Source organism: Pelophylax lessonae (genome assembly GCF_965119305.1).
Source record: "Pelophylax lessonae genome assembly, chromosome: 2".
NCBI classification, from domain to species: domain Eukaryota; kingdom Metazoa; phylum Chordata; class Amphibia; order Anura; family Ranidae; genus Pelophylax; species Pelophylax lessonae.
Genome location: NC_138769.1, coordinates 454,243,138 through 454,387,316, shown reverse-complemented (window position 1 = coordinate 454,387,316; position 144,179 = coordinate 454,243,138). Strand labels below are relative to the sequence as shown.

At 44.1% G+C, this 144,179-nt stretch overlaps 2 protein-coding genes across 4 annotated transcripts in view; both read left to right on the top strand.

Moving 5' to 3' along the window:
- CNGA3 (cyclic nucleotide gated channel subunit alpha 3) overlaps positions 1-13,033 on the top strand; it is a 92,017-nt gene extending 78,984 nt beyond the window's left edge. Inside the window, exons 6-10 of one of the 2 annotated variants that reach the window (XM_082244379.1) lie at positions 36-128; positions 6,319-6,411; positions 10,598-10,705; positions 10,790-10,896; positions 11,494-13,033. In XM_082244379.1, coding sequence (XP_082100505.1) covers positions 36-128; positions 6,319-6,411; positions 10,598-10,705; positions 10,790-10,896; positions 11,494-12,911 — 1,819 coding nt within the window. In that variant the 3' untranslated portion in view covers positions 12,912-13,033. The remainder of the gene's footprint in view (positions 1-35; positions 129-6,318; positions 6,412-10,597; positions 10,706-10,789; positions 10,897-11,493) is intronic. The other variant, XM_082244380.1, reaches the window with a different exon arrangement.
- A 37,146-nt stretch (positions 13,034-50,179) lies between these two features.
- On the top strand, positions 50,180-130,807 carry UBE3A (ubiquitin protein ligase E3A). 2 transcript variants are annotated; one of them, XM_082246687.1, is made up of 11 exons: positions 50,180-50,671; positions 65,210-65,254; positions 76,448-76,755; positions 86,964-88,207; positions 94,590-94,734; positions 103,620-103,825; positions 104,162-104,326; positions 108,100-108,255; positions 108,347-108,420; positions 111,624-111,767; positions 129,388-130,807. In XM_082246687.1, the coding sequence occupies exons 1-11, from the start codon at positions 50,562-50,564 to the stop codon at positions 129,506-129,508; spliced, it is 2,718 nt and encodes a 905-aa protein (XP_082102813.1). In that variant the 5' UTR covers positions 50,180-50,561; the 3' UTR covers positions 129,509-130,807. The 2 variants fall into 2 exon arrangements, with proteins under 2 accessions (XP_082102813.1, XP_082102814.1); XM_082246688.1 differs by having other exon boundaries at positions 50,578-50,671; positions 76,644-76,755.
- Positions 130,808-144,179: the final 13,372 nt, after the last annotated feature.

Below are 144,179 nucleotides of genomic sequence, written 5' to 3'. Positions count from 1 at the left end.
TCAATCTGCATGTAAAAATCTAATACATTAAACAGCACAAAGAAAGAACAGAATAATGCCAATGAAAACAAAGAGCAAAAACAAGAGGACAAAAAAGATACAAAAGAGAATGATAAAAAAGAAAATGAGTAAGTATTGCAATCATTCGTAGATTAGAATTTATATAAATATCAATTTCTGTTTTGGAAATTGCATTTACTTTAAAAAGTTTGTCTGACAAAAGGTTGATTTACTAAAGACATTAGGGGCTGTTTACTTAGCAAAGCATATGTTAGTAGATAAGGCTAACCTTATTTGCTTATAGCTGGCCATACATTAGTAAAATTTAGTAAAGAAATTATTGTTTTCAGAATATTCAGTCACTTTTGCAGTTAGGTTTCATGTATAATGCTGCTGATAAACAGACGTTTAGCAGCAGTTGGGTGTTTTTTTCAGCAGCCCCTTAACTCTCCTCTATGTTATCTTATATGTCCATGTACACTGAGATTTTATAGTTGTTTAGAGTCAGTTGAGTTTAGTGGCTCTTTTTTGAAAGCAAAAAAAGGATGGAAGTTTATAGGCATTTGAAAACGCCAAACGCTTGTAACAGCATGCAAAACAGACTTTCTAGGAAGGGGAGAGAGAGAAGGAGATTTTCCTGCATTGTAGGCATCTGGGATCAGTACAATCTGTTATCTTCAAAAATGCTTTGAAACGAAAACACTCATGAATGCTGGTAAATGTGGCATGTACAAGTGGTAAAACAGACATTTTTTAACTTTGTTTACTAGCTGTAAACTTCCAGCATTCAGAAGAGGTTTTCAAAAATCCAGTGTTCATGAGGACTTAGTGGAGTCAAATCAGCAATCGTTTTCGATTGTATTGATGAGAAAACTCAAAGGAGCATGTGGAAGATTTTTCTTGACCAAATGTAATTATACCTGTAAATGGTGGTGGTGGTTTTTGTTTTGGAAAAAATCATACATATTGTAATGAGCATGTTCTAGGCACAAAAGAGTTTACGTCTAGGATTCCATCCAATTTGCAGGTCTGCATGTAACTTTAAGGCTTTTGAAATAAATTAGTTAACTCACTGATGGCAGGAATGCTCTAATAAACATTTCTGCAGAATTTATGTACTAACATTCAAACAAAATTCTACTGGTGTATGGTTGGCCTATCTTCAGTTAGCATTCACTTTGTAAAGTGAAATTTAATTTTGCTAAGTGAACAGCCTCTACTCCCTGAGTACTTAAACCCCATTGTTCCCCCATTGAAGTCATAATTAAGCCTGTATAGGAAAACATATTGGGAGCAGAAAAAGCCCTGTTTAAGGGTCCAGTCATATGAAACTATAAGTACACCGCATGAAAATTGTTGACTTTTTCAACATATTTAGGCAAGCAAAAAGGCATTAAAATGTTATTTAAACCATGCGTACAGATAAAAGAGCAATAACTGAATAAACAAACAAATTATTTTTAATCATTTATTCAACAAAAATATCAATAGATGTAATGGTGCACTGTATAAAAACACAGCCTTGGTATTTAAGCTGGATACACACTATACAACATTTGTTGTTAGATTTCCTTTAGATTTACCTTCAACTATGTAGTGCAAGGGCCGGCCTGATTGCATACAAATTGAAAGTGTCTAGGTCTGACCTCATATTATATGGTTTTGGTAAATCTAAGGAACAAATCTAAAGACAATTGTATAGTGTGTATGGCCCATAAAAGCTGGTAATACCCACTGTAGCAGAAAGGACTTCTTGTAGGCATTTTGTATAACAACCCACTAATCCTTGACATTGACCAGGTGGTGAGCTCCTAAATGGGGTTTGGGTAAGGAAACCCTGCTGGTGATCTCTCTGTACAGTTGTGAAGAGTTGGAACACCTGAATTCCACTTTGTGTGTGCTCTGGCTGTGTAATTTTCATGGAGCGCATGCCCAGTTCCTTGGAACACGCTGGTATTGAACGTGTGCTGTGCTCCAAATGCTTGAACCGGCTAGTGCATGTGCAGTGAGCAGGGGACGGGTGAAGTGGACGGGCACTTCGTTCAATAGCAGAGGTGGTTTTGCTGCATTCTGCCACCAGATTGCCAACTCTTGCTAGACTCCAGTCTGGTGATCCATTGCCCAACTTTCTCTCCCTGGAAGCTTCGGGATCAGTCCATGTTTGGCCTGTCAAGTTTGTGACAGCTGTTTTGTGGAAGAAAAGGAGGAGGATATTCAGCAAGTTGTATTGTTATCAAAGCAAGTGTTTCAAGACATACTAAAGTAATTTACTGCTACAAGCCTAGCAAATAGTCAGCAGCCTACCTATCAGCTATCTATTCATCTGGAGTTTCCTCAGGAGGTCTCTACATCAGAATATTCTAGTAATTCCCTTACTGATGAGGAAGAGACAATAGCTTTTTACTTTTCCTTGGCGCGGCCCTTTATAAAATTAGACAAGCTTTTTATGGGAAGACCCAATTTTTTCCCAGAAGAATGGGGTAAAGTGGATAAAAAAGTCAATAATTTGTGAAGCTTTATTCCTTAAGGGGAGTCGATTTTAAAGCTCTTAGCAACCCTCCTCTTGTGAATGTGGCCCTATTGAGGCTGGCAATGCATGTAGCGTTGCTCTGGAGGATGCAGTATCTTTCAGGGACACCATAAACTTATGAATAGATCTGGATTTTAGGAAGATATATTTTACAGCAGGAGCTGCATGTAAACCAGTTGTGGTCCTGGCTTTTGAAGCTTTTGAAGTCTGGATGGATGATGTAGACTCTAACCAATGATCTTGGTTAATCCAAAATCCTTGTCTTTTTAAGCTTACCTCAGCTTTTATGTTGGAAGCCTGATTCATCTTCAATGAATTCCTAGCAAGGGTGATGCTGTGATCTGTAACAGTGAAGAGAGCCCTCTGATTAAAACTGTGGCTGGGGGACCTGGCTTTTAACCATGACTGGGGGGATCTGGCCTCTAACCCTAGCTGGAGTAAAATTACTTTCAAAGGTCAGTCAATATTTGGCAATAAATTAAAGGTGGCAATTGCCAACACTACATGCAGCAAATTAAGGCAAATACCCAAGGACAGAAACCCCAGTTTAAGTGCCAGGCTCAGGATAATACAACTGAGCATCAGACATCTTCTAGCCTTACCAACCCTTTCAAATCTCCTAAAACAGGGTCCACTCTGTAATCCTTCTCCAAGGAAAATCTGCCTGAAGGTCTTATTGAAAGCCTATACAGTATTTTACAAAAGTGAGTACACCCTCACAATGTTGTAAATATTTTATTATATATTTTCCCTGTGACAACACTGAAGAAATTATACTTTGCTACAATGTAAAGTTGTGAGTGTACAGCTTGTATAACAGTGTAAATTTGCTGTCCCCTCAAAATAACTCAACAAACAGTCATTATTGTCTAAACTGCAGGCAACAAAAGTGAGTATACCTCTAAGTTAAAATGTCCAAATCGGGCCCAAACCGTCAATATTTTCTGCAGCCACCATTATTTTCCAGCACTGCCTTAACCCTTTTGGGCATGGATTCCCCAGAGCTTCACAGGTTGCCAATGGAGTCCTCTTTCACTCCTCCATGACGACATCACAGAGCTGGTGGATGTTAGAGACCTTGGGCTTCTCCACCTTCCCATTGAGGATGCCCCACAGATGCTAAATAGGGTTTAGGTCTGGAGACATGCTTGGCCAGTCCATCATAGGGTTCTGGAGACCTGCTTGGCGGTCCATCACCTTTACCCTCACCTTCTTTAGGAAGGCAGTGGTCATCTTGCAGGTGTGTTTGGGTTCGTTATCATGTTGGAATACTGCACTGCGGCCAAATCTCCGAAGGGAGGGGATCCTGCTTCGCTTCAGTATGTCACAGTACATGTTGGCATTCATGGTTCCCTCAATGAACTGTAGCTCCCCAGTGCCGGCAGCACTCATGCAGGAGAGAAGACTTCATCTTCTCAAAAAGGTTTTTTTCCGAAGGTGGGGTTTTCTTGTAGCATTTTAGTCCGCTTAGTCACAATAATTTCTACACAAAGGGTATGGGAGATAGCTGTGCCAGGGACCAAGGAATCCAGTGCTGCCTTTCTACTGATGGGCTGGTAATAATTTCAATAGTGGGGTGTATACTCAGAATGACTTTTATTTAAAGTATTACTAAACCCAGGACCCTGCATTCACTATATCTGGTCTACCACAGTACACAGAACATGAAAATGCTTTTTCATGAACATGAAAAATTATCTTAGTAAATATAAACCTCTAAATAACTTTTCTCATCAGCAGAATATAGCAGTCTTGTGGCTTCTTTCAGTGTCTGGCCGAATACTGATTAAAGCTTGTAGGAGGAGTTTTCATTCTCCTCTGACACAATACAAAGTGTGTTCCTGCTGAGAACCTCAATGGGTGTGCCACATCCCGATAAATATAGGAGAAGAAAGGGGGTTCCCCTGGGATTGGGACTTTTTAGGCACCAATAGATAAAGTTTGCAACAAGTAAGAATTATTAATAAATGTTTTAATGAAAAAAATAATATATACAAAAAAAGAGAAAACATTGAAACATGCAAATATATACATAAAAACAATTGCAAGCTCAGGTGTATGTGCAATGTAACCAGAGAAACACAACCAAAAGGACCAGAAGATCCGACGCGTTTCGGGGTCCCAATCCCAGGGGAACCCCCTTTCTTCTCATTCTCCTCTGACTGTCCTATGAGGCTTCCTGATCCCTGACCCTCTGTCTGGACAGTGCTGATTGGTCCTGTGCTGGCCACATGCAACCCCCCCCCCCCCTCTGTACTATCAGGATAAGGATTGGGGACAGAAAAAAAAGAGGAGGATCAGAGAGGCCAGGATCAAACAGCCTTTTTACACAATGCAGAGGATTAACCCCTTAGGTTCCACAGTGAATATAACAAGCATGCTTTACTGCATATACAGACTTATTTTGAAGTAGAACATAGTAACACTTTGAAGCAGAACATAGCCCTTCCTACATTTCTCTCTTTGGATTCAGAGCAAGTAAATAGTTCAGATGTTGGCAAATCCCTGCAAACATACATAGAGGCAGCAGATTCCTTCAGATCATCTAAATATCTGTTTGCATTGCCTGCGGGTACAAATAAAAGGGAAAGATCTTCCAGTCAGGTTATTACTTATGGGTTGGTCAAAACTATTTCCATGGCCTAAAGGTTTGGCAGTGCCAGATGGAATTATTTCACATGTGGTATAGCAGTTTCCTGTGTCTCTAGGGATGATTTGTAGGGTGGCTTCTTGGTCCACACTCAACACCTTTATAAACCGTTATTGTGTCAAGTTTGTCTCTCTTATGACTGTTAACTTCAGTCAGAGAATTATTTCTTCTGCTACCTTCATTGATTAAAATCTTCAGCATTTCCTCCCTGCGTGGTCTAGTTTATTCTCATGTGTATGCTGACATGAAGTCATCAGAAAAGCACAAACATTGATTTTATACTTACTGTAATTTTCCTTTCTTGACAAGCTCCAGGGCAGCATAATGTTCCACCCCATCAGAGTAGGCTAGGTATGCTACACCGTGGCTGAAGAGGGGAACAGATTAATAAATAAAAAGGATTATGGGGGTAGAAGGGAAGGTGGCTACCCATGTGATTGCTGCAGGAAAGGAAAATCCAATTTTTTGGTTCTTTGTAGGCAGTATTTGAATCAAGATCTAATTCCTGTTCAAATACAGTGAACAAGTCATCAATTTCCATGGGGTGCACTGACTTTTTCACAATGACCGTGTATGAAGAAATTATTGAACCCTCTTTTGCACTGGTGCTGTTTTAAAACTGGCACAAAATAACTCGGTACTGTTTTATCTGACAGTGGCTTCTAAAGTTCATTTTGGTAAGCTACAAATTATAGCTGAACTCTAGCTAAAAAAACTCAATTAATAGCCCAGCAATAGTAAAAATAAAAAGCAGTAGTTGCTGCAATGATCAACTTTAGTCCACAGATGTCACTCATAGTAATTCCTTCCTGCCATTAGATGTCACCAGTCTTCATGTTGGCTAGTGTCATTCAATCTATTTCCTCTGAGCCAACACTATCAAGGCAGCCTGGGCTCAAAGTATTACTACACTGGATGGCACTCACATATCATTATGCGACTCAAGGAGGGGAAGATTATTTTTATTTAATGGAAAATTAATAAAAAAAATGTTTATGAAATATCATAATGTACAGAAAAGACCTTAAGGAAAATGGTTACAAGACATATGTAGCTAATATGCAGCTAGCTTATGTTCTTCTTTCCTTTTCAAAAACCTCTTTCCATTTTGCATGTAAAAATCTTATGCAATAAACAGCACAAAGAAAGAACAGAATAATGCCAACGAGAAAAAAGATCAAAAACAAGAAGACAAAAAAGATGCAAAAAAAGACGATAAAAAAGAAGAAGAGTAAGTATTTGCAGTCATTCCTAGTTTAGAACTGATGTGAATGACAATTTCTCTTTCAAAATTTGCATATACTTGGAAATGTTTGTTTAACAAATTAGGCTTCATTTGCTAAAGAATGCTACATGGTGATGTGAAGTTCTTGTGATATGCTTATGTATATTGGTACCGGGAAACTGTGCTTAAAGCGGTAGTAAAGTCCGCTTTATGATTCTTACCTACAGGTCAGCCTATAATAAGGCTTACCTGTAGGTAAAATTTATATCTCCGAAATGTGCACCATTTAGGAGATATTCACCCTGGATGCAGCCTGTGACGTCACCGGCGCATGGGCTCTCAAGGTCTGGCCAAGTGACGTCATTGCTGTTACGGCCACTCATACAGAATAAGAAGAAAGACTGGGAGAAGATGGAAGCTCTCTCAGCGGTGACAGAGTGCCGCAGGAGGGCTTTGTTCAAAGATAAGTATTTTATAATGTGTTAGTATGTGATGCATACTAGCATGGTGTGCAATTACCTTACAGGTGTTTTTTCTTTTTTTTTTTTAGACTGCAGCGGTTTACTACCGCTTTAAAGTATATCTTAGGGCTCTTTCACATAGGCGGACAGTTCAGATCCGCCTGCCTGTTTTTTTGGCGGATCTGAGCGGTCCCCCTATGCATCCCTATGGGGCATCGGATGTCAGCGGAGACATGTCCGCTGACATCCGATTCGATCCGTCAAATCTGGATGGATGGAAACCCTACTTTCCATCCGTCCAGTGGATCAGATCGGATGGGATCGGATGAGAACGCCCGAAGGTCCGTTCCCATCCGATTTCCCCCATAGAGATGCATGGGGAACTGACAGCTGTGTCTCCGCACACAGCACGGAGACACAGCTTTCATCCTCCTCCTCAGCGGGGGATCTGCGGGTCGATCCCCCGCTGAGAAAAGCGGACTCCGTCCGATGGACGGAGTGTGTGAAAGGGGCTTAAAGGCCAAACTTTTTTTCTCATTTTAGATTGACTGGGGAAGGGTCTGTTTTTTCACACCTGTATCTCATTAAGGAGCTTACTATCTCTTATTGTCCTTTAGGCCCCTTTCACACATACGGACCATTCGTCCGTTTTTCATCAATCTGCCGACAGATTTAAAACGGACATCAATGCATTCCTGTGGCAAAATGGATGTAAATGGATGATTATTCATTTACATCCGTTTTCATCCGCTTACGTCAACATCAGTTTTTTGGAACGGATGAAAGCCCTATTTTTCATCCGTAAAAAAAACGGATTGGATGAAAAACGGATGACATCGGATGAAAAACCGGTGACAACAGATGAAAAGCGGATGAAAAACGGATGACGAAGGATGAAAAACTGATGTTGCCTGAAAAAAAACTGATGCCAAAAAAAACATGACCAAACTTATTAAATGAACCGTATGTGTGAAAGGGACCTAAGGCTCGGTTCACATTGGTGCGATGCGGGAACACTGCAAATCAACTGCGGGTTTCCCGTATCGCACCTAACTCGCAGGCAGTTCACACTGCCATATGCGAACCACTGTGATTCTCAAAACAAAGTTAATGACACCCTCAGATCACCGATTCTGGTGTGGACCAAAAAAAGGGTCCTGCATGACTTTGGGCCGAATCCGGTGCAAATTTAGCTATACAATGTGTATGGCTGAATTTGCATCGCACAGACATCGCATTTGATTGGCACAGCAGTGCTGTGTGAATCATATGCCATGTCTAATATCGCTACAGTGTGAACCGGCACTTAGAGGGATAGGATATTGTTCCAATGTGGTGGAAATCTAGTGCGCCATTGGAAGATTTCCCCTATATTTCTCTTTGTGGTGTCAACTCAAAATTTTGGATTTATTTTCACTTTCTTTCCCAGCATCATTAGTGTACAAGACTTGAATGAGGTTCCCTCACTGCTTATCCAAATCTAGTTAAAAAAATACCTGAAGTGAAACCTTAAAGAGAACCTGTGCTTTTCCCAGGCAAAACGTACTATTTGTCACTTGCTCCTCCATACCCTGTTGCTAAACAGATTGGCAGAGGAGAGATTATGCTCCTGGGGAGGTGGGGTTTAAAGCAAATCTATTGGGATTTCCCCTAAATGGACAGAGCACATGTTAGCTTTAAAAGGGAACTAAACCCTGCTGACATCTTCTCCCAGGCTCATTCCAGTTTCAGGGTCTTTGGAAAATGGATGACATAACTCCCAAACATGCACACAGGAGTTCATTTATCCTGGCACCAAGGTGTGTGAGAATGTATACTGACATTCTAAAACATTTTGCAGGCAGGAAGCTAAGCTTCTATTGCAGAAGAGACATTATGGGGTTATTTACTAAAACTGGAGAGTGCAAAATCTGGCGCAGCTCTGCATAGAAACCAATCAGCTTCCAAGTTTCATTGTCAAAGCTTAATTGAAAAATCTGAAGTTAGAAGCTGATTGGCTGCCATGCAGAGCTGCCCCAGGTTCTGAGAGCTGTGCAGGGAAGACACGCCTGCACCGGAAGTGACGGCCTGGCCGGTGCAGGGCATTCTGGGACAAAGAGGACACGGAAGAGGACGCAGAAGTGGACGCGCCGGCTTCAGCTGCCCACATCTGAGATGGCAGCGCTGGAGAAGACATTTTCAAGGTAATTATTTCTTCTAAAAGGTAAGTGCGACCTGAGACAGTTCAGAGGCTATCCATTATGGAATGTACTAGCCCTGACTGTCCCGGGGGTATTTTTATCTAAATTTTACCCCAAAGGCCAGAACTCCGCTTTAAGGAAGAGAGATATCATCAACGTGTTGCCCTGTGTTTGCCTTGATGAACATCTGTCATGTGCATGGCCCTAGTTTAAATGTTGTACAATTATTATTATTATTAAAAATAGGAGACAACAAAAGATCTTAAATATCTTCATGTTCTGCCCTGTGTCTTTATAGAAATAAAAAAATAAAAAAAAATCTAATCCTATCTAAAATGAACCAACATTGCTAGTTATAAGCATATTAAAATCGTCTACCTGGATATTCTAGGCTAGACAAGAGGGGGTCAACAGCCACATAACTGTAAATGAGGTGTACTTTGAATCTGGAATGCTGATAGTCCTGCTAGATCACCTCAGGCTTTCCCCTTTTGCAGGTATAGCTATGTAAAACATTAAAAAAAAGTTCCTGTACTGTTTAAAATCCAGTTAACTGACTCACCCGGCTTTGCACATGCTCAGTTGCTCTGCATTTTTGGCGTTGTACTGAAAATCAGAGCCGCCAGAGGCTGATCTGCTGACAGCCTAAATATGTACTGCTGTTCAGGGGCTCTGGGCTTCAGTAAAATGGCAGCCTCCAGCAAGAAGAAATAGGAGCAATGTTACACACTCATTTTGGTAGCATAATTATTAATGTGGAATGTTCGTTTCTTGCTAAAGAACATTATTTTTAGCAACTTGTAATAGTTAAAGTTCCGCTTTAAGTTTTAGGAATGTAATAGATGGTAATTCTATTTTTTTGTTTTATGACTGAATAAATTAAAATTTTTATATATATTTTGTACACTTTATATTTAGTGTTCTGTAATCCATGTTTAGTTTTCTTTTATGCAATTCAGCTGCTCAGAACAAAGCAAAAACAACGTGAATTCACTTGTACACACAGCAATTAGTGATCACAGGATTACGTTCAGGTGTATTTTCACACATCTCCTACTTGTAACATATCCTTAAAAAGGATGAACAGTGTATATAACACAAATGAGTGTTCAGTTGTCCACTAATCTTGTGACTACCTTGGTCTGCACTTTCAGTTACAAAATGTATACAATTTTTATAGTGGGCCACGGCTACTAATGATATCTTTATTGATCTCGCCAGGAGCCACAAAAAGGCCTGCATTTTCCTCTGTAGACGTTACACAATGCTGCATCACTGTTATCTCTAAAATAACAGGAATATAGGTATATTACAGGTGCTTGTGGGTTTGATCCCAACACAGAAAAGCCACTACTTTGAGCTATCGGTAATTGTTTGCTTGTGCTGTATAGAAATGTTTTTGCAAACTTTAGGTTTTGTACGTGTTTTTTTTTTTTTTAACCCTTTGTGTGAACATCTGGATTTACGGTAACTAAGGAAAGATGTCAGCAGAGAAGGATATGAGGAATGTTCATAACGCCATTAAATTCTTTTTTTTTTTTTCATTTATAGGAAAAAGAAGGAAATATTTGTCATTGACCCAGCAAGCAACTTTTATTACCGATGGCTATCCATCATCTCAATACCTGTGCTTTATAACTGGTGCTTTCTAGTGTGCAGGTGAAAATAGTCTTAGTATACGGTATACATTAATATAGAGATCTAAGTTAGCATTGGATTGTAACATCTTTTAATGTCTTGCAGGGCTTGCTTTGATGAGCTGCAGAAAAAGCATGTGATCTTGTGGATGGTTCTGGATTATTTAGCAGATTTAGTGTACCTTACTGACACACTAGTGAGATTCAGAACAGGTGAGTAGTAGTCATGTTTAGAGCTAGCTGACTGGCTAATGGTACAGTACCTTTACATTATACCTCGACATAAAATTTTAAAAATATACCTACATATAAAAAAACAACCTGGCAACAGGAATCTGTGTATTAAAACTGGAGAAAGGTAAGTAAGGAATGGAAAAAAAAAAAAAAACATTTTTTTTTTTTTGCCATTCCAAGCCTTAAATTGATTGTTATAGAAAACAATGTGATCATAAGTGGGCTCCATTGTTTACTGTGATGTATTTTAATTTTGTAGCAACCTGCTGTGCATTAAAGTGTATGTAAACACTAACAATTATTTTTTTTTATTTGCTCCTTTTTGGTTTGTTAAAGTGGTTATAAAGGCAAAACATTTTATTTTAACCTTAATTCATTCTCTCTCGCAGGGGCAGTTGTAGTCTGCTACTGTAATTTTTCTCATTAATGGGTTGCAAAAAAGCATTTTATATTTTTAGTCCCAATTCACAATTGCCAGTTATTCAGAATATAGCTCAAAAGAAGGAAAAATGTTAGTTTGTAATGTGCGGTTTAAGAATTAATGCACTATGTGTACTTTTAATCTCATGTTCTTAGGTTTCCTTGAGCAAGGCTTGCTGGTTAAAGATGCCAAGAAGTTAAGAGAATACTACAAAAAGACCATGCAGTTTAAGCTTGATATGTTGTCTCTGGTGCCAACTGATCTGGCCTACTTCAAGCTGGGGATCAATTTTCCTGAACTACGGTTTAATCGTCTTCTGAGGTTTGCTAGGATGTTTGAGTTTTTTGATCGTACTGAAACCAGGACCAATTATCCAAATATTTTCCGTATAGGGAACCTTGTTCTCTACATTCTTATTATTATACACTGGAATGCCTGTATCTACTTTGCAATATCTAAAGCCATTGGGTTTGGATCAGACACTTGGGTCTATCCCAATATTTCTCACCCAGAATATGGGCGTCTGGCAAGAAAATACATTTATAGTCTTTACTGGTCAACCCTGACTCTTACCACTATTGGAGAGACCCCACCACCAGTTAAGGATATAGAGTTCCTCTTTGTAGTGTTTGATTTTCTTATTGGTGTGCTAATATTTGCAACCATTGTTGGTAATGTAGGTTCCATGATTTCAAACATGAATGCATCCAGGGCAGATTTTCAGTCCAAGATTGACTCTATAAAGCAATATATGCAGTTCCGTAATGTATCTAAAGATCTAGAAGCAAGGGTGATCAAGTGGTTTGATTATCTCTGGACAAACAAGAAAACGATGGATGAGAAAGAGGTCCTAAAAAGTCTTCCTGATAAGCTGAAAGCTGAAATTGCAATCAATGTTCATTTAGACACTTTGAAGAAAGTGAGAATCTTTCAAGACTGTGAAGCAGGACTGCTGGTGGAATTAGTCCTAAAGCTGAGGCCTCAGGTATTTAGTCCTGGAGACTATATTTGTAGAAAAGGGGACATTGGACGTGAAATGTACATCATTAAAGAAGGTAAACTTGCAGTTGTAGCAGATGATGGGATAACTCAATTTGTGGTACTCAGCGATGGCAGTTATTTTGGAGAGATTAGTATCCTCAACATTAAAGGGAGCAAAACAGGGAACAGAAGGACAGCAAACATTCGAAGCATTGGTTATTCTGATTTATTCTGTTTATCTAAGGATGATTTAATGGAGGCCCTCACTGAGTATCCAGATGCTAAAACAGCTCTCGAAGAAAAAGGACGACAAATCCTTTTGAAAGATGGCCTTATAAATGAAGAAGCAGCAAAGGCAGGGGCAGACCCAAAAGACCTAGAAGAAAAGGTTGATAAGATGGAAACAGCATTTGACAGCTTGCAGACTCGATTTGCCAGATTATTAGCTGACTACAACTCCACACAATTAAAACTAAAGCAAAGGATCACTAAAGTTGAGAAACAAATAAAGAACTCCAACAATGACTGCATGTCTGAAGGGCCTGACAGTGCCCCAGAAACAGATAAGGCGGAAGACAACAAAAATAAATAAGCCACTGCCTATTTACATTTTTGTACTTCAAACGTATTACCTGATCATCATGTGTTTTATACATTCTTTCTGAAGGACTTCATAGGATTTATCTTACCGATTTAGTAATGTGGCAGCCTATACAGGGAAAGCTTTTCTTTTTATACATTTTCTTTTTTCTTCAATAATATATTTTTGTACTTTCAAGCTTTTAGAATTCTTTAGACAATAAATGGTTTTCAGGTTTATAAATAATTTTAAATTGTTTATTTAAAGATAGTTTTGTGTTGTAAGAACTCATTTTCTAGATTTATATTATTTTTAAAATACAAAAGATATATGCTTTTGGTACATTCATATTCCAAAAACTCAATGCAACTTATTCTTATCAGTTTTCTGAAAATACAATGTAGCCTATGAACGCTCATAAGGTGTATGTTGTAAAATAAATCTCAAAATCTATTAGTTCTTTGTTATGTTATCTGGTATATTTATGAATTACACCTGTAAGTATAAGTTTGATGCACCTTCAGCCTGGAAATCTGCATTGGAACAAAAACCAGGTAAGGCATTCATGCTTCAGGTTTTGTTTGAAGCCTAAGAGCTGGATTTAGCAACTCTGACAAACCAGAGTTGTATTCAAATCCACCTAGTTTTTGGGCAAAAGCATAACTGCAAAAAGCTTGTCATATGCACTTGTATTTATGAACTGAACTGAAAAGAGCATCCCACAGCAATCAGATGTAGTATGTACCTGCTGGAACCCAGACTTTCAGCAGCCACACCAATGCTCAGTAACAAGTCCAAGAAAGTTTCTAACTTATGGTAGGTTAGCTTTAGCTATTCTATATCGTAATATACTTATCTGTGTTAAATAGTGATGAGCCGAACACCCCCCAGAACACCGCGAACAGAGGAAATGTTTGTTCAAACAAACTAACTCCATTGAAGTCTATGGGACTCGAATGTCAAAAATCAAAAGTCCTCATTTTAAAGGCTTAAATGCAAGTTAATTTTAATGAGGCTTAAAGTGAAACTATAAAAATGAAAAATTATTTTAAATATTGTGCCTGGGGGGTCCCCTTAATGTGCCTGTAAAGTAGAGCATCTGTATGATGTATGTAGCGTGCTACAGCAATACTGACATTTCTAAAAGAAAAAATGTCATATACAAATATACATACAAAATTTCAAATCGCATGTACTTGTCATACAGGTGCAGAAAAATTGGGCCTTTGCTGTTGGTGGTGCTTAAACACCATAACCCCTCTACTCTTGCTTGGCGCAGGAACAGGCCCTGCTGGTAAAAATTCCATACAAATTTGAAAATCGCATGTACTTGTCATACAGGTGCAGAAAAATTGGGCCTTGGTTGTTGGTGGTGCCTGAACACCGTAACCCCTCACAGTTACTCTTGTTGGGTGCAGGAAGGGGCTCTGCTGGTAAAAATTCCCTTCAAATTTGATATCGCATGAACTTGTCATACAGGTGCAGAAAAATTGGGCCTTGGTTGTTGGTGGTGCCTGAACACTGTAACCCCTCACAGTTACTCTTGCTGGGTGCAGGAAAGGGACCTGCTGGTAAGAATTCCATACAGATTTGAAATTGCATGTAATTGTCATACAGGTGCAAAAGATTGGGCCTTTGGTGTTGGTGGTGCCTGAACACCGTAACCCATCGCAGTTACTCTTGCTGGGTGCAGGGCACAGGGACAGGGCCTGCTGTTAGAAATTATGTAAAATTTAAATTGTATGCACCTGTCATAAAAGTGCAGAAAAATTAGGCCTTGGGTGTTGGTGGTGACCTAAACCAAAAACATTGTTGGAAGCTAGCAGAATCAAGGTAGAGGAATAGGATAGGCAGCATATGCAGTCTTCAAGGGATAGCAGACCCCTAGCAAATTCAATCAGTTACATCAGCATCAGGGGCTTGATAGCTGCTGTTGATCCAGGACTGATTCATTTTGATAAAAGCCAGCTGGTCAACAGAGTCTGTGGATAGACGCACTCTTTTGTTTGTCACAAAACCACCATCAGCACTGAATGTCCATTCGGAAAGCACGCTGGAAGCAGGATAGGCCAGTAGCTCCATTGCATATTGAGCAAGCTCTGGCCAGTGGTCCATCCTCAAGACCCAGTAACCCAGTGTATGCTCAGTTCGAATGGTCTCCAAGTCTGCTCTTGCCCCTAGATAATCATGCATCATATGATGGAGACGCTGCCAATGGTTGCTTAAACCTAACAGCCCTGGGTGCTTCTGAGGACTAAAGAACTGTTTAAAGCCATCGGTCAGCCGCCTTCTCCACCGCTCCTCCTTTGGCTGAACGATGCCTCAGAAACACGTCCAGAGAATGTTACTCTCCCAGTGTTTGGAAAGGTGTTACAATAATTTTTTTTCAAGGCCTCCTCAAGATGTTTCATCCTCTGCTCCCTCTGCGAAGGCAGGATGAGCTCTGCAACTTTACCCTTGTAACGTGGATCAAGAAGGGTTGCCAACCAGTAATTATCCCTCTCCTTGATAGCACGAATCCTTGGGTCCGTTCGTAGGCTTTGCAGAATCAGGGAGCCCATCCAACGTAAGTTGGAGGAGGCATGAGCTTCTCAGTCCTCTGGTTCACTAAGGATGGCATTGTCAGGAGCAACCTCAACCCAACCATGTACAACTCCTGGGGTTTCTGGAGAATGAAAACCATCCCTTGAAGACTGCTGTATACTATCCTCTACATCCATGCTGCCACAATCCTCCTCCTCCTCTTCCTACTGTGTGTTTTGTGTCCCTGCAGGCATGATATCTGCATAAAGGGGGCCTTGTGAGGAAAGGAAGTCCTCCTCTTCCTCCCTCTGTTCTGCCTCAAGTGCCCTGTCCGTGATTCCACGAAGCGTGGGCTCCAGCAGGTAGACTAGAGGCATAGTGTCACTGATGCATGAATTGTCCAGGCCCACCATCCTTGTGGCCTCCTCAAATGGTGACAGGACAGTGCATGCATCCTTTATCAAAAGCCACCGGCGTGGCGAAAAAAAGCCAAGCTCCCCTGAGCCTTTCCTTGTGCTATACTCACACAGGTACTCATTGATGGCCCTCTGCTGCATGTGCAGCCGCTGCAGCATTGCCAATGTTGAGTTCCACTTGGTGGGCATGTCACAAATGGGGCCGTTGGTGGGCAGGTTGAATTCCCGTTGAATGTCAGATAGCTGAGCACTGACATTGCATGAACGCCGGAAATGGCCACAGACTTTTCTGGCCTGCCTCAGGAGATCTTGGAAGCCCGGGTACCTAGTCAAGAAACACTGCACCACCAGATTCAGGACATGTGCCAAGCATGGAACATGTGTCAAGTGTCCCTGTCGGAGGGCGGAGAGAAGGTTGGTGCCATTGTCGCATACAACCATTCCTGGCTCAAGCTGTCGTGGCGTCAACCATCTCCGAGCCTGCCCCGGCAGAGCTGACAGAATCTCTGCCCCGGTGTGACTCCTATCCCCTAGACAGACCAACTGAAGCACTGCATGCCATCTTATAGCCTGACTGCTTGCGTAGTCCCTTGAACGCTTAGGGAGCACTGCTGCTTCAGAGGACAATTCAGCAGAAGAGAACATGGAGGAAGAAGAAGAGGAGGAGGTGGTGGAGTAGGCAGATGTGGCAGAACCAGCACCAGCTTTTTGGAGGCATGGTGGCAAAACAAGCTGCAGCACTGAACCCTGTCCTGCATCCCTCCCAGCTGCCACCAGAGTTACCCAGTGTGGCGTGAAGGAAATGTAACCACCCTATCCCTGCCTGCTGGACCAAGAGTCAGCAGTAATGTGAACCTTCCTGCTGATTGCTGTGTCCAACGAGGCCAAAACACTACTCTCCCCATGACGGTATGGCCTAACGCGAAAAGAAATGTATTTTTGGAACCTGCCACTGTGGTACAGCACATTCCACAAATTCACGAAAGGGAGCAGAGTCTACCAGATGAAAAGGCAGCAATTGTAGTACTAGCAATTTGGCCAAGCTAGCATTAAGACGCTGAGCATGTGAATAGCTGGGACAGTATTTCTTTCTGCTCACATGAAGTGGTGGTGTACTGCTAGCAGATTGGGTGCAAGTATCTGTGGCACTCATTGCTATACCATCATTCCTCTCAATGCAGGTTTTTGAGAAGACATGAGGTATAGTAGGGTTAAAGAACCCAGATGAGGAGCAAGGTGAAGTATGCTTGTTTTTATCTTGTGGCTCTTTCAGGTGCTGTTGCCAACGGACTGCATGGCAGTTCGTCAAATGTTTTGTCAAGCATGTGGTGCCCAAGCGGCTGGTGTTCTGGCCACCCTTGATCCACTTCAGACAGATGTTGCAAACAGCAACGCTGCAAGCCACTGCACATGTGTTGAAAAAAGCCCACACTAATGAACTTTTGGAAGTTTGCAGCACCCTGCACCTGTGGAGCTTTGTAGTGTGATGCAATAGGTTGGCTACTCCTATGGCGGCCCCTGGAGCACATCCTGCCTTGTTGGAGTTGCGCCTCCTCCTCCTCCTCCCCCTCACTTTTCTCCTCTATCCTGTCAGACACCCAAGTACAGTCAGTGACCTCATCATCCCCTCCCTCCTCATCACTGGAGCAAACTTGGCAGTATGCTGCAGCTGTGGGAACATGACTGCTAGTTTCTTGTCTGTCATTGTCACCCCCTCTCTCTCTAGGCTCACGTTATTCCCTTCATCATCCTGGGAACCCTCATCACAGCATTCAAATTGCTGTGCATCCTCCAGCAGCATGTTACTGACACTATGATCTAAAAGTTCAGGTGACTCTTCCGTGCATGATGGTGGGTCGACAGAAGGAGTAGCTGTGGAGAAGGAACCTCTGGAACGGGCTGCTTTGGCAGCTGCGGTGGAATGAAAAACTAATATGAGCCTAGGTGACAGAGGATGAGGAGGATGAGGACAGCTTCGTTATCCACTCTACCAACTCTTCTGCATGTTGTGGTCGAATAACTCGGCCAGCCCCTGCCTGCAGAGGATGCACCATGTCTGTGACCACCACTTTTTACTGTGAACACAGAGGCTGCTTGCCCTTTTTTCGTGGCCTGTGAGCGTCTGCCTCTCTTTGTCGGCCTTTGGGACATGATGTGGATTTTGGGGGGGGTTTTATTACTGGTTGATCAATATATAATATATATACAGTGGGTACGGAAAGTATTCAGACTCCCTTAAATTTTTCACTCTTTGTTATATTGCAGCCATTTGCTAAAATCATTTAAGTTCATTCTTCTTCCTCATGAATGTACACATAGCACCACATACTGACAGAAAAACACACAATTGTTGCAGATTTATTAAAAAAGAAAAACTGAAATATCACATGGTCCTAAGTATTCAGACCCTTTGCTCAGTATTTAGTAGAAGCCCCCTTTTGATCTAATACAGCCAGGAGTCTTTTTGGGAAAGATGCAAGAAGTCTTTCACACCTGGATTTGGGGATCCTCTGCCATTCCTCCTTGCAGATCCTCTCCGGTTCTGTCAGGTTGGATGGTAAACGTTGGTGGACAGCCATTTTTAGGTCTCTCCAGAGATGCTCAATTGGGTTTAAGTCAGGGCTCTGGCTGGGCCATTCAAGAACAGTCACGGAGTTATTGTGAAGCCACTCCTTCGTTATTTTAGCTGTGTGCTTAGGGTCATTGTCTTGTTGGAAGGTAAACCTTCGGCCCAGTCTGAGGTCCAGAGCACTCTGGAGAAGGTTTTTGTCCAGGATATCCCTGTACTTGGCCGCATTCATCTTTCCCTCGATTGCAACCAGTCCTCCTGTCCCTGCAGCTGAAAAACACCCCCACAGCATGATGCTGCCACCACCATGCTTCACTGTTGGGACTGTATTGGACAGGTGATGAGCAGTGCCTGGTTTTCTCCACACATACCGCTTAGAATTAAGGCCAAAAAGTTCTATTTTGGTCTCATCAGACCAGAGAATCTTATTTCTCACCATCTTGGAGTCCTTCAGGTGTTTTTTATCAAACTCCATGCGGGCTTTCATGTGTCTTACACTGAGGAGAGGCTTCCGTCGGGCCACTCTGCCATAAAGCCCCGACTGGTGGAGGGCCGCAGTGATGGTTGACTTTCTACAACTTTCTCCCATCTCCTGACTGCATCTCTGGAGCTCAGCCACAGTGATCTTTGGGTTCTTCTTTACCTCTCTCACCAAGGCTCTTCTCCCCCAATAGCTCAATTTGGCCAGACGGCCAGCTCTAGGAAGGGTTCTGGTCGTCCCAAACGTCTTCCATTTGAGGATTATGGAGGCCACTGTGCTCTTAGGAACCTTAAGTGCAGCAGAAATATTTTTGTAACCTTGGCCAGATCTGTGCCTTGCCACAATTCTGTCTCTGCGCTCTTCAGGCAGTTCCTTTGACCTCATGATTCTCATTTGCTCTGACATGCATTGTGATCTGGAAGGTCTTATATAGACAGGTGTGTGGCTTTCCTAATCAAGTCCAATCAGTATAATCAAACACAGCTGGACTCAAATGAAGGTGTAGAACCATCTCAAGGATGATCAGAAGAAATGGAAAGCACCTGAGTTAAATATATGAGTGTCACAGCAAAGGGTCTGAATACTAAGGACCATGTGATATTTCAGTTTTTCTTTTTTAATAAATCTGCAACAATGTCAACAATTCTGTGTTTTTCTGTCAGTATGGGGTGCTATGTGTACATTCATGAGGAAGAAGAACGAGCTTAAATGATTTTAGCAAATGGCTGCAATATAACAAAGAGTGAAAAATTTAAGGGGGTCTGAATACTTTCCGTACCCACTGTATATAATGCACTGCTGATATGTACTGAACTGACAGATAGATACTGAATGGCCTGATATATACTCAAGTGGCCTATATATCTATATAGATATCAATATATGGTCTATACTGAAATGACCAATACATACTGAATGGCCTGATATATACTCAAGTGGCCTATATATCTATAGCGATATAAATGTATGGTCTATACAGAACTGACCGATAGATAGATACTGAATGGCCTGATATATACTCAAGTGGCCTATATATATGTAGATATCAATATATGGTCTATACTGAAACAACCGATAGATATTGAATGGCCTAATATACACTCAAGTGGCCTATATATATTAGATATCAATGTATGGTCTATACTGAACTGACCGATAGATACTCAATTGCCCTATATATGTATAGATATCAATGTATGGTCTATACTGAACTGACCGATAGATATTCAATGGCCTAATATATAATCAATTGTTATATATATATATATATATATATATATATATATATATATATAAAAATAGATAGATAGATATCAATGTATGGTCAATTCTGAACTGACCGATAGATACTCAATGGCCTAATATATACTCAATTGTCCTATATATATATATATATATATATATATATATACAGCCCTCAAATTTTTCCTCTCGCCTGTTTGCATTTTGCGAGTGGAAAATGACTGAAGGCGAGAGAAGAGAGGAAGAGACAGAACACTGTCGGTAAGTGCAGGGGTGGGCAGTGTCCATATATGTGATGAGGGGGGGGGGCGCACTAGGAGCTTCTGCCTTCATCTGCCTGACAGGAGTGAATGTCATTCTCCCTCCTGTTATTGCAGCAGCACAATGCATGATTTCTGGACTCCTCCGTTCCAGCCACTTATCTCTCCTGCAGCCGTTAATCACTTCTCTCCTTCCAAGCTCCTCTCCCCCTGTTGGTTTGTTCTCCTTCCCGGCCAGGCCAGGTCACTTGCACTTTGTCCGTCTCCTCGCACTTGTCTTTATCTTCCCTGCACAATCGTAAGTTAGCAGCGATTCTTGTACTCCTCTCTCCTGTTCACATTAACCCTTCATCTACTTCTATCTTTCAGCTGTCCCCTCCATAAATCTGTACTGTTTGTCCTGCAGCCTCTGGTCCCAGCTCTGAGCACTCCAAGCAGCCATTTAGCTGACCCTGTCCTGTCCCAAAATACAGCCTTAGCACTTTCTCTACAGTCCTTCACTCTGCTCTTCATTAACATATATTATTACAACCCAGACCACCCCCCCCCCCCCCCCCCATTCACTCTCTTATCCCTAATAACTGGTGAACTGTGGTTTGGCCAGTGTGATTGTATGTGCGTTTTACCTGGATTTTATGTGCATTTCTTTCGAATTTCTATTACAAAGTGCGTTTTCATGAAAGCGCTTTAAAGTCCTGCATGCTGCATCTTTGATGCGGCTTCAGAAAATGCACTGTGTAATAGAATTCAATAGAAGTGTACCTAAAATCCAGGTAAAACACACATACAATCACACTGTTGTTATTAATATTTATTTGTGCAACTTCTGCATTCATGCAAAAACATTTAACAGTGTTATTTTATAAAAGAATTTTCTGAGGGCGCATTTAGGGGCAGGGCAGGGTAGGGGTTAGGTGGGGCAACTGGTGGCGAGTAACCCTTAAGGCCTGGCTAGTAGCTCAGGACTTGAAATTTTGAGCCCTGTATATATATATATATATATATATATATATATATACATATATATATATATATATATATATATATATATAGATAGATATCAATGTATGGTCTATACTGAACTGACCGATAGATACTCAATGGCTTAATTAATACTAAATTGTCCTATATATACAGTATCTCACAAAAGTGAGTACACCCCTCACAATTTTTGTAAATATTTTATTTTATCTTTTCATGTGACAACATGAAGAAATTACACTTTTCTACAATGTAAAGTTGTGAGTGTAAAGCTTGTATAACAGTGTATATTTGCTGTCCCTTCAAAATAACTCAACACACAGCCATTAATGTCTAAACCACTGGCAACAAAAGTGAGTACACCCCTAAGTGAAAATGTTCAAATTGGGCCCAATTAGCCATTTTTCCTCCCCGGTGTCATGTGACTCTTTAGTGTTACAAGGCCTCAGGTGTGAATGGGGAGCAGGTGTGTTAAATTTGGTGTTGTAACTCTCTCTCTCATACTGGTCATTGGAAGTTCAACATGGCACCTCATGGCAAAGAACTGTCTGAGTATCTGAAAAAAATAATTGTTGCTCTAAATAACGATGGCCCAGGCTATAAGAAGATTGCCAAGACCCTAAAACTGAGCTGCAGCGGTTTAACAGGACAGGTTCCAATCAGAACAGGCCTTGCCATGGTCGACCAAAAAAGTTGAGTGCACGTGCTCATCGTCAAATCCAGAAGTTGTCTTTGGGAAATAGACGTATGAGTGCTGCCAGCATTGCTGCAGAGATTGAAGGGGTGGGGGGTAAGCCTGTCAGTGCTCAAACCATACGCCGCACACTGCATCAAATTGGTCTGCATGGCTGTCATACTAGAAGGAAGCCTCTTCTAAAGATGATGCACAAGAAAGCCCGCAAACAGTTTGCTGAAGACAAGCAGACTAAGGACATAAATTACTGGAACCATTTCCTATGGTCTGATGAGACCAAGATAAACTTATTTGGTTCAGATGGTGTCAAGCATGTGTGGCGGCAACCAGGTGAGAGTACAAGGACAAGTGCGTCTTGCCTACAGTCAAGCATGGAGGTGGGAGTGTCATGGTCTGGGGCTGCATGAGTGCTGCCTGCATTGGGGAGCTGCAGTTCATTGATGGAACCATGAATGCCAACGCGTACTGTGACATACTAAAGCAGAGAATGATCCCCTCTGGGCCACAGGACAGTATTCCAACATGATAACGACCCCAAATACATCTCCAAGATGACCACTGCCCTGCTAAAGAAGCTGAGGGTAAAGAGGATGGAGTGGCCAAGCATGTCTCCAGACCTAAACCCTATTGAGCATCTGTGGGACATCTTCAAACGGAAGGTGGAGGAGCTCAAGGTCTCTAACATCCACCAGCTACGTGATGTCGTCATGGAGGAGTGGAAGAGGACTCAAGTGGCAACCTGTGAAGCGCCATGCCCAAGAGGGTTAAGGCAGTGCTGGAAAATAATGGTGGCCACACAAAATATTGACACATTGGGCCAAATTTGGACATTTTAACTTAGGGGTGTACTCACTTTTGTTGCCAGCGGTTTAGACATTGATGGTTGTGTGTTGAGTTATTTTGAGGGGACAGCAAATGTACATTGTTATACAAGTTGTACACTCACTACTTAACATTGTAGCAAAGTTATTTCTTCAGTGTTGTCACATGAAAAGATATAATAAAAAATTTACAAAAATATGAGGGGTGTATTCACTTTTGTGAGATACTGTATAGAGATATCAATTTATGGTCTATACTCAATGGCCTAATATATAATCAATTGTCCTGTAGATAGATAGATAGATAGATAGATAGATAGATAGATAGATAGATAGATAGATAGATAGATAGATAGATAGATAGATAGATAGATAGATAGATAGATAGATAGATAGATAGATATCAATGTATGGTCTATACTGAACTGACCGATATATACTCAATGGCCTAATATATACTCAATTGCCCTATATCTATATATATAGATATCAATGTATGGTCTATACCAGGGGTGGGGAACCTACGGTTCGGGGGCCGGATGCGGCCCCCGAAGTCATCTGGTCCGGCCCCCCATGCAGCTGAGTCTGTGTCTCTCAGCTGATCTGTCAGAATGGAGCCGATGCTTCCTGTATAGTTCCGGCTCCGTTATGACAGTCTGAGTGAGTCACAGGCAGAGTGATATCAAATGCACTCCGCCTGTGACCAATACAGGAAACATCACCTCTTCCAGCCAGAGCCAGCAGTACGCACAGCAGTACCAGCCAGAGCCAGCAGTACTCACGGCAGTACCAGCCAGTAGTACCTACAGCACAGTACCAGCCTGAGTCAGCAGTACCCACAGCAGTACTAGCCAGCAGTACCCACAGCAGTATCAGCCTGAGGCAGCAGTACCATCCAGTAGTACTCACAGCACAGTACAAGCCAGCAGTACCAGCCTGAGCCAGCAGTACCCACAGCAGTACCAGCCAGCTTTACCCACCAGCAGTACCAGCCAGCTATACCCACCAGCAGCACCTGCCAGCTGTTCTTTTCAAAAATTACCACCACAAAAAAGTCGACTGCGCTCCAGGCTGACCGATGCAAACCTGGAAAACCTGTTGCGAGTAGCAACATCATCAATACCAGCTAACATCACACACCTCACCAAAGAGAAGCAGTTGCAGCCATCACATTAGGGGTGAGTTAATTAAATGTTTGACCAAATATAACAGGCTAATTTTTAAGGTGATCATTTTGTACGGCCCCCGAATGGTTTTATAAATACCCAAATGGCCCTTGGCAGAAAAAAGGTTCCCCACCCCTGGTCTATACTATGGTATATGGTCTATGGTATATACTGCACTGCTGAATACACTTCACTATCTGATCTCTTAAACACTTTAAGACTGGAAGATTTTGCTGCTTAATGAGCAGGCCCTATTTTGCGATTCGGCACTGCGTTAGTTTAACGGACAATTGCGCAGTCGTGCAACGCTGTACCCAAACGAAATTTACGTCCTTTTTTCCCCGGAAATAGAGCTTTCTTTTGGTGATATTTGATCACCTGTGCAATTTTTTTTTTTGTGCTATAAACAAAAAAAGAGCGACAATTTTGAAAAAAAAAAAAACAGTATTTTTCTCATTCTGCTATATATTCTCAAAAACAAAAATTTAAAAATCCAAATTTTTCAACATTTTAGGCCAATTTGTTTTCTGCTACATATTTTTAGTAAAAAAAAAATTGCAATAAGCGTTTTTTTACATAGTTACATAGTTAGTCAGGTTGAAAAAAGTCCATCTGGTTCAACCAAAAAAAAAACAAAAAAAAAAAAAAAACAGTATTGAAAACCCAACCATACAATCCCATATGCACATTCCTATACCCGCAGTTGATCTAGAGGAAGGCAAAAAAAAAAAAAAAAACCCAGCAAAGCATGATCCAATTTGCTACAGCAGGGGAAAAAATTTCCTTCCTGATCCCCCAAGAGGCAATCGGATATTCCCTGGAAAGAATCCAGGCCTTTTTTAAAGCAATCTAGTGAGCTAGCCAGAACCACCTCTGGAGGGAATCTATTCCACATTTTCACAGCTCTTATGGTGAAGAAACCTTTCAGTATTTGGAGACAAAATCTGTTTTCCTCTAGATGTAAAGAGTGCCCTCTGTGTTGACCTTAAAGTGAACAACTCAACACCAAGTTCACTATATGGACCCCTTATGTATTTATACATGTTGATTTTATCCCCCCTTAATCTCTTCTTCTCAAGAGAGAATAAATTAAGTTCCTCTAACATTTTCTCATAGCTGAGGTCCTCCAAGCTTCCTATCAGTTTGGTTGCCCTTCTCTGCACTTTCTCCAGTTCTCCGATATCCTTTTTAAGAACTGGTGCCCAAAACTGAACTGCATATTCCAGATGAGGTCTTACTAATGATCTGTACAGGGGCAAAATTATATCTCTCTCTCTAGAGTCCATGCCTCTGTCAATACAAGAAAGGACTTTGCTTGCTTTGGAAACAGCAGCTTTGCATTGCATGCTATTATTAAGCTTATGATCTACCAGAACACCCAGATCCTTCTCCGCTATGGATTCCCCCAGTTCTACTCCACCTAGTATGTATGATGCATGCATATTCTTAGCCCCCAAGTGCATAACTTTACATTTATCAACATTAAACCTCATTTGCCACATAGTTGCCCAATGAAACAGTGCATTGAGGTAAGCTTGTAAGTGTGAGACATCCTATAAAGAAGTTATTTCACTGCAAAGCTTGGTGTCATCTGCAAAGACTGAAATGCTACTTTTAATCCCAGACCCTATATCATTTATAAAGATATTAAAAAGTAAGAGTCCCAACACTGATCCTTGGGGTACACCACTCATATCCTTAGACCATTCAGAGTAAGAATCATTAACCACTACTCTCTGAATTCTATCTTTTAGCCAATTTTCTATCCAATTACAAACCAATCTTTCCAAGCCAGTAGAATTTACCTTACACATTAGCCGTGTGTGGGAAACTGTGTCAAACGCTTTTGCAAAATCCAAGTATACTACGGCCACAGCCACCCCTCTGTCCAAGGTTTTACTTACATCCTCATAAAAAGAAATCAGGTTTGTTTGACAACTTCTGTCTTTCATGAATCCATGCTGTCTGTTGATTAAAATATTTTTTTTCCAGCAAGAACTCATCTATGTGGTCTTTTATTAAACTCTCCAATATCTTCCCGATAGTTACTTGGCAAAGACTTTGATCCCTTTTTAAATATAGGCACCACATTGGCCCTACGCCAATCCAGTGGTACTATTCCAGTCCCTAACGAGTCCCTAAAAATTAGAAACAAAGGCCCAGAAATTACAGCGCTCAATTCTTTTAGGTTTCGTGGGTGGATGCCATCTGGTCCAGGTGCTTTAGCCACCCTTATTCTGTCTAAATATTTCTGGACCATATCACTTTTGAGCCATTGTGGATCATTTGGGGCTGTGTCAATACCGTCCTCATTATGGTCATGAGCTTCTCTTTGTCCCCAGTCACCCACTCCTGATTATTTTGTAAAGGACCTACATGCTCAGACCTAACCTTTTTACTGTTAATATATTTGAAGAATTTTTTGGGGTTTGTCCTACTATCTTTTGCAATCTGTCGTTCATTTTAAATTTTTGCGTCCCTAATTTCCTTTTTACATATTCTGTTATATTCTTTCTAACAATTAAACAATGATAGTGTTCCCTCATTTTTATATTTTTTAAAAGCTCTTTTCTTTTTATCTATAGCTTTTTTAACTTTTGCCATGAGCCACATAGGTATTTTGATTGGTTTGCACAAAAGTTATTGCGTTTACTAACTACAGGAAAGATTTATGTCATTTTTATGTTTTTTATTTTTTTACTAGTAATGGTGGCGATCTGTGATTTTTTGCGGGACTGCGACATTTCGGCGGACAGATTGGACCCCTAACTGACATTTTTGAGACTTTTGGGGGTACCAGTGACATTACTACAGTAATCAGTGCTAAAAATATTCATTGTTACTGTAATAATGCCATTGGCAGGGAAGGGATTAATACTATGGGTGATAAAGGGTTAAATGTAAGCCTAGGGGAGTGATTTTAACTGTGGGGGGGGGGGGGGGGTTGGGCTTGTGAGATGACCACAGAGAAATGCGATCCTATATAGCAGGATTGCATGGTCTCTGTGAATATGTCAGGGAGAAGGACGGACGGCTGTGTTTACATCAGCCATCCGTCCTTCTCTGTCAGTGGGGAGAGATCGTCAGCGTCAGGTGGCCATCGGAGCCTAGCTCCTCCCAGGAGCGAGCGCTGTACATGTACGGGACTTTGCATGGGAGAGCCGACCTGCCGCCATACATCTGCGGCGGCTGGTCGGCAAGTGGTTAAATTGTAAAAAGCACAAATCTCTCTCCCTGCCTAACTGACTGCTACTAACAATGTCTTAATTAGACTACACTGCTGACTACACTGCACTGTCTGCAAATCATTTTCCTCTCCCTGCCTCAATCACGTTCCTCTCCCTGCCTAACTGACTTCTACTAGCAATGTTTTAATTAGACTACACTGCACTGTCTGATAAACTGCAAATCACTTTCCTCTCCCTGCCTCAATCATGATCCTCTCCCTGCCTCAACCACTTCCTATCTCTCCCGCAGAGTCACACACTACACGCTGCTGTTGTGTGAGTAGCCTTTATATAGTGTGGGGCATGTACTTAGCCCCTGAGCCATGATTGGCTAAAGGCAGCCTGCCTTTGTCCAATCATGGTAGAGATGATTTGATTGGCCAAAGCATGGAGGTCAGGGTGCAGGCATTGGCCAATCACATAATGCACTGCAAGCGCGCAGTGCATTGTGGATGCGGGCGCTCAAATTTCCCACGAAGAAGCACATTTGTTCGTCATTTGATGAACGAGCGAACAGCCAATGTTCGAGTCAAACTTACGTTTGGCTGGAACTCGAAGCTCATCCCTAGTGTTAAAGTAGAACTAAACCCTCCTATCCTTTACAGCCAAGGAAGCTGCCATTATAGCCTCTGTTCCATCTGCAGTTGCTATGATGCTGAACATGTGATCAGTTACATTATGACACTAGCCATTTGATGGCTTGACAGTTCAGTTGAGGGCACAAGAGACAGTGACAGTTATCATTCACGGCATGCACATTAAATGTAACTGCTTTGGAAGACAGTTAAAGTGGAACTAAAGGCATACATACTGTATTTAATACGGATGGGCTCTGTATTCAAGTCAAACATAAGTTTGACTCGAACATCAGCTGTTTGTGTGTTCGCTGAACACACAAACATATGGAGCGCTCGGCAGGAAGTTCGCCCACCGATGAGCGCCCTATAATGCATTGCGCTGTTGCAGTGCATTGATTGCTGATGATTGGCCAAACCATGCACCTGACCTCTATGCTTTGGCCAACCACATCACAATGTACTGTGAGAGCCATGATTGGCCAAAGGCAAGGGCAATATGCTTAAAGTATAACTAAAGGGAAAACTTTTTTTTAGTTTTGGGTAGGTAGAAGATGGAATAGAACACCTTTTAGGCTTTTATTTAGAGATGGAGAACGGTTCGAGCCGAGCAAGTTTGGCCTGAAAATCGCCTTTTCGGCAAACACCTGAATTTTCAGGGATGTTCGCCCGCCCAGTGACCCACAATGCACTGCATACTGCACTGTGCATTCTAAGCTTTGCCCAATCAGGGCACAGTCGAAAGCTAGTTGTTACGGAGCAGGCCGGGAAGCCAGCCGCGGCGTCCTTGACAACGAATGAGTCATCAGCTGTCAACAGGCTTCCCTGCTGACAGCTGATTGAAAAAAAGGTGAATTATTAAAGGGGGCTTCCAGATTCCGAATCCCCCCCTATCTTAAGGGCATGTGGCCTGGTATGGTTTAGGAGGGGGGCCACTCGCTCGTCCCCCACTTTCCTGACCTGCTGGTCTGCATGTTCAGATAAGAGTCCTGTATGGATTTTTGGGGGGACCTCACGCCATTTTTTTTTGGCGTGTACTGGCAAAAGCAGGCAGCTGATGTGTATACTGGTAAGCAGACAGTGGGTAAGCAGGCACAGCTGGTTGACAGGTAGGTCCTGGTGACAGTAGGAGGAACAGCAGAGTCTGGCAAGCTGGGTCTTACACTGGCAACATAGATCAAGTACAGGGGCACAGGAAAAAGTGTGGACAAGGTACAAGCCAGGTCAGGAGCCGATCAGTGGATCAGTGAATCAGTAGCAAATGGAGCAGACAGAAGGGGTGTTCAGAAGGCAAGCCGAGGTCAATACAGGCAGAAATCAGGGAGTAGCCAGATGAGCCGGGTCAGTAACTGGAGACAGCATACAGGATCATGGGTTCTCAGGACACAGAAGGCTGAAGACAAAGCAGCATTGAACCTGAGCACTGGCTCAGTTTAAATAGCTCAGTTGGTGCCTCTATCTGTCACAGGTACACGTGAGCATGCCGACATACATGTGTATGCGCACAGATGCGCGCATTCATGCATATGCAAACATTCACGTGTGCACATAAGTATTAGCTCATGCCCAATTTCTATGTCCACGAGAAGGAATGTGGATTTGCTTTTGAAGATGCACAGAAGTCCGTCCAGAGGAGCCATCTTGTCTACTGGCATGGCCATCCTGACACTCAGTGACAATCCCAGAAACTAGTACTATAAATGAAGTTTAAAAACCTTAATCAATCACACTCTAAATGTTAAATAACATTAATATAGCAAAGTGCTAACCTACTGGGTAATGATCCCAGATTCAAGTGCTGCAAAAAAAAGTGTTCAAAATTCTGGTCACGTCACTTCCAGGTCCCTGGCTTCCAGTTCTTTAAACTCGGCTCTTAAGCGTGAGCCAGGGTGGCAGCATTTTCCTTCAACTTATACGTGGGTAATCCCCAGTGCTGGGTGGTAGGCACTATACAATGTAAGCAGCCATTTACTGTTTTTAATTAGTCTATTTTAATAAATGTTATCAAGCTATTGGCTCCCCTTTCTCTTGCTTTAATGTGGTGTTATGGTGGAGCTGCGAGATTCTTGACATACCACTGAGAGGTGCCAAACGGGACTCAAGACCCAACCATGCAGGCGTTATTTGATACTTTTTTAGTTAAAGCGGTTATGGCTCTCTGGTGAGTGGACATCCAACTGAGCATATTCCAAGCTGGATATGGTCTCCCACATATTACTGTATTGAAGACTTTTTAACATAGAAGAAATTATGAATTGTTTTAAAAGGACAAGGTTTATGATTTGGCACATGTTATTTTGCACCATAGTGCACTAGCGCCCCCTCACATATATAGTCTTTATTCAAAGAGTCTGAGGAGAGGAGAGCTGATCAGCAGGATCCCCTTGCAGGGGAGACTGTACTGGTAATCAGGGCACTGATCATAAGTGCCCTGATAACAGTGCCCAGCAAATGATGCCAGTCTGTGCTTATCAGTGACACCTATCAGTGCCCATCAGTAACACCTATCAGTGCCGCCTATCAGTGCTCATCAGTGCCGCATATCAGTGCCACCTATTAGTGCCCATCAGTGCGCCATATAGTGCTTCCTCATCAGTGCCACCTAATCAGTGCCCTTCAGTGCCACCTCATTAGTGCCCATCAGTACAGCCTATCAGTGCCGCCTTAGTTTTTTTCAGCAAAAAAAAAAAAACCCCAGCGGTGATTAATTACCACCAAAAGACAGCTCTATTTGCGTGAAAAAAATGCTAAAAATGTAATTTGGGAACAGTGTTGACTGACTGGGCAATTGTCATTCAAAGTGTAACAATGCTGAAAGCTGAAAATTGGCCTGGGCAGGAAAGTGCCCTGTATTAAAGCAGTTAAAAGTTATTTAGGACACTTATATTTTATATAATATAATTTGTGAATTTTATAACTGTCACACAGGTTAAATAATATACACTGATTTGGGTTATTTTCACCAAAGAAATGTAGCAGAATACATTTTGGGCTAAATTTATAAAAAACAATTATTTATTTGCAAAATTTTAAAGCAAAAAATGAAAAACGCTTTTTCCCCCCAAACATTTTCAGTATCTTTTCCTTTATTTAGCAAAAAATAAAAAAAATCCAGTGGTGATTAAATACCACCAAAAAAAAAATCTTTATTTGTGTGAACAAAATGATAAAAAAAATTAGTTTGGGTACAGTGTTGCATGACAGCGCTGAAAGATAAAAATTGGCCTGGGCAGGAAGGGGGTAAAAGTGCCTTGTATTTAAGTGGATAATCGTGCTGATTATGACTATTTCACACTCATGTAACCATGCTGCAACATATCCTCCCAGCCCATTTGGTTGTCCCTCGACCAAAATGTGACAACCCTCTGGCCAGTGTACAGCAGCAATAATTTCTGTACTCTGCACCAGCCTAACCACTGTACAGTGCCTTGCAAAGTATTCGGCCCCCTTGAACTTTGCGAACTTTTGCCACATTTCAGGCTTCAAACATAAAGATATAAAACCTTTTGCTGCGATTACAGCTGTAAGTCGCTTGGGGTATGTCTCTATCAGTTTTGCACATCGAGAGACTGAAATTTTTGCCCATTCCTCCTTGCAAAACAGCTCGAGCTCAGTGAGGTTGGATGGAGAGCGTTTGTGTACAGCAGTTTTCAGTTCTTTCCACAGATTCTCGATTGGATTCAGGTCTGGACTTTGACTTGGCCATTCTAACACCTGGATATGTTTATTTGTGAACCATTCCATTTTAGATTTTGCTTTATGTTTTGGATCATTGTCTTGTTGGAAGACAAATCTCCGTCCCAGTCTCAGGTCTTTTGCAGACTCCATCAGGTTTTCTTCCAGAATGGTCCTGTATTTGGCTCCATCCATCTTCCCATTAATTTTAACCATCTTCCCTGTCCCTGCTGAAGAAAAGCAGGCCCAAACCATGATGCTGCCACCACCATGTTTGACAGTGGGGATGGTGTGTTCAGGGTGATGAGCTGTGTTGCTTTTACGCCAAACCTAACGCTTTGCATTGTTGCCAGAAAGTTAGATTTTGGTTTCATCTGACCAGAGCACCTTCTTCCACATGTTTGGTGTGTCTCCCAGGTGGCTAGTGGCAAACTTTAAACAACACTTTTTATGGATATCTTTAAGAAATGGCTTTCTTCTTGCCACTCTTCCATAAAGGCCAGATTTGTGCAGTATACTACTGATTGTTGTCCTATGGACAGAGTCTCCCACCTCAGCTGTAGATCTCTGCAGTTCATCCAGAGTGATCATGGGCCTCTTGGCTGCATCTCTGATCAGTCTTCTCCTTGTATGAGCTGAAACTTTAGAGGGACGGCCAGGTCTTCGTAGATTTGCAGTGGTCTGATACTCCTTCCATTTCAATATTATCGCTTGCACAGTGCTCCTTGGGATGTTTAAAGCTTGGGAAATCTTTTTGTATCCAAATCCGGCTTTAAACTTCTCCACAACAGTATCTCGGACCTGCCTGGTGTGTTCCTTGTTCTTCATGATGCTCTCTGCGCTTTAAGCGGACTTCTGAGATTATCACAGTGCAGGTGCATTTATACGATAGACTTGATTACACACAGGTGGATTCTATTTATCATCATTAGTCATTTAGGTCAACATTGGATCATTCAGAGATCCTCACTGAACTTCTGGAGAGAGTTTGCTGCACTGAAAGGAAAGGGGCTGAATAATTTTGCACGCCCAATTTTTCATTTTTTTATTTGTTAAAAAAGTTTGAAATATCCAATAAATTTTGTTCCACTTCATGATTGTGTCCCACTTGTTGTTGATTCTTCACAAAAAATTACAGTTGTTTATCTTTATGTTTGAAGCCTGAAATGTGGCAAAAGGTCGCAAAGTTCAAGGGGGCCAAATACTTTCGCAAGGCACTGTACATATGGTTATGCAAGCTCCATCCTTCTCAGTTGGAGAAAAACCTTGCACTTGCAATGTGCACTCGAAATCTTGGTTTATATGCTAATGCATCTAAAGGGAAGTTTCCAGTTAGTGAAGTGCATCCCTGCAATGCCAGTCAGTGAAGTGTGTGGATTTTGTAGTGGTCAGTATAGAAGTGCATGTGTGCTGAGCTTCCAACTTAGCAAAATGTTTTGTTCCTTCACCCTGGCTCTTGACCTGTCTTTCAAATCTTCTGAAGTCTATAAGCAGCACTGGGGACATGAGCAGTGTCTCTCAGTACTTCATACAAAGAAAGAAGGAAGCTCCATCTCTCACCAACAGTGCTGTAAACCTAAGAGGGCAACACCTGAAGGCTCACCGTGTAGTCTCATTGCATGTGATGTGAGAGAGACACTTTGATCCTGGGAGTAGAATGGGTGAAAAGGCCATATATTGCTTAAAATGTACTTTCTGTGCTGTGCATTGATTTTGAGAGGGCACAGGCAGTGCTGGATTAGAAAAAGAGTATTTCAAAGATAATCTCATCAGACTTGCTGCTTAGACACACAGCAATATGGTCTGTCTTCAAAGGCTGCTCTCCTAACACTGATTTGCTCATTTCCCCCTCCTTTACACATTGGTCTAATGTACTAAACTTCTCATTCTCACTGTAGGACAAAAACAACCAGACTTATCTGCTTTATTAATACATTTTTAATATTTTAAACAAGTGTGTATATCTCTTTTGCTCAAAAATGTTGTATTTGGTTCATAAATAAAAAAAAAATATATGTAAGTGCACTTGTAGACCACTTATCTCCCCACTAGCATTTTCGTACACAAATTTAAAAAAAATACTTTCTGGAGATTTTTACTGTGAACGGTTCCTACTGCATGGCCTCTGCATGAAATGTTCCTCCATACTGGCCTTGATATTTCATCTAGAGGTTGTGTAGCACTAGACAGGCTGCACTATGACAATCTCCAGACATCGGTGTTGTAGGTAAGTGTAGCACTGCCCTGTAGGTGTTGCTGAGTATGAAGTTCCCTAGGTCTCCCTCTGATTATCCTGCAGCCAGATGATTGAGTATTTTTACACAGCCAGATACACACTCATCCACTCGTTATCCAATGACCAGTCCAGAGGAATTAGTTTTTTTGTATTTATTGGTAGAACTTGGATAGGAGTAGGGATTAGTGGGATACTCCAACCTGAACTTTGCACAAAAGAGGACAACTCTCACTTGGCCTCACTTTATTGAACTGGATAGCAGACCATCTGCTGAACCATACAGGATTTGTATGGAAGAAAAGTCCTTTGTTCAGTCTTTCAGCAGACTCAATGAACACTGACTCTTCAGGACACTAATCAGTATTCTCTTAAGCTGGCAACCATCCACTGCCTTTCTTAGCATGAAGGGATGGCCCTCACCAAACAGGCCCCTAGATGTAGATCTGTACTCACAGCAACCAGAAACAGATCCTTCCAGGTATATCCACTTCTCAGTCAGTTTTGCTGGACATCGGGGTTGCAGCTTCTGTAACCCTGGCCCTCAGGTCCACCACCTGAGGCCGCGTGGCAGCTTGTACAGAGGAGGGGCAGCAGCCCCCTCCCTGCGGGACCCCGCTGCACACAAGACTCCCTGCACACGTGCTCTCTTGGTAAAAATAAATTCACCCAGCATGCCTTGAGGCACTTTCCTCTGCCAATGGCCAGGGCTGTATCTACACCCATGCTCCCATGTGTCAGGTTTCCTCTCACTATCCAATATGCCCTATCCTATTGGACCAGTGTGAAACAGGCAGACAACATGAGCAGCATCTGATCACACTGAGCAGACCCTATCAATGGATCACTGCTCCCTGTTAGGCAGAGAGTATTTACATTTGCCTGAGAGTTCCCCTGATAGACAGGGAAACCAAAAAACTATGCACTCTCTAGAGCCTACCAAGGTGGGTGATACATCGGTATACTAGATGCTAAAAAAGCTGAAGCAGGGGGTAGAGAATGAATGGATAAATGCACATATCTTTATTAATATATATTTTTTCATTTTAATTCCAGAGCATTGTTAGCTAGTAGGTCATTGTGAGACAGAGGCTTTTAGAGACTTTGTTTTAGGTTCCCATCTCTTGCTTCCCCTCCCATTCTGTGCCATGGAGAGATGCTGACCCTGCAATCTAAACTTGTCAATAGCCAATATAAGGCAAAAACAGCATTTGGAGCACCATCTGGCACCTTTCTCCCGCAACCTTTTTGAGAATCAGAACTGACAGATATACTGTAATACAACTTTGAACTTGCTTTGGGACGTCTGAGTTTATGAGATGTGGTACCAATCCAACATCACCCAACTTTCTGGATTAACTCCCGTGCTGGGTCTAATTGTCAGTATCTGTTTTTATTTTGTATGCATGAACACTGCCCATACCACTTCTCTTGTTCTCATTGCCAGGTGTATTTCTTCCAATAATTTTTGATTGTTTTGAAAGCAAAGGTTTATATAAAAAAAATTTGCGTATATACTTTTACATGTTACATATTATCAGGGCTTTTTTTCTCAGAGAAAAGGTACAGGAACTATCACCTTCTGAGTCACCCTTCGTCTTTGCCCCCTCTGAGCAGGGTCCCTAGGTTTCACCCCCTACCCACCTTCCAGTACCGCCCCTTTTAGAGAATACAGAACCAAGTATCATTTTGTGCTACTAAGTAACTTGTATGGAATTTGATAGACCCCACCCAGCAACACATAGACCCCCTCCAGCAACAATAGACCCTCCTGCAGCAATAGACCCCCTCCCCCAAAACAATAGTCCCCCCCAGCAACAATTGACCCCCCACAACAAAATGCCATGCTAGCAACAATAGACCCCCAGCAGCAACAACAGATCTTCCAGTAGCTAGCATCAATAGACCCTCCAACAGCCAGCAACAATAAACCTCTCCCAGCAACAATTTACCCCCTAGCAACATAAGACCCCCCCACAAGCAACAATAGACATGCCTGGCAACAATAGACACCCACAAAAAATAGATCTCCACCAGCAACAATAGATCCCCCAGCAGCCAGCATCGATAGACCTTCAGGCACACCCCAGCACTCCTTGCCATAAAATACATTCAGTGCTAGAGGTGCCGGAAATGCGTTCCCCCGCGTTCCCGCTGAAAAAAAGCCCTGCATATTATAAACAAATATGTCACAAAGGTTTTCAGAATAAGAGTGTGGGCAGGTGAAGTGTGATGCAGCAGGCAGAAAACACACAGGGTCCAAGTGCAGCAATAAGAATATATTGTAAAAGAAGTTCAGAAATACAAAGCAGACCGGGCGAGAAGGCAACCCGACCGGTAATATTCGCAAGTTGCAACGGCAATGTGACTGGTAATTCAAAGGTGTCAACAGTGTCTGTCTGGAGGAGAGAAATATGGCCTGCCCGGTTTGTACCCAAATGGCGAGGCACTTTCCCTACTCCTCTGAAACCTTTCCCTGCCACTAAGCACTGTTCCTGACAAACGAGTGACCTATTCTCACTCTGAGCACTTGCAAATGCAAGCCAAACCCAAGAGACAGGGTCTAAAATACTGTAGACACTGCCTGATCCAAGATGCTCACCAAAGCCACATGGGGTGCTAGCATCCAATAGGGTAGTTGCCTTCCTGTGACCATGGAAACATAGATGAACCTGGTTCCTCTTGATATCCTCCCCCACGTGTAATGCCGCTGCATACAAGTGCCACCTGCAGTGAAGAAAATAGACTGCACCTGCCTACAATAGCTTATACCCATTGTTGGGTACGTTCCACTGTTGTGGACCCATTCCTTATGTCCATGCAGAAAAAAATCCATCATACAGGGAAACTTGTGTAGATTTTCAGCAACATTTGACAGAACTATAGTGCATACTGTATATGGGTGTAATTCTTAGTAGCTGTGCTTGTTCTGTAAAAAAGGACCCTGCACAATAGCTCTTCTGTTATTATCTATGGTTTACAAAATGCAAAGTGAGCAACCAGAAGAAAAATCTAAATCAAATCAATATTTGATGTGATTACCCTTTGGCTTCAAAAAGGGGACCCTCTTGCCCTGCCTGCCTGCACACCTGAAATGGTGGCAATGCGCTGCATGGAATCAACTACCTGATCTGTCCCTTCTCTTGTGGGACCACCAATATATAAATATAGATAACCCTTTCACATTGGGCCTCTATCGTTTGGGATGCCACCACGGCTATGTGTGAGCTACAGCACTATACTTATTGGGTATGTGATTATACAACACTGAATTACTTTTTACCTGCTATTTCCCTTTGCCCTTGTTCTATCTCTCCTAACCATAGAATATACATATATTCCACATGTATTTAGAGATGTCACCCCTCTTTTTTGGGCGCTCTTTTGACCTTTGGCCTTTTTGTACACTCAACTTAGCTCATCATTTTATTTTACTTCAAACCAGCATCAATTCCTAGGCTTCATGTACACTGCTGCTCCTAAATGTGAGTTTAGGGGCTTTTGGTTTTTTTTTGCCAAAGCCCCTGAACTCAACTCAATAAAAGCATGTGTATCAATGTACACATAAGCTTTTATCAGAGTTTAGGAGTTGCAGAGTTTAGGGGCAGTTAAACATCCCTCTCCTGAACGCAAATTAATTGTGTTTAAGAAAGGAACGTTTTAGCAAAAAAAAACAAATGTGGCAAATGATACTGTTTTTCTGCCGCAAGGAGAGTTACGATTAGGGATGTCCAGTGTACATGTACCCTTACACTATGTACACTTGCACAAAGTCAGGGATTTTGTAGGATTCAAATTTTTTTTTTAAATCAGGAAAAGATTTTATTGTGTCAGATAAATATACATCAAAAATCACAAGGCATTAGCATAAAAGAAGAAAAGATAAGTAAAGATTGTACATTATGAATAAAGGAATACAAGGTATACTATGTAACTATGTATGCAATATACATCCCCATATATAGCCTAAGGTATGGATATTTCCCAATGGTACTACAAGCTAGGATCTCAAAGTGGAACTGAAGTACCCAATGAGATCGTATAACACATAAAAACACAAAAAATAATAGAGGGATATATAACAAAAGAAATAAACAAAAAGAAAAGATAAGAAACTCAGATGGCCAACGGGCCATCAAACAAAGCATGTCTGGTCACTGCCACCGGTTGTGGGCAATATACAAAAGTCTAGTGATTACAATATTGGAGGGGGGAGCGTATGTTTCTTCTTCTATTGCACTTAGGATACAAATTATAGGATTCAATGGAACCCCTACCATATAAAATTTGGATATAGTTTCAGTTATTTCTTCAACAACGATGTAGCTTGGGGCATCGCCAAATGAGATGGATTAATGAGCCCTCATCAATTCAGCATTTGGGGCACAGAGAAGAGTCTCTTCTGCACCAACAGTGCAGTTGAATAGTAGTACGATATGCCCTATGTAGTAAAAACAAATGAGACAACTTGTGTGACTGCGAAACAGAGATAGCGAGAGCAGACTGCAAACACCGTTCCCAAATTTCCTACTCTATGCCCCCTAAGTCCCTTTTCAAACCACGTCTCGAGGATAATGCTGCTGAGTTTTGGATAGTTGTCAACAGGGTAGAGTAGGCAGGGCTGGCCCAACACATTGTGCTTCTCGGGTCCAAGAATAAAATGCTGCCCCCCCCCCAAAAAAAATAAAAAATCACGCCCGCTTTTTTTTATAAATATAAAATTTAGAAAATTTTTATATATACCGTTATCTTCTTCCATAACTCACCACCAGACCGATCCACCAAACACCCAATATCTGTCCTCAAGCCTCCTGTCACTCCTGTGTCTGCCACGCTCACCACCCTAGAAGATCCAGCCTGCCCTGCGTGAGATGGAGTGCACTGATGTTTGACGTCATTGCACACACCACGATCATGCGAGGAATGTTCTCAGGAGGAGACACTCCACCTCCTCATACTTATTAGTTTGCACAACAGGTGGCAGTATGAGATGGGGAAATGCCACTCGTAACGTGCTGCAAACTGATGATACAAAAAACTGCTGAAGAAAAAAAACCTGGGCGTCAATTTGCTGCCCCTCTGAAAGTGCAGCCCAGGTCCAATGGACCCAGTGGGACCCATGGTAGGACTGGCCCTGAGAGTAGATATATGAAATCATACCCTTTCTGGAAGAGCTATATACGATTCCCTTTACCAAGGGCTGGGACGATAAGGCTAAGGTGGTTTTACGCCTCTGGGCTTGTAGGGTGTGACGCAACTGGAGGTACTGATAGAATTGGGATCTGGGTAAGTCAAACTCCCCTTAAAGATTTGAAAAGGATTTCAACACATTTTGGTTATACAATTGTGAGATCAGTTGGATACCTGCCTCCTCCCATGCCCCAAACCCCTCCAGTTTGTACACCTCTTCTAGCATTGGATTGTGCCAAGGCAGTGTTTCCTCCAGAAATCTCTCCATTTTTCGCGCACTGTTGACCGTGACCCAAAGTTTCCTCAAAAGAGCTATTGTTGGAATGAACTTTTGAAAATTGTGAAAACCTGTTTCCAGACCAGGTAAGACAGTGGGGCCTGAGGTACCTGTATATAAGATAATGCTTGTCGGGTCTGTGGCTCCCAGCAGTCCACATCCGCTAAGATGCTGAAGATGGGTACCGCTGCACCAGCCTGGTCCCTGCTATATTGCCGTGTGGATAGACAAATTCTGGCTACTTTTTTTTTCCAAATTAGGGAACTAAACATTGAGTCTACACGGTTAAACCATCTGGGTATCTATTGTGGGGCATTGTGTAGGATATAAAGCAATTGTGGGCACCAGACCATTTTTATGAGATTTGTTCTACCAATTACCGACAGGGGCAACTTGCACCAAGCATTGCATATGAACTGGAGTCTCTTAAACAGCGGGAGCAAGTTTTCCTCTAGGTACATGGATGGGTCAGCGGTGATGTTTACCACCAAATTTTTGAACGATGTGACTAACTTAAGGGACAGTGCACCCTCCGGCAGTGGAGCTACAAGCTTGTCCACCGGAAGAATGACTGATTTACCCCAATTTATGAAAAAGCCAGATAGGGAGTCAAAGTCCCCTATCATCGACATTGTGTCGACATTGTGTAGGCCATTCCACACTGTCAAAGGCTTTAGCTGTGTCTAATGAGAGAATGGCCCTATTTCCAGGATTATTAACAGGTATCTGGAGGCTTAAAATAACCGCCTAATGTTAAGTGCAGTGGATCTGAAGGGAATGAAGCCAGATTGATCTTCATGAATAATTTTATGAATAGCTTTCGCCAAACGTGTAGCCAAGACTCTGGCCAGTAATTTGACATCAGTTGTTAACAAAGAGATAGGCCTATAAGAGTCGGGAGAGAGAGCATCTTTTCCTGGTTTCAATAACAAAATGATTATGGCTTCATTCATTGAAGGGGGGAGAGTTCCCCGCTCGAAAGGATTTAAATATAGTGTATGATTAATAACTATATATAGCAAGTGCTAATATTCATCAATTTCATATGTAAGTTGAAACACAATCATTAATTGTAACAGAAATAGCTGTGTAGGTGTAAGATCCTGGTACCTGCGGTACCCTTCCAGCCTATTATTTGTACATTACGTTCCACCATATAGATAGGTGGAACGCATCTAGTACCTGTCCCTTTAAATTCCATGCCCTCATCAGTGAGTGCCGCTCTGAGCGGCTATTTCAACCGCCGGCATTCACTCACATGTGTTCATGCAAACCGCTTGCTACAGCATTACCTAACGCTGCCGAATCCTCCAGCTATTCCCTAATACCTGGATTGACCGAAGACTTGCTACAACATCTTGTATCTCGCTACAAGATCATTACCTCACCGCCGGAACCCTCTCCTTACAAACCTACCAGTGATAAGTACCCCACAGGGGAATACCTTCCTAATCTACTTTCACTACTACTCTGCTTACTAAAGACTATTGCTACTCTAAGAACTATACTGTTACATCTAACATCTGCACCGCTACTTAGATTGCAAGCTCTTGAGCCTATTACCATCTTGTCACTGCACTAGCCTAGCATCTCCTGTACACTTCATCTGCTCTTCACTACCACCTGTTACCTGTACATGATTGCTATCCTAAGTGCTTACTATCACCATCTGTTACCTCTTACCATTGCTATCACTATCCACGCCTGTCCCCTCAGTATCACCTCTATACTTTCACATATAAACATATCACTCCAGGAACATCTTTAATGAGTGTCTGTGTTTGTGTATGTGCTTGCTGAGACAGGCTGATGCACAATGATGAGTCTTGAGAGTTGGATATGGTAGTTCAACACATCTCTACATGACTACTGAGTGTAACTTCCGCAGCTGCAAATCCACACCACACAAATAAATGCCGGAGCGTTACAGTAGGAGGCTTAAAACTGGGTGAGGGAACAGCCAAACTCTGCTATTAAGGCAAGGCTGTCATACACCATGGCAAGACTAAGCTCAGCAACAAGATGGAAAAGATTTTAAGGAAGATGTGGTGTTCAAGCTCTTTTAAAGAAGCACGAAGAAATGGGCAACGCTGAGAACTGTAGATGCAGTGATCGGCAGAGGAAACTTAATGCAACAGGTAAAAGACACATCATGCTTACTTCCCTGACACATCAGAAGATGTCCAACAGTGCCATCAGCACAGAACTGGCAGAAAACCAGTGGGACCTAGGTATACCCATCTACGCCCAGAGACGTCTGGCAAGAAGTGGAAGAATTTTAGCCAAAAAGCCATACCCCCAACATGGAAACAGGGATAAGTGACCCAACTATGTGCGTACACATAGGAACTGGGTGCAGAAAAATGGGGGCAGATGCTCTGGACTTATGAACTTGAAATGTTTGGCTATAGCAGGAGGCAGTTTGTTTGCTGAAGGGCTGTATAGTGGTACAATAATGAGTGTCTGCAGGCAACAGTGAAGCATGGTAGAAGTTCCTTGCAAGTTTGGGGCTGCATTTTTACTAATGTCCTCTATGCTGAGAAATACAGGAAGATAAAGTAAAAAAAAAAAATCCAATTTAGTGACTTGATTTTCATATAATGTGTCCAATAAAGAACAAAACCAGTGTGTCCGATGATATCTGTTGTGCAAATGTCATCAAATTCCTCAGTGATGTGATCACTCTCCCTTGCACCTCAATCCACACTGCGTGTGCTAGCAGCTCACCTCATTCCCTAGACCAGAAAGTCTAAAAGCATTTAGGGTGTAAGCAATTCTTCTCCATTGGTGGCTATATAAAATCCTTTTTTCCAATCAGCAATGCAATGGTTTATAGGTCTGCCAATACTCTCTCCCACTATCCACTCTCCTCTCCCCCAGTGAATAATATGGTTATACAAGAAAGCAAATCCTCACTGTGTAATATTTAAAATAAAATGTATTATATAAAAATGTAGTAACTCTTTTAAAATTGATTACAACATCAGAAACTATGAACTTCTGGGATCAGCCAAAAACTGGAAGTGACGTATCCAACTCCTTCCCAACTAGTTGTGTCACAGTCAACGTGACTTTATCAGTATTAAATTAGATTGTTTTTTCACTTTATCACTGTATTGATTAATGTTTATTCTATTTTTGCTTATTTGCAAATTTTTGCGATATTTACAGAACTGGTGTTTTTGGCTACAATACCCATTAATATTATTAATATAATATTATTTTATTTGTGTTATTTTGATACCTTGATAAGAAGTTTGTTGCAGCACTGGCACTTTGAGTACAAACTCAGTAGATAATTTATTATTAATATTTACGTTATTCAATATCTACCTTGAGAGATCAGACACATATAATACTGTTTGCAATTCTTTATGTAGTTTTATTATTCTTTACATTTTGAAGCATAGCACCACTTGTAAACAATTTCTCGTAGTTATGGTGCAACAACTGCTCACTGAAATTCAGCTGGTGGGATCTCCTGGGGGAGAGGGATCTCCTACAGACTCAGAAAAATTAAGCATTTTTGCGCCAGAAACCGTTGCGGGATATGATGGTTTTAGGCCCCTACATTCAGGGGGAGCACTAAATGAGTCATAAAACCTTGATCAACAGAAAGAAAATAACTTCACTGTAAGGCAGGAAAATAATGTCTTGAAAAGCGTAGTCACGCCACTTCCATGTCCCCCCCCCCCCCTTTCCTGGCTTCTGATGTCATTGGCAACAATTCCCAAGCTGTCAGACCAGCGTGTGAAGCTTTCTGCTGCTGGCGGTTCTGTTCTTCTCTGCTCACTACAGAGGACATGTGAGGAAATTGACAGCTGAAAGCGTTTGAGAATTGCAGGTACCGAAAATGGTGGGAGGAAGGGACAAAGGTCGAAAGGAGTGATTCACCCCAACCTGCAAAATGCTCTTTTATTTTGTATTTGGCCCAGGCCTCCAGCTCAGGTAATGTGTACAAGTGAGAGAAGGTAGAGTTGAGCCATAATGGGGCATTCAGAGATACCGCCAATGTTTGGATAGCCCTCGCATGCTAGGCCCACCCGCCAGGCCCAAATCATAGTTAGCATTGAAGGGGTTAGGGAGTACGGAGCTTTGGGGCCACTAATTAAAAAACTGGAGGGCTTCTAAGGAGCGCACTACTGCAGCTTCCAGTACGGTGGAGGGGTTGGATGTATATGGATGTAGCAACCAGGCAGCTGTAACTAAATGGGAAACCAAAAAATATTTGTGGCAGTCTGGGAGGGCTATATAATGCATAATACATTATGATAAAAACTTTAAAGGGGAACTTAATCCTCCTAACCTTTTCAGCCAAGGAAGCTGCCATCTTAGCTTCTGTTTGATCTGCAACTGCCATGATGCTGCACATGTGATCATTTCCAACACCGTCCATTTGACAGTTTGGTTGAGGGCACAAGCAAATGTGACAACTTTATGAAACTGTTAAATCAATGGGTTTAGTTCCTGCTTTAGAGCCACTTTAACTGGAGCGCAACTATTCAGCTTTTACATTTCTAAGCTGTGCGGAAAAAAGTAACAGAAGCTTGTAGGACAGGGGTCATGGGCTAATAGTCATGTCCTCCATGCTTCCCTCCTCGTTAGGAGCCAAGCAAGGGTCACATTAGCAGCTTGCCCTGGGGTGAGTTTTTTTGGGCTACTTTTGAAAAGGCTTACTGTCTTCCACAATAGGGTACCTTTGCTTGAACAGATGGCTGAACTCTAATAAACTATCTCGATGTAATATACACCACTACAGTCACTTGTGCATTTAGCCTCGAGGGACCAGCAGAGCCAATGCCCCCTCCACCTGTTCAGCATATCACTGCTACCTCACTCCCAGTGACAGTATGGAGCTCTACCGTGCACCTAGCTGGACTCCATGCGTGCACTTGACCTAACTCTTCCACTTCTGTACCTGTGTACAGGTTGGGGACCTCTGCAGTGCTGATCTGTTCCCGTTGCTATTTGAGATGGACCTGCTCATGGAGAGTGTGCAGACAACTCCCTCGCTGCAAAAGGCCGTCCCATTCAGCACATGTACACACTTAACATGTTGCTAGAGAGACCTTCCTTGCTCTTGGCAACCACTGTATCTTCACACTGTGTTATCTCTTGTAGGATATGTTTGCTGGTTACTTGCATGACACCACTTTAGTAACTTCAGACCAGGCAAAGGCAAAGTTTCAAAAGCTTTACTGAAGAATAAGTTAACATGACAGTACAACATAAAGTCCAGTCTTTTTCTATCATTCCTAGTCCCTAACTCAGGCTTTTGGCTGCCCCAGCATACATGCACAGGTAAGAGTCCATTTCTGGATGAGTCCATGATGGTAGTATCCAGGATTGGCACTTTCAGGGCGGGCTGCAAGTCCCAGCAGCTCCTTCAGGCAGTAGCAGGTTCCTGAGGGCAGATGTGCCTTAGCTGTAATTCCAGACTCGGCATTCAACAGGCCAGCAGGAGGGCGTCTGGCAATGACATCAACAGCTTCTTGTGTGTGCGTGAGCACTCAAGCTCTTGGGTACAGATCACTGTCCCTTTTAATATACACAGAACCAGTGGGTTAGACCCAGCAAAGCCCGCCAAGAAAAGAAACACAATTAACACTAACCTTCCCAGCTCGGGCAGCATTTGTATTTGCAGCAAGTGTTTGTAAAGTTACATTGTGACATCGCGATCAGGGTCTGCCTTTTGGGTGTGCAAGCTGTGCGGCCGCACAGGGTGCCATGGGCAACAGGGGCACCGTGCGGCCATCACATCTCGCAGTCAGTTACTCTGTGGCCGGTTGATAATCAGGCCGCACAGCAGGAGGTAAGCGGCGACCACGGCCTGGACAGCGTTAACACAGGCCGCGCCCGCCACTTACCCCCCCGCTGTGCGGATATGCATTTGTTTCCTCCGGACTGCAGGGCTGAGCTGTGTATCTCTCACACAGCTCATCCTCAGAGCTCCCGCTGACAGATCCCCTGCTCCTCTCTGCAGGGACGCAAGAGGAGAGAGAGAGATCGTCTGCCCCTCCTCCTCCTGCCCCTCTCCTCCTGGGTCTGCCCCGCCCACACTCCCCGGGGATGTGTGGGTGGGAAGTTTAAACACAGAGAAGAAAAGAAGCAGACAGCCTGTGCCTGAGCCTCCATCCTGGGGTGAGTAAGCTCACCCTCTCCTGCCTCAGTATATAAAACAAATGTAATGGGGCTCTGTGTATTTTGGGGGGTCTCTGATGTAAGGGGGCTCTTTGGGGGGTCCCTGATGTAGGGGGGGCTCTGTGGGGGGGCTATGTGGGGGTCTCTGATGTAAGGTGGGGCTCTGTGGGGGTCTCTGATGTAAGGGGGGCTCTGTGGGGGGGGGGCTCTGTGAGGTTCTCTGATGTAAGGGGGGGCTCTATGGGGGTCTCAAATGTAAGGGGGGCTCTGATGTAAGGGGGGGCTCTGTGAGGGTCTCTGATGTAAGGGGGGCTCTGTGGGGGTTCTCTGATGTAAGGGGGTCTCTGATGTAAGGGGGGCTCTGTGAGGGTCTCTGATGTAAGGGGGGCTCTGTGGGGGTTCTCTGATGTAAGGGGGTCTCTGATGTAAGGGGGGGGCTCTGTGGGGGGGGGGGGGGGGTCTGTAATGTACGGGGCCTGCCATAGATTAGCACAGGACCCGTTCTAATAGGAGCGACACAAGTCGCTCTGACTTAGAAAAAGGGTCCTGAGCTTCTTTGGGGCGACCTTGAGCGACCTGCATTGACTTCAATGATATGAAGTCCGTGCCGGCCGCTCCGAGGTCGCGGTGCGAGCTGCGCACCGCGACCTCACAGGTCGCCCCGGCAAGTCGGGTCGCTGCAATGTGAACCGGCTCTTAGGCTCGGTTTCCACTAGTGCGACTTGCAGTGCGACTTGACACATGTCAAGTCGCACAGCAAGTCAAAACCCATTGTTTTCAATGGGGACCGTTTCCACTGCCGCGGCTTCAGTTGCCGCGACCTCAAAAGTCAATCGTGTACTACTTTTGAGCGCGACTTCCCTCTATATATGAGGGACAAGTCTAACTGAAGCCGCGGTTTACTTTTGCTACGAAGTCGTGCTAGAAGTAGCACGACTTCGTAGCCGCACTAGTGGAAACCGAGGCTTACAGAGCTGTTCTCTGCTCACTTCGGCAAATGTTTATCAACATTGTTAAGGCTCCGTTCACATCTAGGCGTTTTGGGGCGTTTTTGGGGCGTTTTTCTGCTCTAGGATCAGCTCTCAAAACGCCCAACAAGACAAATCCTATTCATTTCAATGGCCCCTGTTCACATCTGAGCGTTTTGACGCTGTATACAAAACGCCCAACGCTCAAAAAAGTACATGAGCTTCTTTTTGGGCAGATTACAGGCGTTTTCCATTGATCTCTATTCAATCTAAAAACGCCTGCACAAAAATCGCGGTAAAAATCGCGGTAAAATCGCGGTAAAAAACGCCGCAAAAATCGCGGTAAAATCGCGGTAAAAAACGCGCGAAAAATGCTACGCTCAGGTGTGAATGTAGCCTAAGGCTCCAAGATAATTATAAACACAATGTTTTACAATGTATCCTTTCCTTCTTTTAGGATAGATCAAGGGAATGATTTCCGTCTGTAAGTGAGGGCAGTCACACAGGGTGTCATAAAAAACGAGCTGCAAAGCTATTTTTGACGCCAGGAAAAAGCAGCGTCAAAAATGCGCCTCAAGCAGCGTTTTGCATTGACGTCATAGCGCGTTTAGGCACAGTCAGGCGTGTTGGCGCTAACCAGCGTTTTTAAGCACTTTAGCCCCGGAGGATTTGGCTGCTCAATGACCAGGCCCTATTTTGCGATTTGGCACTGCGTGACTTTAACGGACAATTGCGTGGTCGTTCGACGCTGTACTCAAACTAAATTGACGTCCTTTTTTCACACAAATAGAGCTTTCTTATGGTGGTATTTGATCACCTGTGCGATTTTTATTTTTTGCGTTATAAACAAAAAAAGAGTGACAATTTTGAAAAAATTACAATATTTTTCACATTATATGAAATTCTCAAAAAAAATGTAAAAATCTAAATTTTATAACATTTTAGGCCAATTTATTTTCTGCTACATATTTTTGGTAAAAAAAAAATCGCAATAAGCGTATTTTGGTTGGTTTGCGCAAAAGTTATTGCATTTAATAACTACGGGAAAGATTTATGTCATTCTTATTGTTTTTTTTTTACTAGTACTGGCAGCGATCTGCGATTTTTTTTGCAGGACTGCGACAGATCGGACCCCTAACTGACATTTTTGACACTTTTGGGGGTACCAGTGACATTACTACAGTAATCAGTGCTAAAAATATGCACTGTTACTGTAAAAATGACACTGGTAGGGAAGAAGATAACAGTATGGGTGATCAAGGGGTTAAATGTGTGAAGTCATCAGAGAGACACGCGATTCTATATAGCAAGATCACATAGCCTCTGTAATTACTTCAGGGAGAATGACAGACGGCTGTGTTTACATCAGCCGTCTGTCCTTCTCTGTCAGCGGGGGGAGATCACGAGTGGCTGGGGGCCATAGGAGCCGCCTGTCACATGCACTGGCTCCCCGTCTGACGAGCGGGGGCGGGAGCACGCTGCCGGCGACGCGCGTTTGCCCCCTAGAGTCTCCTGAGCGAGCAACGTAGTACTATGTCGGTTTGCCCAGGAGCGGCTGCCTGCCGCAGTAAATCTGCGGTGGGCGGTCGTCAAGTGGTTAAATAAACACAACCCTCTTTTATTTGTGACCAATCAAGTTTTTCATTTTTCACATTTTAAAAAAACGCCTGACGCTGCTAAAAGCCCGATATACAGCGTTAAGCTGCGTTGGCCGTTTTTACAGCTTGAAGCTGCAGCTCCAGAACGCACTGGTCCTGGGTATTTTTTGCAGCTTAAAAACGCCTATGCCACTTGGAGCTCCTAAAAGCCCTGTGTGTGCATGAGGCCATAGAATAACATGGAGGGTCGTTTTTAAGCTGCAAAAAAAAATGCCTGACGCTCCTAACAGCAGCTGCAAAAACGCCATGTGTGCATGAGGCCTTAAGCTGGATACACACTATCCAACTTTTGTGGTTAGATTTCCTTCAGATTTACCTTTTCTATGTAGTGCAAGGGCCTGCCAGATTGCATACAAATTGAAAGTGTTTAGGTTTGACCTCATATTATATGGTTTTGGTAAATCTAAAGGAAAAAGTCTTCAGAAAATCTTATAGTGTGTATGGCCCATTAACCTCTTAAAGACAGCCTTTTTCTGACACTTGTTGCTTAAGTAAAAATCAGTATTTTTAGCTAGAAAATTACTTAAAACCCCCAAACATTATATACATATATATTTTTTAGCAGATTCTAGAGAATAAAATGGCGATCGTTGCAATCTTTTATGTCACACTGTATTTGCGCAGAAGTCTTTCAAACTCAATTTTTTGGGGAAAAATACACTTTAATGAATTAAAAAAAAAGCTAAACATTAAAGTTAGCCCAATTTTTTTGTATAATGTAAAAGATGTTATGCCGAGAATCGTGATCTTTATTCTAAGCAAATAAATCGTGATTGTGATTTTATCCAGAATCGTGCAGCTCTACAATCAATATACGCTTATTGGGATTTTATTTTTATTTTATTTTTTTTACCAAGAATACATATTGGCCTACATTAATGAAAAAATGTGATTTTTTTTACATTTTTTATTAGGTATGTTTTATAGCAGAAAGTAAAAAACTTTGTTTTTTTTTTTTTAATTGTCGGTTGTTCTTTGTTTATAGCGCAAAAAATAATAAAATTGCAGAGGTGAACAAATACCACTAAAAGAAAGCTCTATTTGTGGGTAAAAAGGACATACTAATTTTATTTGGGTACAGCGTTGCACGGCCATGCAATTGTCAGGTAAAAAAATGCAGTGCCAAAACGCAGAAAATGGCCTGGCCATGAAGGGGGAGTAAATCTTCCAGAGGTCAAGTGGTTAAACGCTACCTGCCTGATTGGTATCTAAGGGAAGGGCTGCTGATAGGGGGGGGGGGGCCACCCGTCCTCTTGTGTGTGGGGGGCCCGGACATACCGTGGGTCCCCAACAGTACACGGAATAGGTGCGGTCAGGCGGAGGGGAAATTACAGAAGGAAGCGCTGTGTGGCTCCCTGCAGCAGCTGAAAGACAGTTCCTCCTCCCTCCGCCAGCTTTCAGCTGCTGCAGAGAGAGACACAGACATAGGGCCTCATTCCTGTAATTGCTTCTCTGACATCGATCTCCCACCCTGTTCTGCCTGTTCCTGATCCCCCCCCCCCCCATGTCCCCCCCCCTGCAGGCTTCCCTGTCATGTAAAAAAAAAAAATACAAATTAAACATTATAATAAAAAAATTGTAAAAAAAAAATTGTAAATATTTTTAACTTTTACACAGGTTCTCTGTTATGTTTGTGTGCACTAATATTAATTTTAGTGTATTTTTAGTGAAAATATTGTCTTGACATATTCAGGGGGCCCTGCCAGGTAGGCTGTAGGGGGCCCCATGATTTCTAACTGCAGCCCTGTCTACGGGCAATGGCTCTAGCTGACATTTTCTCAGACACCTTTTACTAATCGCTACCCCCACCCCCGAAGTGTGTAAATTCCAATGTAGTGTGATATTACAAGCTACATATTTGCAATAAATAACAAGCCCTCTTCCAGCCTGCTATATAAATAGTGGAACAAGACGTGGTGAAGGCTCCGTGTCCCATACAAGTCAATGAAAGGTTGTAGCTAGCCTTATTATCAGGCTTCCTAGCAACCCCAACACCTCGCCAACAGCATTCATGCACAGGGGGCGCGGTTTAGGGCAAGCTGTCAGACCCAGCAGCTCCCATCGCCTCCCAATGTTTCTTCTGCGCATGCTCCGTCTGCACCCAACCCAAACCATAGAGACGCGCCGCTCTGCACTTCCGCCGCCTGTTCTGGTAGGCAGCGGTGGCTGGTGTGGTGTAGCGAGGGAGACGTCTATGGTTGAGTGGCGCATTGCACGCTGGGATACCCCCGCCCTCCCCGTCGGTCCTCCTAGTTTGCGCTGCCCGAGGTCCGAGTCTTGTAGCAAGATGGCGGAGCTGGGCTCGGGGTGACAAGACAAGAACAGAAAGAAGCGGCCAGCTCTCGTTCTCCTGCCGTTTGACACGTCGTGAGGCCCAGCACGGCTGTAGCTGATTGTGACCCCTCTGCACCGAGGCTGCTGTCAGTGTGACACCTTTTCGTAGGAGGGCTGCCCCGTGCCGCACTCATTCATATAGGAGATCGGTGCAGCCTGGATGTGTGTATGGCCCGGGGGCCCGCCTTGCTGGACTAGTTGTGTGCTTGCAGCATTGTGCCGGGTTCTCGCATGAGTTCCCCGGACCAGAGGCGGCGGCAGGAGAGAGAGGGAGTCCCGGAGCCCGAGGACAGGAGACACAGCCCCTGCAACAGTCCGGAAAACAGTCCCGGGGGACACAGGTCAGACAGGGGGGGCGGGGACACCTCCTGGGGGGACTGATCGGGAGCAAGGCCTCATCTGCAGGGACTGGCCCTCACTTAGATCCCAGTCCTCAGTCCCTCATTCCTCCTCTTGTATATCTCTTATAAGAAATGTACAATTAGCACTGCCAAACTCATTTCTATTCCACTAAACTTCTCATCCACCTTACGGATAACGCCATTAAAATGCTAATATAAAGATAATAGTTGTAAAGAATAATCCCCGGTGGGTGTAAGTGAACGGTCATTGTGCCTGATCAGGGAGAATGTGTCCTAAATACATTGAGAATTTACAAAGATATGTGGCAGCCAATCAGCTTCTAGTTTTAGCTTGATCAGTTAGGCTTTAAAAATGAAAGCTGGAAGCTGATTGGTTGCCATGCACAACTACTCCAGTCTTAGTAAATTCCCCTTTCTGTACTTATTATTTATTATTATTATACAGGACTTGTATAGTGCCAACATTTTACGCATCATTTTCGCTTGAGGGTAGACACTCCAAATACAATAAACTTTAAAGTGTGAGTCCACCCTGACACTAAAATCCCCGCATCTACAGACATCTATGATCCAATGCTGGCCATACACTAGCCGAAAAATCATTGGACAATCTGTCATTTGGTCCGTTCGCTTTTCGTCCAGTTAATGGGCACAAATAGAAAATCAGTTTTAACTTTTCAGAGCTGAAATATCAAAGGAACAGTTTGGAAAATTCTTGTGACCGATAAATAGAAAGGTTAATGTGTTTCTCGGCCGACCTGTTTGTACTAGGTATATGTGACATACTGAACACAAAACGGATTCATTTATGTCCATTGAACGATTTATCCATCAAAATTTGGTCATTATATGATGAAAAGATCGTCTGCTGTTACTGCCGTGTGTTCTTGTTCAAGAATTAGTTATAACGATTTTTTGTTTAGTGTATGGGCAGCAGCATAGGACTAACCTATAGTATCCAGCCCTGTATAGAAGAAATCAGTATATATCCGTTTTTTGAAGCCGATCCAATCTGTGTCCAGCGCCGGATGCTCTGCAGAGGACACGGCCGACAACAGCTGTGAAATGAATGGGAAGTGACATCACCCATACACTTACTATGGGGCTTCCATTGTCGGCTGTGTCTTCTGCACCCGTCGCCACAGCTCAGCGTGGGATCGGCTTTAAAAAAAGGTATGTATACTGATTTCTTTACATTGCTAGATATAGCGTTAGGTCGTGGATGTCTGTAGATGCAGGAATTTTAGTATTAAGGTGGTGGACTTCTACTTTAAGCTTTGAAAATGAAAGCTAGAACCTGATTGGTTGACATGCACTACTTCTCCAGTAATAGCAAATTCCTCTTTCTGTACCTATAATTATTATTAATTAGGATTTATATAGCGCCAATAGTTTACACAGCGCTGTACAAATCCAATACACTTTAATAAAGGAGGAACCAGAGGGCCCTGCCCGTTAGAGCTTACAATCTAAGAGGGAGGGTCAAGAGATACCAGAGGTTATTTAGAGCTGTCACTGTTTTCCGTCTCAGAATGATGGAGGAGTATGAATGGCTGTACTATGGAAAGGACCTTAGACTGAAATAGGGATGCACCGATCCGATATTGGGATCGGATATCTTTACCGATACTGCAGAAATAGCTGGATCAGGGGGATCGGTAAAATTAACCGATCCACGGGCCGATCCGGTTTTGCTGAGTCCCGGCTCAGTCATCCCTTACTTGCACGGAGCCGCTACTTCCTGTATAGGTCCGGCTCACAGGCGGAGTGATATCAGATGCACTCTGCCTGTGAATGGAGGAGCCGTACACATGAAGCAGTGGCTTTGCTCTGTACTGCAGCCGCATGCATATTGTGTATGTTTATAGTTCCGGATCGGTATCGGTAGATACACAATGCCATGTATCGGGACTAGAAAAGTCAGATCAGTGCACCCCTAGACTGAAATGAGGGCTCCGCTAACAGTGGAATCATTCTCACTACCAAAGAGATGTGAGATTTTCATAGTTTAGGGAAAACTAAAGCAGATTTCTCATTGTCAGCTTGGAATTTCTGCATGTATTCACTATGCAACCAAGGAGTATATAGGTTAATGCTGAGCTGATCATTTTATTTGTGTTGTAGTGCTTGAAACCTAGAGCAGCATTGATTGATTGTGTTGTATAAAATCTATCTGAGGGACGATTCACACCACAAAAATGCACTCCAGATCCATTCCAGATGTGATTTTGCATGCACATTTCTGAGTCCTTTCCAGATTCTTTTTTCTTGTTTCCTTCACTGTACTAGGGTCTGGTGCGTTTTTGATGCATTCCAGTGCAGGTTTATGCGTTTAACTGCATTCCAGTGCAGAAAAAATGCAGTATGTTCTATCTTTTTTTTTTTTTTTTTCTGGAACTGGGTTGCATTGGAACTACTGCACTGGTGTGAATTATGCCATTGGAAACCACATGACCTAATTTCCATGTGTTTTTGATGCAGAAGAAAACTGGACTTCATGTGGGGTGAAGTGGCCCTGAAAGAGTTTTAAGGTGGGAGTAAATTCCCATGGTTGATATTTACCTATAGGTAAGCCTATAATAATTTACCTATAGGTACAGTAAATATCTCCTAAATGTGTACCATTTAGGAGATATTTACTTGTGAATGGGTGCATGCGTTCCTTCAGAGTCCTGTGCCGTGAAAAGCGACTCCCACTGGGCCAATCAGGCGGCTGTAGGACGCAAACCCGGAAGGAAGATGGTTGAGAATGGAAGCCCTGTAAGCAGTGACAGAGCGTCACTGGAGGGCTTTGTTTTAAGGTAAGTTTCTCCAAATGTGCTAGTATGTGATGCATACTAGCATATTATAACTTTACCTTGTAGGTTTAAAAAAAACATGGCAGTTTACTACTACTTTTAAAGCGACGCTGTCATCTTGCCAATTCAGGTGACAATATTATGAAGGGCCCCCATTCAACATCCAGGTGTGTTTTTAAAGGCCTGGTTCCCATCTGAGTGCTAGTTGGGTATTGAATGTAATAAAGAGTACAAACTTAGGAATTGCCAAGTTATCAGTGATGTTTTTTGACTTGTGTTGATCCCTCAAAGGAATCTATGAATGGACCTTAACCTGCAAAAATAGTTTTTGGCTGGTTGTCCTCTTAAGACCCTTTCACACAGGCTTTCCGATCCGGTCCGCCTGTCAGTTTTTTTCAGGCGGACTAAATCGCATGCTCCATGTACCCCCCTATGCAGCGGTGGATGTCAGTGGTGACATGTCCGCTGACACCTGCTGCTATCCAATCCTGTCTGTGAAATCCAGATGGATGGAAACCCTATTTTCCATCCCTCTGGAGGATCGGATGAGAACGGACAGGCGGTTGTTATCATTGGATCTCCCACTCCCAGGTATTTCTCTGCAAAGTAAGTGGAGACGGAGCGGGGGTCGGCGGATCGATCACGGCTGAGCAATACACAGTCCCCCGGGTGGAAAGCCCCTGTGAAAGGACCCTTACTCATCTCCACCTTAATCATTACGATTCCCTTTCAAAGTTCTCGGTTGTCATGTTAAAGTGTTTTGTAAACAAGCACCCTGTAAGACTCCATTCACACTAGCGCGACTTGTCAGGCGACTCGGTCGCCTGACAAGTCGCGGTGGGTCGCCCGCCATTGAATAGTACAGGACCCGTTCTAATAGGAGCGACACAAGTCGCTCTGACTTAGAAAAAGGGTCCTGTACTGCTTTTGGGCGACCTGGAGGCGACTTACATTGACTTCAATTATATGAAGTCGCGCCGAGGTCGCGGTCGCCCCAGCAAGTCGTGTCGTGTCGCCCCTGTCTGAACGGGGTCTTAAACAGCCCATTCAGTTTAAATTTGAAACAAAATGCAAAACGTGATCACATTCCCTCTGTCGTGTCGGGACAAGTCTGATCATTGGAGGAGAGCAGGCTGAGTTCCCAGCACAACTAGAGAACTGCTCTTAGCGTTTTCTCCTGCTCAGTGTGGTCAGTTTTTAATAGGAAAGCAGAGGGACTGGCAGGATCACCAGGGATCGCACACAAAGCAGTACAAAGAACATAATACTTGTTCATACAAGTACTTGGTGCAACAAGCACATATCAGGAATATGAAATGCTGGGGTAACAAACACTTTAATTTTTACATCTGTTATGGAAGCTAGGTGTTTTTTTTTTTTTTTTTTTGATGGACTCAAAAAGGGATTTTGTTTTTTAGAGGAAATTTGTTAACTGTAGGACTCATTCACACTATACAAGTAGTGGATCTTTACCCCAGAAGTGAATGATCAGTGCTCTTCTGAAGTTGCTGGATATACTAAGTGTCTGACAAACTGATGGGGCAGACTGGACATGTGCTAGCATTGCAATGCATTGGAAAGTTCTCCCAGGATCTCCATAGTTTGGGTTATTCAGTACCACATGGCACATTCAGTAAAGGTTATATCTTGGTGCTTTGTAACCTGCACAGAATTTAACACATGGGCTGCCATTACTATTGTTTTCAGAAGATGCCAGTAACAAGATTGGCTCTTTAGGCCCCTTTTACACATGTGCAACCTAGCCTCCATTTTGACTGGTCTTGAAGCAATGCCTGGGTAATCTTGAGGTCTATGGACCTCAAAACGCATGAAAGTCAGACCAAAGTATATTAATGGTACTCATTGGCAGTCCGAAGTCACAGGACAAGTCGCACAAGTGTGAAAGGGGCCTTACTCAAATAGCTTTATACTTGTTTCAGGTCATGGGCTAGAAGTACTGAAGCTTTAGATGGCCAGGCAATTAACATTTTCAGAAATTGGAAGCTATATATTTTACTCAGTGAAGGTTTAATAGAAAATATATAAATGCAAGCTCTTTTGAATTCTATTTTTTAGCTGTTAGAGCAGTGTGTGACTGACCTTGATGTACAAATTGGTAAGCCTGTTGCCACAGAGTGAGAATCCTTACTTTAGAGCCGGTTCACACTACCGCGACCAGAAAGTAGCCCCAAGAAGCAGCGACTTTTTAGCGTGACTTTGAAGAGACTTACATGATAGGCGACTTTGTCTGTGGGGAATGCCTGGCTAATCTTTCTTCTTCCTGGAAAGTCTGATCACAGTCGCTTGAAATAAGATAAGGATCCGACATTGAGACGACTCCCATTGAAGTCTATGTGCACAAGTCGGATAGAGGTCGGCTTGAAGTAGTACAGGAACCTTTTCTGAAGTCGGAGCGAATTCAGTAGTGCATATTAAGACGACTCTCATTCATTTACATTGAATTTGTGATGACAAGCGACTTGAGGGCACACAAGTCGTGTCCCAAGTCGGAGTGGTGTGAACCGGCACTTAACCTCAGATTTAATGTATGGATCTCTTATATACTGTATTTTAGCCCCCGTTTACATTGACTGTGGCTTTGAAAATGTGCAGCTTCATCTGAAATTGCAAATTTCAAAGCGGCATCTCAGTTTGACTTGAGTTGCGTCGTTGAAGACATCTGTGCGGCTCCATGCACAAATTTCTATTTAGGTCACACCCAAAATTGCCCAAAAAAGGGCATGTACTACTTTTTCAAATCGGTGCGGCATTGAACAGCGCCATTGCCGGCAGTAGGGTGCGACTTGGCATGTGATTTGACCTGTCAAATCACATGACAAGTTGTTCCAGTGTGAACAGGGGCTTAAAGTGGACCTGTTACCAATATTAAAACTAAACCCTATACCAAACACCCTGTGTTCAGCTCTGTGATAGACTGCCATCTAAATGTAAAAATCCGTAAATAGATTTTCCATTTTCTCCTCGCCGCTGGATCCTGATCCTGGATGACAACGCACAATGTATTTGTTAGGAGCAGTGTCAGCCCTGCCCAACTGTATTTTTTTCTCAACTGTGTAAACCCACCACATCCTATTTTCTACAACATAGACAATAAATCTTTTACAGTCCATGATGAGAACTGGGGGTGCTAATTATACTTTTTGCGATGGTTGAAGAAGGGTGCAAAGGACTGCTCTGAATTTGTGACAGGATCAACAGATATTGGAACACATTGCTACGAAATATGTCTAATGTACTCTTACTAGTGTTAGGGAAGTACATTAAGGGTCCCCATAACACTTCTGGGGTGTTCTTGACACTTAGAAATATCCAGTGATATCATTGTCACTTTGAAATGTTTGTCACTAAATTGGGAATCAGATAAATGTAGCATTTAGTGCATGTTTGGTATTAAAAATACTTGAATTAAACTAGCCAAAGATGTTTTTAGGTTCAGTTCCTGCATAGTGATGTGCTGATGACAGTCCATCAGACTCTTGACAGGTGTGTGACATGGTACCCGTCTAGTAGGGCAAACATTTTTCATTTTTTTATTTTTACTAGTAATGGCGCCGATCAGCGGGTTTTTTTTTTTTTTTTTTTGCGGGACTGCGATGTTGCGGCGGACAGATTGGACACCTAACTGACATTTTTGACACTTTTGGGGGGACTAGTGACATTACTACAATAAGTGCTAAAAATATGCACCGAGGACACTAGCAGGGAAGGGGTTAACACCAGGGGTGAGCAAAGGGAGCTTTCTAACTGTGTGGGGGATGGGCTTGCTTGATAAACATAGAGACCTGTGTTCCTAAATTTGAGGAACACAGGATCTCTGTGTTCCTCACTGACAGAACAGCGATCTGCCGTGTTTACATCAGCAGACCACCGTTCTGTCTCCACGGGGAGCGATCGCGGGTGCCTGGTGGACATAGCATCCACCGGACCCACTGATGGGCTCCCCCTGTGGCCAATCGGCACGTGCGCGCACCCCCTCTAGCTGGCTCACAAAGCAACGTACAGGTACGTAGTTTCGCGGGACAGAGCCGACCTGCCGCAGTATAAGTACGGCGGCCGGATGGCAAGTGGTTAAAGTGGACCTTCATCTTAATAATGCACTTTATTCTAGTTGAATCCTCCACCACTTGCCCCCCACCACCGGAATATAGGGAGGTTTTTTTTTTTCTGGCCTCATCCCAGCCACCTTTCTAATCTAGGGAAGAATCCCCTCCAATCCTGAAGCCATCTGAAATACGCATGTCTCATATCTCGGGAGGCATCGGCTTTATAACAGCAGCTGTAGTGGCGTGCCCTCTGGCTTCCTGAATCAACAAGAGACAACCAGCTCCCAGTGACGCCATAGAGGTGCTGTTGTTAGACCTAGATTGCAGCTGCAGATAGGCAAATCACAGCTGCACAAGCCTGAGTCAGTGGGGGGTGAGCGAGTATATTTTTTGAGAATAACCCAGCTTTGAGCCCATTTTCGTGTTGGTCAGTTTTGACGTGCGATTTGACATGTCTGAATCGGAGCGACGCTGACTTTGCAGCGCCGCACAGATTCCCACAAGTAGTTTCTGCATTACCTTTAGCGACTTCGGGGGGCGAATTCAATAGCCGTCTGTGCAGGATCCTGCACAGATGTCTGTGAAATCACCCCCGAAGTCGGACTGAAAATGCCACTTTGAAATCTGGACTCGCACGATTTTAAACCGGGTTTAATGTGAACTTAGACTAAAGGTAAAAGGAGATTTAAAAGAGAAAAAGGGACGTTCTTCTTTGAGGTATTGTTTAGTGGAGTGCATTGAATGTGTTTCTGTAATCCTTAGAATGTATTCTCATCATTGGAAAGCGGTGTACACCGTTTTTAATTAGACATGCTGCACTGCAGCATCATGGTGTGAACTACGTTCATTGATTCCAGTTTAATTTCTCAGTGTCCCATGATTTGTCTGCAGTAGGGGCAAGACGCTGAATGCTTATTATAGTAGACAAACCATAAAATAAACTCAAAATTCATTACTGTCAATCATGTTTGTCAGTAATATGCTTTGACTTTTTTTTCAATGCCTAAAATACACCTGTTTTTGGAAAATGATTTAGAATGTCTATGCTCACCTCCCCTGTTGAGAATGCTAGGTTCCAGGTTTTGGTGCAACAGGTATAGACATAAGGAATCTTGAGACACTTCTGTCACTCATTAACAGGATGCTTGTTCTGAAAGGTATTGCAGCCAGGCCACCAGCATTTTCAGAGAGTGGCCAGCACTGGCAGCCCCTATATTTTGTTCCTCATGAGCAGTGTACTTTTAATTTAGATTGCTTGTGTGTGACAATTGTGATGGAAGTAGACTTTTCCTGACTGCATACTATTTTCAGGGTAATGCTTAGCTCTATTGACATTTTGCAGGGTGCACCCATTTTGCCTTTGTGGAACCCTTCTCCTGTTGTATCATCCTTATTTTGAATGAAATGATTTCCTAGTTTTCTTAAGATAACCAGTTGGATGAAAGTGGCTCTGTATACTCTTATGAACTGTGCTGGTCAGTAGTAAGGCCATTGCAGGTATCAACTGTCACGCCAGGATTGGGAGCAAGCGTGGAGTCATTGCCATGTAACATCTGTATCAGTTTACTTTGGAGGCATGCAAGTGTACAATTTGTCAAAAGCCGAAGGCTCCTGATATAGTACATAATATTTTCACAGACCAAAGGATCAAAAGCACATTTAGACCGTGTTTTACTGTACAGGGCTGTGCCCAATTCAATCAGCTCCTAATTGCAATCTTCAGGGAGCCCCAGGCTCTTTCAGAAAAAATTAAGTCAGCAGCTACAAATACTGTAGCTGCTGACTTTTAATATAAGGACACTTACCTGTCCAGGGATCCTGCGATGTCCGCATCAGGACACCTATCTGTCCAGGGATCCTGTGATGTCCGCATCAGGACACCTATCTGTCCAGGGATCCTGTGATGTCAGCATCAGGACACCTATCTGTCCAGGGATCCTGTGATGTCCGCATCAGGACACCTATCTGTCCAGGGATCCTGTGATGTCCGCATCAGGACACCTATCTGTCCAGGGATCCTGTGATGTCCGCATCAGGACACCTATCTGTCCAGGGATCCTGTGATGTCAGCATCAGGACACCTATCTGTCCAGGGATCCTGTGATGTCAGCATCAGGACACCTATCTGTCCAGGGATCCTGTGATGTCCGCATCAGGACACCTATCTGTCCAGGGATCCTGTGATGTCCGCATCAGGACACCTATCTGTCCAGGGATCCTGTGATGTCCGCATCAGGACACCTATCTGTCCAGGGATCCTGTGATGTCAGCATCAGGACACCTATCTGTCCAGGGATCCTGTGATGTCAGCATCAGGAGGACACCTATCTGTCCAGGGATCCTTTGATGTCCGCATCAGGACACCTATCTGTCCAGGGATCCTGTGTTGTCCGCATCAGCACACCTATCTGTCCAGGGATCCTGTGATGTCCGCATCAGGACACCTATCTGTCCAGGGATCCTGGGATGTCAGCATTAGGACACCTATCTGTCCAGGGATCCTGGGATGTCAGCATCAGGACACCTATCTGTCCAGGGATCCTGTGATGTCCGCATCAGCACACCTATCTGTCCAGGGATCCTGTGATGTCCGCATCAGCACACCTATCTGTCCAGGGATCCTGTGATGTCAGCATCAGGACACCTATCTGTCCAGGGATCCTGTGATGTCAGCATCAGGACACCTATCTGTCCAGGGATCCTGTGATGTCATCATCAGGACACCTATCTGTCCAGGGATCCTGTGATGTCATCATCAGGACACCTATCTGTCCAGGGATCCTGGGATGTCAGCATCAGGACACCTATCTGTCCAGGGATCCTGGGATGTCAGCATCAGGACACCTATCTGTCCAGGGATCCTGTGATGTCAGCATCAGGACACCTATCTGTCCAGGGATCCTGTGATGTCCGCATCAGGACACTTACCTGTCCAGGGATCCTGCGATGCCAGCATCCCAAGCTAATGCTTCGGGGGCAGATGCCAGCACCTGTAGGAAGGGAAATAGGAAGTCAACCCTTGCGGCTTCATAGCCTGTTTTCCACTGCGCATTGGGCGAACTGCGTTGTGCTGTCTGGTCCCGCCGTCTTCTGGGACCGGTGTGGAGGAAGAGGGGCCAAAATTGTTGTAGATCACCAATCCTACCCAAAAGTGGGAGCTGGTACCTGTCAAAACCAGGTACCCGCTCCCTCCCAAAGTGCCAAATGTAGCAGTGGGGGGAAGGGGCAAACAAGCGGTGCTTCCCCTTTTGGGTGGAGCTCCACTTTAAGCTTATTATTAAAGCGAACCTTCATTCACTTCTTACCCATTGCCGAATCCTAACTCTACCCCTCCTTTTTACCTGTTTGGTGGCTTTTTAATTTATATTTTGGGGATAGCAAGTGCCTTTTCCAGGAGGTACTTGCTGCTACTTCTACATTCCTTGCCTAGAGGAGGATGACATCACCTTGATTCTGACAGTGTATCATTAGTAGAAGCCTATACAATATGTCCCCTACATATGAACTTTCAACTTTTAAAAGATTCGAACATGTGTTTGCATGTCCCAATCATGTAAAGCTGAGTACGAACACTGACAGATTGCTGTACCAACACAATGTTGGTGCAGCAATATCTCCTACTGTGTTATTGTGTTCTGACAGGAGGACTAATCAGCGCTCACAGCCAATGTCTGCAAGCGCTGATCTTTGTTGGACTTGCAAAGTTGGAGCTTCCGGAACAGAACTTGTTCGTAAGGACATTACTGTACTTGCAACAGATTCTGATAAGCTTAGTTGGCAGTGTCCGTTTCCTATTTCCTTTAATGCACCTATCCCTGAACATGTATCACTGACCATGTTGGTGTCCATCCATCTGAGCACAGGGTTGTTCAATGCACTTGGTGCTTGTGTGGATTTTCCACCCCATGCTATGGCTTAGCTTTCTTCTTAACACAGGGAATGGAGCTTCAATTCTGATGGGCACTGTACTTTGCATCCATCCTGTGGTTTAGTCACTTTGACTCATTATACTTTTTTTGTCAGTGAAGTTGGAAAAATGCACTTTCTGACCTACCTTCTTGTGTATCTACATTGACCCTAAGCTTGGAATGTCAAACAAGTGGCACTGGCCTTTGTATCATCTCCATAACTGCTGGGGGTTGTGCAGTCTGCATGCTTTTTCAGATTTAAAATTCAGATCCATGAACTTTAAAAAGCACATAGGAGTGAAACTGTTAAATTTGTACATGAATATAATAATGGTTAAAGGGTATAATACTGTTAGAAATTTGGAAGCACTAAAACGGTCCACACTGGCCTCAACTTGTACAACATAAGTATGTACCGCAAATTCCTACCCCCCTCATCTTCCAGCGGCATGGATGGAACTTGGGATATGTGACGTGCGTGTGTATCTAAAAAAGCTTCAGAGTGAAAGAGGCGTCATTCTTGCCTAGGCAGGATAGGGGGTGGGGTGGGCAAAAATGAAAAGAAAATACAATATTGCCATTTTAGATTGCGGAGGGAAGGAGGAGAGTGGTGATGCCTAGGGCAACTAATAGGTAAAAGTCCTCTTCAAAGTACTATTCAGCTCTAGTTTTGGAATGCTACAACACAGATCTTAAAAGGGTGTGAACTGTCACTTTAAACAAGCTGCTAGCAGACTTCAGTAAGCTTCAGCTTAAAAAACAGTTAAGTGACAGTTAACACTTCCATGAAAGGCCATGTTCACTTTTTGTAAAAAATAAAAACCATAAAGGCCCTTTTTTTTTTTTTTGCAGGGAAAAATACATTTTTAGCGGGAGGGAGTTTAAAAAGACTCGCTGCAATTCATTGAAAACTAGAGAAGTGGTTTAACCTTAAGTGGAGTTCCACCCAAAAGTGGAACTTCCGCTTTAGGTAGTTCTAACCCCCTGACATGCCACATTTGGCATGTCATTTTTTTTGGGGGGGGGAGCGGGTACCTAGTTTTGACAGGTACCCGCTCCCACTTCCGCTCGGAGTGCCGCGGCGCCCTGAGCGGGACGTTCTCCTCTCCCCCTCCTTCCCTGCAATCTTCTGGGACATGTCAGAGGCCCCAGAAGATTGCCGGCCAATCAAGACGCTCAGCGCAACTCGCGCATGTGCAGTGCGTACCCTGCTGTGAAGCCGCAAACTGTCACAGCCGGGTGCCCCCACCAGTGGTGTCGCAGAGCAGAGGGGGAGAAGAGCGAGGCTTCGGGCGGCCGCATCGTTGGACAGGTGAGTGTGTGAGGCTGGAACTCCGCTTTAAACTGTATAGAGGGTTCTTTACTGTCAGGATGCGGAACTCTTTTCCACAAACAGTGGTATCATTAGGGAGTGTCGTTAGTTTCAAAACTTTTAAATGGGTATCCTAACGATTGCAACATACAGGGATATGGGATTTATTATTGAAATAAACACACATACCACAGGTTGAACTGGATGGACAGGTGTCTTTATTCAACCTTAACTATGTAACTGCATTTTTTTTTTTTTTTTTACATTGTATCCTGTATAGCATTGCACCCATGATCAGCAGATGGGTGCAATGCTTGGATCCTGCAGATTCTCAGTACACTGTCTGCCCATACCTCCAATATAGGCAGGAAGAATCCATGAACTACAAGAGCCCTCACTAGCGCCGTCGCAATTCATTGAGAACTACATGCCGTCTGTTCATCACAGAAAACTGAATAAACGACATTGCTGTGTGGACGGAGCCCCGCATTTCCTTGCTTTCTCCAAATTGTGACACTGGGTGCAGGGAGAAGATCCACTGTCAGAGCAGGGGGCGCTCATCGGTGGAAAGTGGGGGGGGGGGGGGTCCCATCTGTTAGAATACAAAAGTGCAACAGGTGAGATTCCTGCATCCATATTGCTTGTGTGAATGCAGGAATCTGAGATTTCATTTTTTCGTTCAGCTTCCTGTAAACAAATAACTAGCTTTAGTCTTCAATAGGTGAAATGTACAGCACACTGGTATACAGTGGGGAACCACAACTACAATTCTCACTATAATTCACAATCCTGTGCTACTCGAACACTACAGCGATGCTATGCCTGCCCTGTAATGCTATATAAAACTTGACATCTGTATTTATACTGCTGTGAACTGATTGTTCGTTTTTTTTTTTTTTTTTTCCTGTAAATTGATTAAATGTAATGGTGAATAAACTCAACAGCAGAAAAGACCGTAGGAGCCTCAATCTCATTGATACTTGCTCTGATGTCAGCTAGATAACACTTTATATAAAAGTCCACTCTAGGGTCAGTAGCTGATCCTAGAGTTCTTGTGAACAAGTAAGTGGACTGGGTAAGGGCTCAGCAATTTACTGCATCTCTTACTGTCAGGGAGCTGCATGCAGTAGTTGGAGTATGCTTTAAGGGCAGTGTACTGATAAATGTTCTCTTTAGTTCCACACTTTAAAAACCACATGTCTTTTTCACCTTTGCTCTTTACCATGCAAATGTGAAAGAGCTCCTGATCAGTGCAGCTACTGGTAAATGTGGGACCTTTGATCTCTCTTCTTGGAAGTATAGCTGTATGAAGATTTCTGGAGATCACCGAAAGAGTTTTAAAATAGGGAAGAATGAGTACAATTTTTAACAGCTTACTTCCAACTGATTGTGTAGAATTGTAGCGAACAACTAACAATAGACTGCATTACCAAGATAATACATACAAAAGTCATTGCAGTCTTTTCTCCCAAAAAATGTGTGTGTGTATATAGGTGTATATATGTGTATGTGTGTGTGTGTATGTGTATATATATATATATATATATTTTTATATTTTGTGTGTGTATACATTTATGGTATGTTTGTCTTTTTGGTAAGGTTATCTGTTAGAATGATTTTTACATGTTTTATTTTTTTCTCTGTGTTAAGGTTTCCAGTCATAAAAAATACAATTTTAATGTCTCATGTTAAACTGAAAAACGTATCCTTCCAAATTGATACTCTAAAAAAGATCTCCGCATTTTCAGTTTATACTACACTGTAGTGTGTACCTGTTTTGACAGTCAAGACCATTTTTAAAGTGGTTGAAAACCTCAGACATGTAATATAAACAAAGCATATACTTCTATAGTGTGTGCTTGTCTCAATCCAGATCATTAAGTGTCATCTCTGTCCACTGGCTCATTCCTGTGCTATTAGCGTGATTCACTTCTGATGGGTTTTCCTGACACCAGGAGAAAAATTGTGACGGGGAGGGCGCATTCTATGAGTGACATCCTCAGCTCCATTCCTGTGTGTGTGGTGAAAGGGGGGGGGGTTCCTTTCCTCTAATTAGTTCTCAGAGCTCCCCTCAGTAATGTAACTTCAGCTTCCCACTCCCTGCTTTTCAGAGCTGAGAGATGCTGTGTAAATTCTGCATCTTGTAGGGGTGTATGATACAGGTTGAAGCAGATAAACATGTACACCTTATGTGGTTGGATTTGTTTCACCTCTGTGAATTTCACTGGGTGTATTGAGGGTTTACAACCACTTTTACTTTTTGCTGTTGATTAGGATAAATGTCATAACATCGTTGGTAGTTACAAAGTTGTGACTTTCCCTTGTGTCTGTCAGTGCTGTCCCTCCTTGAAATATATAATGGAATGTTAAAGTTAAAGCTATCATGGTGAGGTATCCAGTCGGCTGCTGAATAAGCATTGATGTTTATTTTACAGATCACCAGGAGATCCTAATTCTGAAAACCTAGAAAATAGCCGAATGTAAGTATCATTACTCGTACTTCTTTACCTATAATGATAATAAACCATTTCAAACATGCATTCATCAAATAGTCCTGATGGTATGATGGAGAAAAACTCCCTCAGAGGACAAAACCTAAATAGCTCACCATTTCCTGATATACATTTTCCAAATCTTTGTACCTCATCCATATACCACAATGAAGGCAGTTTGGATAGTATGGTCTTTGTATAATCGTTGACTGCTAATTTTTATTAGAAAGTAACCCATCCTCCAGGATTTTTTTACGCCCTAGACAGATTCCTACTTTTGTATGTATTTGTAGATGGTGAACTGTAGCACCACACTTGGTCTTTCAATGAACAGAGCAGAAGGGGAAGTTTCCAAAATGTCTTATGTGGTCCGCCATTTATTTATTTTTTGTTAACACTGCAATGTCATGGTTCTCTATTTTAGTCATTCTGACCCAATACAGAGCAAACTATCATATAATTATGTCAACATTCCAGGTGTCTGATGACCTGCAATTGCGAATTGATGCATGTTAGACAATAACCTTCTGGCTATAAGTAAGCTCCATATGGTGGTATCAATACTTGTGCTCCCAATAGCTTCTGTTTCAAGGGAATCCTGGCCAGGGAGAGTATTAGGTTTTTATCAAGGCAGACTTGGGCTTCATGTACACTAGCCTACACTGACAGCTCCTAAACCTGCGTTTAGGAGCTTTTGGCGTTTTTTTTGCCAAAGCTCCTAAACTCAACTCCATAAAAGCCTATGTGTCAATGTACACATTGGCTTTTAGCAAAGTTTAGGAGCTGCTACGTTTAGGTAAGCTTTAACCTCGCTCTCTTAACCACCTCCCACCTGGCCATTGTACATATACGGCCGGGTGGGAGTCTCGTCCTTCTGATCGGACGTTACGGAACATCCTTCAGAAGGAGCGAGATCGCGCCGACGCGGGCACGCGCAGCAGTGCGATCTCAATGTGCCTGTGTCCCTCGGACACAGAGCAACAAGATGCGGCAGGAGGGCCCTGTGATTGGCCCTCCTGATCACATGACGGCTGTGTGCAATCACAGCCGTCATGTAATGTAAACACAGCCGTTGTAACGGCTTCGATCTCTTCTCCTCCTGACAGATCCTGTCAGTGAGGAGAAGAGAGGATCTGTACTGCAGCCGGGGGTATCAGTGAGTATTTCTAATTACTCACTGATCACAGGGGTGGTCTGTGCTGGTAATCAGAACATTGATTACCAGTGCAGCCCTGGGGGGGGTGGGGTGCCACCAGGGATGCCCACCCATGACCACCAGGGATGGCAAACAGGGCTCAGAGAGCCTGCCAGTGGTGCCCTCCCTATCAGTGCTGCCCACCAATGCCATCTATCAGTGCTGCCCACCAGTGCCCGTTATTGCCATCTATCAGTGCCGCCCATTATTGCCCATCAGTGCCGCCTATCAGTGCCCACCAATGCTGCATATCAGTGCTTTCTATCAGTGCCACATATCAGTTCCCATCAGTGTCTCCTCATCAGTGCCTGTCAGTGCGGTGTCATCAGTGCAGGAAAAAACGTATCTACTTAAAAAATTTTATAACCTAAACAAAAAAACTTCTTTTTTTTTTTTTTTTCAAAGTTTTCGGTCTTTTTTTATTTGTGCACCAAAAAAGAAAAAACCTGACGGTGATCAAATACCACCAAAGAAAGCACTATTTGTGGGGGAAAAATGACACAAATTTGGTTTAGGTGCAGTGTTGCATGACCGTGCAATTGTCATTCAAAATGCAACAGCGCTAAAAGCTGAAAATTGGTCTGGGTAGGAAGGGGGTTTAAGCGCCCAGTATTGAGGTAGTTAAAATCAGAAGAATCAAGATCAGGATAGGAATGTTGTGACCACCTGCCGTGGTAAAATGTGTTACATTTGCGGTACGATTTTGCTGCATTTTCCCATGGCTGTGGTAAATGTTGGCTAGTGTACATGAAGTCTTAAGGTGTTACTAAACCCACAACAGTAAAATCAATCTGTATATTCAGTTAAGCATGCTTGTTATACTCACTGTGGAACCTACTCTTCTCTGATCCTCCCCTTTTTAGTGTCCCCAATCCACCTGCTGATTGTACAGAGTCTTGGAGGCACCCCGCACATACCCAGTTTGGTGTTTATTGCTAGAGATTTTTTTTTGTTTGGGGAGGGTGCATGTGATCAGCACTATCCAGACAGTCAGGGGTCATGCAGCCTCATAGGACAGTCAGAAGTGAATGAACATTCCTCCTACAAGCTTTAACCAGTGCTCAGCCAGACACTGATAGAAGTCAACAAGACTTCTATATACTGCTGATGGGAAAAGGTGTTTAGCTGTTTATAATCCATGTTCTGTGGGAGACCAGATAGTGAATGTAGGGTCCTGGGTTTAGTAACACTTTAAAGGAAATTTGTCTTGAGAGACACACACAAATCACTGTTACAGACCTTTCCTTCTGAAAATGCTAGTTGCCTGACAGTAAAGTTAATCCAGTGGCTTTCATACTGTGAATTACTGATCTGGAACAGTTATGTCGGTCATGAATTTGCTGGTTATGGGATTCCAAACATTTGAGGCCAGGCACAGACAACAGATTTTTATATGGTCAGCTGTAGAGGCTTCTTTGTTTTTCTCAGAACAGATTTGTTTTTTTAATTAGCAGTTTGTGAGCTCAGAGATTAGACAAAAATGTATGCTTGCTGTTTTACCTTGATGGTAACTGATGCTCATTGTCTGTGTTACTTTTTTTCTAACTCACTAAAATGACTTTGTATAGTTCTTAAAAGATTACAGTGGCTATACTTGTAGTTCTAATCATCTTGAGCAAAGACTGGTTTCTGTTTGGCTTTATTGGGCTTCAAAATAATACTCTAGCTGTGATAAACTGTTATCCAGCATAATACAGTTGACTCCCCTGCTAGTAGTCAAGCAGGGCAGTCAACCAAAATAGTACCTTTTGGTTCAGGAAATGTAGCTATTAGGCAATGTACTTCTATGGCAGGGATGACTAGGGCTGAGAATTGATAAAATGGCATAGTAGCATTCTAGTTGCATAGCTGGAATTCTATGTTCACCTTTGCTCTTGGAGAACGTGGCAGTTTATAAAAACAACTTTGTCCCAAATGCTGGATGTTCAGACTAGATATAATAAGAATATAAAAATAAGGCAGGTGCATATGTGGGAAAGTGGCATGACTGGTGGGTTTATACACTCCAGTTGTAGGCCATTTTACCCAGCTTTTATTTGTAAAACATAAACTATCCACGGAAACCTTTCACCATCTGTCTCAGTGGTTTCATTGTCGAGATAGAAACGTTTGATCATTGCCTGGACTTTTTAGGGAAAGAAAGCTGGTTGAAAGTGTGTGGTGAGCACCAAAGTGGCCATAGATGGGCACCCCTGTCACAAAGAACAGTGGGTGCTGAAAGATCCATTAATCCATGGATTCAGCAGTAGTGGAATGTTTCTAAACGATAGAAAAGGGGTCTGGTTAGATATTTGTCACAGAATTTTTCTTAGTGGAACTGCATTCAAAATATAGTTCTTATGATCTGCAATAATATGTGCAAAGGTGTTCAAGCATAATCACTTCATTTTTATACGTATTTGCGAGATTTCTATTTCTAAACATTGCTTTATTCTCTATTTGGAGTATTCTAAGCATATCTATACTGTTAATACACTGATCAATCATAAAATAACCCTTGGAGGCACGGTCTCCACTAGACCTCTGAAGGTATGCTGTGGTATCTGGCACTAAGCCGTCAGCAGATCCTGCATGTTGTGAAGTTAGGCCTCCATGGATCGGACTTCTCATATTGCATCCTGGTGCCATGTCTCTACCCCAGTAAGCAACACTCGTGCACCTGGCCATCCACATGATGTAAAAGAAAAAGTGAATCCTCATACGAGTCACTTTCTTCCATTGCTCATTGGTCCAGTTTTGATGCTCGCGTGCCCATTGTATTTCCATTTTTTTCAGCACATGATCGCTTTTGCAGCACATCCCACAGATGTTTGGTTGGATTGGATTGAGATCTGGAGAATTTGTCAACACCTCTTCTGTTCTCAAACCATTCTTGAAGTCATCAGACCGGGCCACCTTCTTCCATTGTTCCTGTGGTTTATTTCTAATGCTCACGTGCCCATCATAGGTGCTTTTGGCTGTGGACATGGGTCCGTATGGGCACCCTGACCGGTCTATGGCTAATTGGCTATACAGCCCCATACCCAACAAACTGAGATTCACTTATTTTTTTCAGCAAATTCATATACAGTAGCTCTCCTATTGGATTGGATTACACGGGCCAGCCTTTGCTCCCCACATGCATCAATAAACTTTAACTGCCCATGACCCCGTCGCCAGTTCACCAGTTTTCCTTCCTTTGAACCTCTTTTGGTAGGTCCTGACCACTGCAAACTGAGAACATCTCACAAGAGCTATAGTTTTGGGGATGCTCTGACTCTGTCATCTAGCTATTAATGTGGCCCTTGTCAAAGTCCTGCAAATACTTGCATTTGCCCATTTTTTTTCTGTTTCAACACAGCACCTTCAGGGACAACATGTCTACTTTCGGATGCCATTGTAATGAGATAATCAGGGTTATTCCCTTTATCTCTGTTAGTGGTCATAAAGTTATGGCTGATTGTGTATATGGCAGCTTTTTTTTTTTTTTTCTTTTAAGGGATAGATTGCATTTTTAAAAAAATATTAGTTAATGGTCACTCTGGTGAAAGGATAGGGCTTATGGTAGAACACTGATGCAAACCGATTCTCTTCAGTAACCCATTAAAATACACTATTCATACAAAGTGAACAAACCATTCATATGACCACTGACAAGCTTTATGTTAAGCAATGAAGAAGAAAATGAAGGCATAGTTATGCTCTCTCTGTCTTTTAATATTTCCACCATTACATCCCGTAGTTTAACAACATTTTTTTTTCTGCTGCAATTTGTTAGGCCTGATGCACATGGACATTAAGCCCCGGTTCACACTAGGGTGACCTGTGAGGCGACCTGGTCGCCTCCCATAGGGAAGCTACGGACCCGTTCTAATAGGAGCGACACAAGTCGCTCCGACTTAGAAAAAGGGTCCGGAGCTTCTTTGGGGCGACCAGGAGGCGACCGCCATAGACTTCAATGTTATGAAGTCTGTGGCGGCCGCTCCGAGGTCGCGGCGCGCTGCTCGCACCGCGATCTCGGAGGTCGCCCCTGAAAGTAGCGTCGCGCCAGTGTGAACCGGCGCATAAACTGGCAGCAAGATCCTGTATAAAAAGTGGTCTGTGGTGCATCTCCACTCCTGTAGAAATACATGCACTTATACGTATGAGTTGAGATGTGCAGTGTGTACAAAGTAATCATTCAGAATGACTGAAGGCCATGGTCATTGTCCACATGTGCCGCTGCCTAAACAATTTTGATGTTTACATCTCCACCTTGGTCCTTATTTAATCATTCACTGGAAGCGGTGACGGCGGCGCAAAATATCCTCATCTAATAATCATGCTGAAGGCCAAGGTTTTTCTGTGCCATGGTTGCTGCTACCTAGTGTGAATGAGTCCATAGCATACAATACTTCTACATTCAGATCAGCTGTTAAAATTTTACTGTGGCAGAGGTGTGTTTTTTTTCTTTTTATGCCCATGTGCATGAGCCCTTACAAACGCAGTTTCTGTTTTGTTGTCATTGTTCTTGGCAGCCTAAATATTCAGAGGCAAAAAGTAACTAAATCTGTAATAAGGTTATTTTTATTCTATTACATTAGCAAGCATGTTCTACTTGTCTGCTCTGTGTAGTGGTTTTGCACAGAGCAGCCCAGATCCTTTTCTTCTTGGGTCCCTGCCTGGAGCTTCTGGCTCCTCCCTCCTGCTGCTTGTCCCCACAGCAAGCAGTTCCTGAGCCGCAGCTCCGTGTATCTTTTCAGAGACGGAGCCATGGTTCCATAGTTCATGGTTCACCCCCCACCCCTCCATTGGCTAACTACTGCCAATGGCGCTGCTGCTGTGTGTCAGCCAATCGGGAGGAAGAGTCCCGGATGGCTGAGGCATGCGTGGACATCACTAGATTCAGAAGGGGCTCAGGTTAGTATTAGGGGGCTGAGGGGGGCTGTCACACACAGAAGGCTTTTCATCTAAATGCAAAGAGTGCATTAAGATAAAAAGCCTTCTGCCTTTACAATCAAAATCCATTTCCTTAACTTTTGTATGTGGTACAGGTTTAATCCCAATCAGGAGTTTGTATGTTAACGTTTCAGAAGATTATTAGAATAGAATATCATTTTAATTAAGTTGGTATCGTGGATGGCGATCTTTTCTGCACACCACTAGCTTCTGTCTTGTAATCCTTTAGAGGAGAGCTGCCAGCTGTCTTTTTATGGCCTTCTTTTCCTTCAGAGGTAGCTCAACGATAGCAATAGGTTACATAAATGTCAAATATCTCAGTTTCTGTACAGCTGTCGGTTATTTAGCATACTTTATTCTGATGGTTATTAGTGGATCTTTCACATAATGTTTATAATTTAGTTTTTGTGGCGAGTATAGTGGTCCTTTTAACGCCTAAATACTTTGATATAGTTTGTATTCCAGTATTTTCTTTTTGCTCTTCTTGCTCTGTAATGTCATTACCATTTTAATGTGTACCATTTTTTCATGTGCACGTTTTTCTCCATCGCATGTTGTGTGCTTCCAGCAAGCATGAATGTCCTACACATTGCAGTGATTGGGATGGGGCATCTTGAAAAGTCAAAAAGTGAAGTGAACAAGCACGTGATCCTTGAGTCTGTGTATTTATAGAAGCAACTGTTGGCTTCAATCCATGCTCTGCATATCTGTGGACGTTGCAAATGTACTCTTTAAAGCCTGCTTAGCAATATGTTCGCTATGTGACTGCCCATGATTGCATTTAAAATCCAATATGTATTCTCAATGTAAAGTTCCTATAGAATGCAAATATTATGCATGTACTACATTTAGAATTGAATTTATATTGTGTTTTTTTTTTTTTTATTCATCACAAAGTGAAGCTAATGTAGTTAAAAAATAATAAAACATTTCTGCTGGCCAAGAAGAACATTCTTTTTGAATTCTCACAGCCAATGCCTGTTATTAGTAACTCAAATGAATTGACAATGTGGTGTTTATTTGCTTATTGAGAAGCTATGGTTTATTTTATAAACTGAAAGCATAGTGTAGTAGCAATCAGCTGTGAAGATTTTTTAATCTTTCTCTCGGGTAGTTTGGGACCATTTATTTAAAGCAGAGTTTGCAGAGTCCACCTTTTACATCAGGCCACCAACCATATTCCATAGCGAAAAGTTATAAAATTGACTTGCCTTACACCTGGCTTCCACAGTGGAGAGGATGAATTCACAATTGTTCCAGTAAAATTCTAGGAGCTCATAGTATCCTTTTTCTAGGCTAGGTTCACACTGGTGTGGGATTGCACCTGTTTTTTGCACCCGCAACCACCCACTGGCAAAAACGCACTGCAGATTAGGTGATGTGTGGGGCTGCCATTAATCCTAATGGCACCCCTACACTTGGGAGACCACAGCATGGTTAAATCCGCATTAGGATTTGCACTGCACTTGTGGTTTCCGTGTGGGCTTCATTTTCAGAAAAGGTGCATGGACCTTACCCTGTGTTTTTAAGAGGCACAACAGTCCATTCAAATGAATGGGCTGCCATGCCTGCGCAAAACGTGGCTCTCAGAGCTGCACAAGTGTGAACCTAGCCTTAAGACACTCGTATATTGTGCAGAAGCATCAATGTTTTATCCCATTTTATTCTGTTTGCTTTCCTGATACAGGTTAGCGCGTTAAATGTTGTCAATTTCAACTGCAACATTCAGATAATGTTATTAATGTGGTCCATTTTATTTTATGTTTAAATGGTACAAAACCAACATGAGCTCGGAAGCAGGCAGGGCCCATTTCTGCTGTGAGCATCTGAAGTCATCTTATCTTTCTTTCCAGGATTCAGTGCAGCTGACTACCCAGCATGCACCTCCTGATCTCACGCCTGTGCAGTAATGCCACTGCACAACACTCTTACTTCCTGACAGGTTGCCATAGCAATGGTGGCTCCAGCGGAAGTTCCTGCCCCGTTATAACAACCTGTCAATCAGGACATCCTGGAAGGTCCTCCCGATCGTGTCATTTCCGATATTGAAAGAACGCGAGATTACGGTATTAGGCGATTAATATGGACTCCTGGGATAAATGATGCTAATATCGCAGGAGTCCATGGAAATCCCCTAGTTACATCATGACCTAGGTGACTAGAGCCAGAAGTGCTTCAGGAAATAAAGAAAAAAATGTATTTAGAAAAAAAAAAATTGCAATTTTAAATAGAAATGCAGATGGGCATGGGATAGATTGCAAGTAAAAAAATAAAAATTGGTGGAACTCCACTTTAAATAAGTTCACCTTTTGAAGAAAAAAATAAAAAATGCATATATTTGTGAAGGAAAAATAATGTGCATTTATTTTTTAGTTTTTCTGCAGAAGCCTGGAAAGCTTTGCACCTGTGATCAGTGGGTCAGTGGTGGAATGTCTGGCTTCTGCAGACAAGCCCTCCGCTTTCTGCATGTACCTTCATACGGGCGATCTGTTGAACCTAAAGAGCTTATGAATGAAGTATGAGTTAGCTCATTAGCGCCCTTGCAGTTCATTCAGAACTGCATGAATCTAAATGAAGTAATGAAAATGTATCAATATGCAATCAAACAGTGAATAAAATAGTCCATAAGGTTAAATATGGAAATAAGTTAATGTGCCAAAAGCAATAAAAGCCTTAAGTGGAATGAAAGTGTATCTAATTCTTCTCCAGATAATGATATATCCCAGAGTGACAAACCATGTGAATTGTTAAGGAATTCCACCATACACATGTGCCCTCCACTGTAATCAAGCCTCTTACCAGATGGTTGTGATCCCCAATTACAGAGATCAAACACGCATAAGAATGGACCCCTCCATTTGGTGTGGATGCGGGAATCCTCCCTGCTGTGTCTTTGTATTCTGACAGTGGGGAGACTCCGCCCCCCCCCCCCCCCCCCCCACCTCCCCACTGTCGGAAAACACACTGATCAGTGGTGCAGTGCTGATTGATCAATAGATTGCATTTTCTTAAACAGGAGCGTCCATACATGGATCCAAATGTGTCTGGTTCCTGCTGAACTGACTAAATTTATATCCATGTATGGCCAGCTTAACTCAACCCAAAACTGAGATGTTTTGTGTAGCATTGCTCTGTAGACTGTACAAGTAACTGTAAGGCCCCTTTCACGTGGGTGGACCGATTGGGTCCACCTGTCAGCTTTTTAGGTAGACACAATTTCCCTCTATGGAGCGGTGGGTGTCAACGGACATGCATCTGACACCCGCCAACATCCAATCCTATCTGTTAAAAACAGACAGGTGGGGGATCTGTTCTCCGTCCGTCTGGCGGATGACAGTCTGATGTAAACGGACAGGCGTTCCGTGTACATCCGACTGCCCATAGAGGAAAGTAGGCTTTGTCTGTGTCTGTATCCTCTCTGCATCAGCAAAGCGGACACACACCTGTGACCCACCTGTTCAGCATGGATCAGCGGAGAGATTCCTTGTTAAGCAGGTGGATCTGGAGGCGAATTCTGCCACTGAAAGGGGCCTAAGAACATTTTCCTCAGACACTTTCCCACTCTCCCAGTAACTTAACTACTTCCATACTGCCGGCCCTCATATGGCGTCATGGGCTTTCTGTGGAGATATCTGAATGATGCCTGCAGCTGCACTCATCATTCAGATATATATATTTTTTCTGCCGGTGACTCCCTGCACAGTAAAAACAATCATAGCTACTTAATTGTTTTTAGAGGCTGTGGGAGGGGACATGTCCAACTCCCTCCTCCCCCCCCCCCCCCCCCCCAAACTATCTGGTGCTTCTACCGGAGAATGAATCCGCAAGCGGCGGTCGTTTACCGTAGAGCCGACCGAGGACCAGATGGTCCCCGGCCATCTCTGACCTTTGGAGGCTGGGCGTGATGATATGACTTTACTTTCGGCCCCAACAAATGTTTTTTTCAGCTGGGAAGCCAAGTTCTTCTTTTTTTTTTTTTTTTTTTTAATGCTGGCTTTCCAGCCTAGAGGTGAGATCTGGGGACTTATAGACCCTAGATCTCGCTGTAAAGATGACCTGCCATGCCCTACTCCTTTTACAAGGGATGTTTACATTCCTTTTAAAAGGAATAAAATTGATCCAAAAATTAAAGGGAAAGTGTAAAAATAAATAAAACAAACAATTAAAAAAAATTAAATAAAGCACTCCCGATCCCTCGTGCTTGCACGCAGAAGCAAACGCATAGGTAGGTCGCGTCTGTATATGTAAACGATGTTCAAACCACATGTGAGGTATCGCCGCGAACGTTCAAGCGAGAGCAATAATTCTAGTGCAAGACCTCCTCTGTAACTCTGGTAACCTGTAGTAAATGTTAGTGTTGCCTATGGAGATTTATAAATACCGAGTTTTGGCGCCATTCCACGAGTGTGCGCAATTTTAAAGCATGACATGTTAGGTATCGTCCCCACAAGGAGAACACAGTGATTATTGCTAGAGGCTATTTTAGTAAATGTCGCATGTAAAATCTAGCAGGCTGGTTGTACCCAAGTTGACCGGTTGATCATCTTGGGTATATTCTGCCTGCCCATATGTGGTCTATGGCCAACCTAAGCAGCAGAAGGACTGTAATTGTGGACTTCCCCATTAGACAATACACAATGTACAATACAATATTACCTGATTGATTTGCCATAGTAAACCTTCCTTCCATAGAACTGTGGTAAGACAATATAAAAGCAGATTCTATGCAAGTAGTGTGTTTGTTTTTTTTTTTTTTTTTTTTTTTTTTTTTTTTACTATATTTGATAACCGATTTGATTACCTTATAAGTTAAAGGGTAATTTTATGCATTTGCCTGGAGGTCTTCTTTATATAAAGCCCACTAAATGTTTACAGTTCATTTGTACAGTTTTGATTTTTTTAACAGCTGATCTAAAAAAACTTCTGTAAAGTCTTGGGTTTAAAACTGTTTAAATTGAAAAGTGTTTATTGTGTACATGCCACACTAACCCTGCTTTACTAATACCATGAATGAGCTTTGTTTATGAAAGCTGTACTAATCCACATGCCTGTTTGAATGTTTGCTACAGGAAGCGAGCAGCTGCAAAGCATCTAATAGAACGCTACTACCACCAGTTAACTGAGGGTTGTGGAAATGATTCCTGCACGAATGAGTTTTGTGCTTCCTGTCCTACTTTTCTCCGTATGGATAACAATGCAGCAGCCATTAAGGCCCTCGACTTGTATAAGGTTAATGCAAAACTCTGTGATCCTCATCCCTCTAAGAAAGGAACCAGCTCGTCTTATCTAGAGAACAACTCCAAAAGTGCCCATAACAACTCGTGCACGGAGAGAAAGATGAACAAGAAGGAAGTACAACCCAGGGATGACTTCAAAGGTGATACCATTATAATCGTTTATCCTAATGCTTGACTTGTATATGCTCATGTATTTATTTCTCCCCTCACTACCACAATTGCCTGCTAAATCTGTAGCACCTGTTTTACAGTGCAGTCATAAAGTATTTAGACCCCCTTCACTTTTTTTTTTTTCCAATTTTGTTGCAGCCTGATACAATTGTTTAAATTTTCCTCAATCTACATTCAGTACCCCATAATGATAAAATGAAAACCGAATTTTAGAAATATGGTTTTCAAATGTATGAAAAAGGAAAAACTGAAATATTACATTGACATAAGTATTCAGACCCTTTGCAACAATGCTTCAGGCGCTTCCCAATTCTCTTGATCATTGCTGAGCTGTTTCTACACCTTGATTGAGTTCATCTGTAATAAAGTGCATAAATTGATTGTACATGATTTTTAAAGGCACACACCTCTGTATTGGAGCCCATTCACATTGAGGCGACACGACTTCGGGGGGCGACCTGTGAAGTCGCGTGTACCGCGACTTTGGCGCGACTTGCAGAGACTTCACATAATGGAAGTCTATGCAAGTCGCCCCAAAGTAGTACAGGGCCCTTTTTCGAAGTCGGAGTGACTTGTGTCGCTCCTATTAGAACGGGTCCTGTACTACTCAATGGACCGTGACATACCGCAACTTGTCAGGCTGACAAGTCGCCTGACAAGTCGCGCTAATGTGAATGAGCTCTTAAAAAGTCATGATGTCAAAGGAACTGGCTGCAGAGCTTAGGGAAAGGTTTATTGCAAGGAGGGAGGCTAGAAAAAAAGTCTGCTGCACTGAAGGGTCCCAAGAGCACAGTGGCCTCCATAATTCTTAAATTGAAGAAATCTAGCACAACCCCGTTGCTTCCAAGATCTGGTCGCCTGCCCAAACTGAGCAATCTGGGTAGAAGGGCCTTAGTAAAAGAGGTGCCAGGGAACCTGATGTTAACTTTGACCTAGCTCCAGAGATCCTACGTGAAGCTGGGACAAAGTCCCAGAAGGACAACCATCACTGCAGCCCTCCACCAATCTGGGCTTTATGACAGAGTGGCTAGACGGAAGCCTCTCCTCAATGCAAAATACATGGAAGACTGCTTGGTGTTTGAAAAAAAGCACCTGAAGGACTCTGACTGTGAAGAACAAGATTCTCTGGTCTGGTGAAACCAAGACTGAACTGGTTGACCTCAATTCTAACCAGGAATCAGGCACCGCTCTTCACCTGCTCATTACCATCCCAACAGTAAAGCATGGTGGTGGCAGCATCATGCTGTGGGGGTGTTTTTCAGCATCATGGACTGAGAAGACTGGTCAGGGTTGAGAGAAAGCTGAATGGAGCAAAGTACAGTGATAACCTCAATGAAAACCTGTTCTACAGTGCTCTGGACCTCAGACTGGGCCAAGGTTCACCTTCCAACATGACAACCATCCTAAGCACACAGTCAAGACATCACAGAAGTGGCTTCGGGACAACTCTGTAAATGTCTTATAGTGACCCAGCCAGAGCCCTGAATTGAGCTCTATTGAACATCTCTGGAAAGACCTGAAAATGGCTGTCCACCACCGATCCCCATCCAACCTTACTGAGCTTGAGAAGCTTTGCAAAGAAGAAATAGCAGAAAATCCCCCAGTCCAGGTGTGCAAAGCTTGTTGGGTCATACCCAAAAAGACTCGAGGCTGTAATTGCTGTTAAAGGTGCTTCAAAAAAGTACTGAGCAAAGGTTCTGAATACATTGATATATGTAACATTTCCGTTTTTTTTTTTTTTTTTTTTTTCCTTCATTACTAGATTTCTTTCTTTAAAGTTCACCTTTTGACAAAAAATATATGCACATTTTTTGCAGGTAAATGTGCATTTATTATTTCTCCTTTCGTTCATTGACGGGCACGGACTCCCTACAGAGTAGGACACTAGGCAGGAAAAGGCTTGACTATGCCTATGGGGCAGCCCCAGGGGGTATACTCCCACTCTCGCCTACAGGCACTGTTTTTTTTTTCTGCCTAGTCAGGAGTAAGGACCTCTGGTCCTGGAATTTTTTGTTTTTTCCTTTTAAATTGAACTTTTTCGTTTTAAATTGAACTTTTTCCTATCTTTATTTTGTTCCTGTGAGAATCTACATTCAGCTGCTGGACTGGGTGCTGGACTGGATAATCCTAGATCCAAAGGGTCCCCCAAGTCTGGCCAACACGTGCATGCCTCAGCTCCGCGCTAGGTTGGCAGCGACATAGCCCCACTAGACGGAGGCTGACCTGCAAGTTAAACGCACACGATCTGGCTGCGGCCTAAGTCACAGCGTTCCTCCTGGACCATTCTGATGGAGAGGTGATCTGTCCCAAGCGGTGCCCACCCTGTTTCCTGTTATGGTAAGTAGCTGCCCCCCTCTTCCCCTAGAGGGTTTTGGGTTGGACGTGGGCCCCTCCCTAGGATAGTTGGACTCCCCTTCCCCTGATTGTTTTCCGGGTGAGCTTAGTATTTAATGCCTCCCCACCCTTCCCTGCCTCCTCTGATCCTAAATCTGATTCTGTGGACGCGAGTAACCCCACTGGGTCGGCATCCACGCACCCTAGTCACCCTACTGGGTCTAGGTCTGTGTCCATGCACCCGAAGTGCTCATATAGTGAGGGTGATTCCTCTGCTCCTCTAGCCGCGCATAATGATGCACTGATTGTGTCAGCGCGTGAAACTTTAAAACTGGAGGATGCAGCTGATGCTGCGTCGGAGGCGCAGGTCCCTTTTCAGCACCCGCAGGCCCTCCAAAGCGGCGAGGGTGTTCCCCTTTCCCGCTTACTTTGACAACATTGTCACAAAACAGTGGGGTTGTCCAAAACGCACTCTTGTGGTCCCTAAGCATTTTGCTATGCGGTATGCTTATGAAGATTCCCTGTTTAATTCCCTGTAATGGACTTGCCGGTTTCCAGATTAAATAAAGCTACTTTAATTCTTGTTGAGCAGTCCCTGGCCTTTAAAGATCTGGCTGATAGGGAAGGCACAGGCTCTGGCCTGCCATATGTTCACTGTGGCTGGTTCGGCACTTAGGCCGGTATTTACTATTGCCCTGGTGTTGCAAACTCTGACTGAGTGGGCTAAACTTTTACGCCGGAACCTGGAGGGTAAACAGCTTCCCCTTGCCTTTGGGGAGCTGGTGGATCAGTTGGTCCAGGGGCTACAGTTTATCTGTAATGCCTCTTTAGATGTGGCTCCTTTTGATTTCTAATCTGTCTTTATCAGCAGTGGTCCTTTGGCGTATTATCTGGCTGAAATGCTCGTCTGCGTACCAGACTTCTAGGAAAGCCTTATCTGATTTTGTACGGGATCGCCTGTTAGGAGCTTCCTTGGATGACATCATTGAGGGTCTCTCAGGGGGGAAGAGTACTCTTCTTCCGCAGGCTACCAAGGGCAAAGAGCCTCGTCGTAGACATGGGCTATTCTTCCCAGCTCATAAGAGGCCTTTTTGTTCCTCAGGGCCTCAGTCAGTCATCCGGTCTGGCAACAAGATTGATTTTCAGTCTTATCCTTCGGAAAGGTTCTTCCCTTCCAACCTTCACTTGTCCGCAGATCGCTTAAGGGGTCTCTTTTAGGGTAGTACAAGACTTGTTACCTCAAGGGGTGATTGTCCCGGTACCGACTTCAGAACGTTTCCAGGGATTTTACTCAACCCTCTTTCCCAGGAAGGAATGCAAGTTACATCCGATTTTTGGACCTCAAGGCGCTAGACTGCTTTGTGCGGGTACAGAATTTCCGAATGGAGTCCATTTGCACGGTAGTGGTGTCGCTTCTGTCTACATCAAGGACGCCTACCTTCACATTCCAAAAGGGGGCCAGCCACCAGCGCTTCCTCCGCTTTGCCCTGGGTGAGGAGCATTATCAGTTTGTGGCGTTGCTCTCTGGTCCCCCCCCCCTCCGCTCCTCGGGTCTTCACAAAAGTGTTGGCCCTGGTGCTAGCATTGTCGCGTCAGTGGGGGATCGCAGTACTGGGGTACCTGGACGATCATCTTCTGCAAGCGGAGTCTCCGACTGCTCTGATGGACAACTTGGAGAGTACTCTGCGAACTCTGAGGGAGTTCGGTTGGATTTTGAACCTTCAGAAGTCTGCTCTGGTTCCGTCCACAAAACTGGACTATCTGAGTCGGACTCTGGACTTGGCCTCAGCCAGAGTATTTCTTCCTTCTGGAAAAACTCCAGAAATTGCAGGAGGCAATTCAGCTTCTGTTGTCCGGCAGACGGTCATCCCTCCGGGCTTGCTTGCGGGTGCTGGGCCTGATGGTGTCTATCTTCAAGGCGGTTCCGTTTGCACAGTTCCACACGGGGGATTCTGGTGAAATGGGACAAGAATCCAGTCTCTAGACAGTCTGATCCTGTTGAGCCGAGGTACGTGAGGGTCCCTGATCCGGTGGCTTCATTCTCCGGCACTTCAACAGGGAAAATCCTTCTCCCCTTGTACTGGACGGTTGTCCCAATGGATGCCAGCCTGTCCAGGTGGGGAGGTGTCCTCGGCACAGATTTTGCTCAGGGGGTCTGGACTCGGGTAGAGTCGAGACTGCTGATCAATGTATTGGAACTCCAAGCAATCAGACTTTTCTGGATCATTGGACAATTTTGTCTTCAGGGGTGTCTGGTACGAATTCAATCGGATAGTGCCACGGCCATGGCCTATGTCAGTCACCAAGGGTTGGGAAGTAGCTGGCGTTCTAAGGTGGGCAGAATGATTCGTTCCAGCCCTCTCCTGCTGTACACATTCCAGGGGTGGAAAATTGACAAGTGGATTACCTCAGTTGACAAGCCTTGGACCAGGGGGAAAGGTCACTTCATCCGGAGGGGTTTCTCCAGTGGGGTACTCCCGAAATGGACCCTGTTTGCCTTTCGTCTCAACAGGAAGGTACAGAGATTTGTGGCACTGTCTCGGGATCCCCTGGCCGACGCCACAGACGCATTAGTGGCTTCTTGGAGTCAGTATCGTCTTGATTTACGCTCTTCCCTCTCTCTCTCCCCCCCCCCCCCCCAAACTTCTGCCAAGACTCCTGTGCAGGGTAAAGGCAGAAGGGATTCCGGTTATTCGAATGGCTCCTGTCTGCCCTCGCAGGTCTTAGTACGCTGATCTGGTATGGATGGTCGCCGATGCTCCTTGGGGACTTCCTCTCAGGGAAGATCTGCTGTCCCAAGGGCCAATCTTCCATATTGCTTTAGTCGCTGGCTTTAACAGTTTGGCTGTTGAAAGCCAGGTGCTCAAGGATAGAGGTTTGTCTGAATCTGTGATTCCTACGCTGTGAGGCTAGAAAATCTACCTCTAGGAAGATCTACCATCGTACTTGGAAGACGTACATTGCGTGGTGAGTCTCTTGGGGTTCTCCCTTGCTCCCTTTCGGTGGCTCGGATCCTGGCTTTCCTCCAATGGGGGGGTTGAGCAGCGCCTGGCCTTAACTACCAGTAATGGCCAGCTTTCGGCCCTTAGTTTTCTTTCAACGTCCATTGGCCACACATTCCTTGGTGCGTACCTTTATACAGGGAGTTTAACACTTGGCTCCTCCCGGGTTGTCAGTTCTCCAGAAACCTCCCTTCAAAAATATTCTGAATGTTCCCCCGCTTTTGTTGTCCCAGAAAGTGGCTTACTTCTGCGCCAAGAGTGTTGGAGCTGGCGGTGTTATCTTGTCGTTCACCTTACCTGGTGGTTCACAGAGATAAGGTGGCTCTTCGTCCCTGCCTGTCATTCCTTCCAAATGTTGTCCCTGGTTTCCATTTGAATAACGACATTGTGTTACCTTCCCTATGTCCCATGCCTACACATCCTTAGGAAATTGCCTTGCATTCCCTGGATGTGGTTCGGGCAATTAGGGTGTATCTGGCAGCTACGGAGTCTTTTAGGAAGTCAGGCTCACTATTTGTGCTCACAGATGGAACTCAGAAAGGATTGGCCCCTTCTGCTGCTACCATTTCCAGATGGCTCAGACAGACGGTGATTCAGGCTTATCCAATTAGGGGTCAGGTTCCTCCTTTCACTGTTAGGGGGCACTCTACTTGGGCGCTTAGTGCCTCCTGGGCCTTCCATCATCAGGCGTCAGTGATGCAGGTTTTCAAGGCGGCCACCCTGTCATCTATGCACACTTTCGCAAAGTTTTATAAATTGGATGTGTTGCATCAACGGATGCTTATTTTGGCCACAAGGTTTTGCTGGCTGCTGTTTAGAGGACCTGATCCTCTTTGAGGTTGTATTGTATTTTTTCAGGTGAGCTCCAGTTGTTTATGGTTGAGCTCCATGTTACCTGGTTGGCTACGGTTTAGCCTGGGGAATTTTTTCTTGCTGTCCCAATGGTCAAGAAGATGGAGAGCTGTGACTTCCATTTCTCTGTTGGTTATTGATGGACACAGCACCCACCCCTCTGTGGAGTTGGCTTTCTTCTGACACTGCTTGTAACAAAATCGAGTGCCTATAGCTGAGAGTGGGAGTAAACCTCCTGGGACAGCCCCAGAGGCGTACTCAAGCTTTTTCCTGCCTAGTGTTCCTTCTCAAGGGGGCAGTATAACCCAATGGTCAAGAAGATAAGGAGCAGTGTCCGTCAATGAACATCAGATAAAGGAATTTTACGGTAAGTCAAAAATCCAATTTTTTTCATCGCAGAAGCCTGTAAAGCATTGCACCAGCGATCAGCAGATCGCTAGTTCCATGCAGGAAGCCGATACATTCTGACAGGAAGAATCAGTGAACTAACATGGCACTCGCAGCTCCATGGTAGTTCGTTGAGAACTACAAGCTGTCTTGACTTGTAGTTTTCTATTCACAGAACATTGTAAATGAGTCCCGCATGGCCACGTTTTTTTTTTTAAATTGTGACAGCTAGCAGGGCGAGAAGATTCATTCATTTTCATGTTACACCCTGAATATGAGTAACATGTTATGAAAGGTGAATTTATGCTTTAGTCCCGGTTCACACTTTGCTATGCGGGAATGCTGCGAATATGCAGCGTGTTCCCGCATCGCATCCGCACACCTGGCAGTTCACACTGCCATATGCGATACGCAGGGGGTGTCAATTAAAAGTTAACGACACCCCCAGTTGAGATCGCATATCGCAGTGTGATCTGCAAGTTTGCACAGAATCGGATCGCACTAGTTTGAACCACCATGCGATCTGATTCTGATGCAGATATAAAAAAAGGGTCATGTGCATGTTTAGTGCGATTGCGGTGCTAATTCAGCCATACAAACTGTATGGCTGAAATTTGCACCGCACAGAGATCGCATGTAATTTACGAGCAGTGCGCTCCGAATTACATGCGATCTCTGTGATCGCACTAATGTGAACCAGCACTTAATCTCCTGACCTGCCAGACAGTGCTGTGCTGTGTAAATCTCAGGACTGAAAGAACAGAAATACAAATCCTTTGGCAGGTAAAACGGATCCCTTATGTGCATTTAATATGTGTATTTAGTGGTTTGCCTAGAATTCCGCTTTAAGAACACCTTGATATGGGAAGTCCAATATTTTACAAAGTACAATCAGCGCAAACAAATACCTAAAATGAACATTGAGGAAAACTATTGCAAGCTGAAAACTATAGGGTCATTTCACATAGCTCCAAATGCAAATTGTAAACAGACAGTGCAGCACAATCACAATCAATATGAACTAGTTAAAGTCAAATATGGCACTAATCATTAAGAGCAGTCTGGAACCCAATAAAAAAAAAACATCCATAAAAGACAGAAGTGTTCTCAGATCCACTTGCACCCGGGGTGACTGATCCCAGCACCAACTGGCAAAATGCTCTTTCATCTCAAAGGAACGAACCCTAGAGCCAACAGGAGGGTCAGAAAACACCTTTTCCCACTTCAGGGGGGTTAACCCTTAGGAATCCTGATGCTCACATGAATCCCGGTCATGGATAAATAAAATGAAAAAATATAAGTTATCTCCGTTATTATAAAAGGACAGACTTGAATGTAGAAAACTTAGACGATATTCTTGGTAGCAGGCATACAAAGCATACATAATGCTGATACCGTATTGGCTTGTCAGGATAGCAGCGAGTGACGCCACAAGCCGTGGCTGCTCCTCCCGTATGCAATAGGTCCTTTGGGGCTTCGTCAGTGGGGATATCCAATATTGCCACAAACAAAACAAAAAAAAGAAAAGGCCGAAAAAAAAAAAGGGCCCCTTTTTTGTGTATAGAGTACTTCAGAATTCCAAATTTAACCAATGAGACAAGAGTTGTTTATTTGATTGGTAGATGCATTATATACAGGGAAAAGGCAGAATTATGTGTCCAACGGTATTATAGGCTCGATTTTGTGTAAACTACACTTAAAAAAAACAGAAGTGGTGTTTTTGTTTCTTTTCTTTGTCTATGCTCACTGGTTGAAGGCCAGTGTATTACACTTTGTGTTCATTAGCAGTTTATGCAAGCTTTCCTTAAAGTGGATGACCTGTCAGACATCCAAAGAGCACGGATCATTGGTGCCTGTTTAGCTGGAGCATCTATGACCATAAGAGCCAAATTGGGGTTTTAAGGGCAACAGTTTCCACAGGTAGGATTGCTTAACCACATCATGCCCATAGGGAAGTGACGCGTATGTCCTTCAGGTTGTAGTGGTTATTACCTGGATTTTTAGACAGCAGTGGGCTTTCCTGTAGAAGTGATCCGAGCGGTTGTACAGCTGCCCAGTCACTTTTTTTTTTTTTTAAGTTTATGGCCATTCCATGTGCATGGCATGCGCAAATTTTAAAGCGTGACACGTTCGGTATCTAGTTACTTGGCATAACATCTTTTATATTTTACAAAAAAAAAAATTGGGTAAGAGTGATGGATGGATGGATGGATGAAAATTAGCATTTTAAAAATGGTTGCGCAGATATTGTGTCACATGAAAATTTGCAACAACCACCATTTTGTTCTCCAGAGTCTCTGGTTTCAAAAATTATATAATGTTTGGGGGTTCGAAGTAATTTTTTTTAGCACAAACAGATTTTAACATGCATATTAGAAATGTCAGAATTGGACCAGTTTTTGAAGTGGTTAACTAAGCATGGTAAGAATTCATCAGAAAACACGACTAATAGTGAAAAAATACAAACTTGAATTTTTGCATTTACTAGACCTCCTCCGTGGATGTTTACTCTTTGAAGTTCTTTGTGAACCCTTTCTAAGAAAATAGGGTCCTCAAGGTAAATGTTGTTCTGCTGCCACTTTTGCTTTATTAGTTCTGTGTTGTTGGGCCACAATTCTTAATGGAGTTTGATGGTACCTGTCATTCAGGTTAGTCTTTAGGCTTTTATCCTTTATAGATTAAATATTTACATGATTTGTATATTCAAATATAACTCTTGAGGCTGTTGCTCTTGAAACCACAAATGATTTGGCTGTTACGGTTACAGGCACTCCAACTGGGCGCCCAATGTTTTGGAAATCTAGCAGCTTATTTTAACAGCCACTTGTAGTAACCATTGCTAAAAGATGAACTAAACCAAGCAGTAGTTACATCTGTTCCATTGATTCAGTGTCTGTGCGCTCCCTCACCGGTGCCAGCATCTTTACCTTGCCTTTTTTCTGGGTTCCGGTGTCTTCAGCCATCAGGAAGGCACAGCTCTGAACAATGGAACTCCTGCGCATGAGAGGCAATTCATCTTTGCTCCAAGGCAAGCTGAGATTCTCCACTGAGCTGTATATTAACAGTTCTAATCAAATGTGCCAGCAAGCAGGAAGCATTTATTGCTGAATAGGCATAGTTTTACTCGTTGGCATTAGGAAGCCTCACTGCTACCAAGGCAAAGTGTAATACAACAAAGGGAGCATAGATTTAAAAAAAAAAAAAGCACTAATTACTCTTTTAAATGTAGCCAATGAAAATGAACCCTTCTGATGCCAGTGGTCATGTTTGGGGGAGATTTACTAAAACTGAAGCACTAAGAATCTGGTGCAGCTGTGCACTGTGGCCAATCAGCTTCTAACTTCAGCTTGTTCATTTAAGCTTTGACAATTAAAGCCTAGAAGATGATTGGTTTCTATGCAGAGCTGCACCAAATATTGCACTCTTCAGTTTCAGTAAATCTCCCCCACTGTATCCTACCCCTGTAGACCTGTTGTGCATGAACTGAAAGCTCCAACCTGTATTTTCAAATATAATTGTAAATGCCATTTTCAGCTGTCTGGTATGGAATGACAATGTTGGGGGTGTTGATAAAAGACTTATTTCTTTGTTCTCCTTTTTAGATGTGAGTTTCTTGTCTGAAGAGAAGGTATATGAAATTCTTGAGCTATGTCGAGAAAGAGAAGATTACTCGCCTCTGATCCGAGTGATTGGCAGAGTGTTTTCCAGTGCTGAAGCCTTGGTTCAAAGTTTCCGAAAAGCAAAACAACATACTAAGGAGGAGCTTAAATCCTTGCAGGAAAAGGATGAAGACAAAGATGAGGATGAAAAGGAGAAAGCTGCTTCATCTGCTGCTATGGAAGATGACTCTGCAGCTTCTTCCTCCAGGTTAAGCGACAGTACCCAGGGAGATAACAACATACCGAAATTAGGTCCAGAAGAAGTGTCTTTAGACATCGAAGCAGTAAGACGGGTCTATCACAGGCTACTTTCTAATGAGAAAATAGAATCTGCCTTTCTTAATGCACTTGTCTACTTATCTCCCAATGTGGAATGTGACTTAACTTATCATAATGTATATTCTCGGGACCCAAATTATCTCAACTTGTTCATTATAGTAATGGAGAATTGTAATCTCCACAGCCCGGAATACCTGGAAATGGCTCTACCATTGTTCTGCAAAGCAATGAGCAAATTGCCTTTGGCAGCACAAGCAAAACTTATCCGACTTTGGTCAAAATACAGTGCTGAACAGATTCGCCGAATGATGGAAACGTTTCAGCAGCTCATAACATACAAAGTTATAAGTAATGAGTTCAACAGCCGAAATTTAGTGAATGATGACGATGCCATTGTGGCTGCCACAAAATGCCTGAAAATGGTTTACTATGCAAATGTAGTAGGGGGTGAGATTGAGACAGATCACAATGAAGACGAAGATGAAGAGCCCATCCCAGAATCCAGTGAGTTGACCCTCCAAGAGCTACTGGGTGAGGAGCGAAGAAATAAGAAAGGGCCCCGAGTAGACCCCCTTGAAACAGAACTTGGTGTAAAAACAATTGATTGCAGAAAACCGCTCATCCCTTTTGAAGAATTTGTTAATGAACCACTAAATGATGTTCTTGAAATGGACAAAGACTATACTTTCTTTAAAGTAGAAACTGAAAATAAATTCTCATTTATGACATGTCCTTTTATCCTGAATGCTGTAACAAAGAATCTGGGCCTCTATTATGACAACAGAATCCGCATGTATAGTGAGCGACGAATCACAGTGCTTTACAGTCTAGTACAAGGACAACAGCTCAATCCATACTTGAGACTCAAAGTCAGACGAGATCACATCATTGATGATGCTCTAGTTAGGGTATGTATGGCAAACTCTTTTGCACTTCTAACAATTCTCTTTGCTTTTAATTTGTTTGCACATATTAAACATTTTGGTACTGAAAGGGAGTGGGTTAAAGTGGTTGTAAACCTCTGTCTTTAAATATGAACAAAGCATATCCTTCTATAGTGTACTTGTCTCAATCCAAAGCACGAAGTGTGATTTCTCTCTGCTGCCTTGATCCTCTATCAGCATAAGTCACTTCTGACAAGTTTTCCTAATCCCAAGAGACGAAATGTGATGGGGGAAGGAGCTCCAGCCCACAGCCTTTGCCAGACAGCCACCGCTCTGTTCCTGTGTGAAGGGGGAGGGGTTTTCGCTTTCCTCCAATCCGCTCTCATTGTTCTTCTCACTGAGATCTGGAGTGTGTCATTTCAGCTTCCTGTCCTCTGCTTTCTGAAAGCTCAGGCGGGCTGTATAAGTTCTGCACTTTGAACCGCTATATAGAAGCGAGGGCTACAGTTACAGGTAAAATTACTTAGTAGGATTGGTTTCTTCTCACTTCACTGGGAACAAGAAAGGGTTTACAACCACTATAGGACACACTGGCTTCCTATATCTCTCAAACTCTAATTTGATGTGTTTTTCACCCTGGGAGATTAACCGTCTAGCTATAAAAAAAGCCATGTGAGGAATTCTTTCTCCTGCTGTGATTTCTGTACTGTCCGTCTAGCTGGACAAATCCCATCATATAGTCCTATAAGCAGAACACCCCAAAAATACCATTGGTATGTTATGTTTGTTAGCCTTTTTTGTGTTTGGGAATACTGAATTTTGCCTTCATTTGTCCACCTCTCAGTTGAAGGCTTTAGTCTAGTCATGGTATAAAGGAATGATGACTGTAACCCCATACATCCACATGAAAATCCCCGAACACTTCTTACTTTGGCTTAAAATGTCCTATACCACAATAGACTTTGGGCTCCACTGACATCCTAAGGGTTTTTAAGACCACATTTATAGGATGAAAGACCTCAGTGCTTCTGTGCCCTCCCTTCTGCCAAGTGTCCCCACAGCAAGCAGCTTGCTATGGGGGCACCCGAGCCACTGCTCTGTGTCCATTCAGACATGGAGCCATGGCTCGGTCCTGCCCCCTTTCTCTTCTCATTGGCTCACTGGTAGTGAGCCCCAGGTGTATCTGTTTACAGGGATGAGATAAATCATTTGCCACTGACAGGTGCTTACAATGATCAGCTTTTATTTAAAACCTTTATCCTATAAAGAAGAAAAAACAGTTTGCTGTAACTGATTATAAAGTGTGAGCTGCAGTTTGGATTCAATTTGATAGTGTATCTACATCTGCTAGTACATTTAACACTCCCCTAACCCCTAAACTGGCAATACCGCTGTCTACTGTGTCTCTTGTGCTCATTTATCTAGAGAGGGTGTGTGTTACTGGCCAGATAACTACTCGAAAACAAAGGGGAAAAAGCATTAAAAAAAGGAAAGTTAATGCAGCCGACACATTTTAATGATGAGTAAGCTGCAATATTTTACATTGTTGGCTTTGGGTTTAATACCAGCTTAATTCAATAAAGCTGTCCAAAGAGCCACACCTTTGACATCCAATCAGAATCCTCTTGTACTGATCTAGTTTTTATATTTATGCTATATTGTCAAAAGTATTGGGGCACGCACATGAACATTAATGGCATCCAAGTCTTAGTCCGTAGGGTTCAATATTAAGTTGGCCCACCCTTTGCAGCTATAGCAGCTTTAACTCTTCTGGGAAGGCTGTCCACAAGATTTAGGAGTGTCTATGGGAATGTTTGACCATTCTTCCAGAAACAAGTTTCTGAGGTCAGGCACTGATGTTGGACAAGAAGGCCTGGCTCACAGTCTCCGCTCGATTTCACCCTAAGTGCCGGTTCACACTAGGTCGCTCCGACTTCGGGGGCAACCTGTGAAGTCGCGTGCAGCGCGACTTGCATGGACTTCATAAAATGAATGTCTATGCAAGTCGCTTCCAGGTCGCCCCGAAGTAGTACAGGTCCCTTTTTCTAAGTCTGAGCGACTTGTGTCGCTCCTATTAGAACGGCTCCTGTACCGCACAATGAGAGCGTGACGGACCGCGACTTGTCAGGCTGACAAGTCGCGGTCCAAGTCGTAGCAGTGTGAATGGGCTCTAAAGGTGTTCTATTGGGTTTGAGGTCAGGACTCTATGCAGACCAGTCAAATTCCTCCACCCCAAACTTGCTCATCCATGTTTTTATAGACCTTGCTTGCACTGGTGCTCAGTCATGTTGGAACAGGAAGGGGCCATCCCCAAACTGTTCCCACAAAGTTGGGAGCATGAAATTGTCCGAAATATCTTGGTATGCTGATGCCTTAAGAGTTCCCTTCACTGGAACTAAGGGGCCAAGCCCAACCCCTGAAAAACAACCCCACACCATAATCCCCCCTCCACCAAATGATTTGGACCAGTGCACAAAGCAAGGTCCATAAAGACATGGATGAGCGAGTTTTGGGTGGAGAAACTTGAATGGCCTGACCTTTTGGGATGAATTAGAATGGAGAATGCGAGCCAGACCTTCTCGTCCAACAACAGTGCCTGACCTCACAAATGCGTTTCTGGAAGAGTGGTCAAACATTCCCATAGACGCAATCCTAAACCTTTTGGATTGCCTTCCCAGAAGATTTTAAACTGCAAAAGGTGTGTGTGTGTGTGTATATAATATAAATATAATTTTTGCATTTTTTTTTTTTTTTCAAGGAAAGATGTGTTTGGTAATTGTCACTGTGCTGATGCCATATTTTGCTGAACTTTTAGAGAGTAAAGAAGTGCATATACTCTGTTTAAAGTGTAACTATAGGCAAAACCTTTTTGTTTTAGTTTTGTGTGGAGTGGAGAGGGATTAGAACACATGTCAGTTTTTAAAACGGTCTGTGCCCCCATTAGGGAAATACCCCCTCTCCATTTGTCCTGTTTATTGTTCTCAAAAGAATAGGTAAAATAGCATCCCAAATTTTGGGATGACATCAGAACACTAATAGTGGGGAAATCTTCCAACAGGGACAGTAGTTCTGGTGACACACTGGGATTCCCTTAAGGCCCGTACACACGTGCAGATTGTCGGCCGAAAAGATTCGGCCGACGACCGATCGGCCGATTTTCGGGTTGTTAGTATGATGCTTCCGACAGCCGACAGCACACTTGCGGCCGAAAAGAATCTGTCGTGCAAGCATTTAAATTTTTGTATGCCGACACCAGAGCGGCCGATTGTTCGCCAGTCAGTACAGAATTCGGCCGACAGACAGCAGATTTGCAAGACTGGGCATGCTCAGAAAAGAAAAAACACAGGGAAAGTTAACCATCACTTCTGTAGTCGGCGGACAAAATTCTTGTGCAGTCTTTTGCACTTTTCAACAGACACGACAGCCTGGGGACAAAAGACGCCGATCGTTCGGCCGACGATCTGCACGTGTGTACGGGGCATTACTTTGGAGGGATTTCTTCCCACTTCCTGTTTTGACTATGGGACAGGAAGTCCATCTCCCCAGTGAGACACATGGCAGAAAAAAATGACTATGGTTCTAACCCTCCTTTTTTCTATTCCAAATGGAAAAAAGTGTTGCCTTTAGTTACACCTTAAAGAGAATGAAGGCGTGTTTTAAGTTTTGCTGGGTATTTTCTAGTGAACATTTTAGTGTGGCACTCATTTTCAATGGCCCCTTAAAATACCAACCCAGTGCACATGCGGTGAATTTTTTAAAAAAAAAGTGCAGTGCATTTTTTTTCAATCCAATCTTATGCAGTGTGAGCCTATTTAGCCCTCAGTCATGCATGTTATCTACCAGGTCAATAAACATGAACAGTCTGTATTAGCAATCTTTTCATGTTTTTCCCAGTAAGTCTCTCAGATGTCTGCAGGTGCCTCTAAGACCTTAGATTGTTGCCCAATTCAAATTAAAAAGTGCCAAAATAGCAATGTTTTTTAGCACTTTTTTATAAAAAAATAAATAAAATTTGGTCTCCAAATATCTATTTTTTTTGTCCTAGACATTTCTGTGACTAATTTACAAAATGTGGAGAAATACTGTTTGCTAGGAGTCTAAACTGTTAGAAAATATAACTTTCCATCTGCTATTCCACAATGCTCTTGACAGCAAGTGATGTTCGTAACAGTAAAAAGGGGATGTGAAATAGCTGAGTAACCAATTAGATGCTTTCTTTCAGTTGCTAACTAGCACACTGTAGGATTACCGACTTGGGTCTCCTTTCCGCCTCCTTTCATAGAAGGGTTAATTTGGGCTAGCAGCCAAGAGGACAAAAAAATTTGGCTTCAGAAAATTTAAAGTGAGAAAAGTAAAACTTGCAGATATAACATGACCTAAAATAAACTGGAATCTTTCTCCTTTAAAAACTATTACATCCTTAAAAAAAATTAGTCACGTGTGTTATAGTCTTAAGGCCCGTACACACGTACCGATCGTCGGCATACAAACGTCGGTGGACGAAGGATCTGCCGATTGTACGCGTGTTAGTATGGTGCCTCCGACAGATGTCTGCGCACAATCCGCGGACAAAAGTCTTTCTTGCAAACATGAAAATATTTGTATGCCGACACCAGAACGGACGATTGTTCGCCTGTCAGTACACAATTCGGCCGACAGACCGCAGATTTGCAAGACTGGGCATGCTCAGAAAATAGAAAACACAGGGAAAGTTAACCATTACATGACATCACTTCTGCAGTCGGCGGACAAAATTCTTGTGCTGTCCTTGTGCTGTCTTTGCACTTTTCAGCAGACACCGACATCCCGGGGAGAAAAGAGGAACATTTGTATGCGACCATCGGTACGTGTGTACGGGGCTTTAGTCTGTAAAGTTGGTTAAGTATTGATATTTTTGGAACTCCCCAAGAGACGGACGCTTAGGGTACTTTCACGCCATATGCTGTTGGTGGCTATTCCAGCGTAGTCTTAGCGCATGACAAGGCAAAATGTCTGTCTCCCTATGTTCCCGGTTCACACCACTGTGTTGCAGTAGTGTGCAGGCACAGTGCGCTGAAAAAAAAACCTGCATGCAGTCCACTCCCTTACACTGCTCAACCGGAAATTTACCTTTTGAGATATCTGTTACACATCCGAATTAAGTCTTAAAAAAAAAAAAAATGGTGCAATGTTCAGCGTGGCAGAACCGAACACTAGCCATTATGTGGGAATGCAGTGACCGCTGTGAACGAGACTCCAATGTCTTTTTATGTTTATTGTAGATCCCTTGACCCTAAATCCAAAATAGCTGCCACAGTTTTGTAAAACTGAAAAGTATAAACAGTTCTTGCTTTTAAAGGCTCCTCAACACTACTAGTACAGCTCAGGTCAGAGCCGCAGTACTAACAATCCAGTGTTAGTACTGCGATCTCCCCTGCTGTGCTATTGTGTTCTGATGGGAGTGCCGCCTCCACCCCCCCGGCAGAACATTCTGGTTAGCGCTCTCAGCCATTGGCTGTGAGCACTGATCGGGAGCAGGTCAGCAGACCTTTTTTCAATCATGACCCTTCAACAGAAGCTGACCGAACAGCTGGCTTCTGTCAGACTCGCTGTCTTACACACTGCTCTACATTCGGCCCGTGTGTACTAGGTTTTAGGCCGCTGCGACACTTGCGATCTTGTTGCTTGTAACCGCTCCCCAGGAACAGGATCGTGATGTGGGATGTGGCAGGACAGAGGAATAATCAAGTGTTTGCACAGGTCTCTCCCTTGCTACCTGGATGAACAAGACTACTGCTCTCTTGTTGGCAAATCCTATTCAGCAGCATTTCCGTCATGGAGAATTTAATGCGTTGCTGTCCAGCCAGTGACTTGTATGGGTCATACACACTACAATTGTCTTTTAGATTTTTTTTCCTTTAGATATACCAAAACCATTTAATATGAGGTCAAACCTAAACACTTTTTAATTTTGTATGGTTTCAGGCAGGCCCTTCCACTACATAGATGACGGTAAATCTAAAGGAAATCTAACAACAAAAGTTGTATAGTGTGTGTGTTGTATAGCTTAAGCAACCTGTGGAAGCAGGTAAAATGTAGCAGCAACATTTTTAGCAATCTTGTAACTCTAAATTTGTTGACTGCAAATGTGACATCTGCCTTCGAAAGTCACAGCATTTGCATTCAGGAAGAAAGTTTTAAGGGCAGGGTATCATAATAAAACTTTGTACTTCACTGTTCACACAAAGAATGCTAGGATTTCAACCTGAAATAGCATCAGAGGGTAGAGATAAGGTAAATATATTTTGCTAACAATATAGGCCATTCAGCTGTAAAGAAAGTGAGCTAGAAATGCATGGAGACACAATGGTTGATAATTTAAAAGAAGCTGCTGCATTGACTTTTCAAATTCTTATTTCTTCTTTAGCTAGAAATGATTGCCATGGAAAACCCAGCAGACCTGAAAAAGCAGCTTTATGTGGAGTTTGAAGGGGAGCAGGGGGTAGATGAAGGCGGAGTTTCCAAAGAGTTTTTCCAGCTAGTTGTGGAAGAAATTTTTAATCCTGATATAGGTAAGTGATTTCTTAAGGTTTTTTTTTTTTTAACGGGATTTGGATACACAGAATACCTATTGAATAATTCACCTTAAAAGCAATTGATTGTGCATTTAATACTATATATTTAAAAACACACGAAGACCAAAGAACAAATACCTGAAATGTATAGCACAATCTGTCAAAATGGTAATACATTTCACCAAGCTCTTTTTAATGCCGGATCACACTATAGCGATGTCAGACATCGCATGTGTTTCACACCACACTGCTATTCAAATCACATGCGATGTCTGTGCGATGCAAATTCAGCCATACAGATTGTATAGTATGTGTGTGCTAGTGTGCTCTAGTGCTAGAGGATTCTTCCACTTTTGCAACTGCGCACGAAAAGGCACTGGTGGACGCACTGATTGCATCTGTGCATGAGATCTTAAAGATGGAGAACACAGCTGCAATGGAGGCTCCCTTTGGCGCTCACAAGCCATCCAGAGCGGCACAGGTGTTCCCTTTCCCCTCCTATTTTGATAGAATTGTCACTAAAGAGTGGGGACGACTAAAGCATCCTCTTGGGGTCCCGAAGCGATTTGCTATGCGATACCCCTATGAGGATTCCCTTGTTTAGAAGTGGACTGTTCCACCGGTTTCCAGATTAAATAAGGCAACCATGATTCCAGTTGAAGAGTCCTCGGCCTTTAAGGACCAGGCTGACAGGAAGGTGGAGGCTATTGCCTGCAATATGTATACCCTGGCTGGTTCGGCACTGAGGCCGATCTTCACTGTTGCCCTGGTTTCACAGACTTACTGAATGGGCTAAGCTTTTGGCTCCCCCCTGCCTTTTGTTAAGCTGGCAGACCAGCTGGTCCAGGGGCTGCAGTTTATCTGTGATGCCTCTTTGGATGTGGCTCGGCTCTTTCGGCCGAGCCACTTCATCTTGGTGGCCCCAGACTGGCCTCGGTGGGCCGGGTATGCTGATCTGGTGCAGCTGGTTGCTGACGCTTCTTGGAGGCTTCCTCTCAGGGAGGATCTGCTGTCCCAAGGGCCATTCTTCCATCCTGCATTACAGTCGCTGGCTTTGACGGCTTGTCTGTTGAAAGCCAGGTATTGAAAGATAGAGGTTTGTCTGAATCAGTGATTCCAATGCTGTTAAAAGCTAAGAAATTTACTTCTGGGAAGATCTACCATCGTACATGGAAGACGTACATTGCATAGTGAGAGTCTCTTGGGGTTCATCCTTGCTCCTTCTTGGTTGCTCGGATCTTGACCTTCCTTTAACGGGGTGTTGAACAGAAATTGGCCTGGAGTACCATCATAAGCCAGATGGTGGCTTTGGCATCCTCCATCCAACAATCCTTGGCCACACACACTCCCTGGTGCGTACCTTTCCTCAGGATGTTTGACATTTTGGTTCCTCCAGTGCGGTCTCCATTTCTGCCTTGGGAACATCATTTTGGTGCTTTTGGTCTTCCAGAAGCCTCCCTTTGAGAATCTCCAGGAAATTCCCTTGCTTACGCTGTCTCAGAAGGTGGCTTTTTTGATGGCTCTCACCTCTGCGCGCAGGGTGTCGGAACTGGTGGCATTATCATGTCGTTCACCTTACTTGGTGATTCACAGAGATAAGGTGGTTTTTCGGCCCTGTCTGTCATTCCTTTCAAAGGTTGTCTCCTATTTCCTTTTGAAGACGTGTTGCTTTCCGTGTGTCCCAGGCCAAAACATCCCAAGGAAATAGCCTTGCATGCCTTGGATGTGGTTCGTCAATTAGGGTGCACCTGGCAGCTATGGAGTCTTTTAGGAAGACTCACTATTTGTGCTTGCGGATGGGCCTCAGAAAGGGTTGTCTGCTTCCTGTGCAACCATTTCCAGATGGATCAGACGAAGATGATTCAGGCTTATTCTATCAGGGGTCAGGTTCCTCCTTTCCCTATCAAGGCGCACTCTACTCGGGGAAGTCAGTGCCTCCTTGGCCTTCTGGCATCGGTGACACAGGTTTGTAAGGCGGCTATCTGGTCGTCGGTGCACACTTTTACAAAGTTCTTTAAAGTGGATGTGTTTGCATCTGTGGATGATTGTTTTGGCCGCAAGGGTTTGCAGGCTACTGTTTAGAGAACCTGGTCCTCTGAGGGTGTATTGTTTTTTTTTTTTTTTTTTTTTTTTTTTAGGCAGGCTCCAGTTGTTTTGCTCCTGTTGCCTGGTTGGCTACGGTTTAGCCTTAGGAATTTTATTGCTGTTCCCACCCCTCATGTTTAACACCGCTTTGGGACATCCCAATGGGTATGGAGTTCAAAAGCTGTGTCTGTCAATGAACGAAAGAGAAAATGGGATTTTTGACTTTCCGTAAAACTAATTTCTCTGACAGACACAGCTCCCACCCCTCTGTGGAGCTTGTAACAAAACTGAGTACCTGTAGCAGAGAGAGGGAGTATACCCCCTGGGACTGCCCATAGATGTAGCCAGACTTCTTTTCTGCCTAGTGTCCTACTCCTGTAGGGGGCAGTATAACTCAATGGTTAAGAAGATCAGGATCTGTGTCCGTCAATAAACATCAGAGAAATGGATTTTATGGTAAGTTAAAAATCCCATTTTCTTAATGCGCTATGCCCACTTACCATTACGTCCCCTTTGCTTATCATTAGTTGATGCCAAAAAGGCTTTCAACAGGGTAAGCTGGAGATTCCTACACTCTTCCTTACTGCTCTCTGTAATCCCCTCTGACTTTGTTGATAAGACAGTGACCTTTTTGCACATTCCAATCTGTGCCTGTCACAAGCACTTCCTCCTCTTTGCTATAGGAGAGGAGCATTATCAGTTACCCTTTGGTCTCTCCTCCGCCCCTCGGGTCTTCACAAAAGTGTTGGCTCCGATTCTAGCATTGCTACGTCAGTGGGGAATTGCAATACTGGGTTACCTGGGCGACCTCCTCTTGCGAGCAGGGTCTTCTGCAGTTCTGATGGACGTCGTTGAGATCACTACAGACCCTGAGGGAGTTCGGTTGGCTTTTGGATTTCCAGAAGTCTACTCTGATGCTATCCAGAAAATTGGATAATCTGGGTCTGACTCTGTTCAGAGTGTTCCTTCCTCTGGACAAACTCCAGAAGTTGAATGCTGCAATTCATCTCCTGCTGTCAGGTGCTGGGCCTGATGGTATCTATCTTCAAGGTGGTTCCGTTTGCACAGTCCTATACGAGGTCCCTGCAAAGGGAAATCTTGGTCAAATGGGTCAAGTGTCCGAAGTTTCTGGACAATCAGACCTGGCTTGAGCCGGGAAACCAAAGGGTCTCTGGTCTGGTGGCTTCGCTCTACAGCTCTTCAACAGGGAAAATCCTTTCTCTCCTCGTATTGGACAGTGCTCACCACGGATGCCAGCCTGTCCAGGTGGGGGGGGGGGGGTGTCATGGTTCAGAGCTCCGCTCAGGGTGTTTGGACACCAGAAGAGTCCAGAGGACCGATAAATGTCCTGGAACTCCGGGCGATCAGGCTGTGCCTGAATCACAGGATGGATAGTCTTCAGGGGTTTCCAGTGTGGATTCAGTCAACGCCAGGGCATGTCGATCAGCAGGGTGTAACAAGAAGTGTGTTGGCAGCTCTGGCGGTAGCAGCCATTCGACGGCGGTCAGAATGTTTTGTTCCTGCCTTCTTGCCATACACATTCCAGGAGTGGAAAACTGGATTAGGCGGATTATCTGTTGTCAGGCATTGAACCAAGGGGAGTGGTCCCTTCACCCAGACGTGTTTCATCAGATATTTCTCTGGTGGGTCACCCCCAAGGGGGATCTGTTGGCATGCGGGCTCAACAAAAAAGTTCAGAGGTTTGTGGCACAGTCACGACATCCTCTGGCGGATGCCACAGATGCTCTGGTGGCCCCCCCGTGGGGCCAGTTTCATCTGATTCCCTCCTCTCAAGCACCTGCTGAGGCTCTTGCGCAGGATCCAGGCAGAAGGGATTCAGGTCATTCTAGTGGCCCCGAACTGGCCTCCCCGGTCTTGGTATGCCGACCTGGTGCGGCTGGTCGCCGACGTTCCTTGGAGCCTGCCTGTAAGGGAGGAACTGATGTCTCAAGGGCCAATCTTCCATCCTTCTTTTACAGTCGCTGGCTTTGACGACTTGGCTGTTGAAAGCCAGGTGCTGAAGGATAGAGGTTTGTCTGGGTCAGTGAGTCTGACACTGCTATAAAAGCTAGGAAGTCTACCTCTAGGAAGATCTACTATTGTATGTGGAAAGCGTACCTTTCGTGGTGTAAGTTGATTGGTGTTCACCCTTGCTCTTTTTGGTAGCTCGGGTCTTGACCTTCCTCCTACGGAAGGTTGAGCAGAAATTGCCCTGGAGTACCATTAAGGGCCAGGTGTCGGCCTTGGCGGTCTTCTTTCAACCACCCCTGGCTACACACTCCCTGGTGCGTACCAAGGGGTTTGACATTTAATTTCATCGGTGAGGTCTCCTCTACCACCCTGGAATTTGAACTCGGTGCTTTCAGTTCTCCAGAAGCCTCCTTTTGAAAATATTTAGGAGATTCCCCTGCTTGCGCTGTCCCAGAAGGTGGCTTTTTTGGTGGCAATCACCTCTGTTCTCAGGGTGTCGGAACTGGTGGCGTTATCTTGTCGCACTCCTTACTTGGTGGTCCACAAAGATAAGGTTGTTCTTCGCCCCTGTCTGTCATTCCTTCCTAAGGTAGTCTCTGATTTCCATTTGAATGAAGACGTTGTGTTGCCTTCTCTGTGTTCCAGGCCTAAACATCCTAAGGAAGTTACATTGGATGCCCTGGTTGTGGTTCGGGCAATTCAGGTGTACCTGACAGCTACGGAGTCTTTTCAGAAGTCAAACTCACTATTTGTGCTCACGAATGGGCCAAGAAAAGGACTGTCCACTTCTTCTGCGACTGTTTCAAGATGGATCAGACAGACGGGGACTCAGTCCTATTTGATCAAGAGTCAGGTTCCTCCTTTCCCTGTCAAGGCGATCTTTACTCGATCGCTTACAGCAGTGGTTCTCAACTCCAGTCCTCGGGACCAACTAACAGGCCAGATTTTAAGTATTACCTTGGGAAGATTCAGACTAGAATACTGCAATCACTGAGCAGCAATCAATATCACCTGTGATGTAAGTCAGTTATCTTGCAAACCTGGCCTGTTAGCGGGTCCTGAGGACAGGAGTTGAGAACCACTGGCTTGGAGCTTCTTGGGCCTTCCGTCTTTAGGCGTCAGTGTCGCAGGTTTGCAAGGGGGCCATATGGTTGTCGGTGCACACTTTCACTGAATTCTGTAAAGTGGATGTGTTGGCGTCTGCGGATGCTTCCTTTGGCTGCAAGGTTTTGCAGGCTGCTGTTTGGAGGGTCGGTTTCCTCATTGGGGGTGTATTGTTCAGGTGGGCTCCAGTTTTTTGTTGAGCTCCTGTTACCTGGTTGGCTACTATTTAGCCTTGGTAATTTTTTGCTATTCCCATCCCTCATGTTTTGACACTGCTTTGGGATGTCCCAATGGTTAAGAATCCTAAGGAGCTGTATCCGTCAAACGAAAGAGAAAATGGGATTAATTAATACTTCTGACACTGCTTGTAACAAAACTGAGTACCTATTGCAGAGATGCCCGGTCCTGTGCGACCTCGCGTGACGTTTAACACTCAGGCCAGCCCCCGTCCAGTGGGGCTATGTCGTGGCCAACCTAGCGCGGAGAAAAAGCCATTTTAAAAAGAAAAAAAATTGCTCGGACCAGAGATCCTAGCATGGAACTAGGTCCTTACTCCTGAGGACCTATAGCAGAGAGGTGGAGTATACCACCAGGGACTGCCTTTAGGCATAGTCAAGTTTTTTTTTTACTGCCTAGTGTCCTACTCATGTAGGGGATAGTAGAACCCAACGTTTCTCAACTCCGGTCCTCAGGGCACACCAACAGGCCAGGTTTGCAAGAAAACTGAAATGCATCACAGGTGATATAATTTGCTGCTCAGTGATTGCAGTATTCTAGTCTGCATCTCCCCAAGGTAATACTTAAAATCTGGCCTGTTAGTGGGCCCTGAGGACCGGAGTTGAGAAACACTGGTATAACCCAATGAACGCAGAGTGTTTTTTTTTTCGGTAAATCAAAAATCACATTTATTATGGATTTTAATGGTTACCTTGCCTCAAGTAGGAAGCCTTTATATTCTCCTTGTCCTGTTTACTCTTCCAGTCCATCTTTCTTCCCCCCTTTTTTTTTTTTTTTCCCCTCACTTCCTGAACTGCCAGAATGGCACTCTGGAACCATTCAGGGGCTTTCACGAAGAATCTGACTCCCGCTGCCCTATACAACACAATTTTCCACCCCTAACCTCTCATGATTTTATTGGCATTCTTTAGCATTGCATAGATAACCTGTACATGATGGTGGTGATCTAGGATACAGGGTGTTTTTGTGATCAGTCCTTAACACATACCAGCATTTTTAAGCAGAGCTTATTTATTTCCAATGATCATATAGACTTATAAAGATGTCCAACCCCCCCTCCCCATTCTTTTTTTTTTTTTTTTTTTTTTTTTTTTTTTTCTGTGCCCTATACTCTACTAAAGAATCTTAAAACAAAATAAAAAAAAAATGGGCTAGTCAAAAAAGAAAATGGAAGGTACAGTGGATGTAAAAAGTCTACACGCCCCTTTTTAAAATGTCATGTTTCTGTGATGTAAAAAATGAGACAAAGATAAACAGGGTTTCAAACAAGTGCACTGCCACTCTGGACTTGTAAAGCACTCTGCGGCTAACTCACATGTTACACTAAAGGTGTCTAGGAGAGCACCTCAGCAGAGCCCAGTGCTTTCAGTACACATTTCAGGCCTGCTGTTTCCTCATACTGAGGTCTGGGCACAGCCTCCAAGGCTATGCAGAGGATTTAACTGATTTAACCGCTTGCCGACCGCCGCACGACTATTAACTGCAGCGGTCGGCCCCTCACAGGCAAAGCAACGTAGGCGCGCTCCCACGTGGTCACAGACCCCCCCCCCCCCCCCCCGCGTGTGCCCGGTGGACCTGATGTCCGCCGGGCACTCGCGATCTTCCGTTACACCGAAAGAAAGGCAGGCGGCTAATGTAAACAAAGCCGCCTGTCATTCTTCCCTGTGTAAGAATGGAGATCACACGGTTCTACTATGTAGGACCGTTGATCTCTGTTCTTACACAAGTAGCCACAGCCAATCACAGTTAGAAACACGCCCCTAGGGACACACTTAACCCCTCCCTCTCCAATAAAGTTAACTCCTTCACTGCCAGTGTCATTTTTACAGTAACAGTGCATATGTATAGCACTGATTACTGCAGTAATGTCACTGGTAACCCCAAAATTGTCAAAAATGTCAGTCAAGGGTCCGATCTGTCCGCCGCAATGTCGCAGTCCCGCAAAAAAAATCGCAGATCGCCGCCATTACTCGTTAAAAAAAAAACACAACAAAAATCTTTCCCTTAGTAAACGCAATAACTTTTGCGCAAACCAATCAAAATACGCTTTTTGCGTTTTTTTTTTTTTTTTTTACCAAACATAGGTAGCATAAAACAAATTGGCCTAAAATGTTAAATTTTGATTTTTACATTTTTTGGGGGAATTTCATATAAAAAAATGTGAGAAATATTATTTTTGCAAAATTGACGCTCTTCTTTTTTTTTTTTTTTTTTTTTTTTGTTTAAAGCGCATGATCAAAAAATCGCACAGGTGATCAAATACCACCAAAAGAAAGCTCTGTTTGTGGGAAAAAAAAGGACGTCAAATTAGTTTAGGTACAGCGTCGCACGACAGCGCAATTGTCCGTTAAAGTCACGCAGTGCCGAATCGCAAAATAGGCCCTGGTCAGGAAGGGGGTGAAATCTTCCGGGGCTTAAGTGGTTAAAGAACTTCAAAATGAGCCCCAATGGCTCTGCAGAAACTGAAAAAGCTTGCTAGAAGAAAAAAACAATGCTAATTAAAAATCAGAAAGATTACGATGGTTTGCTTCCCTCTGCAGGAAAAAAAGATGTCCCTCCTTTTAGGACAATATCAAAAAATTGGGGCATGGGATGGTTAATACTAGGCTTTATAGCTTTAATTGCCAGTGTCCAATCTTTCAGATGCATAGGATTACTTATCCTGTATCTTTTAATGAACGATTAAGACATTTTTTTATTTTTATTTTGTCTTGACATACACTTTAAGGGAAACCTGTAGAGAGGCTCTTATTGCTGACCTTTTGAAAATGCTACTTGCCTGGCTATTGCAGGAATTCTATGGCTTCAATAGTTTAGGACGCTGACTAGAAAAAAGCATACATCAAAATCAGTACTCCTAATCTACTTGTTATTGAAACCATTGATTCAACATGCCAGCCAGCTATCGTCAATAGTGGCCATCCTAATGCTTTCATGGTACAGATTAAAGAAAGGGTTTGTTAGGTGTCTGACAGTATTGATATTCCAGCTATTGACCTTTTATAGAACAGTTCATTTTTCTGCACCGTTTTTATTTTGTGGCGACTTCACAAAGTGTGATACAGCGGAGGACATGATGGACCTATCCTTTCTTTACAGTTGGGTTATGGTAAAAGAATATATTTTAGAGCAGTTTACCTACTCTGGCCATGTATTTGTTTTTATGAATCAAAGGATTAGTCTTTCTTTTTTCAGATACCTGTCCACTGGTATGCAACCCAGATTGATAAGCATGTTCAGTTAAAGTAATATTGTCATGGGACAACTTTAGGGGTTGCTGTTGTATTGACCTGCTAGCTTTGGTGCTTTAAAAATTTTATAAGCTAAAAAAACTATGCAGATCAGTGGGTTGGGAGGGGTTCGATGACCACCTCTGCATATTTGTTCTGGGTTTGTGACTCGTGATTTTAAAAGCTTTAACTATGTATACGTATTGTTAATTCAAATAGTAAATTCCCTGTATTCTATGGTATTCCTTCATGCAGGCATGTTTACGTATGATGAGTCCACAAAATTCTTTTGGTTCAACCCATCTTCGTTTGAGACTGAAGGACAGTTCACCCTCATTGGAATTGTTCTGGGCTTGGCAATTTACAACAATTGCATTCTAGATGTGCATTTTCCAATGGTTGTTTATCGAAAATTGATGGGGAAAAAAGGAACATTTCGTGATCTGGCAGACTCTCACCCTGTAAGTTTAATGTAAAAGCATTTTTATAACACTCCAATGAATAACAATCCTAAAACAAAATGAATAACCATTATGTAACAGTTCATGTTTCTATTTCTTTAAACCACACTTTCCTTTGAGACCTTACCTATGGAAATATAACACTCAGAATTTTACTATAACAAACTAGACAACATCTACTTGTCTCCAGGGTTAGTTTCCAGCACATTTATACACTATATCAAAGTTACTTGAAAGCCATATAAGACTCCTTTTTCCAGTTTTGAGAACCTTTCTCACCAATTGTACATGTTCTCATTTGATAAACCTTACTAAATGAAGTAACTCTTCTTACAGGTCCTGTACCAAAGTTTAAAAGAGCTGTTGGAGTATGAGGGCAGTGTTGAGGACGACATGATGATAACTTTTCAGATATCACACAATGATCTTTTTGGAAATCCTTTAATGCATGACTTAAAAGAAAATGGAGATAAAATTCCCATTACAAATGAAAACAGAAAGGTATGTAGTTTTTGGTTTACTTACTATCTTAACAGGACAGATAAAACACACACTGTCCTGATTTGTTGTATTACCTTTATTATTGGATGTACAAAATCTAATTGCAGATTGTTCTGTTTGCTTGTTATCTTTTGTAGATCAGGAGGTTTTGGCTCTCTTAGTCTAGCTTCACACCTTGTTCATTATTTTCAAATTTCTTGTTGCTGTAATGTGCGATCAGTGGTGTGCTGTTGTGCCATTCATTTTCAAACCTTTTTTAGCACACTACAATGAAAAGAAGTGAACCATCTGTGTTATAGTATAGTGTGTGTCCTTTTTTTGTGTGTGTACAAGCGCATGGCAGCCCATTCAGAATAAATGGGTGACTTAATGCAACGTATGATGTACCGCATGCTTACATGAGTGCGGTAACACACTGCAACATACCAGACAGTTGTGAAGGGCGGCTTACTGTAAAGCCGCCACACACTTGGAAATCCTTCCCAGAAGTTGGACAGCCTGATCTTTATCACGTATCTTCATACGTGTGTATTTCCAAATATGAAAGCTATGGCTCCTGGGCATATCATGAAGGGGTGGGACCAGCAAATAACCGATATCTAAAAAAAAATAAAAAAAAGCAGCACGTGGTGTCATATGATGACCTTTCTCTTTTGTTCATTGTTGGACACAGCTCTTCATCTTCTTGACCGTAAGGTTATACTGCCCCCTACAGGAGTAGGACAGTAGCCAGAGAAAAAGCATCAACAGGCCTATGGGGCAGTCCATGGGGGTTTACCTCCACTTCCTGCTATAGGTATTCAGTTTTTTTTCTGCCTAGTCAGGAGTAAGGACCTAGTTCCTTGCTGGGATCTCTGGTCCTGGCAATTTTTTCCTTTTACATGGAATTTTTTCTTTTTATTATTTTGTTCCTGTGAGAGCTACAGTCATGTGCTGGATTGGGCGACAAACTGGATAATATAGATCCTTAGGGTCTCCCCAGTCCGGCCAGCGAGCACGTGCAGACTGCAGCTCCGCAGTAGGTCATCCGCGACATAGCCCCACTGGACGGGGGCTTGCCTGCGAGTCGCGTTTCCTCCTGGCCGCCAGCACCCACATATCGATGGAGCGGTGTCCTGTCCGGAGTGGTGCCCACCCTGTTCCTGGTATGTTAAGTAGCTGTCCCCCCACTACTCCTTGAGGGTTTTGGTGAGGACGTGGGCCCCTCCCTGTGATGGTCGGACAAGCCTGGTTCCCATTCTCCTACACCCCCCCCCCCCCCCCAGCTCCTCCAAAATTTTGGTCACTGTGGGTGTTTGGAAATGGAATGGAAATATCAGCTAGTGATCATTTCACTCTGCCCAGTACTCTCTGCCCAGTACTGTCCAAAACGTAGAGCATGAAATCTTAATTTTGGCTAGATGCAAAAACCAGGAGAATAAGCATTTAAAACTAAAATAGAGTCAGTCCCAAACTCAGAAGAAGTAAATGCAATAAAGTTCCATTATAGTGATTCCAACATAGGTTTCGGCAATTGAAAGTTGTGATGGAGGGGAAATGTGAAGCACATAGTTCAGCTGCCAGGGTAAGATAAGGACAGCACCATGTTGTTATACATGGCATGCAATGAAAGAGCATAAAAGTCTTACCACCCTGTGGTACAGGAAGGATGTTATGCAAAAAGGAATCTTGTAGAGGTAACTGTGCTGCTCCCTCTGTGGTTCATATGATTCCATGTAGATATTCAAAGGCCGTCGACCGAGTGTTTTTAGGGGTTGCAGTCGGGATGCTGACTTTCTCCACTGCTTCTGGATGTGTCTTTTAGTCCAGGAGGTCTGGAGAGATAAACTCCTTCATTTCATCTGCACTGGGCCTGCCAAACATTGTGAACCCTAAAAACTGTCTGCTGGGTATCTTTGGGGATCCGGCCATCCCTTCTAGCGCTAAGAGATTGCTCCGTATTCTTTACTTTTTATGCAAAGAAGTCCCTACCATTATCATGGAAGGATCAATATCTTTACCAAGATCTCTGTGGTTAAAACTGTTCAATGACTACTTCCGCTATATAAGCTTACCTTTGTGAATAGGAAAAGAAATAAGACGCAGGATCGAGGCAGAAGGGATTCCGGTCATCCTAGTGGCTCCAGACTGGCCTCGCCGGTCTTGGTACGCCGATCTGGTACGGCAGGTCGCCGAGGCTCCTTTTCAGGGAAGATCTGCTTTCCCAAGAACAAATCTTCCATCCTGCTATACAGTCGCTGGCTTTGACTGCTTGGCTGTTGAAAGCCAGGTGCTGAAGGACAGAGGGTTGTCTGACTCGGTGAAGATTTACCAACGTACATTGTGTGGTGTGAATCCCTCTGGGTTCACCCTCCTTCCTTATTCGGTGGCACGGATCTTGCCTTTCCTTCAACGAGGGGTTGCGCAGCGCCTGGCCTTGAGTACCATCAAGGGCAAGTTCTCGGCCTTGGCGGTTTTCTTTCAATGCCCGTTGGCCACACACTCCTTGGTGCTTATTTTTCTCCATGGCGTGGGACACTTGGTTCCTTTTGTGTGGTCTCCATTGCCGCCGTGGGACCTCAATTTGGTGTTGTCAGTTCTCCAGAAGCCTCCCTTTGGAAATATTCGAGAGATTCCCCTGCTTACGTTGTCTCAGAAGGTTGCCGTTTTGGTGGCCATTACTTCGGCAGGTCGTCTCTGACTTTCATCTGAATGAAGACCTTGTTTTGCCCTCCCTGTGTCCCAAACCTAAGGAAGTTGCCTTGCACTCCCTGGATGTTGTTTGGGCAATAAGGGTGTATCTGGAAGCTACGGAGTCTTTTAGGAAATCATACTCACTATTTGTCCTCCCGCATGGACCTCGCAAGGAGCTGGCTGCTTCTGCTGCGACCCTTTCCATATGGATCAGACAATCTGTGGTTCTTCTAATTCTTCTTCTAATGGCTTATTCCAATGTCAAGGCACACTCTACTTGGGCGCTTAGTGCCTCCTGGGCCTTTTGTTGTCAGACTTCAGTGATGCAGGTTTGCAGGTGGCTACCTGGTCGTCTGTACACACATTCACAAAGTTTTATAAAGTGGATGTGTTGGCACCTGCGGATGCTTCTTTTGGCCGCAAGGTTTTGCAGGTTGCTGTTTAGAGGACTTAGAGAGAATCCTTTTTGAGGGTGTGTGTTTTTTCAGTTGAGCTCCAAGTTACCTGGTTGGCTATGTTTAGCTTTGGGGAAGTTTGTTTCTTCTGCTGTTCCCATCCCTCAAGTTTGACATTGCTTTGGGACATCCCTACGGTCAATAAGTAGAAGAGCTGTTTTCTTCAGTGAATGAAAGAAAAAATTTGTATTTTTGTTTTACCGTAAAATCAGTTTCTCTGATCATTGACCGACACATCACCTGCTCCTCTATGGAGTTGGGCTTTTTCCTTCTGGCATTACTTGTTACAAAACTGAATACCTATAGCAGGGAGTACACCCCCAGGGACTGCCCCATAGGCGTGTTCAGGCTTTATCTATGCCTAGTGTCCTACTCCTGTAGGGGCAGTATAACCCTACGGTCAAAAAGATGAAGAGCTGTGTCTGTCAATCAACATCAGAGAAATGGATTTTATGGTAAGACAAAAATTACATTTTTCCTACTTAGCCATTAAATATGCAGTTATTTCCTGCCAGGCATGTTTACTTATTAGCAGATATAGATTGGATATCAAATTTACCCATATTGCTTCTGATAAGAATACAGTTCATAAATTAATACAAAAGTATTTTGTTTTAAGTATTTTCATGTTTTGTTTTTTTCTAGGAGTTTATTAGTCTCTATACAGATTATACTTTGAATAAGTCTGTGGAAAAACAGTTTAAAGCCTTCAGAAGGGGGTTTCATATGGTCACCAATGAGTCCCCATTAAAGTATTTGTTCAGACCTGAGGAAATAGAACTCCTTATCTGTGGAAGTAGGGTAAGAGATTTACTTTCTTTGCAGGGCCTTGTTTCCTATTGCTGTTTTCTGGCCCTGGAGGTTGTCTATTAACTGCATGTTTTCTTCACAGAACTTAGATTTTCAGGCACTTAAAGAAACAACTGAGTATGATGGGGGCTACACAAGAGACTCTCAAATTATTCGGTGAGTATAAATCATTGAGGCCATCTTTTTCAGCAGTTAGGCAGATAAGCGAAAAACTGTAGAAAAAGCAAGTGGAATGCTTGCTTATAAATATAAACTTTGTTATTGTGAACAGTATAGCCACACCTTGGCTCCCAGACTTGTGAAGTCTATGGGGTGGAAAGATTGCAGTTTATTTGGGAAAGTAAATATTTTATCAAGTTTAGTGCTAAATTTTTTAAAAATATATTTTTGTATTTTTTTTTTTTTTTTTAGTGGGGTAAATATCAAATATCGCAAATGGATGGATATTTCACTTTTACCTTTTTCTAGGCTCTTACCTTAGGCTGTTAACCAGAATCATTTGAAAATGACTTGCTTTTATGTTTGTTACCCATAGACAGCTAAATGAAGTGAGTGAGTGACTCTTCCTTCTATTTGCTTTGTAGGACTCTGAATAGACTTTCCATTACAGACCACATCATCTTCCTTTTTTCCTTTTTTTTTTTTTTTTTTTTTTTTTTTTTTTTTTTTTAAGGTTTTGGATAAAGTGGAGGTGGATTACAACACTTGAAAGTTTAAGCCCCAAAGGGGTTAATATAGCGCTTGCTTCTATTTAGTCAGGGGTGAACAATACCTTGTTCCCACACCTGAATAGTGAAAGCAATCTGGTGAGGAAAATTATTTCCTAAAGGTGATATCCAAAGTACAAATATATATATCAAAGTGCTGAATAAAGTATTGCTACAAATCAATAGATAAGGTTAAAATAAGTGTCAAATATTGTGAAAGTCCCAATGTAAAATTCCTTCGTGATCTTGTGCAAATAGTGTCCTAATAAGGTTTTTCCAATATTCCAACTGCTGGTGTATTCGGCATATCTTGTAATATAAGGGGTGCACACTCACTGGACTTGGTGTTGTCTTGAGTACCATATGACAACAAGACCTTACGAGCTTGTGGCTTCCCAAGCCTATGGGTAACTGCTGGGCTCTATGGTTCACTATGGTCCGTACCGCTCCTCTGTTTGGAGACCGATCCTCCAGGTCAAAATTAAGAGGGGGACAAAAAAGTGCTCCGATAGTGCAGTACCATTAAAAAGTGGTGTTTTATTAAAGTTGCCGATAAAATATGTTGTACAAGTAAAAGCAAGTAAACACCAGCTATGGGTAAATGCCTGGGAATGGAGAGCGGCGACTGCCGGTTTGCGTCCCACTAGGCTACCCGGAAGCTGGAGGATCGGTCTCCAAACAGAGGAGCGGTACGGACCATAGTGAACCATAGAGCCCAGCAGTTACCCATAGGCTTGGGAAGCCACAAGCTCGTAAGGTCTTGTTGTCATATGGTACTCAAGACAACACCAAGTCCGGTGAGTGTGCACCCCTTATATTACAAGATATGCCGAATACACCAGCAGTTGGAATATTGGAAAAACCTTATTAGGGCACTATTTGCACAAGATCACGAAGGAATTTTACATTGGGACTTTCACAATATTTGACACTTTTATTTTAACCTTATCTATTGATGTATTTGTAGCAATACTTTATTCAGCACTTTAATATATATATTTGTACTTTGGATATCACCTTTAGGAAATAATTTTCCTCACCAGATTTCTTTCACTATTCAGGTGTGGGAACAAGGTATTGTTCACCCCTGACTAAATAGAAGCAAGCCCTATATTAACCCCTTTGGGGCTTAAACTTTCACATACTTTAAACTATAGCAGCTGCTAACTAATATTTATTAATCATTATTTATTAATTTATTGATATCACTAGACACATATATATTTATATATTTAGGCACTCTTAAATTAGGCTATCCAGAGGCGCGAGGGTATATACTTATTTAGTATATATTTTCCATTCTGGATTACAACACTTGTCAGTTTTTTTTTTTCCCCGTCTTTGCCCCTAGTAACGAGATTCATCCTCTTTGTCCTGTTTACCATTATTGAAAGTGAGGGAAACCCCAAATTTTGAGTTGTCCCTAGAAAAGTAATAGAGAGGAAATCTTCTTCCTATGGGGACACTAGTTCTGGTGACCTGGGGTCCCCAAAAGAGTACCTCTACAGGGATTTCCCTTCACTTCCTTCTTGGCTATGACACAGGAAGTGAAGGGAAATCTCCACAATGGGAAACAGATGGCAAAAAATCTGACAGATTATAACCCTACCTAACAAAATGGAAAACGTTTTGGCGATAGCTCTACTTGAACGTCACGTTATATCTGTTATTTTGAATTGGAAGCCACAGAAGGGAATATGTTGGTGCAAATCTGTTCCTAGAAGGTGTGCACCTCTGACATTGTGCAGATGATAGGTGGGTCAATTGTTGGGTTGAACTGATTTTTAGCAATGACAAGTTGGTACTCACAGCTGCATAAGTAGGATATTGTCACAGCTTCAGCTTAAAAATGATGAGGCGCAATCCCTTTTTCTTCCAAACAGTGCATCCCAAACAGTAACAAATTAAAACTTATAAGGGGTTTCAATTTTGGTAAATACTGCTTTTTTTCTATGTACCAAACTTGAGACTGAGAATGGGTAGTGGTTACTGAAATGGTTAATCCTTTGGCAGTCAGTTTTTTGAACAATTGTTTCTGAAGCTATGTATAATACTGGGGAGTGCTACTGTACTTTAACTGCCGCTTCTACCGGCTCACTACATTTTATGAAGAAATTTGTCCAACATGCAGATTTGAACTTTTCCTGCCCAAGAAATGGAAAGCCATGGGTTATTCACTTTTATTTGGAAAGCACTAGCATATTCGGAACTTTGCTATTAATAGATAAACCTGCAAAGGACACATATAGTACATAAAACTATAACCAGAACTATTTTCATCCAGTTAGGCTGTTAATGTAATAGCTGTTATGAAGAGGCGTACTCTTCTGTCATAAAGAAATGAAGAGGCGTACTCTTCTGTCATAAAGAAATGAACTTCAAATACCCTTACTCTCAGCAGTCAGAAGTTTAAAAAACTAATTTAATTTCCTTCTTATCCCTACATATATATATATATATATATATATATATATATATATATATATATATATATATATATATATATATATATATATACATACATACATACATACATACATACATACATACATACATACATACATACATACATACATACATACATACATTTTTTTTTTTTAACAGAACATTTGATGAAATGTCATTTCATGCCTTTTTTTTTTTTTTTTTCAGGGAATTCTGGGAAATAGTATATGCCTTTACCGAAGAGCAGAAAAGATTGTTTTTGCAGTTTACAACAGGCACAGACAGAGCTCCTGTGGGAGGACTAGGTAAACTAAAGATGATCATAGCCAAAAATGGCCCAGACACTGACAGGTAAGCTCAATGAGAACACAATAATTGACCTTTATTTAAATAGAAGATGCAATGCATGACCATTCTTTTTTTACTTGTTCCTGTGAAAGGAGTAAATGGTGTTTTTAGGTTTTTAACACTTTCTGTAATCAAGTTTAGGTATATTTAGCACTTTTTTTTGTCCTGAGACAGTGAAATCCATTGCAAGAGGTTAGGATAACTCTTCAATGTTCAGTGACAATTGTAAGGTGGTGAATTCCGTTCACTTTGTATTGTAGAGATATCCTCTTACTCTGTGGCATCTCTGGGATAGGAAGTGACAGGAGATCTCCCCAGTTGGACACAAACGGCAAAAAAAAAACTAAAAACAGATTTTTGGTTGTATGTACACTTTAAAATGACAATCAGGATCATCATTTTGCGTAGGGCCAACCCCTGTTGGATGCTTACCTCTTTAATCACAAAAATTACATTTTCCCTTTAGTTCACTAATGGACATAGCTCTTCAGGATTCTGGAATCGTGTTATACTGCCCCCTACAGGAGTAGGACACTAGGCAGAAAAAAAGAACTTGACTACACCTATGGGCAGTCCCTGGTGGTATACGCCCCCTCTCTGATATAGGTCCTGCTAGGTTTTTTTTTTTCCTATGCCCAGTCAGGAGTAAGGACCTAGTTCCTTGCTGGGACTTCTGGTCCTGGCAATTTTCCTTTTTTAAATAGCTTTTTTTTCCTCCCAGTTTTTTTTTTTTTTCCCTGCAAGATCTACAATCAACTGCCGGACTGGGCGACGAGCTGGATAATCTAGATCAAGTGGTCAACCCAGTCTAACCAGCAAGCGCAGGCACACCAAAGCGCCGCGACCTAGCCCCGCTGGACGTGGGCTGGCCTGCGTGTTAAACGTCTCGCAGAGGTCACACACGACCAGGTCTCGGTCTGAGTGGCAGCGCTCCTTCTGGCCCCCCCCCCCCTTTTAGATGGCAAGGACGTTCTGTCTGGTCCGGTGCCCGCCTGGTTCCCGGTATGGTGAGTAGCTGTCCTTCCTCTCCCTCTGGAGAGTTTTTGGGTGGACGCGGGCCCCTCCCTGGCACAGTCGGACTCTTGGGTTCCCCTCCCTCCTGTTAGACCCTGCCTGTACTCTGGTGGTACCTGTGGGTCATCTTCCTTTTCTGGACGTCGGTGGATCAAGTGCTATCCTGGTGCAGCCGGTGCCCGCCTGGTGGGGTCCCTCCCTCTCTCTGCTGCAGGATTGTGGGGTGCTCTTGCTGGCGACCTGGTGGTGCAACCAGTGCAGTGAAGGTGTCCCTTGGTAGTGCTAGACACGTTTTGTGGGGGTTACCCTCTTCATTAATGGAGTCTTTGGAGCATGTTTCCCCACCTGACACCCTTTGACGCTGCGGGGCCCTCCGGGTCCCAACCATTGATTCACTGACGGCAGTCCTGGAGTCCTTTGTATTCCGGGTGAAGGTGGCTTTTGGGCAGCAAAAAGCCCCCCCCCCCCCCTCCGCCTTCCCCTGCCTCATCGGTCTCATCAGATTCTGAATCATCTGATTTGGCCGCCGCGGACATGGCCCACCCTGCGGGGTCTGCTGACACTCACCCTGACTAATCTGATAGTGAGGATGATTCCTCCACACCTGTAGCTGCACACGAAAAGGCGCTGTGGACCCACTGATTGTGTCTGTGCGTGAAGCTTTAAAAATGGAGGCTGCAGTGGAGGTGGCTGTCCCCTTTGGCACTCACAAGCCATCTTGAGCGGCAAGTGTTTCCTTACCCCTCCTATTTTGACAGATTTGTCGCAAAAGAGTGGGAGCATTCTAAATGTCCCTATTGTGGTTCCTAAACACTTTGTGGTGAGGTACCCCTTTTCAGGAGTCCCTCCTTAAAAAGTGGACTGTTGCAATGGTGGTGGACCCTGAGGTTTCCAGGTTGAATAAAGCGACCAAGATTCCTGTTGAGCAATTGCCGGCCTTTAAAGATCCGTCTGACAGAAAAGCGGAAGCTGTGGCCCGCAATATGGTTCTGCGTTTAGGCCGGTCTTCACCATTGTCCTGGCGTTGCAAACTCTGACTGAGTTGGCTAAACTTTTGTGCCGTGATCTGGAGGGTGAGCAGCTTTCCCCAGCATTTGCTGAACTGGCGGACCAGTTATTCCAGGGGCAGCAGTTTATTTGTGATGACTCTTTGGATGCGGCTCCCCTAATTTCTAGGCTGTCCGTTTCTACAGTGGTACTTAGGCACCTATTGTGGCTAAACTGTTAAGCTTTGACTGATTTTCCTTTTACAGGGCAATCGCCCGATTGGGGCTACCTTGGATGGATGGATCATTAAGAGTCTCACAGGGGGGGAAGAGTACTTTTCTTCTGCAGGCTGGTAAGGGTAAGGAACCTTGTCGCAGACCTGGCCCCTCCTCGGCTCACAAGAAGTTTCTTCGTCCTTCAGGTCGAGTCCTCCTCAAAAGGTTCCAAGCGTCCCTGGTTTGGCAAGCCGAGAACAGCATTCTCTAGACCCTCGGACAAGGCTCTTTCAGCATTTACTCGTGGAAAAAAAAGACATGTTCGAAAGACCCATAATGCCTCATGGAATATATGTTGGGGTGTTTGCTTTCAAAATTTGGGGTAATTTTGTGGGTAATTCCACTGTCCTGGTGCTCCAGGGTCTTCAAAAATGTCATAGGTAGTCAGGAAATTAGATGTGTAATTTATGTCCCTAGAACACCTGACGGTGCTCCCTGCATGTTGGGCCTCTGTATGTGGCTAGGCTGTGAAACAGCCTCATGTGGTATCGCCATACTCAGGAGGTGTAGCAGAATATATTTTAGGGTGAAATTGCAAGTATACATATGCTGTGTGTGAGCAATAACTTATTATGACAATTCATGTAAAAGGAAAAACAATTTTGTGTGAAACCATTTTCGTTGGTTTCCAGGCCCGTGGACCTCCTTGGTACAAGACAAACGGTCCACACAGTGATACAGTCTGGCTACAAGATCAAGTTTTGTTCTTACCCTCCAGAAAGGTTCTGTCCTTCCTAATGTAAGTCTGTCCCAGGGCCGCTTGCAAGCTCTTTGGGGCGGTACAAGACCTGCTGTTTCGGGATCTGATTGTCCCAGTACCGGCCTCGGAGCGGTTTCGGGGTTTTTCTTCAAACCTGTTCACGGTCCCAAAGAGGGCAAGGTGCATCGGCTTCTGGACCTCAAGGCCCTGAACGTTTTTTTTTGCTGGTAAAGAAGTTCAGGATGGAGTCTATTCGCACAGTTGTGGCATCTCTACATCAGGGGGATTTTCTTGTCTTTCTCGACCTCGAGGATGCTTACTTGCACATTCCAGTATGTGCCCGGGACCAGCGATTCCTCTGCTATGCTGTAGGAGAGGAGCACTATCAGTTCATGGCTTTACCCTTCGGTCTTGCCTCCGTTCTTCGTGCCTTCATGAATGTGTTGGCCCTGGTTGCTATGTCAGCAGGGGATTGCAGTACTGGGCTACGTGGGCGATGACCTCTTGCGAACGGAGTCTTCTGCTGCTCTTGTGGACGACATAGAGATCGCTATACAGACCCTAAAGGAGTTTGGCTTCTAAATTTCCAGAAGTCTGCTCTGATTCTATCCAGAAAATTGGATTATCTGGATCTGCCTGGACTCTGCTTTAGCCAGAGTTTCTTCCTCTGGACAAACTCCAGAAGTTGGATGCTGCAATTCATCGCCTGCTGTCCAGCAATCACCCCCCCGGACTTGCATGCGGGTGCTGGGCCGGCCTGATGGTATCTATCGTCGAGACCGTTCCTTTTGCATAATTCCATACAAGGTCCCTGCAAAGGGAGATCTTAGTCAAATAGGACAATGTTCCGAAGTCTCTTGACAATCGGATCCAGCTGAGCTGGGAAACCAAAGGGTTTTCTGGTCTGGTGGCTTCGCTCTCCAGCTCTTCGACAGGGCAGATAGTTTCTCCCCTTGTATTGGACTGTGATCACCACAGATGGTTCCGGGTGGGGAGGTGTCCTGGGTCGGAGCTCTGCTCAGGGTGTTTGGGCACAAGAAGAATCTAGACTACCGATAAATGTCTTGGAATTCCGGGCAATCATGCTGTGCCTGGATCACTGGATGGATTGACTCTGGGGGCTGCCACGGTGGTGGCTTATGTCAATCACCAGGGCAGAACAAAAAGGGTGTTGGCAGCCTTGGAAGTAGCCGGCATTCTCCAGGGGGCAGGGCGATTCGTTCCGGCCCTCTCCGTTGTACACATTCCAGGAGAAGAAAATTGGTAGGCGGACTATCTCAGTCGGCAGGCGTTGGACCAAGGCGAGTGGTCCCTTAACTCAGACGTGTTTCATCAGCTATGTCTTTGGTGGGGCACCCCCGAGGTGGATCTGTTGGTGTCCTGGCTCAACAGAAAAGTTCAGAGGTTTGTGGCAGAGTCACTGGATCCTCTGGCGGATGCCACAGGTTCTCTCGTGGCCCCGAGGGGCCAGTATCGTCTGATCTATGCTTTCCCCAAGCTTCTGCTGGGGCTCTTGCGCAGGATCGAGGCAGAAGGGGTTCTGGTCATTCTAGTGGCCCTGGACTGTCCTCGCCAGTCTTGGTACCCTAACCTGGTGCAGCTGGTCCCTGACGTCCATTGGAGACGTCAGGGAGGGTTTGTTGTCCCAGGGGCCATTCTTCCATCCTGCTTTACAGTTGCTGGCTTTGGCGGCTTGGCTGTTGAAAGCCAGGTGCTGAATGACAGGGGTTTGTCTGCTTCAGTGATTCCCACTCTGCTTAAAGCGACTTCTAGGAAGATCTGTCATTGTACATGGAAGTCGTATATTGCGTGGTGTGAGTCTCTTGGGGTTCCCCCTCGCTCTTACTTGGTGGCTCGGAACTTGGCTTTTCCTTCAACGGGGAGTTTGAGTACTGTCAAGGGTCAGGTTTCGGCCTTGGCAATTTTCTTCCAAAGGCCATTAGCCACCCATTCCCAGGTGCGTAGCTTTATCCAGGGGGTGCGACGCGTGGCACTTCCTAAGCGACCTCTGTTGCCACTTTGGAACCTTGGTTTGGTGCTGTCAGTTCTCCAGAAACCTCCTTTTGAAAGTATTCGGGAGATTCCTCTGCTTACCTTATACCAGAAGGTGGCCTTTTTGGTGGTTATTACTTCTGCGCGCAGGGTGTCGGAACTGGTGGCGTTGTCATGTCGTCCTATCCTATCTGGTGGTTCACAGGGATCAAGTGGTACTTCGTCTGCATCCGTCCTTCCTTCCGAAGGTGGTTTTCAGTTTTCACTTAAATGAGGACATCGTGTTACCCTCTGTGTCCTAAGCCTAAACCTACTTTGGATGTGGTTCGGGCACTCAGGGTGTACTTGGCGACTGAGTCTTTTCGAAAGTCCGATTCACTCTTTGTACTCACAGATGGCCCAAGGGAAGGGCTGCCTGCGTCTGCTGCGACAATTTCCAGATGGATCAGTCAGACGTTTGTACAGGCCTATTAAATTAAGGGTCAGGTTCCTCCTTTCCCTGTTAAGGTGCATTCTACTCCGGCACTTTGTGCTTCCTGGGCTTTTCGCCATCAGGCATCTGGTCCAGGTTTGCAAGGCGGCTACCTTGTTTGTCTGTTCATAACTTCACAAATTTTTACAAGGTGGATGTGTTTAATGTTGTTTTTTCAGGTGGTCGCTGATGTCCCTTGGAGACTTCCTCTCAGAGAAGACCTGTTCGCTCAAGGACCGATCTTCCATTCTGCTTTACTGTCGCTTGCTTTAACGGCTTGGCTGTTGAAAGCCAGGTGCTGAAGGATAGAGAGGGTGTCTAAATCGGTGATTCCTACGCTGTTGAAAGCTAGAAAAATCTAGAAGATTTATCATTGAGTCCTCAGGGCGTGCATTGCTTGGTGTGAGTCTCGGGTGGGTCTCTCACCGTTCCTTTTCGGTGTCATGTTTTGGAGTTTCTCCAAAGAGGTGTAGATCTGTGTTTGGCCTTCGGTACCATCAAAGGCCAGATTTCGGGCCTCGCGATTTTTTCTTTCAGCGCCCGTTGGCCACCAATTTCTCGGGTTCAAACCTTTGTTCAGGGGGTCCGCCACCTGGCCCCCCCCCGGTGAGATCTCAGTTACCTCTGTGGAACCTCAATTTGGTGCTGTCGGTTCTTCAGGAACTGCCTTTTGAAAATATACATGTTGTTTCTCTGCTTACTCTGTCACAGAAGGTAGCCTTCTTGGTGGCTATTACTTCTGCATGCAGGATATCCGAGTTGGCTACGTTGTCTTGTCGTTCACCCTATCTGGTGGTTCACAGAGACAGTGTGATGCTTTGTCCCTGGCAGTCGTTCCTTCCTAAAGTCATCTCTGGTTTCCATTTAAATGAAGATATTGTGTTGCCTTCCTTGTTTCCTAAGCATCCTAAAGAGATTGCCTTACATTTTTTGGATGCGGTTCGGGCAATCAGGGTGTACCTGGCGGTGACTGAATCATTCCGAAAATCGGATTTTCTTTGTCCTTACGGATTGACCCCTTAAGGGGCTGGCCACGTCTGCTGCAACTATTTCTAGGTGGATCAGGCAGAAGGTGATGCAGACCTATTCCATTAAGGGTCAGGATCCTCCTTTTCCTGTTAAGGCGCATTTTACGAGGGCGCTTAGTGCCTCTTGGGCCTTCTGTCATCAGGCGTCGGTAGTGCAGGTTTACAAAGCGGCCACCTGGTCGTCTGTGCACAGTTTCACTAAATTTTATAAGGTGGATGTGTTTGCATCTGCGGATGCTTCTTTTGGCCACAAGGTTTTGCAGGCCGCTGTTGGAGAGGATTAGTCCTCTTTGAGGGTGTTTTTTGTCAGGTGAGCTCCAGTTGTCATGGTTAAGCTCCTGTTTTACCTGGTTGGCTATGTTTCGCCTTTGGGGAGTGTGTTTTCTTGCTTTGTTCTTCACACCCCTCATGTTGACACTACTTTAGGACATCCCAAGGATCAAGAAGATCTTGAGCTGTGTCCGTTAATGAACAAGAGAAAACTGGATTTTTTTTGTTTTACTGTAAAATCGTTTTCTCTGATCATTGACGGACACAGCAGCCGCCTTTCTATTGAGTTGGGTTTTATGTTCTTCTGACACTGCTTGTTACAAAACTGAAGACCTAAAGCAGGAAGTGGGAGTATGCCCCCTGGGACTGCCCTATAGGCGTAGTCAAACTTTTTTTTCCGCCTAGTGTCCTACTCCTGTAGGGGGCAGCAAAAACCCAAGGGGCAAGAAGATCTGGAGCAGCGTCAGTCAATAAACATCAGAGAAAAGGATTTTACGGTTAGACAGAAATCCAGTTTTTTTACTTACCGTAAAATCTATTTTTCTGCGTTCATTGACACACAGCACCCACCCCTCCTTTGGAGTTGTAATACTTCTGACGCTGCTTGTAACAAATCTGAAGACCTATAGCGCAAAGGGGGAGTATACCACCAGGGACTGCCCATAGGCGTAGTCGAGTTCTTTTTTTTTTTTTCTGTCTGTCGTCCTGTGGGGGGCAGTATATCCCAATGGTTCAAGAATCATGAAGACCTGTGTTGTCAAACGCAGAGAAATGGATTTTACGGTAAATCAAAAATCCCATTTTTCTTCTTAACCAGATTACCATTAATGACCAGCCAAAAAAGCTCAGAATCAGTGTTGCAGCTGTCACTATATCAGGGTTTTTGCAGCCATCCCGTGAATCGCCAAAACAAGAACTGTGGGCAAACAAAACATGCTGATGAATGTGCATGCCCTAGTAGTGCAATAAACTTCTTTATTAAGCAAAGTTAAAATGGCACATGCACTCACATGCTCCCAGAATGACACCAAGCTCATCACTGTGAGAATCCACCTTCAGAACTCCTGTACGGATGACACTAGCTGTAATCTCCTCGGCTAAAGGCTCCTCTCCCCGTGTCTGAGTTTTAGAAAGAGAAGAGCGGGGTGCCAACCCCAATAGCGGCTTTTGTATGACGGTCACAGGGATTATGGAGGACCGGCAATCATTTTAGTTAGGGATGCACCGAAATTAAAATTTTGGACCGAAAATGCAGGATGCCCTTGGCCGAAAACCGAAAATGACTTTTTCCCCCAAAAAAATTTTAAAATGGATAGAACAGGGGCATACACCAAAAACAGGCAGGCGTACACCTGTCGCTGCCACCCTGTCACAGTATATGTACTGTGACGGGTTGGCAAGAGGTTAATTTAATTACCAATGGTATTTGTATTATGAAGCATGAGGGGTTAATGTATTGCCACTGCTGGTCACTCATCTATTAGTGACTGACCAGTGGCAGGTAATTAACCCCTTTGTGCTGCATTAGTGCAACCAGTATCAGTGTTAATTAACACTGGTTGCACTGATACTGGTTGCACTAATGCAGCACAAAGGGGTTAATTACCTGCCACTGGTCAGTCACTAATAGATGAGTGACCAGCAGTGACAATACATTAACCCCTCATGCTTCATAATACAAATATCATTGGTAAGCTGCCTCAGCTCTTCCCCCCCCCCCCCCCCACTGCCTCAGCGTCCCCCTCCTCGGGTGTCCTTCATTCAAAAGTCCCGCCTCTGGCCGGGGACACCGCCTCTCAATGACGTCCCTACTACTCTGTGCATTAGTGAATGGACATACCAGGCGGGAGGGCGGGGCGAGCGGCCACTATAGATATTACTATGTGATCCTTCCCTGTGCATCCCTGTCAGCCTGTCAGTGTCAACTATGTGTGAATGAGAACAGAACTGACCTAACACCGGGCGGGGGGGCGGGGCGAGCGGCCGCTATAGATATTACTATGTGATCCATCCCTGTGCATCCCTGTAAGCCTGACAACTATGTGTGAATGAGAACAGAACAGAACTGACCTGACACCGGGCGGGGGGAGCGGCCGCTATTAGCTGTAACTATGTGAGCGCTTCACTTCCTTGTCAGCGGAGATACATGCCTGTCAGGGAAGTGAAACGCTCACATAGTTACAGCTAATAGTGGCCGCTCCCCCCGCCCGGTGTCAGGTTAGTTCTGTTCTGTTCTCATTCACACATAGTTGACAGGCTTACAGGGATGGATCACATAGTAATATCTATAGCGGCCGCTCGCCCCGCCCGGTGTTAGGTCAGTTCTGTTCTCATTCACACATAGTTGACACTGACTGGCTGACAGGGATGCACAGGGAAGGATCACATAGTAATATCTATAGCGGCCGCTCGCCCCGCCCTCCCGCCTGGTATGTCCATTCACTAATGCACAGAGTAGTAGGGACGTCATTGAGAGGCGGACGGCCGGCCAGAGGCGGGACTTTTAAAGCCTGCCCTGCGCTGCGCTGCGCCCTCCTCCTTCTCCATGGCGGCCATTATTTTCGGCAATGTTAACCGATTATCGGCCGAAATGAGATAGGCTCATTTTCGGCCGATAATTTCGGTGGCCGAAATTTCGGTGCATCCCTAATTTTAGTACAGTGGCGTGCAAGTATACCTGTTAACTGGCAGATGAGTTGGTCCAGGAGCTGCAGCTTATCTGTGATGCCTCTTTGGATGTGGCTGTGATGCCTCTTTGGATGTTGCTCCCCTGATTTCTTGGCTGTCCATTTTGTCAGTGGTACTTAGGCACTTATTGTTGCTTACGTGGTGGTCTGTGGACCAGCCCTCTAAAACAGCTTTGATTTACCTTTTCAGGGTAATTGCCTGTTTGGGGCTACTCCTGGATGACATTAAGAGTCTCACAGGGGGGAAGAGTACTTTTCTTCCGCAGACTGGTAAGGAATCTCGTCGCAGATGTGGCCCGTCCATCTCGGCTCACAAGAAGTTTTCGTCTCTCGGGGTCCACCGACAAGTTTTCAAAACCTTTTAAATCCTCCTCGGGAGGTTCCAGAAATGTTAAACACAGATGTTAATGGTAATGCTGATTTGACTCCTTTCAACAAGCTTCAAATAGTTCAGAAGCCTGCTAGCAACTTGTTTAAAGTGGCAGTCAGCACTACCATTGCGTTTGTTTTCAACATTTACAAACTGGAGCTGAATGTTTTTACAAGCTTGCCAAAAGCTCTGCAAATCTTTGTAAACGCTTGCTGTTCACACTGCTGTTATACAGGCTGTAGCCTGTGTGAAACAGGCCTAATTCTGTCATCAGAGACACAGCAAATTCTGAGGCAAAGCGACTCTGGACCTGAAAAGCACTTCACAGCTAACTTTTACTACAATGGATTCTCTGGAGAATGACCAACACAGAGCCCAGCGCCAAAGGTCCCTTCAAAGCTAGCCCTGCAGCATCAGTCAGTGCAGTCTGGAATCTGTACTCAAAGCCAGGCTGAGGCAACCACCCTGGGGAGTTGTAGTCAAAGAGACAAAGCTCCAATAGAGCTGGGGAGAAGAGTGCTGGTTTGAAGCGGAAAAAAAAATCTTTTAAAAAAAAAAAAGGGTGGTAACAAAAAAAATGTAGTCTTTAACATTGCAGAGCTGCAGAATAATGCTCATCCTTCTAGGATGCTATTAAAAATCTGAGGCATGCTGGCAGTAGGATGTTTTATTCGGAGCTGATCTACTGTTTTTTTTTTTGTTTGCTAGTGTCTATTTTGTACTTGCTGTATAATACTTTTTTTGGTGTCCATCTCTCTGTGCGTGCTGATCATGCTCTTGGTATGGTTTTGCTGCAAAATGGAGGCATGCTGGTATAGGAGGGTTTATCATGACCTGGCCTACTATGTGCCAGCACTACATTGCCCTTAGTGCATTGCTAATTATTATTATAATACAGGATTTATATAGCCCTGACGGTTTACACAGCACTTTACAACTAAAATACACTTTAATACAGTAGGAATCAGCGAGCCCTGCTCGTTATAGTTTACAATCTAAGAGGATAGGTCAAGAGATACAAGAGGTAATAACTGGGGGGCATGTGCTGATGGAGAAAATAAATGTACAGTTGTTAGGTGGGGGCCAGATAGACTTCTCGGAGGAGATTAAATTTCAGGGATCGTCTGAAAGTGGACAAAGTAGGGGATAGTCAGACAGATTGGGGTAGAGCTTTACAGAGGATGAGAGGCTCTGGAGAAGTCCTGGAGGCGAGCATAAGATGAGGGGACAAGGAAGCTAGAGAGCAGGAGGTCTTGGGAGGTGAAGAATCAATTTGGTATTTTGCGACCAGGTTAGTGATTTAGCTGGGGGCTGAGTTGTGGATTGCTTTGTAAGTTACTGTTAGTATCTTGAATTAATTTAGTTGGTTGAGTGGCTGCCAATGGAGGGATTGGCAGAGGGGTAGCAGATGCAGAAGGGTTTGTAAGGTGGATGAGCTTGGCAGCAGGGTTCATGATGGACTGAAGAGGGGGATAGCCTTTTTAAAGGTAAGCCAAATTAAGAGGGAGTTGCAGTAGTCAAGGCAAGGGATGACAGGGAGTGAATTAGAAGCTTTGTGGTGTCCGTTAGGAAGGGGTGTATCTTGGAGTTGTTGCGGAGGTTGAGGCGGCAAGCTTTGGACAGCGATTTAGATGTGGGGCCGAAAGCATAGTTCAGAGTCCAGGATTACACCTAGGGCCTTGGCATGGGGGGTGGGGGTGGGTTGATAGGCTGTTGATCTTGACAGAGAAATGAGAGGAAGAGGCATGTGGGGGAGGAAATATGAGCTCTGTTTTGAATAGGTTGAGTTTGAGGAAGTGATGTGACATGCACGCTGATACAGGTGCATCTCAAAAACTTAGAATATCATCAAAAGTTCATTTATTTCAGTAATTAAATTCAAAAAGTGATACTCACATTTTATATAGATGCGTTAGAGTGATATATTTCAAGCATTTCTTTCTTTTAATTTTAAAGATCAGTATCAGTATCTCAGAAAATTAGAATTTTATATAAGACCAATAAAACAAAAGGATTTTTAAAACAGAAATGTTGGCTTACTGAAAAGTATGTCCATGTACAGTATAGTATGCACTCAATACTTGGTCGGGGCTCCTTTTGCATTAATTACAGCATCAGCCTGTGGCACTGCTGAGGTGTTATTGAAGCCCAGGTTGCTTTGATAGCGTCCTTCAGCTCGTCTACATTGTTGGATCTGGTGTGTCTCATCTTCCTCTGTAGGCCTCGTGGCGCTGCGTGTAGCCACTATTTTGTTGTAGCCTTGTGTATTCCTATACATGGGGGCCTTGTTTGTGTAGTCCGGCGACCATTTTCTTGTGGTTTGCATTGCAAATAGCAGCGGCCATGACAGTGGAGCCCGTAGGTGGTGATTTCGGCGGTAGGAGCCCCTCCTTATCCCCTGGTGCTGACTCCTGGACCATTTAGCTTCCTGATCGCTGCATTTGTAGTGCAGATTCTCCCTGGTGATTGCAAGTGCTTGTGTCAGCGGGTGGTGAGTGTCTCTGCTGAGGATCGCTCTGTGCCTTGGGCTTGGCGACCCGGTGGTGCTGCCAGCACGGTGAGGGTTGTACCCTAGCAGTGTTTTACAATTTTTTCTGGGGTCCCCCTGGTGACTCATGGAGTCTTTGGAGCATGTTTTCCCCCACCTGATTGCCTCTCTGAGGCTGCGGGGCCCTCCAGGTCCCAACCATTTATCCATTCACTGACAGCGGTCCTGGAGTCCCTTGTGTCCCGGGTGGAGGCGGCTTGTGGGCGTCAGGCTAGCAAAAAGCACCCCCTGCCTTATCTGTTAGCTCCTGAACCTGATTAGGCCGCCAGGAACGTGGGTCCCCTGCTAGGTCTGCAACCATGTGCCTGGAATCCTCTAATAGTGAGGATGATTCCTCCACGTCTGCGACCGCACATGAAAGGCGCTGGTGGATGCATTGATTGTATCTGTGTATGAGACCCTAAAGATGGAGGAAGCAGCTGAAGCTGCAATGGAGGCACAGGTACCCTTTTAGCACTCACAAGCCATCCAGAGCGGCAAAGGTGTTTCCTTTCTCCGCCTATTTTGACAGAATTGTCGCAAGAGTGGGGACGACCAAAGCATCCCCGTGGGGTTCCTAAGCGTCTTACTAGGCGTTACCCCTATGAGGAATCCCTCCTTAGGAAGTGGACTGTGCCACCAGTGGTGGACCCTCCGGTTCCAGGTTAAACAAGGCAACCTCGGCCCTTAAGGATCTGGCTGACCGGAAGGTGGAGGCTGTGGCCCGCATTATGTATACCTTGGCTTTTTCAGCAATGAGGCCGGTACTTACCATTGCCCTAGTGTCGCAAACTCTGACTGAGTGGGCTAAGCTCCTACACGGCGACCTGGAGGGAGAACAGCTCCCTTGTGCCTTTGCTGAGCTAGCGGACCTGCTGGTTCAGGGTCTGTAGTTTATCTAATGCATCTGGTCGCGGCTCCCCTGATGTCTTGCCTCTGTTTCGGCGGTGGTCCTTTGGTGTGTCTTTTGACTCAAATGCTGGTCTGCTGAACAGACTTCTAAAAAGCCTTGTCTGATATTTTCTTTCAAGAGTAGCTCCAAACAGACTATCTCCTTTATGACATCATTAAAGGTCTCAGGGGGGAGAGTACCTTTCTTCCACAGGGCACTAAGGGCAAGAAACCTTGTAGACGTAAACCTTCCTTCTCGGCTCATAAGTTGTTTTTTTTCGTCCCTCAGGATCGACTGACAAGCGCTCAAAGCCTTTCAGGACCTCCTCTGGCGGATCCAAACGAACCTGGTCTGGCAAGCCAAGAGCGGGCTTCTCCAGACCCATGGACATGGCTCCTTCTGCATGAGGGTGTGCTTTCACCCATATTGGGGGCTGGTTTCCAGACACATGGACTTCCCTGGTGCAAGACCAAGTGGGTCCAGGAAGTCATTCGGTCCAGCTACAAGATTGAGTTTTGCTCTTGACCACCGGCAAGGTTTTTTCCTTCCAACCTGCGCCTGTCCCCAGACCGCTTACAGGATCTTTATGGGGCGGTACAAGACCTGTTCCTTCAAGGGGTGATTGTCCCGGTTCCGACTTAGGAAGGTTTTCAGGGTTTCTACTCAAACCTGTTCGGAGTCCCCAGGACTAAACAGCTTTGTGTGGGTACAGAAATTCAGAATGGAGTCCATTCGAGCGGTGGTGGCATCCCTGCGTCAGAGGATTTCCTCGCCTCTATAGATGGCAAGGATGTCTTTGTTCACTTTCCAATATGTGCCAGTCTCCAGTGTTTTCTCAGTTTTGCTGTGGGAGAGGAGCATTATAAGTTTGTGGCGTTACCCTTTGTTCTCGCCTCTGCTCCACGGGTCCTCACAAAAGTGTTGGCTCTGGTGCTAGCCTTGCTACGCCAACAGGGCATCGCGTTACTGGGCTGCTTGGACGATCTCCTTCTGCAAGCGGAGTCTCCCTCTGCTCTGGTGGAGAACCTGAAGATCACAATACAAACTCTGCGGAAATTCGGTTGGATTCTTAATTTTCACAAGTCTGCCCTGGTTTTCGCCCACGAAGCTGGATTATTTGGGCCTGACTCTGAATTTGGCCCGTAGCAGAGTGCTCCTTCCTCTGGACAAACTCCAGAAATGTCAGGCTGCAATTCGCCTCCTGTCCAGCAAATGGTCATCCCTCCGGACTTGCATGTGGGCGCTGGGCCTGATGGTATCTACCTTTTTGAGGTGATACAGTTTGCACAGTGCCATACGAGGTCCCTGCAAAGGGAGATTCTGATCAAATGGGACAAGACACCTCAGTCTCTGGACAATCAGATCCTGCTGAGTTGTGGGAACAAGAGAGTCCCTGATTTGGTAGCTTCGCTCTCTGGCGCTTCGGCTAGGAACATCTCCCCTTGTATTGGACAGTGGTCACTGGATGCGAGCCTGTTCGTCTGGGGAGGTGTCTCCGGTCTTCTGCTCAGGGGATCTGGACACTGGAAGAGTCCAGACTACCGATCAATGTCCTAGAACTCCAAGCGCTCAGACTGTGTCTGGATCATTGGACGGATCGTCTTCAGTGCACATTACATTGACGTAATTCATGGCCGTGGCATTCACCTAGGGGGCACAAGAAGTGCCCTGGCGGCTCTCTGGAGGTAGATGGCCATCTAAGGTGGACAGAACTGTTCGTTCCTGCCGTACACATTCTCTGGGTGGAAAATTGGAAGGCGGATTACCTCAGCCAGCAGGCGTTGGACCAAGGGGAGTGGTTCTTTCATCCAGAGGTGTTTCATCAGCTGTGTCTCCCGTGGGGAAACCACAAGGTGGATCTGTTGGCGTCCCGGGTCAACATGTGCAGATGTTTGTGGCTCGGTCAAGGGTTTGATTGTCTAATCTACACCATCCCTTCCTCTCAAGCTTCTGCCCAGACTCCTACGCAGGATCAAAGCCGAAGGGATTCTGGTAATTCTAGTGGCACTGGACTGGCCTCGCCGGGCCTGGTACCCCGATCTAGTGCAGCTGGTTGCTGAAGTTCTTGTAAGCTTCCTCTAAGGGAGGATCTGCTGTCCCAAGGACTGATCTTCCATCCTGCTTTACAGTCGCTGGCATTGACTGTTAAACAGCAGGTGCTAAAGGATAGATGTTTGTCTGAGTCGGTGATTCCTATGTTTGTAAAAGCTAGGAAATCTACCTCCTAGGAAGAGCGTACGTGGAAGACGTACATTGTGTGGTGAGAGTCTCTTGGGGTTCATCCTTGCTCCTTCTCGGTGGCTCAAAGCTTAACCTCCCTTCAACAGGGGTTGAACAGAAGTTGGTCTTGAGTACCATCAAGGGCCAGATCCCAGCCTTGGCAGTCTTTTTCCAACGACCTTTGGCCACACACTCCCTGGTGCGTACCTTTCTTCAGGGTGTCCGACATTTGGTTCCTCCAGTGCTGGCTCTGTTGCTGCCTTGGGATCATAATTTGGTGCTTTCAGCTCTACAGAAGCCTCCCTTTGGAAATATTCATGAGATTCCCTTGATTACGCTGTCCCAGAACGCGGCCTTTTTGGATTGCTATCACTTCTGCGGGCAGGGTGTCTGAACTGGCGGCGTTATCCTTCTGAATCACCAAATAAGGTGAACGACAGGATAAGGTGGTGCTTCACACCTGTCCGTCTTTCCTTTCTGCCTAAGGTGGTCTGACTTTCATTTGAATTAAGAAATTGTGTTGCCCTCTCTCTGTCCCATGCCTAAACATCCGAAGGAAATTGCCATGCATGCCTTGGATGTAGTCCGGGCAATTCGAGTGTACCTGGCAGCTACCGAGTCTTTCAGATAGACTCTGAATTTGTGCTCTGGACCTTACAAAGGGTTGTCCGCTTCCTCTGCGACCATTTCCAGATGGATCAGACAGACGGTGGTTCAGGCCTTGTCCATCAGGGGTCAGGTTCCTCCTTTCCCTGTCAAGGCGCACTCTACTAGGGTGCTTAGTGCCTCCTGGGCTTCCATCATCAGGCGTCAGTGACGCAGGTTTGCAAGGTGGCCACCTGGTCGTCTGTGCACACTTTTACAAAGTTTTATAGAGTGGATGTGTTTGCATCTGCAGATGCTTCCTTTGGCCGCAATGTTTTGCAGGCTGCTGTTAAGAGGACCTGATCCTCTTTAAGGGGTGTATTGTTTATTTTTTTTAGGTGGGCTCCAGTTGTTTTGGTTGAGCCCTGTTTGCCTGGTTGGCTACTGTTTAGCCTTGGGAATGTTTTGCTGTTTCCCACCCCTTATGTTTTCCACTGCTTTGGGATGTCCCAATGGTCAAGAATGACAGGAGCAGTGTCAGTCCATGAACAAAAGCGAAAATTTAATTTTTGACTTACTGTAAAATCCATTTCTCTGATGTTCATTGATGGACATAGCACCCACCCCTCTGTGGAGTTAGAATTCTCCTGACAGTGACTATAGCAGATCTCACATTAAAGAGGACCTGTCCTGCTTATTTCTTTTACAAGGGATATTTATTTTCCTTGTACTAGGAATAAAAGTGATCAAAATTTTTTTAAAGGGACAGTTTAAAAACGTAAAATAAGAAGAAAGCGAATGAATACGCAAGTCGCGCCCTTATATGTAAATCGTGTTCAAACCACACAAGTGAGATATCGCCGCGATCGTTAAGAGCGAGAACAATAATACTCTCCTCTGTAACTCTAAACTGGTAACCTGTGGAAATGTTTAAATCATCGCCTATAGAGATTTTTAAGTACCAAAGTTTGTTGCCATTCCACAAGCTTGGGCAATTTTAAAGCATGACATGTTTGGTATCCGTTTACTTAGCGTATCATTATCTTTCACGTTCTAGAAAGAAATTTAGCTAACTTTACTGTTTACTTATGTTTTTAATTCAAAAAAGTGTATTAAAAAAAAAAATTGTAGGACTGCTGCGCAAATAGTGACAAAGTATTACAATGATCTCCATTTTATTCTCCAGGGTCTCGGCTAAAAAGAAAATATATAATGTTTTGGGCTTCGAAGTAATTTTCTAGCAAAAAATGCTGAATTTGACTTGTAAACAAGGCCTGGTCCTTAAGTGGTTAAGGAGAGCAGTTTCCATGGAGTGTTGAGGGCGAAATCCGGACTGAAGGAGATCAAGAAGTTTGTTGTTAGTCAGTCTCTGTCGGTTGTAGACCAGTCTTTCAAGGAGTAAGGGGATTCAACGTTGTAGTAACAGACCCTACAAATTTAGAAAGATTTTTATTTTCTGCGTAGATCAATGGCCACTAGTAGATTTGTGTCTTACATGTGTGACTAAATATTCTCATTTGGTTTTATTTATCCTGTATTTGATATGACAATATAAAACATGCGGCTATGGTTTGTAATGATTTTTATTTATATATCCTCTACAGGTTACCAACATCTCATACATGCTTTAATGTCCTATTACTTCCGGAGTACTCAAGCAAAGAAAAGCTGAAAGAGCGATTACTAAAGGCTATCACTTATGCCAAAGGATTTGGCATGCTGTAAAATGAAAAGGCAAAGAAGGCTTAATAAAAGGGATAACAGTTGATATGTTTTCCCTGTCCATAAAGGCCATAAGATAGTGAGCTACGTGTAGTCAACTGTATGTGCACCTCCCTTCTCTGCTGGGACAATGGGCTGGAACAGCAGATCTCTGCTGCTTATACGAACAAAATTTTTCTTTTCCCTGCTCCTAGAGTGAAAGTGTTGTACAATCTTTCACATGTATGTACAGAGAGGTTTTCCTGAATATTTATTTTAAGGGTTAAATCACTTTTGCTCGTGTTTAATACTGCTAGAATTTGAGCCTATTTGAGTCATTGATGACCGATACTCTTCATGATATATGCTATCATTTTGCAGACTAACTTTCAATTAAATGCTTCAGTTCATGTCCCTGCATCTACTCAAATCAGCAATTGTATTTCTTTCTTTTTTTTTTTTTTTTTAAATACAGTTTGCTTAAAAAACTTGAATTCTTGGAGAACGGTGTGATGCAATTGCTGCTGTTCTAGCCCCTCGCAGTGTCTGTGACCATGTAGTTAATAAAGATGGAAGGGAGTACTTGGAATGTTATACTACAGCCTTGCAAACTCTTTCCTTTAGCCACAGCACAAAAAAAGTATACAAATTAAAGATAAAAAAAAAATAATTTCACAATTTGTTGTCTTCACGTCTTGTAAGGTATATACTGTGTTTCATTAGAATATCTTATATCTGGGTCTGTGAAAAGGGGGGGTAGAATCTAGCGCTGTTTTAAACTTTTTATTTCAACATGTGTTTACTGATAAGTGCATTTTTCAGCCAAAATGTTTGTGGTAGATGGTGGGTTGTCAGAAAAACTAGATCATTTGTTGTACCCTAAAGAAAATATAAGCTTGTGGAAGTGCACTTAAAATAAGAAGAATTGCATATTAAGTAAACATTTTAAATAGACAATCCAAAGTCTTCCCTAAGCATTGTGTCAATACTCTTTGTTTTATTTGAGTTCTTATACTCAAGGCACATGGACAGAAGTGATGCTGAAATAGCAGGGAGTGAACGTATTCCTGATGATCGAACACACACAGTTTTATTCAGGCTGATCTCATAAGTATACATTTTACTGCTCAGTTTTTTAAATGAGGGAAATCGAAGTCTACCAACAGACTTCCCTTGTTCTGCATCGTTTTACATGTAGGGGAGAGTCATACCAGACTATACCCGAATGTATTTGTTTACCTTTCCTGAATTTCTGAGTGTGTATTGTTAATACTTCTCATGTTGCAATATGAAATAAAGGGATTATCCATTTTTAATCTATTACATACATGGTCAATTTGTAGACAGCAGGGATTTTACGTGGGCTAAACTGAGCGTGTGCCTTGAGAATTGCAGAACACTAGAGGACCCTGTCACTGTTCTTCTCCTAGAGAATTTGTAGACCAAATGTACTTTTTACTTAAACGGCACTCATTTACTGACCCACAAAAGTGACACGGTTCAATTATGCCTTAAGTGAACTATTTGTATAAAAAAGGCTAATCCTCCATTGCAGATTTACACCTATGAACAACATTTAGGCGTGTATTTCTAAAAATTGCACAAAGCTGTTCGCCCTTTGAAATTGTCTGTACATTTACTCTATTTGAATGGGGACAAAAAAGTGGCGTTTAGGCTATTTTTTCTTTCCAGGTCAAATGTTCATTAACACAAAATAGTGAATGATGGCCCATAGATGGAGCAGATTGATGATCATAGTGAATAAGTATGTATTTCTTATGGTCAACTACTCCATCTAGTGGCCATAGTGCAGCTTTTTCGGATTCCCTCTGTTCTGCATCATTTTTCTGAGTGGTTTTCTTTAATCGCCTCCCAGTATTTATTTTTTATTTTTTTCCCCCTCGTGGTTTACCTTTATCTGGTTTTCCAGATAATTTCTCTGTGGTTTGAAGGTTGTTCTTAGCAGTGTGGAATGGACTGTACCATACTAGTAGAGGGGTCCCTAATGCGGGGCTTGACAAATTTTCCTGAAATCTAGGAGCCAGTTAAAGTTAGGAGCCAGGTTTTTTTTTTAAACAAACAACCAAGCTTTATTTCCAAAAAAAAAGATACTAAATTTACACATAAAGACGACTAGAACCCCACTCTCCTCTATAGTGCAATCGGATGGAAACAGACTGTCTGTTTCCATCCGATGCCATCTCATCTGATCCGATCCACGGGATGGATAGAAAATAGACAGGATCAGATGGCGGCAGATTACTGCTCCATAGAGGAGACTGAAGGGTCCGATCAGGTCTGCCTGAAAAACTGACAGGCGGACCTGATCAGACAGCCCGTGTGAAAGGGGGCTGTGGCATGGCGATGAGGAAAAAAAAAAAATTATATATAATATATAATTTTTTTTTTTATAATTGAAAAAAAAAAATAGAAACATTTTTTTATTTTAAAAAAATTAATTAATAACCACACTCCCTGTCCACTTACCTTTTAAGCAAAGGTAAGTGGACAGGGAGATGAAGCCTGCAAAAACTTCCCTCTCATCTCCTCTTGGGGAAGGAGATGGACAGGCATTCAGGACAGGCAGGGGAAACGGCCATTAGTTACTGCTTGTCAAACTCAAGGCCACCACAAGAGGGCGCCAGTTCCCTGTTCTCTCACTGAAGAAGGCCGAAAAGCCGCGGCCTCAATTTTCGGACGGCGCGGAAGTCCGTACACTCGGTGAGTGGTTGGGGGGGCGCAAAAGGGACAGGACACCTCCTGCAGTGCACCCCAGGCGCCAGGTCACTAATTCTACTCGCCAATGCGACCTGGCGCCCGGGGTTTGTCGAGCCCTGCCCTAATGTAACTGGTGCACGGTATTTATTTACCAACAATTTCCAAAAGTTTGACAAAACTGAGTTTTATAGAACATTTGTACAAAATCTTCAGTTTTAATCAAATTAGTTGATGTAAAAATGAATACTCCACAACAAAAACTACATGCAACATCTATCTTTTTCCATTCTTCAAGAATGACCTATTTTAGAGCCTGCATACTGAATGGAGAGTGATGTATAACTTTTCTCTTCAGCATTCCTCATAGGTGTTCGATTCAGTTGAGATCAGGAGACATACAGTACTTGGCCACTGAATCACTTTCACCCTGTTGTTGTTCAGAAATGCAACAGTGGCCTAAGATGTGTGTTTTGGATCATTGGCATGTTGGAAAAGTGCTTGATGACCAAGGGCACAGAGTGATGGTAGGATCTTCTCTTTCAATATAGAGCAGTACATCTGTGAATTCATGATACCATCAATGAAATGCAGCTCCTTGACACCAGCAGCACTCATGCAGCCCCACAGAAGGACACTGCCACCACACAACTCACTTTAGGGACCATGCTTTTTTCTTTGTACTTCTCACGTTTGCAACGCTATACAGTTTTGAAGCAATCAGTTCCAAAACCATTTATATTGGTCTCCTCACCCCAGTGATCGCCTTCTTTTTCAGCATGGGCCCTGGTGAAGACACCCATGCATGCCATTCCTCTGCAGTGCACACTGTATTGTATCACGGGAAACAATCACCCCAGTTTTGACTTTCTACTTCTTTAGCTAACTGCAGTGAACTTGCATGGCGATTTTTTTTTTTTTTTTTTTTTTTTTTTTTCTTCAACCCTTCTCATAAAAAGATGCCTCTGTCTTGGTGTTAACTTCCATGGATGTCTGTGAGATGGTTGCAGTTCCATCTTTTTGTTAAATTTTGCATCACTTTTGCTACATTATTCTGGCTGATGAGTAAAGCTTTGTTCATATTCTTGTAGCTTTTGCTTTTCTTGTGTAAAAAAATTATTTTCTTTCTTGGGCCTTGTAACATTTCTCTTCCATGTGGTGCCATTGCTTACAGCATGAAATGGTTTTCTTTGTTAAGTAACACCCTTTTCTAATCAACTGTCTACTGGACACTTTTTTAATCACTTCTGGACCTGAAGGATTTGCCTCCTTAACCACTTGCCGACTGCCGCAAGTACATTTACTGTGGCAAACAGCCCCTCCTGGGCAAAGCGACGTAGTACTACGTCGCTCGCCCAGGAGGCTGTAGGGGGGCGAGTGCACAGTATAGTGTCCCATAGAAAATGTTGATTCTGAAAAAAGTTAAGGTTTCCTGACAAATCTGTTGGGGTATATTAATTTATGCTGAGCTATATATATATATATATATATATATATATATATATATATATATATATGTGTGTGTGTTACACTTTGCTAATACAGGGTTGGACCCCCTTTTGCATTAAGAACTGCCTTAATTCTTCGTAGCATAGATTCAACAAGGAGTTGACATTCCTCAGCAATTTTGGTCCATATTGACATGACATCACACAGTTGCTGTGGATTTGTCGGCTGCACATCCATGGTGGGAATTTCCCATTCCACCACATCCCAAAGGTTCTCTATTGGATTGAGATTTGGTGAGTGTGGAGGCCATTGAAGTACAGTGACCTCATTGTAACGCTCAAGAAACCAGTGGTGAGCGGTGTAACGGTGGTGGGTATCAGACCCCTGGCCTTCTCATCCAACTCGTGACCAAAGACCAAGCAATCTCACACCCTGCCGTCACTTGTGTAACAATGCCACTCTCAGCTGCACCCGGCACACAGATTGTCCAGCTTGCGGGACCACAATCTAGATGCCAGCAGACTGAGAGCGATTGTCACCAGGCTAATTAACCCTTTCTCTGCCACCACCTCTACGTTATAAGGAGCCCAGAGGACGCTTGTAATTTTAGAAATACCAATTATGACTTCAGAATAACCATCTGTAACACACACTGTCACCTCAGACAGGAATGTTCAGATGATTTATCCTAAACAGTAGCACTCTTTCAGGAGGCAGGTTCTTTGGGTCAGTTTGCGTTTAAGAGCTTAGAGACGAAATTAACACTTTTCAAAATAAGGTTTAATTATAAGAAAGGTTAAAATTGGTGCAAATAAAAATATTTACAGAAAAATGGGTTACAAAGAAATAGAGACACAATTCAGCAATTTAGAAGAATAGATAAGAATTAGAAATGAAATACTTGCATTCAAAAAGTCCTTGTATTATCAGAGTTCCAGAAGCTGAACATGTGTGATCGGTCTCCAATGGATAGATGTTCCTTTCCTTGATGTTACATGAGACTAAGAGCTCCATCAGCTCCTGTCTTTTTTTCTGACCCACAGGGGCTGTCACCAGACGTACTTGACCAATAGACACTGGGGCCATAAACTGCTAGTTAACAAAACTCCTATCTCGAAATATGTAATGGTTATATTCTTGAAACTGATATTTTATGGTACGGTATTGAATCTACTATTCAGACACCTAAAAACGGGTTACCTCGGAAATAACCTCTGACCTGTAAGGCATCTGATCGCTAGCTTGCCTCCCCTAGCAACGAACGTGATCATGTTTGATCTTACTTCGATCGGTATTTTTATGTGGCATTCAAATATATACTTTCTAGAGACATATCGTGCTTGTGTATAAAGTTTGTGGGTAACTGTGTCCCAGATAACAGAGCTCTTGACTGCTTTGTTATACAACCTTTTAGCCATATGCCTTTGCTCAGATTGCAACTTGGCTCTGAGCAGGAAGAGACATAGTGGCTAGGGTGTCGGTCTGCTGCTTAGATAAGAGTTGTTTGAAGCTGTGCATACTAATGTTCAGTGACCCAGGGGGTAATTAACACTGCCAAAAGTAGTTGGGGTGAGGGGCGGGTAAAGGAATGACCCTTTTGTTTTTTTTTTAAAACTGTCAACTGAGCTCTGAAACACAAAATGGTTGCTTGCAACAGCTTTAGCGAAATGGCTGCCTGATAAACTGGGGTCCCAATGCACGATACCATTACAAGCTGATTTGAGCTTTGTGACATGGTGCATTATCCTGCTGGAAGGAGCCATCAGAAGATGGGTACACTGTAGTTGTAAAGAGATGGACATAGTACCAATTGAGCATCATTTAACCACTTTACCACCGGAGGATTTTGCTGTCTTACGTCTGGGCCACTTTTTGCAATTCGGCACTGTGCGACTTTAACTGACAATTGCGTGGTCATGCAACTCCGTACTCAAACAAAATTTACGTCCTTTTTTCCCCACAAACAGAGCTTTCTTTTGGTGGTATTTGATCACCTGTGCGACTTTTACTTTTTGCACTATAAACAAAAAAAAGCGACAATTTTGAAAAAATAACAATATTTTTCAAATTTTTTTTTATATGAAATTCCCCCCAAAAAATGTAAAAAATCAAAATTTTTTATCATATTGGGGTAATGTTTTCTGCTACATATTTTTGGTAAAAAAAATTGCAATAAGCGTATTTTGATTGGTTTGCGCAAAAGTTATTGCGTTTACCAACTAAGGGAAAGATTTGTCATTTTTGGTGTTTTTATATTTTAACGAGTAATGGTGGCAATCTGCAAATTTATTTTTTCTTTTTTGTGGGACTGCGACATTGCGGCGGACAGATCGGACCCTTGACTGACATTTTTGACACTTTTGGGGTTACCAGTGACATTACTACAGTAATCAGTGCTATAAATATGCACTGTTACTGTAAAAATGACACTGGCAGGGAAGGGGTTAATTTAATTGGAGAGGGAGGGGTTAATGTATGCCTGGTGCTTACTGACGTGTGGGGGGAGGGGACTGTATGACACAAGGACAGATTGCAGGTTCAGCTATGCTAAACCCTGCAATCTGACCCTGCCTGTCACTTAGGAGATCTGGCCGCTTGTGTTTACACAAGCGGGTGGATCTCCAGACTCGATTCCCTGACAATCGGGGAAAAGCAGCGGCGATTGCCGCCACTCCCCCCCTGGCCCGACTCCCGCTGTGACTGAATACAGCGGGAGCGAGCCTCCGGCGGCGCGAGCGGCGCCTAGAAGGGGGAGTGTCTGCCGACGTAGGTCTACGTCATCAGACCTACAAGAGCCACTTTGCCGCAGTACAGCTCTAGTGAGCAGACGGCAAGTGGTTAAACATAATAGCCTACCTGAGTATTGTTGCTGACTAAGGGGCCCAAAGCATGCCAAGAAAATATCCCCCACACCATTACCCTACCACCTGCCTGAACCGTTATTACAAGGCAAGATGGACCCATGCTTTTATGTAGATTACGCCAAATTCTGAACCTACCATCTGATTGTTACAGCTGAAATCGAGACTCATCAGACCAGGCAACGTTTTTACAATCGTCTATTGTTCAATTTTGTGAAGCCTGTGCGAATTGTAGCCTCAGTTTCCTGTTCTTTGCTGACCGGAGTGGCACCTGGTGTTGTCTTCTGCTTGTGTGGCCTATCTGCTTCAAGATTCCATGTGCTTTCAGAGATGGTATTCTACATACCTTGATTGTAACAAATGGTTATTTGAGTTACTGTTTCCTTTCTATCATCTCAAATCAATCTGCCCATTCTCCTCTGACCTCAACAAGGCATTTTTGTCTACACAACTGTCGCTCACTGGATATTTTCTCATTTTAGTACTATTCTCTGTAAACCTTAGCGAGCCTTGTGTGTGAAAATCCCAGTAGATCAGCAGTTTTTGAAATACTCAGGCCAGCTTGTCTGGCACCAACAACGCCATGTTTAAAGTCATTAAATCCCCTTTCTATCCCAAGATTTTGAACTTCAGCAAGTCATCTTCATCACATCTAGATGCCTAAAAACTTTGAGTTGCTGCCATGCGATTGTGTTACCAAGCAATTGAACCGGTGTACCTGATAAAGTGGCTACGGTGTGTGTGTGTATGTATGTATGTATATATATATATATATATATATATATATATATATATACAGGTCCCTCTCAAAAAAATTAGCATATTGTGATAAAGTTCATTATTTTCTGTAATGTACTGATAAACATTAGACTTTCATATATTTTAAGATTCATTACACACAACTGAAGTAGTGCCAAGCCTTTTATTGTTTTAATATTGATGATTTTGGCATACAGCTCATGAAAAACCAACATTTCTATCTAAAAAAAAAATTAGCATATCATGAAAAGGTTCTCTAAACGAGCTATTAACCTAATCATCTGAATCAACGAATTAACTCTAAACACCTGCAAAAGATTCCTGAGGCTTTTAAAAAAACCCCAGCCTGGTTCATTACTCAAAACCGCAATCATGGGTAATGCCCCATACACACGTGCAGATTATCTGCAGACTTTTGTCTGCAGACTTACCTTTTCTATGTAGTGCAAGGGCCTGCCGGATTGCATACAAATTGAAAGTGTTTAGGTTTGACCTCATATTATATGGTTTTGGTAAGTCTGCAGACAAAAGTCTGCAGATAATCTGCACGTGTGTATGGGGCATAAGACTGCCGCCCTTACTGCTGTCCAGAAGGCCATCATTGACACCATCAAGCAAGAGGGTAAGACACAAAGAAATTTCTGAACGAATAGGCTGTTCCCAGAGTGCTGTATCAAGGCACCTCAGTGGGAAGTCTGGGGGAAGGAAAAAGTGTGGCAGAAAACGTTGCACAACGAGAAGAGGGGACCGGACTCTGAGGAAGATTCCATACCTTGGGGGACCTGCGGAAGCAGTGGACTGAGTCTGGAGTAGAAACATCTAGAGCCACCGTGTACAAGCGTGTGCAGGAAATGGGCTACAGGTGCCGCATTCCCCAGGTCAAGCCACTTTTGAACCAGAAACAGTGGCAGAAGCGCCTGACCTGGGCTACAGAGAAGCAGCACTGGACTGTTGCTCAGTGGTCCAAATTACTTTTTCTCTTACGTCCTCCGACAGTCGCCGCCTCTTCATATTCGTCACATATGGGGTATTAGACTTTGCTCCGAAGGAGTAGCTAGGCAACAGAATATGTTAACATTAAAGCTTTTAACATATCCCACCCTCAAGGGGTGGTCCCCTCAGTCAATACCCTCCTACTTCCTGCAACCATATCTCAGTTTCAATGTCTAGCTTGTCAGGAGTGGCTGGCTCTCTCTGTGCTGGGGCTTTGTGCCCCAGACTCTTTCTTCTTTTTTGATTTTTTGTTTGAGTTTTCTCTCTACCTTTACTTAGCTGTTCTTTTTGTCAGCGTTAGTTAGTTCTTCGGATGAAGAGGATCATGCGGGCTGGGTCTCGGGCTGATCCCCCTGGTCGCAGGTCGTGGGTCAGTGGCTTCCCAGCCTGCCATCGAGCGTTCAGCCAGGTAACGCTCCTGGCACAGTGAACGACCCATCCCTGTTCGGTGCAGGGATGATTGGTGAGGTGGCTACCTCACTGGACGCTGTGCGGTTTCTTAACCCCCATTCTGTGCGTCTTGTATGCGACTCTCCCTGCCTCATGTGCAGCGGCTTGTTCGCCTGTGCGGGTCCCCCACGCCATTGTGAGGTAAGTGTATCTATGTGGGGACCTGTCTGTCTGGGGGGGTGTCAGTCTGGGACTGTGTAACCTGCCTCTGTTCACACTGTTTGTCTCCCTATCACTCGGCTGCATGCTGTGGGCTGCAAGGGGGGGGGAGCTGTGTGACACTGTGTGTGTCAGCCTTGTCAGTGTGAGAAGCTGTGTGCTGTGGGGCATGTTTTGGGCATGTTTGGGCACTATACAGCGATCGCTGCGGCGATCTGACATGTTTTTTTATACATGGATGACATGTGTGCATTACTGTACTGTGGAGCGGCGGTTTCGGCGCCAAACTGCGCCATTTAGCCTACATTCGCTCCGGCTGCATGTTCTACATGCATGGCGGCCATTTTCTTGTAGCCTCCCATAGGCTTTCATAGAGCGCCCTGGCAGCATCACTTCCTCTTCTCCAGGAACACCGATCGAGGCAGCAGCAGCGGCGAGGGTCTCCTCAGGTTATATCCTTCTTATCCATTGCCTGTGTCAGTTTTATTGTCCCTGTGGGGGTCTCATTGTGCTTGTGTGTGGTGCGGTGGGCTGCGCTCGCCGCGCTTGTTAAAGGGGCAGTTAACCCTTTATTATCCGGCATTTGTAATGGGGGCAATGGATTCTCAGGAGGGCAAATTTCCTACCGCCTTGGTGGAAAGCCAGGGGACCGCTGTTTCCCCCCCAGGGGGGGATTTAGCCACTATTGTGGCTGGCCTTGCTGCTCAGGTGCGGATGCTGGTGGCTGCTCAATCTACTAAAAGACCCAGAGTTTCTCTTTCCTCTGATTCTGAGGGTGAAGGTGATGGGGCTGTTATGGCGGGGGCCTCCTTATCGGGGTCCCGCTCCTCCCTGGATCTAGTGGGGTCCGAGGTGGAGGCTGAAGTTGAAGGGGTTGATAATTCTCCCCCTGGCTCGCCTGAAGAGCTTGCAATCATGGATGAATTGATTGCTTCCATAAAACAAACGCTGCGTTTGTAGGATGAAGTGTGTCCCCCCGCTGCCTTGGCGGCTTATGGGACACAGAGAAAAAGCAGGACGCCGCAGGTTTTTCCCTGCAATGATGATTTTCAGCGCGCTGTTAAGGAACAATGGCGCAATCTGCGCAAACCTTTTGCTGTACCAAGTAGGTTCAAGCTGCGTTATCCTTTCTCGCCTTCCACTGACGAAAGGTGGTGTGTGCCACCCCCAGTGGATCACGCAATTGCGGTTTTAAACAAATCCACTGCGATTCCTGCAGAGGATTCCCCTGTGTTCCGTGATGCCACGGATAGGAGATTGGAGTCTCTTGCCCGTCATACTTATTCTGTTACGGGTTCTATGCTTAAGGCTCTGTTTGCCTCTCTCATGGCGGCCCAGGCGGTCGCAAGTTGGACGCAGATGCTTAGGCGCGTCCTAGTGGCCGATTCGGCCTCGCTGGCGACCCTGGATATGGTGGATCAAATCCACCAGGGTGTCATGTATCTGTGTGATGCGGACTTGGACCTAGTCCCGTTGGCTGCACGTGTGCACAGCGTGGCGGTGTTGTCTCGCCGCCTGGTTTGGTTGAAATGTTGGTCGGTGGACCAGTCTTCACGTGAGACCTTAGCCAATCTACCTTATGATGGGTCTCGCCTTTTTGGGGAGTCCTTGGATGTGTTGATTAAGGGGATCACCGGAGGTAAGAGCACTCTCTTGCCCCATTTCCCCAAGGCTAAGGGGGCTTCTGGGAAGAAGCATGCTAATTTTCGGCCCCCTCAGGGGTCCTTTCGTGCCTTTCGGTCGCACTACAAGGGCAAACCGTTCAAAGGTCAAGGCTCTCAGAAGAAGCCCTGGTCTGGAAAACAGAAGTCCGGTCAATCCGGATCCGCAGCCCATAACAGTGCAGCCTGAAGGGGCGCCCTCACCCAGTTTTGGGGTGGGGGGACGCTTGCTCGGTTTTCTTCAGCCCTGGTTGGCCTGCGTGCGGGACAGATGGGTTCAGGAGATCGTTCGATCTGGTTACAAGATCGAGTTTCTCTCTCGGCCGGAGAGCAGATTTTTTCCCTCAAATCTTCAACTGTCTCCAGAGCGTTTACGGGACCTGCACCTGGCGGTGCGGGACCTGAGGGCTCAGGGAGTGGTAGTTCCGGTGCCTCATCGGGACAGATTTCAGGGGTTTTATTCCAATCTGTTCACCGTGCCCAGAAAGGAGGGCAAGGTTCGTCCAATTCTGGACTTGAAGGCTCTGAACCGCTCTGTGCAGGTTCGCAAGTTCCGCATGGAATCCCTGCGGTCGGTGGTGGCTGCCCTGGTTCCGGGGGAATTCATGGCCTCCATCGATTTGAAGGATGCGTATCTTCACATCCCCATTTTCGAGGGTCACCAGAGGTATCTTCGATTTGCCATTGCGGAGGATCACTACCAGTTTGTGGCGTTGCCCTTTGGTCTCGCCTCGGCTCCGCGGGTCTTCACCAAGGTGCTTGCACCGGTTCTGGCATTATTGAGGGCCCAGGGCATTTCTGTCCTGGGGTATCTGGACGACATTCTGGTTCGGTCTGCGACCAGCCAGGGTCTGGAGAAGGACCTGTCTGTCACGATGCAAACTCTGCAGGAGTTTGGTTGGACGATAAATTTTCCAAAGTCGACACTGAGTCCGTCGGTTCGTCTTCCCTACCTGGGAATGATTCTGGACTCGGTGCAGGCGAAGGTCTTCCTGCCGGAAGACAAACTCGGAACTCTTCAGGAGGAAGTCAGGTCCCTCAGGGACGTTCCGCACTCGTCTCTGCGGACGTGCATGAGATGTCTGGGATTGATGGTCTCGGCCTTCGAGGCGATTCCCTTCGCCCAGTTTCACACGCGGGGTCTCCAAGCGGAGATCCTGTCCATGTGGGACGGGCGACCTCAATCTCTGGATCTTCAAATCTCGTTGAGTCATCGCACCAGAAGAGACCTTCTGTGGTGGCTCCAGTCCCCGATGGTGTCCGGGGGCAAGTCGTTTCGTCCTATCTCGTGGACGGTAATCACCACGGATGCCAGCCTGTCGGGCTGGGGTGGTGTTCTGGGCGTTCTGTCCGCCCAGGGGACTTGGTCGGAGGGGGAGTCCTCCCTTCCGATCAACATTCTGGAATTGCGTGCGATAAATCTCTGTCTTCATCGCTGGACGGACCGGCTGCAGGGCTGCCCGGTTCGGGTGCAGACGGACAATGCCACGGCGGTGGCCTACATCAACCACCAAGGGGGCACCAGGAGTGCCCGAGCGGCTCGAGAAGTGGCCGACATTCTGTCTTGGGCCGAGACTCATGTCCCGGCGATAACGGCGGTTCACATTCCGGGGGTGGAGAACTGGCAGGCGGACTATCTGAGTCGCCAGACCCTGGATCAGGGGGAATGGTCTCTCCACCCGGCTGTCTTCCAGATGTTGTGCGCGAAGTGGGGTCTTCCGGATGTGGACCTGTTCGCGTCTCGCCTCAACAACAAGGTGAGAAGGTTCGTGGCAAGGACGCGCGACCCTCGGGCAGACGCGTCAGTGGCCCCGTGGCATCAGTACAGGCTGATGTACGCGTTTCCACCGATTCAGTTGCTGTCCAGGTTCCTTCGCAGGTTACACTCGGAACGCAGCACGGTGATTCTTGTGGCACCGGACTGGCCTCGCCGGTCCTGGTACGCAGACCTCGTGAATCTGGCGGTCGACGCCCCGTGGCGTCTGCCTCTTCGAGACGATCTCCTGTCTCAAGGGCCGATATACCATCCTGCTTTACAGTCGCTGGCTTTGACGGCCTGGCTGTTGAGACCGAGGTCCTGAAGGAGAAGGGTCTCTCCCCAGAGGTCGTTCATACCTTGATCAACGCGAGGAAGTCTTCCTCGGGGAAGGTTTATTACCGTACTTGGAAGGCCTATTTTGCCTGGTGTGAGTCCAGGGGGTTTTCTCCCCGCACGTACTCGGTTTCCCGAGTGCTGTCCTTCCTTCAAACGGGTGTCGATCAGCGTTTGGCGCTGGCTACGATAAAGGGTCAGGTGTCTGCGCTGGCCGTTCTGTTTCAACGTCCCGTGGCTTCCAACTCCTTGGTTGGCACTTTTGTTCAGGGAGTGCGGCATCTGGTTCCTCCTAGGAGGGATCCTCTGCCCCCTTGGGACTTGAATCTCGTTCTATCTGTGTTACAACGTGCTCCTTTTGAACAGATCAGGGAGATCTCGTTGTCTATGTTGTCCAAAAAGGTCGCCTTTTTGGTTGCGATCACTTCGGCTCGCAGAGTGTCGGAGCTGGCGGCTTTGTCCTGCAAGTCTCCGTATCTGGTTGTTCATTTGGATAAGGTGGTCTTGCGACCTAATCCTTCTTTTCTTCCGAAACGAGTTTTGGAATTCCATCTTAATGAGGATATTGTCTTGCCTTCGCTGTGCGCGAAGCCTAAACATCCAAAGGAGGTGAGATTACATTCTTTGGATGTTCGGGCGATAAGGGTTTAACTTAAATCGACTGAGTCTTTTCGTAAGACGGACTCCTTGTTTGTTCTTCCAGAGGGTCCTCGGAAGGGCATGGCGGCGTCAGCCTCTACCATCGCCAAATGGATCAGGCAGACCATTGAACAGGCGTATGCCTTGCAGGGGAAGGTTCCCCCTGTGCCTGTGAAGGCGCACTCTACTAGATCTCTGAGTACGTCTTGGGGCTTCTGTAGCCCAGGTGTGTAAGGCGGCGACCTGGTCGACCGTGCATACTTTCACAAAATTCTACAAAGTAGATGTTCAGGCATCGGCGGATGCTTCCTTTGGCCGCAAGGTTCTTAGTGCGGCAATTCCCTAGGGTCCCTTGTTGGGGACCTCTGGCTGTTGGGATAAGTTTTTTATCCCCTGGTTATTTGTCTTTTCCTGGGTTGTTGCTCCTGTTGAGCACTTGTTTTTCCTGTAGCCCAGCTGGTTTCCTTCCTTTGGTAAGGTTCCTTTCTTTGATGCGGAGACTGCGTTGCCTTTCGGCGCGGATGCGTTTCCCACCCCTCATGTTTGCACTGCTTTTGGACGTCCCCATATGTGACGAATATGAAGAGGCGGCGACTGTCGTAGGACGTAAGAGAAAACGGAATTTTTGTAAAATCTTACCTGTAAAATTCCTTTCTCTGAGTCCTCCGACAGTCGCCGCCCCCGCCCCTCTTTTGGGGTTTGGTTGTATACTCTACTGCTATTCCACTGAAACTGAGATATGGTTGCAGGAAGTAGGAGGGTATTGACTGAGGGGACCACCCCTTGAGGGTGGGATATGTTAAAAGCTTTAATGTTAACATATTCTGTTGCCTAGCTACTCCTTCGGAGCAAAGTCTAATACCCCATATGTGACGAATATGAAGAGGCGGCGACTGTCGGAGGACTCAGAGAAAGGA

Bases quoted from the DNA above. Each gene is read 5' to 3' on its own strand.
- UBE3A (XM_082246687.1), top strand. From the start codon at position 50,562: ATGAGTTCCCCGGACCAGAGGCGGCGGCAGGAGAGAGAGGGAGTCCCG. The intron at 88,208-94,589 runs GTATGTATGGCA...TTTCTTCTTTAG, and splicing joins TTGATGATGCTCTAGTTAGG to CTAGAAATGATTGCCATGGA. The intron at 108,421-111,623 runs GTGAGTATAAAT...TTTTTTTTTCAG, and splicing joins AGAGACTCTCAAATTATTCG to GGAATTCTGGGAAATAGTAT.